The sequence below is a fragment of the Numenius arquata genome, chromosome 33 (genome assembly GCF_964106895.1).
Source record: "Numenius arquata chromosome 33, bNumArq3.hap1.1, whole genome shotgun sequence".
NCBI lineage: Eukaryota > Metazoa > Chordata > Aves > Charadriiformes > Scolopacidae > Numenius > Numenius arquata.
The window spans coordinates 1-133,450 of NC_133608.1; the positions used below are offsets into that span (position 1 = coordinate 1).

General features: G+C 59.8%; 12 protein-coding genes across 16 annotated transcripts in view; 7 read left to right on the forward strand and 5 right to left on the reverse strand.

The window, feature by feature from the left end:
• Positions 1–2,755: 2,755 nt before the first annotated feature.
• DNMT1 (DNA methyltransferase 1) lies at positions 2,756–17,002 on the forward strand (the record flags this gene model as incomplete). Its single annotated transcript, XM_074165163.1, has 33 exons — positions 2,756–2,798; positions 3,317–3,424; positions 3,536–3,812; positions 4,086–4,158; positions 4,363–4,453; positions 4,601–4,641; positions 4,790–4,841; positions 5,232–5,315; positions 5,413–5,522; positions 5,660–5,778; positions 5,972–6,064; positions 7,160–7,311; positions 7,453–7,640; positions 8,120–8,309; positions 8,501–8,598; positions 8,723–8,870; positions 8,995–9,110; positions 9,292–9,493; positions 9,571–9,704; positions 9,833–10,006; positions 10,593–10,814; positions 12,333–12,525; positions 12,932–13,022; positions 13,556–13,690; positions 13,877–14,159; positions 14,259–14,400; positions 14,603–14,769; positions 14,846–15,023; positions 15,285–15,480; positions 15,553–15,716; positions 16,049–16,165; positions 16,273–16,363; positions 16,503–17,002. Coding segments are annotated over 33 exons (4,537 nt in total), but the record flags the coding sequence as incomplete, so codon positions are not given.
• Positions 17,003–17,161: 159 nt separating this feature from the next.
• EIF3G (eukaryotic translation initiation factor 3 subunit G) lies at positions 17,162–21,357 on the forward strand. The gene is made up of 11 exons (XM_074165133.1): positions 17,162–17,233; positions 17,638–17,687; positions 18,145–18,237; positions 18,327–18,415; positions 18,654–18,713; positions 18,940–19,044; positions 19,153–19,342; positions 20,328–20,435; positions 20,585–20,721; positions 20,831–20,937; positions 21,045–21,357. The coding sequence occupies exons 1-11, from the start codon at positions 17,214–17,216 to the stop codon at positions 21,058–21,060; spliced, it is 975 nt and encodes a 324-aa protein (XP_074021234.1). The 5' UTR covers positions 17,162–17,213; the 3' UTR covers positions 21,061–21,357.
• A 133-nt stretch (positions 21,358–21,490) lies between these two features.
• On the reverse strand, positions 21,491–22,447 carry P2RY11 (purinergic receptor P2Y11). Its single transcript, XM_074165127.1, has one exon. The coding sequence runs from the start codon at positions 22,445–22,447 to the stop codon at positions 21,491–21,493; it is 957 nt and encodes a 318-aa protein (XP_074021228.1).
• A 1,253-nt stretch (positions 22,448–23,700) lies between these two features.
• PPAN (peter pan homolog) lies at positions 23,701–29,077 on the reverse strand. The gene is made up of 12 exons (XM_074165140.1): positions 29,012–29,077; positions 27,913–28,083; positions 27,654–27,755; positions 27,276–27,326; positions 26,969–27,139; positions 26,279–26,355; positions 26,069–26,176; positions 25,862–25,985; positions 25,683–25,761; positions 25,461–25,590; positions 24,356–24,513; positions 23,701–24,149 (listed from the first exon to the last, which is right to left on the reverse strand). Exons 1-12 carry the CDS (start codon positions 29,027–29,029, stop codon positions 23,806–23,808), a joined length of 1,533 nt encoding a protein of 510 aa, XP_074021241.1. The 5' UTR covers positions 29,030–29,077; the 3' UTR covers positions 23,701–23,805.
• A 1,036-nt stretch (positions 29,078–30,113) lies between these two features.
• Positions 30,114–32,041, reverse strand: RDH8 (retinol dehydrogenase 8). Its single transcript, XM_074165156.1, has 6 exons — positions 31,936–32,041; positions 31,149–31,310; positions 30,891–31,070; positions 30,696–30,789; positions 30,426–30,609; positions 30,114–30,338 (listed from the first exon to the last, which is right to left on the reverse strand). The coding sequence occupies exons 1-6, from the start codon at positions 32,039–32,041 to the stop codon at positions 30,114–30,116; spliced, it is 951 nt and encodes a 316-aa protein (XP_074021257.1).
• Positions 32,042–33,444: 1,403 nt separating this feature from the next.
• COL5A3 (collagen type V alpha 3 chain) lies at positions 33,445–53,660 on the forward strand. The gene is made up of 67 exons (XM_074165124.1): positions 33,445–33,523; positions 35,431–35,598; positions 35,740–35,953; positions 36,037–36,199; positions 36,721–36,843; positions 37,012–37,158; positions 38,253–38,357; positions 38,434–38,586; positions 38,738–38,785; positions 38,880–38,921; positions 38,997–39,059; positions 39,259–39,333; positions 39,484–39,567; positions 39,659–39,715; positions 39,842–39,895; positions 39,978–40,031; positions 40,168–40,221; positions 40,321–40,374; positions 40,447–40,500; positions 40,585–40,629; positions 40,831–40,884; positions 41,049–41,093; positions 41,328–41,381; positions 41,472–41,516; positions 41,638–41,691; positions 41,801–41,845; positions 41,949–42,002; positions 42,116–42,160; positions 42,311–42,364; positions 43,337–43,444; positions 43,520–43,573; positions 43,660–43,713; positions 44,001–44,045; positions 44,700–44,753; positions 44,905–44,949; positions 45,103–45,156; positions 45,327–45,380; positions 45,470–45,523; positions 45,603–45,710; positions 45,871–45,960; positions 46,043–46,096; positions 46,288–46,395; positions 46,505–46,612; positions 46,953–47,006; positions 47,209–47,262; positions 47,415–47,522; positions 47,730–47,783; positions 47,970–48,023; positions 48,117–48,170; positions 48,252–48,305; positions 48,468–48,575; positions 48,744–48,797; positions 49,060–49,113; positions 49,303–49,356; positions 49,461–49,514; positions 49,648–49,755; positions 49,925–49,978; positions 50,067–50,120; positions 50,227–50,334; positions 50,461–50,514; positions 50,725–50,760; positions 50,880–50,933; positions 51,066–51,309; positions 51,415–51,527; positions 52,136–52,204; positions 52,384–52,620; positions 52,789–53,660. Exons 1-67 carry the CDS (start codon positions 33,445–33,447, stop codon positions 52,933–52,935), a joined length of 5,310 nt encoding a protein of 1,769 aa, XP_074021225.1. The 3' UTR covers positions 52,936–53,660.
• A 5,207-nt stretch (positions 53,661–58,867) lies between these two features.
• On the forward strand, positions 58,868–69,596 carry OLFM2 (olfactomedin 2). 5 transcript variants are annotated; one of them, XM_074165149.1, is made up of 8 exons: positions 58,868–59,005; positions 62,427–62,439; positions 62,762–62,790; positions 64,058–64,195; positions 65,487–65,642; positions 68,074–68,293; positions 68,684–68,790; positions 68,919–69,596. In XM_074165149.1, exons 1-8 carry the CDS (start codon positions 58,868–58,870, stop codon positions 69,594–69,596), a joined length of 1,479 nt encoding a protein of 492 aa, XP_074021250.1. The 5 variants fall into 5 exon arrangements, with proteins under 5 accessions (XP_074021250.1, XP_074021251.1, XP_074021249.1 ...); XM_074165150.1 differs by lacking the exons at positions 62,427–62,439; positions 62,762–62,790 and adding an exon at positions 62,208–62,236 and having other exon boundaries at positions 58,868–58,988; positions 64,046–64,195; XM_074165148.1 differs by lacking the exons at positions 62,427–62,439; positions 62,762–62,790 and having other exon boundaries at positions 58,868–59,053.
• Positions 69,597–80,551: 10,955 nt separating this feature from the next.
• LOC141476466 (microtubule-associated protein 1 light chain 3 gamma-like) lies at positions 80,552–82,549 on the forward strand. The gene is made up of 4 exons (XM_074165154.1): positions 80,552–80,603; positions 80,688–80,743; positions 80,902–81,008; positions 82,360–82,549. Exons 1-4 carry the CDS (start codon positions 80,552–80,554, stop codon positions 82,547–82,549), a joined length of 405 nt encoding a protein of 134 aa, XP_074021255.1.
• A 21,840-nt stretch (positions 82,550–104,389) lies between these two features.
• On the reverse strand, positions 104,390–120,364 carry PIN1 (peptidylprolyl cis/trans isomerase, NIMA-interacting 1). Its single transcript, XM_074165122.1, has 4 exons — positions 120,258–120,364; positions 117,619–117,819; positions 111,365–111,475; positions 104,390–105,749 (listed from the first exon to the last, which is right to left on the reverse strand). Exons 1-4 carry the CDS (start codon positions 120,313–120,315, stop codon positions 105,640–105,642), a joined length of 480 nt encoding a protein of 159 aa, XP_074021223.1. The 5' UTR covers positions 120,316–120,364; the 3' UTR covers positions 104,390–105,639.
• A 191-nt stretch (positions 120,365–120,555) lies between these two features.
• Positions 120,556–121,579, reverse strand: UBL5 (ubiquitin like 5). Its single transcript, XM_074165160.1, has 5 exons — positions 121,540–121,579; positions 121,350–121,411; positions 121,153–121,236; positions 120,967–121,004; positions 120,556–120,878 (listed from the first exon to the last, which is right to left on the reverse strand). Exons 2-5 carry the CDS (start codon positions 121,403–121,405, stop codon positions 120,835–120,837), a joined length of 222 nt encoding a protein of 73 aa, XP_074021261.1. The 5' UTR covers positions 121,406–121,411; positions 121,540–121,579; the 3' UTR covers positions 120,556–120,834.
• Positions 121,580–127,609: 6,030 nt separating this feature from the next.
• LOC141476476 (hepatic lectin-like) lies at positions 127,610–131,650 on the forward strand. The gene is made up of 6 exons (XM_074165165.1): positions 127,610–127,710; positions 128,684–128,791; positions 129,410–129,490; positions 129,865–130,016; positions 130,893–131,005; positions 131,287–131,650. The coding sequence occupies exons 1-6, from the start codon at positions 127,668–127,670 to the stop codon at positions 131,420–131,422; spliced, it is 633 nt and encodes a 210-aa protein (XP_074021266.1). The 5' UTR covers positions 127,610–127,667; the 3' UTR covers positions 131,423–131,650.
• A 1,570-nt stretch (positions 131,651–133,220) lies between these two features.
• Positions 133,221–133,450, forward strand: part of LOC141476448 (LIM homeobox transcription factor 1-alpha-like) — a 29,556-nt gene continuing 29,326 nt past the window's right edge. Inside the window, exon 1 of the mRNA XM_074165123.1 lies at positions 133,221–133,404. Coding sequence (XP_074021224.1) covers positions 133,221–133,404 — 184 coding nt within the window. The remainder of the gene's footprint in view (positions 133,405–133,450) is intronic.

Below are 133,450 nucleotides of genomic sequence, written 5' to 3' on the forward strand. Positions count from 1 at the left end.
CCCCCGGCATTGCACTGACCCCCCCCAGCACTGCCATGACAACCCCCCCCGGCACAGCACTGCACTGCACTGCACTGCACTGCACTGACCCCAACCCGCCCCCCCCCCCAGCACTGCCCCTGCACCCCCCCGGCACTGCACTGCGTTGCCATGGGCACCCTGGCACTGCACTGACCCCCCCCGCAGCACTGCACTGCACTGCACTGCACTGACGACCCCCCCCCCCCCCCCCCCCCCCCCCCAGACTGTCCTGACAACCCCCCAGCACTGCACTCTATTGCCCTGGACCCCCCCAGTATTGCCCTGCCCTGACCCCCCCTGCAGAGTGGGGGGGCCCAGTGCTGCGCTGACACCCTGCTCCCCCCCCCACCCCCGAGTTTTGCACTGCATTGTGTTCCCCCCCCCCCCTCCAGTTTTGCACCCCCACAGTGGAGAGTATGGGGAGCCCAGCGCTGCACTGTACCCCCCCCTTTGCGATGCCCCCCCCCCCCCCCCCAGCATCGATGCCCAGCCCTAACGCTCCTTGGCACTGCACCGAGCCCCCCCCACCCCCCCCGTGCAGTGCACCGAGCCCCCCCCGGCCCCCACTCTTCCCCACGCCTTGTACTAACCCCCCCCCCCCCATTGCCATGACCCCCCTGTGCAGTGTCCTGGTCCCCCATCCATTGCGTGGACCCCCCCTCAGTCCAGTGCGCTGGCCCCCCCCCAGGACTGCCCTGACCCCCCCCCAAGCTCACACGTGCCCCCCCCAGCACTGCCCTGACTCCCCCCAGTGCAGTGCACTGGCACCCCCAGCACTGCCCTGACCCCCCCCATACTCACACCCCACCCCCCCAGCACTGCCCTGACCCCCCCCATACTCACACCCCCCCAGCACTGCCCTGACCCCCCCCCATACTCACACCCCACCCCCCCAGCACTGCTCTGACCCCCCCATACTCACACATGCCCCCCCCAGCACTGCCCTCCATGGCCCCCCGTGCCCCCCAGCACCCCGCCGAGCCCTGCCACGGCTCAGCAGTGCCCCACACCGAGGGTCTCCACAGCCCCCCCTGCCCCGTGGGGCAGCCCTGACCCCTGCCTGAGGGTGGGGGGGTCCCTGGGGGGGGAGGGGGGGGGGCCATCAGGGTCCTCCTGCCCCACGGCCAGACCCCACGTGGCAGTGGGGACACCCGGCTTTGCCCCCGCGTGGCTTTGTCCCCAACGCTGCCGCGTTGGGGTTGCGGGGGGGGGGAACGGGGGGACGGGACACACTGGGTGGCTCCCCACCTTTTTTTGGGGTGGGGGGCACAAAATCCCTTCAAGGTGTGTGCGTGGGGGGGGGTGAACAGTGGGGATCTTCCCTTCCCACTGGGATGGGGGGGGGGGGTTCCGAGCTCCGGAGGGATCCGGTAACCGGATCCGGTGGGATCCCCGTGTGTGTCTGTGTGTGTCCCCCCCCCATTCCCAGGGGGTTCTCGCTGCCGGGGGCGGTGGGGTGGTGGTGGGGGGGGGGACACACACACATGGAAGGGTTCGGTTGCCTTATTCCCCGCCGGCTATTGTCCCCTTCCGCTCGCCTCCCGGCATCCCCTGGCTGGCGGGAAGGCGGAGGGGGGGGGCCCACGCTCGCCGCCGGCCGCCCCAGCCCGTTCTCCGGTTTGGCTACCCCTCTTCCGGTGCGGCGGCCGCGCGGCACAGCCTTGGCGCTCCCCGACCTTTTCCCGGCCGCCCGGGAGCTCCGGCTCCATGGCCCTCCTCAATCCCAGGTGCCCCAGGATGGGATTTATCACCTTCCTGGTTAATTTTTTTGGGAGGTGGGGGCGGTGGGTGGGTAGAGGGGAGGCTTTGGGGGAGGGGAAGGGGGGCTGGCGGTAATGGGGGGGGGGGGGACGACGGGACCCCCTTCTCTCTCCCCGCCGTGGAAGCGCGGGGGCAGGAAACCGGAAAAAAAAAACCCACCCCCAAAAAAAAAAAAAAAAAATAAAAAAAAAAAATAAGCGGGCGGCTGGAGGTGAGATGGGAACGAAGGGAACCGGTGGCGGAGACGCCGGTGGCACCGGAGAGGTCCCATCCGGAAGCGTTCCCGGGGTGGTGGCGGTGGTGGTGGTGTGTGGGGGGGCAGCTGTGTGGCCCCCCCCACCTCCTCCCTCCCGCCCCGATCCGGCGGATGGACGTTTTGGCGGGAGAGTTACGGTGAACCGGGGAGTGTGTGTGTGTGTGTGTGGGGGGGGGGAAGCGTCGGGGGTCGTGCTGAGCCCACTCCCCCCACCCCCGGTAGCGGCGGCGGGGCTGGGGTTTTTCTCCCCGCCGTGGGGCTGGGGGCTGCCCCCCCACCCGTGCGGGGGCCGCGCCGGCCGTTTCCCCCCCCCCCCCCCCCCCGTCACCGCTTTGTGCCGTGGGGACACGACACGTGGCTTCTCCCCCCGTGGTTTCTTTGCACGGGTGGGCAACGAGCCCCCGCCGCTCCCTCGGGGGGAGGTGGGGGGGGGGATCCCTTGGCCACCGACAGACATCCCGTTACCGGCCCCCCCCCCCCCTTACACCCCCCCCCTTATTTCCCTCCTGGGAGCCGAGCGTCCCGCTGGCTCCGAGGGAGTTTGATCCCGCTTTGCTGTCACAGCCGGCACCGGGTGCCATTTCTGGAGCCATCGAGGCGATTTTAGGGTCTGTCCCGGTTGCCCCTGCCCGTCTGTGTGTGTTGTGTCGTCCCCCCCCCGTCCCCCCCCCCGTCCCCGCGTCACCTCGTGACCCCCCCAACGCTCTTCTCTTGCAGGCTGCAGGACTTGGAGAGGGATGAAGACACCCTGAGCGAGAAGGTGAGTGGCCCCTGGACCACCAGGAGCCTTGTTTCCACTCGCCCTTGGCTCCCATTTGGTTGCCACCCACCCCGTGCCGTCACTCGCCGGTCCCGCACCGGGCTGGGGACGCTCCGGTTTGCGGTGGTGGGAGTCGGGGGGGGACACGCCGGAGCCGGTTCCAGGGTGCTCAGAGCCCGGAAGCCTCTTGGTTCTTTGCTGGGGGGGGGGGGTCCGGAGCCCCCCTGTATGGGATGGAGGGGACAGGGACGGTGGAGGGGAGCTAGCCAAGTGAGACCCCTTGGTGGCCCAGCTCGGTGGAGCCGGTCATAGTCCCGGTGCCGGCGCTGTCCGTTGTCACATGGAAAAGCCACCGTCACCTCCCCTCGGGAGTGTGTCCACCCCCACCCCCCCCCCCCCCCCCCCGCCACCCCGAGCTGGGAGAGCGGTGACCGGATTCGGAGCCACCGGTGGTTCGTCTCAGCCCGAGCCCCACGGAGAACGTCCCCGCCCCACGGCGTCCCCTCTGTCCCCTACAGGAGTGCGTCAAGGAGAAGCTGAGCCTCATCCATGGCTTCCTCCAAGCCGACGTCCAGAACCAGTTGAGCGAACTGGAAGCCAAACTCCGCTGCGAGGAGCTGTCGGAGGTGAGAGCCCGGGTTTTCGACTCCTCGGTGCCGGCTCCTCGATGCCGGTTCCTCGGTGCCGCCGTTCACCGGAGCCGGGCGGTTTTTTGGTTAAGCCCAAAACTCTCCCAGGAGAGGTACCTGGCCAAGGTGAAGGCCCTGCTGCACCAAGAGCTTTCGGCGGAGAATGGGGACTCGGCGCCTCCGGTGCAGGCACCCAACGGGTGCTCCAAAAACGGCGCCTACGGCAGCGACGAGGACTCGGAACGAGCGGGAGCCGATGGGGAAGAAGACAGCGCCATGGAGATGGAGGAAGCAGTCGCCTCTTCCTCCTCCTCCTCCTCCTCGTTGATCCCCGTGCCCCGGGCTCGCAAGGCCAGGAGGAGCCGATCCAACGGGGAAAGCAAAAGTAATGGCGGCACCGGGAGCGACTGGGTTTTCCATCCTCTTGAATTAAATAATTTATTACCATTAAATAAAAGCGGGAACGTGACGATTCCCAGAGGGATCCCACCCCGGGAAGGGTTTTGGGGTCTCCTTGCCTCGCTCTGGGGTGATGGGGGGGCGGGGAGAAAGGTGCTGTCGCCCACCGTGGTCCTGGCCCCGTGGGGTGTTGCGGGAGGGGAAGGATAATGAGTCCCCATCGTTAACGCATCCTCATCCTTCCTCATCTTCCTGACAGAGTCTCCCGCCAGCTCCCGGGCCACTCGGAGCTCTGGCCGGCAACCGTCCATCCTCAGCATCTTCTCCAAAGGGTCAGTACCGTGGCAGGGCTGGCAACCCCGAGCCTTCACCCTCTTCTTCCTCTCTCCGTCGATGGGTTTGACCCAAAACTTGCAATTCCCGATCGATGAGGGACCCGCCGGGTGCTTCCCGGGGGCGTCCCTCGTTTTCCTCCAGCCCAAGACCCTCCTGGTGTTGGGTTCTCGGCTTGATCCGTCCCGTTTCACAACCGGCAGGTCCAACAAACGGAAATCGGAAGAGGTGAACGGGGAGGTGAAGCAGGAGGCCATGAGCGTGGAGAAGGAGGAAGAGGAGCTGGAGGAGAAGGTGCGTGTCGGCCCCGTCGGTGGCCGAGGTCTTGGCCCGGTGGCTTCTCCGAGTCGAGTCTGTCGTCCCGGAGGGCGTCGTGCTCTCTCCAGCCTCCCCTTTTACACCCCCCCCCACACCCCCCCCCCCTTTCCTTTCTCCCTCAAGGAACAAGATGAGAAAAGGATTAAAATTGAAACCAAAGAAGGGTAAGGAGGAAGGAGAAGGTGCTCCGTCGGTGCCCGTTTCCCTCCGCTGGGGCCTCGTTAGCGCGGGGAGGACGAGGACGTTATCGCTGCTCCGTGGCTTCACCCCCCACCCCCCCCCACCCCCCCCCTTGTATTTTCTCCCACCCAGGTCGGAGATAAAAGACGAAATCACTCAGGTTAAAACTCCAACGCCTGCTAAAGTAAGTCCCTTTTTCCTCCATCTCAGCATTTTGGGGGCTTTTTAAAATTCTTTTAACTCTGGTTCCAAAGAGCGGTTGTATTTCCCTAAGGGGGGGGAAAAAAAAAAAAAGCTATTTCCAGCCCACCCAGCGCCCAAAAATGACACCCAACCCCCCCCCAGCAAAGTGGGGAGCAGCAGAGCCTGTACGAGCCTGGGCTGCTTTCGAAGGGGGGGGCAGCGGGTGCCGTTTTGCGGCCCGGCTGCTTTATAAACGAGGGTTGCGCTAACGAACGGGACCGTTGGAGTCTCATCGTGGGCTTGAAGCTCATGGAGGGAGCGGGGGGGGGGGAGAAAAAAAGCCGACACTGTGTCCGTGTCCCCCCCCCCCCCCCCCGCCTCTGTCTTGCAGACCACCCCTCCCAAGTGCGTCGATTGCAGACAGTACCTCGACGATCCCGACCTCAAATTCTTCCAAGGGGATCCCGACGATGCCGTAAGGGATTTAATTCTCCTTCTGGGGGGGCCGGGGAGAACTGTGGGGCTAACGAGGGGATGCTCGTTAACGGTCCTTCTCTCTCTCCGTCGCTCAGCTGGAAGAGCCCGAGATGCTGACGGACGAGCGTTTGTCCATCTTCGACGCTAACGAAGACGGCTTTGAGAGCTACGAGGACCTGCCGCAGCACAAAGTCACCTCTTTTAGGTGAGAAGGGAGAAAATCGGGCTGTTTGAATCCCCCCCTCCCTCCCAACCTTCCCCACTCCCCCCCCACCCCGGGATTCGCGAACCCCCCCGCCCCAGGACGAGGCGTTAAACTGCACCCTCTGTCCCTTTTGCCAGCGTCTATGACAAACGAGGTCACTTGTGCCCCTTTGACACCGGCCTGATCGAGAGGAACATCGAGCTGTATTTCAGCGGCGCCGTGAAGCCCATCTACGACGATAACCCTTGTCTGGACGGTGAGTCCGGGGACACGGAGGAACCTCAAGAGCCGCGGGGACGGTGCTTTGTCACCTTCGCTTTCAGCCCAACGGCGCAAAATGAAGTCAGGTCCCCAGCGGTGCTTTGTCACCCCCGTCTGCTTGGCGGGGGGTGGGTTTTTTTTTTTTTGGGGGGCACGGAAGACCAAAATGTGGGTTTTCTCGCTTTCAGGCGGGGTGAGAGCCAAGAAGTTGGGCCCCATAAACGCCTGGTGGATCACGGGCTTCGATGGAGGGGAGAAGGCTTTGATCGGCTTCACCACAGGTGGGTGAGCGAGGACGGAGACGGGTCGGGCTGGGGGAGCACGGAATTTAAGTCTCTGTTGCGCGTCCGGCTGCTGAAGGAGCTTTATTTGGATTCCTGGATTTTTGCCGCCGCCGCCGGGAAGTCGCAGCGTGGCGAGGTGGAGGCCCGTGCCGGAGCTTCTCTGGGTTTATTTAGCTCAGCACCACCCAGGCTTATATTAAACACATATAAAACCTCCCGCCGAGCTCCCGGCCGCCAGCGGAGCCCCAAGGTGGCTCGAAGGGGGTGTCTCCTGCCAGCTTTTCCCAGGCAGGATCCATCCTCCCCGTCCCTTTTCCGCGGGAACCCGCCGGCGCGATGCGGGGACGGCTCAGGGTCGCTCTCGGAGGGAGTTTTCTCGTTGCCCTTGACCTCTTGCCCCCTCTCTGTTGCTTTCTCGCTCTATTCCCTGGGTTTTTTGGGCAGGTTTGTGTCGAGAAAGGTCTTGGAGGGACGCCCAGTCCCGGCCAGCCCCTTGGCTCTGCGTCCCAGCTGGTTTTTTCACTCTCTAGCCAAATTGGGGGAAGAAGGTTGATTTTTTTTTTTTTTTTCGGGGCGGAGGGGAGGGGTGGGGGTTAAAAGCTTTTTCCCTTCGCCGTTTCTGCAAGGAACCCTTCCGGTAACCCGATGGTATCAGAGGAGGACTTTTAACTTCTCCTCTTTGTCACCAAATGGAGTTTGTAGTGACAGGAAAAAAAAAAAAAAACCAACCAAACCCACCCTGGATTGTCTTTGCTTTCTAATTAGGTAACAGCAAAACTAAAAGGCTAGTGCGTGGCAAGTGTGTCCCCCCTCTCCCCCCTCATCACGTCGTCACTGCCCCCTGGTTTTTGGTGGCGATAGCTGAGCGCCCGTGGGTCCTGGCTCGTGGTAGAGCTTCCCCTCACGCTTAGATCCTGGTGCTGTAGCAGCACGGACGGGGCTGGTCTTCCCCTCCCCAGGACCCACTCGCCGCGATCTCGGCTCATCCTTAAATACCATGAAATTCCCCCTGTTTAACCGCCCGTCGCAATCTCAGCCGGTCCTTAAAACATCACTGAATTCCCCCCCCCCGTATTTAACCGCCCGCCGCAGCCTTCGCCGATTACATCCTGATGGAACCCAGCGAGGAGTACGCTCCCATCTTCGCCCTCATGCAAGAGAAGATCTACATGAGCAAAATCGTCGTGGAGTTCCTGCAGAACAACCGCGACGTCAGCTACGAGGATCTGCTCAATAAAATCGAGGTGACAAACCCGATGGCGACGGCATCCGGGGTAGGGGGTTGGGGGGAATCGGGTGTCGCTCTTGTCACCCTTTTTCCCTAACCCCCTCGCCCTCCCCACTTCCCCTTCCCCCCCCCCCTCCATCCCCCCACCTCCTCGCAGACCACCGTTCCTCCCGCGGGGCTGAACTTCAACCGCTTCACAGAAGACTCGCTCCTGCGCCATGCCCAGTTCGTGGTGGAGCAAGTGGAAAGCTACGACGAAGCGGGGGACAGCGACGAACCCCCCGTCCTCATCACCCCCTGCATGAGGGACTTGATCAAATTGGCTGGGGTCACCCTGGGGAAGAGGTGAGTCCCCGTGTCCCCACGTAGAGGCTCTCTTTTGGGGGGACGCTTGGCATCGCGGCGTCCCACGGGAGCCCGGTGGGTCCGATTTCCATCGGATTTGCACAGAAAAAAACCCTTTTGCTCGTTCCCAGCTGGGATGAGCTGAGGGTTTAGGCTCAGTGGCCTGGGTGGCACTGGGAAATGGGAGCAGAATCCTCCCCAAACTGGGCAAACACTCTGCCCTGAGCAAGGAAAGGAGCTGCATTGGGTCCCCAGAGTGTGGGTTTGCTCCTTGTCCTGCTGTAGCACCCCTTGGGGACCCTGTGCCAGCCATGGGGTGCCTGTTGGGGTCACCCGCTGTGGTCCTCGGCTCTTGGGTGCCTTGGGGAGAGCTCTTTTCCCTGGAGAACCTCCCCGGGGGCCAGGTTGGTTGTCGTGGCTGTAACTGCCAGTGATACGAAGCACAGGGTCCCCTCTCACCGCTGTCACCTTGGTTTCAGGCGAGCTGTCAGGCGACAAGCCATCCGGCACCCTACCAAAATCGACAAGGACAAGGGTCCCACCAAAGCCACCACCACCAAACTGGTGTACCTCATCTTCGACACCTTCTTCTCGGAGCAGATCGAGAAGGACGAGAGGGAAGAGGACAAGGAGAACGCCATGAAGCGCCGGCGCTGCGGCGTTTGCGAGGTAACAGGGGGGTCTGGAGTGGAGCTGAAGTGACCTGATCCCCCCCCCACCCCCGTCCCCTCCATCCTCAACGGCCCCTTCTGGGGTCGCTCCCTTGGGGCATGGGGAGTGGTTTCTCGAGGCCACTGAGGTCCCTGTCCCTCCTGCCTGGGACATCTCCGTGCTCAGCCTGTCCCCTCGCCCTGCTCCAGGTCTGCCAGCAGCCCGAGTGTGGGAAGTGCAAGGCTTGCCAGAATATGGTGAAATTTGGGGGCAGCGGACGGAGCAAACAGGCTTGTTTGCAGAGGAGGTGCGTGTCCCCCCCCCACCCCAGCAGCAACGTCTCCTGCCAAAGTCCTCTCCACCTCCAGAGAAGAGGGGACACGGTCCCCGTGCTGTCCCCTGGTACGGTGACAGGTCCTCTGTGTCCCCAGGTGTCCCAACCTGGCTGTCCGGGAGGCTGATGAGGATGAGGAGGTGGATGACAACATCCCCGAGATGCCGTCGCCCAAGAAGATGCTGCAGGGCAGGAAGAAGAAGCAGAACAAGAGTCGTATCTCCTGGGTGGGGGAACCCATCAAGGTGAGGTTGGGCAAGACCCCGCTCCCCACCCACTGCCGAGGCTGGGGTGGGCATTTGGGCTACGAAGGGGGCTGCGTCGCTTGCCAACGTGGGGATTTAAGTGGTCTCCACTGTCCCTCTGCAGAGCGATGGGAAGAAGGACTACTACCAGAGGGTCTGCATCGACTCGGAGACCCTGGAGGTGGGAGACTGCGTCTCCGTCAGCCCCGACGATCCCACCAAGCCCCTCTACCTCGCCAGGTCGGTGCCGAAGGGGAGGAGTCTCTGCTCCCACTGGGGTGGATGTGTGTGGGGACAGCTGATATTCCCAATTAGAGAACCCTAATTGCTTGGCCGTGCCGCCGTTTGATGACTCTGGAGCTCCAGCAAGGCTCAGAGCCCTTTCCTGGCGCCCCATAACCCTGGCTCCTTCCCCCCTCAGGGTGACAGCCATGTGGGAGGACAGCAGTGGGCAGATGTTCCACGCTCACTGGTTCTGCCCCGGCTCGGATACCGTCCTGGGGGCCACCTCTGACCCCCTGGAGCTCTTTTTGGTGGACGAGTGCGAGGACATGCAGCTCTCCTACATCCACGGCAAAGTCAAAGTCATCTACAAGGCGCCCTCGGAGAACTGGTCCATGGAGGTGGGTGACAGCCCTGCAGACCCCGGGGTGGGCGCGGGCAGCAGCCCCGATCATTGCGGCCACCTCTCTCCTAGCAGGGCGGGCTGGACATGGAGATCAAGATGGTTGAAGACGACGGGAGAACTTATTTTTATCAGATGTGGTACGACCAGGAGTACGCGCGGTTCGAATCCCCGCCGAAAACTCAGCCCACGGAAGACAATAAATACAAGTGAGGACGGGGAGGGTGACACCTCCTGGGATCTGCTCTGCCCCAAAACGGGCAGCAGGAGCTTCTCGGCTCCTGCCAGCGTTGGCAAGGTCCCCGTCACCACGCTCTGCTGTCCCCCTTTCCTGCAGGTTCTGCATGAGCTGCACGCGCCTGGATGAGGTGAGGCACAAGGAGATCCCCAAAGTGGCTGAGCCCCTGGAGGAAGGGGACGGGAAGATGTTCTACGCCATGGCCACCAAGAACGGGGTGCAGTACAGGGTGGGAGACGGCGTCTACCTCCTGCCAGATGCCTTTTCCTTCAGGTTGGTGCTCGCGAAGGGCTAAAAGAGCTTCTCGGGATGCTCTTTGCTCAAGCCTTTGGTAGCAGAGGACGTAATTTCCGGGTAGTGAATCCCACCTGTAAAGGAAGCACCTCTCCCCCTAATTTCCCAAAGCTCAGCTTAGAAATAAAGGTGCCCTCAACTTCAATTTCACCTCCTGTCATTAAACGGAGTGACTTTGCTCTGATCAGACAATCCCCATCGCTGGGTTTTGGCAGATGAATCGGAATCCTTTCGTGCATTGCTTTCTTTTTTTCTTCAAAAGAACGAGCCTGTAGATGAAAGGTGAAACAAGAGCCCGCCCGTAATTACGGGAGGAGAAATAGGAAACTTCTTGGGGCAGCAACGTGGGGGCATCTTATTTTGCAGCCGTGCACAGTTATGTGAGGATCTGGCTGTAAAATGCTTGTGCTGAGGAGGAGGAGGAGGCTCGGTGCCCACCCTGCACGGAGGAGGAAGCAGGCAGGGTCGGCAGCGAGGAGGGAGGAGGATGTTCTCCTCTTCTGGGTGGGTTTTTCTGGGGGGGGGGAAGGGATACCTCAACCTCTTTCTCTCCCCTTTTCCCCAGTATGAAACCCGCCAGCCCAGCCAAGCGCCCCAAAAAGGAGGCGGTGGATGAGGAGCTGCACCCGGAGCACTATCGCAAGTACTCGGAGTACATCAAGGGTAGCAACCTGGATGCCCCCGACCCTTACCGCGTGGGTCGCATCAAGGAGATCTTCTGCAACATCCGCAGCAACGGTAAACCCAACGAGGCCGACATCAAACTGCGCATCTACAAGTTCTACAGGTGAGCGGCGCTGCTGGGGTCTGCGTTATGGGGGGTGCAGAGACCCCCTGCGTGGGCTGTGGGGCTCCCCCGGGGTGTTGGGTGCTGGGAAAAGCTCTGCACCATCAGCTCAAGGTTGCGCCAGAGCCAGGGGACTTGAGCACAGTGGTGGTGTTGGTCAATGCGGCGCGGGCACTGCTTGATGGATCTCACTTATGGGGGTACAGAGACCCCCAAGTGGGCTGTGGGGCTCCCTTGAGTCTTGGGTGCTGGGAAAAGCTCTGCACCATCAGCTCAATGTCACGCCAGAGCTGGGGGACTGGAGAACGGTGATGTGGTCGGTCAGTGCAGTGTGGGCACTGCTCGAAGGGGCTCACTTATGGGGGTGCAAAGCCCCCTGGTGGGCTGTGGGGATCCCCTGAAGTCTTTGGGTGCTGGGAAAAGCTCTGCACCATCAGCTCAAGGTTGCGCCAGAGCCAGGGGACTTGAGCATGGTGGTGGTGTTGGTCGATGCGGCGCGGGCACTGCTTGATGGGTCTTACCTATGGGGGTACAGAGACCCCCAAGTGGGCTGCGGGGCTCCCCCAAGTCTTGGGTGCTGGGGAAAGCTCTGCATCATCAGCTCAAGGTTGCACCAGAGCCGGGTGACTTGAGCACGGTGGTGGTGTTGGTCAATGTGGCGCAGGCACTGCTCGAAGGGGCTCACTTATGGGGGTGCAAAGCCCCCTGGTGGGCTGTGGGGTTCCCCTGAAGTCTTTGGGTGCTGGGAAAAGCTCTGCACCATCAGCTCAAGGTTGCGCCAGAGACAGGTGACTTGAGCATGGTGGTGGTGTTGGTCGATGCGGCACGGGCACTGCTTGTAGGGGCTCACTTATGGGGGTACAGAGACCCCCAAGTGGGCTGCGGGGCTCCCCCGAGGTCTCGGGTGCTGGGGAAAGCTCTGCATCATCGGCTCAAGGTCGCACTGGAGCTGGGTGACTCGAGCACTGCGACGTGGTCAGTCAGTGCGGTGTTGGCACTGCTCGAAGGGGCTCATCACCGCGGTATTCGGGGCTCGGCCCTGGTGCTGAGCCGCAGCCCCAGCGCCCTGCCGGGGCCTGGGTGTTTACCCAAACATTTGCAGGCTCTTAGTCATCTCCCCCACACCACGCAGGGATGCGTGCGAAGAGCCTTGGCAGCGGGAAAGGAACGTGCTGACGCTCAGACCCGTGTGTTTCGAGCCCAACAGCTCCTTGATTTCGATCTCTTTGCCTTTAAATTCACTTACAAACTCCGGAGCCGATTCCCTCTCCCTCCTCTAAGAAAAAACCCCAAAAAACTCCCTTTGGTAGGAAATAAATCATCCCTCTGGTGCTGTGCCCGGGCCGTGCCAGCGAATATTTGCCGCCGAAGGAAACAAACCCTCCTCTCTCTGGGGACATGAAGTGGGGCGAGAGGCAGAGGCCAGACCGGGGCGAGGATCTCACTGAAAACATTTCCCCCGTCCAGATATTTGAGGGTTTTTTTGTTTGTTTTTTTTTTTTTTTCCCCCCCCTGCAGACCCGAAAACACGCACAAATCCATGAAAGCCAGCTACCACGCGGACATCAACCTCTTATACTGGAGCGACGAGGAGACGACGGTCGACTTCCGCGCTGTGCAGGGCCGGTGCACGGTGGTGTACGGGGAGGATCTGACCGAGAGCATCCAGGACTACTCCGCCGGTGGGCTCGACCGCTTCTACTTCTTGGAGGTGAGGGACCCCGGGGTTCTGAGGGTGTCCCCGGGGCTGTCCTGCCTCTCCGCCTGTGTTTTGCACAGAGGAGCCGCTGTGCAGAGCGAGAAGTTGTAGCTTGTTCTCCTGGTAGACTTTCCTGGTGGAATCTCCTGGTGGATTAAGTCTCGGATGCAAAGGAAGCTTTCATCCGAGCATCATCAGGAGCTGGCTGGAGCAGTTGCTCCCTATGGAGCCGAGGGGACAAATTTGAACCCTTGGGTGGCCTCCCCAGCTCCATGAGGCAATAGAGAGGGAGGGATGGACCTTCTGTGTCCCACCCTTTGGTTTCGCAGCCCCGATGGAGTGTTGGCAATGCCATGGCCGTTCCTGAGCTAGAAAAGCTCTTTGTATTCAAGTGTCCTGAAGCCTTTCTCTACCCCAGGCTTACAACGCCAAAACCAAGAGCTTTGAAGATCCTCCCAACCACGCTCGGAGCTCGGGCAATAAAGGGAAGGGGAAGGGGAAAGGGAAAGGTGAGTTCTGCTCGGGGGGGGAGAGTTCTCGGGTGGGGGAACCGGTTCGCGTCTGCCGTTACGCGCTGCCGAGCAGAGATAAGACGACCACATGTTTCTGCACTGTCCTTGCTCCAACGCTCTGGCAGGATGCAGCGCCGTGGTCTGGTTTTTAAGGCAAAATAAAGCTCACAGCGAGAGCACCTGGGGTCCCTGAGAGATCTCAAAGCCTTTCACTTGCCAACCCTGGCTGCTCGGCAGCCGTAGGGCTTTGTTCCCTGCTCCCAACGTTATCCCTGTGCCCGTCTGACCCTCAGAAACTCTCTCCCTGTGCCCATGGAAAGGGATTGCACGGGAGGAAAGATGAGAATCTTCCCTTCCAAATGCAAGGGCGTATTCTGGCAGCGGCAAGGAAACAATTAAGGGGCAGAAAGGTGCTTGAAGCTGATGTTTTAACTGCTGCGGAGGAGGAGGGGGAGAAGAATTTGCCTTGTAAGCACTAAAGGAGGAGGAAGTGACTTTGCCTTTTGATGCGAGCGGGGTTCTGTTCGCAGGCAAAGGCAAAGGGAAGTCGTCGGTAAGCTGCGAGCAAAGCGAGCAGGAGCCGGCTGAGCTGAAGCTCCCCAAGCTGCGGACCCTGGATGTCTTCTCTGGCTGCGGAGGGTTGTCCGAGGGCTTCCACCAGGCAGGTGAGCGGCAGGGTTGCGGGGACAACGGTGGGGTGACAAGCGGAGCCCCTGGGGAGACGGGCATCAGCGCTGGCCGCTCGGTTCCTCGGAGCCGGCGGTGGGGTTGGGCACGTGGCGGATGAGGGGGTGCGAGCCAGCGCTCTGCTCCTCCGCACAGGCTCAAGATCCTCCGCTTTGTCTCCCCAGGCGTGTCAGAGACGCTCTGGGCCATCGAGATGTGGGAACCGGCCGCCCAGGCTTTCCGGCTGAACAATCCCGGCACTACCGTCTTCACGGAGGATTGTAACGTCCTGCTGAAGCTGGTCATGTCCGGTGAGAAAACCAACTCGCTGGGGCAGAAGCTGCCGCAGAAGGGGGATGTGGAGATGCTGTGCGGTGGTCCCCCGTGCCAGGGCTTCAGCGGCATGAACCGCTTCAACTCCCGCACCTACTCCAAGTTCAAGAACTCCCTGGTGGTCTCCTTCCTCAGGTGAGCAGGGGAGGTTGGCGAGGAGCCGCGTTGGGGTGCGGACCCCCCACCTCAAACGTTGCTCTCTCCTTGCTGGCGTCTCCCTCTCCCTCCTCGCAGCTACTGCGACTACTACAGACCGCGGTTCTTCCTTCTGGAGAACGTCAGGAACTTCGTGTCCTTCAAACGTTCCATGGTGCTGAAGCTCACCCTGCGCTGCCTTGTCCGCATGGGTTACCAGTGCACCTTCGGGGTCCTACAGGTAGGGTGCTGGGTGACCCCGAGAGAGTGAATTGGGGGTGAAACCCCTTCTTCTCTCACCCAACTGTGGTGTCAACCATCCCTGAAGGAGTAGTTGGCTGCATTGCTCCTTGGTGGCTTAGGGGATGTTCCCAGCTCTTCGGGGGGCACAGAGTGGATGGGGATGTTCCGTCTCCTTCAGGAGTTGTCCCTTCCATTCCCAGGCTGGCCAGTACGGCGTGGCCCAGACACGGCGGAGAGCCATCGTCCTGGCCGCAGCTCCCGGCGAGAAGCTGCCCATGTTCCCCGAGCCTTTGCACGTCTTCGCGCCCCGTGCCTGTCAGCTGAGCGTGGTGGTGGACGACAAGAAGTTCGTTAGCAATATCACCCGGTGAGCCTTGGGAGCCGTGCCGGGGCCTGGTGAAGGGCAAAGTTTCGGCTGCTGATGGCTCCCTCCTTCCTCCCAGGACGTATTCCGGCCCCTTCCGCACCATCACCGTGCGGGACACCATGTCTGACCTGCCGGAGGTCAGAAACGGTGCCTCCGCCCTGGAGATCTCCTACAACGGGGAGCCCCAGTCCTGGTTCCAGCGGCAGATCCGGGGCTCCCAGTATCAGCCCATCCTCAGGGACCATATCTGCAAGGTGCGGATGCCGGGGTCTCAATGGGGGGACTGGGTTGCGCTCAGACCCCTCAGACCCAAACCGAGATTGGGATCAAGGGTGGGTTGGTGGTGAGGTGAGGTGAGAGGGACCATCCCCAAGCCCTCCCTGGTTAGCTTTCGCAAAGATGAGGCCGGTGGAGCTGCTGGGACTTATCCCTCTCCCCCAGAGAGGAATGGAGCTCTTGGGCTGGCCCATGTCCCTCTGGGTCCCCTGCGGTGACAGGGGGCTTGTCGTTGACAGGACATGAGTGCCCTGGTCGCAGCCCGGATGAGACACATTCCCTTGGCCCCGGGTTCCGATTGGCGCGACCTGCCCAACATCGAGGTGCGGCTGTCGGACGGCACCACCACGCGCAAGCTGCGGTACACGCACCACGAGAAGAAAAACGGCCGCAGCAGCTCCGGGGCGCTACGGGGGGTCTGCTCCTGCGCCGAAGGTAGGTGCTGGCTCCCCAAAAACACCCATGGCCGCCTCTCCGCCCCTTCCTCATCCTCTCCATCTTTCCCAGGAAAGCCCTGTGATCCGGCGGACCGGCAATTCAACACCCTCATCCCCTGGTGCCTGCCCCATACCGGCAACCGGCACAACCACTGGGCCGGGCTCTACGGGCGCCTGGAGTGGGATGGCTTCTTCAGCACCACCGTCACCAACCCTGAGCCCATGGGCAAGCAGGTGGGTGCCGCCAGATCCATCTCCTCCGCTGGGCAGGGGCAGGCATCACCCAATGGCCGCCGTGGTCATAGAATCCTAGAATGTCATTGTTTGAAGACGTTGAGCAGTGCTGGTTCCAGTACGGACCCCTGAGGGGGCACCACTGGTCACCCGTCTCCACCTGGACATCGAGCCGTTGAGCAGCATCCTCTGGATGCCACCATCCAGCCGGTTCTCCATCCACCGAACAGCCCACCATCAAATCCCTATCTCCGGTTTGGAGAGGAGGGTGTTTGTGGGGGACCTTGTCCAAAGCCTTGACGCTTCGTTTTGGTTTTCCTTCGCTGCCGTAGGGTCGGGTGCTGCACCCGGAGCAGCACCGGGTGGTGAGCGTGAGGGAGTGTGCCCGCTCCCAGGGCTTCCCCGATACCTATCGCCTCTTCGGGAACATCCTCGACAAGCACAGACAGGTCAGTGCCGCTGGCAAACCCCTCATGGGTGGCAAACCCCCACGCCGGTGGCATTGCTGGCATCATGGCGGAGCCGGTGCCCAACCTTAACCCTCTCTCTGTCGCAGGTCGGTAACGCAGTGCCTCCTCCTCTAGCCAAAGCCATCGGGCTGGAGATCAAATCGTGCATGTTGGCGAAGCTGAGGGAAGACACGGCGGGTAGGTGCTGTGCTGGGAGCCGCCGCCATCTTTTCCCTGTGTCATGGGGTTGGATACAACGTCCCCGGACTCAGCCCTCCTGGAGATGGGGTCCCTGGGTTGGGGTACGGCCGTGTCACCCCCTCTTCTCTCTCCCCAGACCTCAGCGCCCCAGAGAAGATGGGGACCATGGAGAAGATGGAGACCATGGAAACCGCTGACTGACGCGCGGCCTCTCCTCCGGCACCAGGACTCCCAAACATGCACTGATTTATTTTAATCCCCCTTTTTTTTTTTTTTGTTTGTTTGTTTTATTTGATTTTTTTTTGTTTGTTTGTTTGTGGTTTATTTTTTTTTTTTTTAATTCCTGGCGCAGGACAGGGGGGGGACCCGCTGTGGCTCATCCCCCGCCCCGGCCCTGCTTGTGTCTCCCTCCTGGCTGCCCTCCGCCGCTCTCTGTGATGGTCGAACTCCACTACCGCCCTGGCAGAGCCCTAGGGGGACACCACACCACACCCCCCCCCCGGGGCCCTGCTCTCCCTGTTTTTATGCCGCATTGTATGGAAAATAATCGGCCGCTTTGTACAAGTGGGAATTGATACTTTATGTAGTTTTTATATGTTGTAATATTTCTTCAAATAAATCTCTCCTATGAATTATAAACCCCCTTTTTTCCTTGCTCCCGGCCTAGCGCAGGCCTCGGCCCCGCGCGGCCTGCTGAGGTGTTGCTTAGCAACCGCCTCCCGCCATGCAACGCGACCCGTCCTGGCCCCCCCGTCCCTTCCGTCTCTCCTGGGCCGGAAGTGGCGCAGCGCCGCCGGAAGTGTGGCGCCTCCTTCCGGTTGCCGTGCGTGAGGGCGGTGGGAGCGCGATGCCGACGGGCGACTACGAGTGAGGGGACGGGGACGAACAAGGGCGGGGGATCCCGGGGACCAGGCGTCGGGCCTGGGCTTGACCCAGGAAGCGGAGCTGCGGGGGAGGAGGGCCTCGGGTGTGGGGCCTGGCGGGCCCTGGGGGCGCTTCGGGCGGGGTTAGGGCTGTGATGGGCGAGGGGAAGGGGGCTGCGGCGGTGCTGGGGCCCGAGGGCGGCGAAAGCGGCGAGGGGGAGCGTCGGTGTGGCCGGAACCCGGGGCTGAGGGGTCAGCGGGGCGGCCGGGGCCTGGAGCCCGGGGCTGAGGGAACAGTGGGGTGGACAGGGCCCGGAGCTTGGGGCTGAGGGGACAGTAAGGTCCTCAAGCGATAGGGCAGGGGGCTTGGCAGGGGGTAGCAGGTTAAAGGCTTTGCTCTCTCCACAGCTCAAAGCCCAGCTGGGCTGACCAGGTGGAAGAGGAGGGTGGAGAGGACGGTGAGTGACTCCTGCCGCAGGCTGGTTCCCTCCCCCTTTTTCCCTTGTTGCTCCTCCTGCTGGTAACCGGAGAATTTTTCTGGGGAAAAAGAGCAGCTGCTATTCCTAAAATCGTCCCAGAGATGCACCCACTCTTTGTCCAGGGCTCAAAACATCTCCTAATCTCCTAATGACGTTCTTCTCTGAGGCTGATTCTCACGAGCGGAGCGTGCCTGACCTGGAAGAGGGAGCAGGATCCCCCTCACCATTTTTATTCCGCCCATTTCAGGGGCTGAGGAAACCCAGGGGGTTGGAGCAGCTCAGATTTCTTGGCTGTTTGCCCTTTTCCTGTGCTCGGGGGAGAGAGTGGGGCACCTCCTCCCTGCGAGGAGAGGCTGTGTGGGGGCGCGGGGCTCCTTCCCCCTGTGCCAGACTCACCCCAAGCGAGGGGGTGTCTCTCCCCCTTCTCTTCCCACAGACAAATGCATCACCAGCGAGCTGCTGAAGGACATCCCCCTGCCAGGGGTGCTGGGGGGCAGCCTGAGCGCTGAGGCCGAGCTGCTGAAGGGAGGTGAGAGCTGGGCCAGAGGCTGGGGGGGCTATTTTTTCCTTCTGCCTCCCCCACATTGGACACTGTCCTACTGTCCCCTCTCCGCGCAGGCCCGCTCCCCTCCCCGAAAGAACTTATCAATGGGAACATCAAAACCATCACGGAGTATCGCGAGGAGGAGGATGGGCGTAAAGTGAAGGTGAGCAGCGTGTCCCGGCCTGCTATTTTGGCTTTTTCCCGAGCTCCCCCTTTTCCCTCCCAGGGCCCTCGGCTCTGCCCTGGTGAAGGGTCAGGCAGCCACGGGCAGCAGGGGAGGCCCATCAGAGCCCCGTTTTGACTCTGCTGCTTCAGGCAACCCCAAACTCGGTGTGTGTGAGGCGGAGGCGCATCTACCGTCCACCCTCCTGCATTGATCATTTCTTTTGCACCTTTTACAGATCATCCGCACCTTCCGCATTGAAACCAGGAAGGCTTCCAAGGCGGTGGCCCGTCGGAAGGTGAGTGTCTTCTGCAGGAATGGAGAGGGAAGGAGGAAGGGGAAGGAAATCTATGTTCCAGCAGGAACTGCTTCATCTCCCAGCCCTTTGCTTCTGTCCATTCCTTCTCAATTTCCTAATGATGGGGAGCATTTCGCTTCCCGCTGGCTGCTCCTGCTCCGAGTCCAGCGATTGCTCGGGTGAGTGTAAGCGAATCCTCCTTTCCTCTCTGCCATTTTCTCCCCAGAACTGGAAGAAATTTGGCAACTCGGAGTTCGATGCCCCCGGACCGAACGTGGCCACCACCACCGTGAGCGACGACGTCTTCATGACCTTCATCACCAGCAAGGAGGTGGGTCGGGCGTGATGGGAGCTCGTGGGCCGGTGGGGAGCCCCCGGTGAGGCCGTGCCCGGGCGCGTGGTGGATCCCACGGGACTCAGGAGTCTCCCTGTCCCCCAGGACCTGAACTGCCAAGAGGAAGAGGATCCCATGAACAAGCTGAAGGGGCAGAAGATCGTCTCGTGCCGTATCTGCAAGGGCGACCACTGGACCACCCGCTGTCCCTACAAGGACACCCTGGGGCCGATGCAGAAGGAGTTGGCTGAGCAGTTGGGGCTGTCCACAGGCGAGAAGGAGAAGCTGCCTGGAGGTACGGCCCCTCTTTATCCTGAGATAGGTCGAGGGAAGTTATTTGGGAAGGACATGGAGGTCTCAGAGCGGGGCTAGAGCAGGCCCTGGAGATGCTGGGAGGGCTGGAGCCCCTCTACTGTGAGGACAGGCTGAGAGAGTTTGGGGGGGTTCAGCCTGGAGAAGAGAAGGCTCTGGGGAGACTTTGGAGCCCCTTCCAGTCCCTAAAAGGGCTCCAGGAAAGATGGGGATCAGGGGATCCAGGGATGAGGGAGGGGAGCCGTGGGATGAGGGGGAAGGGTTTTAAGCTGAAAAAGCAGAGATTTAGGGAGAAATTGTTCACTGTGAGGGTGGTGAGAGCCTGGCCCAGGTTGCCCAGAGAAGCTGTGGCTGCCCCATCCCTGGAGGGGTTCAAGGCCAAGGTTGGACGGGGCTTGGAGTGACCTGGTCTGGTGGGAGGTGTCCCTGCCCAGGGCAGGAGGTGGCACTGGGGGGGCTTTAAGGGTCACTTCCCACCCAAACCATTGTGTAATTCCCCTTCAACTCCACCCTGGTGAGGCTACAGCTGGAGAACTGGGTCCGGTTCCGGGCTCCCCAGTTCCAGAAGGACAGGGAACTGATGGAGAGAGTCCAGCAGAGGCTACGAGGATGATGAGGGGCTGGAGCACCTTTCTGCTGAGGAAGGGCTGGGAGACTTTTTAGCCTGGAGAAGAGAAGGCTGAGAGGGGATCTCATTAATGCTGAGCCAATATCTAAAGGGCGGGTGGCAAGAGGATGGGGCCAGACTCTTTCCAGTGGTGCCCGGTGACAGGACAAGGGGCAACGGGTACAAACTGGAACACAGGAAATAAGGAACAAGGGGGGTTGGATGAGATAAGAGATGATCTCCGAAGGTCCTTTCCAATCTCAACCAGTCTGTGGTCCTGTGTGAGATGGGTGGGCAGGGGGGAGTCGCTGTCTGGCTGCGGGCAGCCTCATCCCCTCCCTGTCCCCTTCCCTGCCCTCAGAGCCGGAGCCGGTGCAGGCTCAGCAGAGCAAGACAGGCAAGTACGTGCCCCCCAGCCTGCGAGACGGAGCCAGCCGCCGTGGGGAGTCCATGCAGCCCAACCGCAGGGGTAAGGCAGGCCTGTCCTCAGGGTGGGGACCTCGGGGTGTCCCCTGTGTGTGACACTGGGCTTCTGCAGTGTCATGTACGGTACGTGCCAGCTCTGGCCACACTCCTGCCAGCGGCCCTGACCTTCCTTGTCCTTCCCCCCTCCTCTAGCCGACGACAACGCCACCATCCGTGTCACCAACCTGTCCGAGGACACGCGTGAGACTGATCTCCAGGAGCTTTTCCGGCCCTTCGGCTCCATCTCTAGGATCTATTTAGCCAAGGACAAGACCACCGGGCAGTCCAAGGTGGGCACGGAGGGATTTTCCCCTTTGGAGGGGCTGAGGAGGAGTCCCCCCCTAAAGTCCTAGAGTCCCTCCCGCTTCCTCTTACCCTCTCGCTTTCCTCCCACCTCAGGGTTTTGCCTTCATCAGCTTCCACCGCCGGGAGGACGCAGCCCGGGCTATTGCCGGGGTCTCCGGATTCGGCTACGACCACCTGATCCTCAATGTGGAATGGGCCAAGTAAGTGCCAGGGGGCTGGCTTGGAGGATCGGGGGGTGACACATGTCCCTGCCGGCTGCCACACGTGCTCTCCCCTCTCCTGACCTCGCTCTCTTCCTTCTCCACAGACCCTCCACCAACTGAATCCGGTGCTGCGTCAGCTCCCAGCGAGAGCGCTCGGCGCTTCTAAATAAAGACGAAGGTTCTGGTATGCACCAAGGTGTCCATCTGAGCGGCGGGTAGGGTTCACCGGGCAGGGAGCAGCCCCGTCCCTGTCCCCACGCTGTCCCTGTCACCAACTCACCCCCACCCCAGGCACGCGGTGGGGCTGGCAGCACCCAAACCAGCGACGTGGGGAAGGGCACGGCACCGCTGTTCTTCGGTTTTTAAGCTTTTCAGTGAGGAAAGAGGGGGATCTCCGCCAAAAGAAGGTGCGACACGAGGCCGTGTTTGTGGTTTCAGCTTTAATCTCACTTCTCCCATGTTTCTGCCACCCTTTCCGGGAGGGAAATGCGTCCCCAAGGGTTACGCCGAGCTTGTTACCAGCTGTGCCTTGGGCCACCCTGGGGGGCTCCTAGGTTGCCGACCGCAGCTCCACGTGCTCAGCCCCCTCCTCGGTGGTGGTGCCGGTGCCGGAGGCGGCACCGCAGCAGCTCTGCATGCTGTCGGCCAGGGCGGCGTAGAGCAGCGGGTGGAGGCAGATGTTGAGGTTAACGAGGATCTTACAGACCTGCGCGGTGGCGTGGATGGTTCTAGAAACGGCACAGTCCTCCTCGTCTGGTGGCAGCAAACGCCGCCCCAGGTTGAGGTTACGGAAAACGTGATAGGGCAAGTAGGAAAAGGCATAAAGAGCCACTCCCGCCCCCACCAGTATTCCCACTTTGCGTTTTTCCAGCTGGCTGAGGTGAGGATTACGGAAAACGGTGCGGATAATTGCGGCGTAGCAGAAGGTGGTGAGGAGGAAGGGCAGCCCGCAGCCCAGCCCGGCCAGCACCAGGCTGTAGGGATAAAAATCCCGCAGCCGCTGCGGGACCGCGCTCCCCAAACACTCGGTGATCCCCTCCGCTTCTTGCAGCTCCGCGAAATAAAGGGTGGGCGCCGAAAAAGCCCCGGCCAGTACCCAAATCACCGCGCTCAGCACCTTGGCGTGCCGTGGCTCTAACCTCCCGTGGATCCGCAGCGGGTAAACGATGCCGAGGTAGCGGTTGAGGCTGATGCAGGTGACGAAGAAGATGCCGCCGTAGAGGTTGCAGTTGAAAAGGAAGCGTTCCAGCTTGCAGAGCACAGGGCCGTAGCGCCAGTCCTTGGGGGGGTAGTAATAAGCCGCCAGGAAGGGTAGGGAGAGGGAGTGGAGCATCCCGCTGACGGCCAGGTGGAAAGAGTAGACGATGCCGCTGTGCCAGGAGCGCTCGCGGGCCACGAAACGGTAGACGGCGATGCCGTTCCCCACCAGCGCCAGCAGGAATTGCGCCACCAGCACCGGCCACAGCGACTCCTGGAAGCCGCTGAAGTTACCGCAGGGGGTGGCCATCTCCGGGGGTCTTCCTCCTGGTGTGTGTCCCCCCCCCCCCGCCCCGGCCCCGCTCTTTTGGGGTCCAAAAAGGGTGCAGTTTAGGTCGCGGGCAGCCAAGAGGCAGAGGCTAATGGCCGTGCCAGGAAGTGGTGGGGGTTGGTAAGCCCCGGCCGCCTCACGCTGGCACCGAGGAGGCGTTGTGGTCCCCAGGGTGGGGACAAAATACATCTGTGTCCCCCAGCCCTTCCCTGGCTCCCAGGGGGCAGGGGGGGTGTGCTGCCTGCAGCCCCTCCGCTCGCCTCGCTCACCCCGTCCTCCTCAGGGTCCGCGCTCACCTCGGTCCTCTCCCGTCTCTCCCTCTTTGGTGGCGATCACGGGGCCACCGCAGGGTCACATCCTGTCCCGTTTTTGGGGACAGTGTGGGCAAAAGGCTGGCAGTGGCATGTTGCAGGTGGGGAAGGGCAGTTCCTCTTCTGAAGGGCAGAGCCCAGAGCCTGGCAGCTGCCTCCTGCCCTGGGCACCAAAGGGGAAGGAGCTGGGGCAGGGGCCGCCCACAAGGGGCAGAGGGACCTTGTTACAGCCTGGGGGACCCCACTTTATCATGGAACAGGACCGTAAAGCCCCCCTCTGCCCTGGGCAGGGACACCTCCCACCAGACCAGGTCGCTCCAAGCCCCATCCAACCTTGGCCTTGAACCCCTCCAGGGATGGGGCAGCCACAGCTTCTCTGGGCAACCTGGGCCAGGCTCTCACCACCCTCAGAGGGAACAATTTCTCCCTAAATCTCCCCTTTTTACCTTAAAACCCTTCCCCCTCGTCCCATGGCTCCCCTCCCTCATCCCTGCTCCCTCCCCAGCTTTCCTGGAGCCCCTTTTAGGGACTGGAAGGGGCTCCAAGGTCTCCCCGGAGCCTTCTCTTCTCCAGGCTGAACCCCCCCAACTCTCTCAGCCTGTCCTCCCAGCAGAGGGGCTCCAGCCCTCCCAGCATCTCTGGGGCCTCCTCTGGCCCCGCTCCAACATTCTCCGTGTCCTTCTGATGGCCCCGGAGCTGGAGGCAGCTCTGGGTGGTGGGGGGGAACTCCCCAGAGTGGAGCACAGGGGCAGAATCCCCCCCTTCTCGCCCTGCTGGCCACGCTGCTGGGGATGCAGCCCAAGTTGCCAGGGGCTTTCTGGGCTTCTGTTGAGCTTCTCACCCCTCCACACCCCCAAGCCCTTCTCCTCAGGGCTGCTCCCCAGCCCAATTCTCCCCCCCAAACCCAGGACAGCCACGGGCGGTCGTTCCAAGCAGTGTATTGCACAGGAGCAGGAACGGGGGCGGGGGGAGGAGGGCATTTCCTCTTCCCCCCACAGTCTCGGCGCGTGGCTGGCAGCTGGTGCCTCAGCGTTTCCCCTTCTTGGCACGTCCGGGCCGACGGAAAATCATTTTCCCCTTTGTCAGCAGCTTCCCTCCTCGCCCCTTTGGTCTCGAGGAGCTGGGACCGCCCCCATCCCGGGCCGGGCGCTCGGTTTTTCGGTGCAGCTTTCGGCCGGTGGCCCCGGGCTTGCCCCCGCCGCGGTGCCGTGGGTCCCTCGGTGCCGGTTCTCCCTTCCGCCGCTTCCCCGGCGCCGTGGGGCGAGGGTTGGGGGCGGCGGGACGCTCCGTTTGGCTTTGCCGTCGTCGCTTCCGTAGCGGGGCAGCTCCTGAGGAGCTTCGCTTCCTCTTGGTGCGTTGGGGGAACAGATCTTGGCGGGGGGGGCGGAGAGAGAGAGAAAAAAAAAGGGGGTTCAGAGAAAAAGAGGTGATGGGGGTTCGGCGTTGGGGCTGACGGACGTGTCAGTGCGTTTACTTTGAACCAAAATCACAGAGAACTCAAGGTTTTTTTGCGTCATCAGCCACTGTCAGCGGGAGGAGGGGACGGTGGGGGGGGTTTGGTCCCCTCCAGACTCACCTTTGTCCGGCTCCTCGCCCACTTCCTGCCGATAATACTCGGCATCGCTCTCCTCCGACTCTTCGGCTGCGTCCTGCTGCTCCGGCGCACCGGGATCCTCGGCATCACTGTCACCATCCTGCTGCCGTTTCCTCCGGATCCCTGCCAGGCTCTTCTCCCTGCGGTGTCACCATCGTGTCACAGAATGATGTGGGGTTGGAAGGGACCTTCTGGAGATCGTCTCCTCCAACCCCCGGCCAGAGCAGGGTCACCCAGAGCAGGTCCCACAGGGTCCCATCCAGGGGGGGTTGGAATGTCTCCAGAGAAGGAGACTCCACCACCTCTCTGGGCAGCCTCTGCCAGGGCTCTGACACCCTCAAAGTCAAGAAGTTCCTCCTCATGTTGAGATGGAACTTCCCCTGTTCCAGTTTGTGCCCGTTCCCTCTTGTCCTGTCCCTGGGCACCACTGGAAAAAGACTGGCCCCATCCTCCTGACACCCACCCTTCAAGTATTTGGAGGCGTTGATCAGATCCCCCCTCAGTCTGCTCTTCTCCAGACTCAAAAGCCCCAGGTCCCTCAGCCTTTCCTCAGCAGAGAGATGCTCCAGGCCCCTCATCATCTTGGTAGCCCTTTGCTGGACCCTCTCCAGCAGTTCCCTGTCCTTCTGGAACTGGGGAGCCCAGAACTGGTCCCAGTGCTCCAGATGGGGCCTCCCCAGGGCAGGGCAGAGGGGGAGGATGACCTCCCTCCCTCCCTCCGCCTGCTGGTCACACTCTTCCTGATGCCCCCCAGGATGCCATTGGCCTCCTTGGCCACCAGGGCCCATTGCTGGCTCGTGGGCATCCTGTTGTCCCCCAGGACTCCCAGGTCTTTCTCCTCAGAGCTGCTCTCCAGCAGGTCACCCCCAACTTGTCCTGGTGCAGGGGGTTGTTCCTCCCCAGGGGCAAGACCCTACACTTTGCCCTTGTTGAACATCATGAGGTTCCTCTGCCCAACTCTCCAGCCTGTCCAGCTCTCGCTGGATGGTGGCCCAGCCTTCTGCTGTGGCAGCCACCCCTCACAGTGTCACCCTCTGCCAGATCAGTGCCGGAGCCGGAGCCTGAGCCCACCGGATCCCACCCTCACCTGTGAGCCTCCCGCTGCCGCCGCTTGCGCTCCACGTCCGCCTCCTGCTTCTGCCGCCGCTCCGCCTTCAGCTGCAGCCTCGCCTCCTTCCGCGCCAGGATCTCCTTCACCTCTGCCTCCATCTTATGGACTTAAAACAAGAGGGGGGGAAGGGGGTGAGAGGCCCCCGTCGGAGCCCCCGTGCCGGTGGATTTACCAGAGACGGTGTTTTCCGGCACTTACTGAAGCTGTGGTAGAGCACGTTGCCCTGCGCCAGGCCTTCCTCCACCTTGATGAGCTGCAGAGTCATGCGGGGGCCGATCTGCGGGAACCGGGGGGGGGGGGGGGATGCGTAGAGCCCCGGTCAGGCTCGATGGTATCCCCGGGACGATGGCAGCCGCGGCGTCACCGCCGTCACTGACCTCGGTGAGACGCACGGCGCTCTGCTGCGCTTTCATGTTGCCTCGGCCGGCGTACGCCTGCGGCAGCTCCAGGACGTTGTGGGTCCCGTCCTGCTCGGCCTCACTCTCCGACAGGTTTATGTCCCTGCCAAGGGACAGGAAAGCGTTTGGGGACAGGCTGGAAGGCGCCTCTGGGACCCTTGTCCCCCTGGGTGTCCCCTCACACACTTCACCAGCAGCTCGCTGATGTCTTCCAGGCGGCTCATGTTGGGGAACTTCTCCTGCAGCAGTTTCTTCACGGCTTTGTTCACACCAACGGGCACGACCTTCACGCTGCTGCGAGGAGGAGGAGGAGGAGGAGGAGGAGGAGGAGGAAGAGCTCAGTGCTGGGACACAGGGCGCAAGGCGTCCCCCCAAAATCAGGAGCACGACACTCACTAGTGCCTGAAATCGAGGAGCTGCGTCTCTGTGTTGTAGCTGATGAGCACGCACCTCTTGATGCTGTTGAGGTTGACCTGGGAAGAAGGAAGAGAGGAAGAGAGGAGAAGAGGAGGAGGAGAAGAGGAGGAGGAGGAGAAGAGGAGGGCTCACCAAAAGTTAAAGCCTGTTTTTAAGGGCATTATTCAAACATCTCTCAAACCCTGCCAGGCCTAGGGCATCTCCCACCTCTCCAGGAAGCCCGTCCCAGGGTTTTACCACCCTCTGGGTAAAGAAATGCTTCCTAAAATCCAGTCTGAACCTCCCCCGGTGCAGCTTTGAACCATTCCCACGTGTCCAGCACCCCCACATCCCTTCCCGCAGGGCGGCTTCTCCAGTCACTTCTCTCCCAGTTTATTCTTGTAAATACCCGGCGTTAGTCCCTCCTGTGCAGAACCCGGCATCCGGATTTATTTAATTTCATTTCATCCCATTAATCGTAGCCCAGTGCTCCAGTTTATCCCTCTGCAAAGCCTCTTGAGAGAGTCAACAGCACCTCCCAGTTGGGAATTCCAACGCCTGCACCCGGATCGTTGATAAATATATCGAGTGGAATTGAACCCCGAGGAGCACAGGAAGAGGTGGGATGGGTGCTGGGCGCCCCCCCGGCAGCGTTGGGAACACCCCCCCACCCCACCCAGTCTCGCTTACCCGGTGGACGTTGATGGAAGGGAACATGTTCTGGAACATACTGGCCATCAGCTTGACCTGGATCTGTTGGAGCCCGAAATTGCTGAGGACCAGGAGGGGGTGGTGGGTGAACTGCTGCTCGTGCATTCGGTGCCGCTTGAGGGACGACACCACGTCCTTGATCAGCGAGTACTGGAAAGGGGGGGACACACACACACACACAGACACACACACACATAACAGGAGGATGAGGAGGGGGCGAGACGCTGCCCTTCACGCCGGTAGGGAAGAGGCGGCGGGGAGGGGGGGCGCTCCTTCCATCACCCACCTGCATCACCTTGAACGTCAGCGTGGGGCCACCGGGCAGCCGGAAAAGCTTCTGGGGGGGACATGGATAACAAAACCAGTGCTCAGCGCCAGGGGAAGCCACCGACACTGGGATTGACCCCCCCTCGCCGGGCGCAGACGCATCAGTGCGTTTACTTTGCATAGAATCACAGCGTGAACTCAGGGGGATTTTGTCATCACCTGCGTCTGCAAACAAGGTGGAAACACCCCCCCTCCCTCCCCAAAAAAAGGCGCCGGCGCCCCAAGGGGGAGCACGGCCGCTGCGGGGGGGGCCCCCCCAAACCCCAGGAGTCGGAGGAGGGGGGGGGAAGGAAACCCAGAGGCTGTGGGGGGGTGGTGGGGTGGTGGTGCCACTCACAAAATTGATGCTGGAGGACGATTTGCTGAAGACCAAGAAATGTGTCACCCCCAGGGGCCCGGCCACGGCCACAAAATCCTTCAGGGAGTTGCTTTTCCGCACCTGCGGCACAAAACGGCCAACCCTTGAGACAACCCCCCCTCCTCCCCCCAGTGCCAAAATCACCTCCCCGGTTACGAAATCCCCGATTTAGGCTGAGGACAGGGCGGGATTTGTGTGTGCGTGTGTGTGTGTCCCCCCCCCCTCGCCCCTCGCTCACCTTGAGGGCTCTGGCGGTGTAGGGCTCCATCACCTTCCTCACGTCGGTGATGAGCTGCCGCACGTTCTTGCCGACGCGGCCGCGGTGGAAGACGAAGGAGTGGGGGACGGTGCCGAATTCCTGCTGGGCATGTTGCAGCGCCGCCGCCCGCTCCTTCTTCTGGTTCTTGGTCTTTTTTTTGGGGGGGGGGGGGAGGGGGCGGAATTAGAGGGGGGGAGGAGGGGCGACGAATGGTCAGGGACCACCGGGTGGTCCTCGGTGGGGAGAGGGGGAATAACCCCCTCCTGATTCTTTCCTGCCCCCTGGGAGGGCCTGATCCCCGGGATAAAAGGGCCCCTCATCTCCTCCAGCCCCCCCCCCACCGGGAGGACCCAAGCCCCCGATCCCCGATACAACCAGGCCCCCCGTCCCCTCTTCCCCCCACCACTGGGAGGGCCCAAGCCCCCGGTGCCCAGGATAGCCGGGCCTCCCGTCCCCTCCAGCCCCCCCGGGGGGGCCCGATCCCTAGTACAGCCGGTCTCTCCCAGCCCCTTTAGCCCCCCGGGAGGACCCAAGCCCCCGATCCCCGATACAACCAGGCCCCCCGTCCCCTCTTCCCCCCACCACTGGGAGGGCCCAAGCTCCCAATGCCCAGTATAACCGGGCCTCCTGTCCCCTCCAGCCCCCCCGGGGGGGCCCGATCCCTAGTACATCCGGCCCCAACATCCCTTCTCTCTCCCCCCCGGGGGGGCCCGATCCCCGGTACCGCTGGCTCCCTCCAGCCCCCGCGGGGGGGGCCGATCCCTAGTACAGCCGGTCTCTCCCAGCCGCTTTAGCCCCCCGGAAGGGCCCAAGCCCCTGATCCCCGGTACAGCCGGCCCCCCCATCCCCTCCTGCCCCCCAGGAGGACCCGATCCCCGGTACTGCTGGGTCCCTCCAGCCCCCCGGGAGGGCCCAAGCCCCCGATCCTCGGTACAGCCGGTGTCGTCCCCCCCCATCCCCTCCTGCCCCCCGCGGCGAGGGCCCGATCCCCGGGGGATCCAGGAAGCCGCCACGCTCCGAGGACGCCCCGACTCCAACTCTCCCCGCCCCCTGTCCCCGGCTCCCCCCGGGCCCGTACTTTGCTCGGCCGCCCCATCCTGCCGTCTCCGCCGCCACCATGTGGCCACGGCCACTTCCGGTGCGCATCCTCCCGCCCGCTCCGGCTACTTCCGATACGTCACTTCCGGCTGGTCCCTGCCCGCCGCTCCCCGTAGCGTCGCCCCGCGTTCCGCCAGCCGTTGCCATGGTTACGCGGCCTCTTCCCTCTCCCCCGGTGTCCCGCCGTTCCGCTCCCCCTCCCCGCTACCCGTCCCGGGCCTGCAGCACCGGGGCGACCCATCCCCACCCCGGCCCGGCTCCCGCCATGGGGGAGGAGGCCTGAAGGGCCGGGGCCGACTCTACCCACCCCACCCCGGCCCGGCCCAGCGAACCCCCGGCCCCGCCGTCCCGTCTCGCCGCCGGTGCGAAGGTCAGTGCGAGGGGGCGGCTGTGGGATGTGAAGTCACAGACTTTAATGGACCCCCCCCCCAGAATCCCCCGCCCCCGGGCTCATCAACACCCCCAGAGGCCTCCTCCGGGCTCCACAGGTCCTCCAGGGGCCCCCCAGGTCCTCCAGAGACCCTCTCTGGGCTCCCCAGGTCCCCAAGAGACCCCTCATGTCCCCCAGAGCCCCTCTCTGGGCTTTTCAGGTCCCCCGGAGCCCCTCTCTCCGGACTTCCCAGGTACCACAGAGGCTCTTCAGGTCTCCCAGAGCCCCCCCAGGTCCCCCAGAGCCCCCCTGGGCTCCCCAGGTCTCCCAGAGCCACACTCCAGACTCCCCAGAGCCCCCCCAGACCCTCTTCCCAGGCTCCCCAACACCCCCAGGTACCCCAGAATCCCCCAGGTTTCCCCAACCCCAGCTCCTCACCCCACAACTTCCCCTAACACCCCCCTAAGACCCCCCCCAACCACTCCCCAAGGCTCCCCTTCCCTCCTCCCCATCCAGCAAAGGGCTCAGCCCCACCGGGGACATCATCCTGCTGGGAGAGCACCCCCCTCTCCGGCTCTGAGACCCCAGGGGACTCATCCAGCCGGTGCCGTCCGTGTGTCCTGCTGTGGGCAATGGCGGGGGGCGCAGAGCCGCAGCTGTAAACCCTTCCCCACCATGGAGGGACCGAGCCCCCCACCCTGGGGTGCCCCGCTCAGACCGGGGTGACCCTCCGTCGGAAGCAGCCGCAGGTGAGGCACCGCAGGGCGGCCATGCTGAGGTGGAAGAGGGTGCCATAGTTGAAGAGCAGGCGGTAGTAGGTCCTCACGGACAGGTCCCCCGAGGGATCCGCGTACTTGAGGGCCACCAAGGGGGTGTAGAGGCGGTTGGTTTGCGTGCGGAAAGCCGGGCGCCTGGCTCCGATCACGTTCACGATGGCCTGCAAGTGGAGAACGGAGGGGCTCAGGGCCGGCGTGGGGCCAGGAACGGCCCCCCAGAAGCCAATTCACTTCTCCCAGCCCCACACCTCGGCCACAGCGGCGGGGCTCTGCCCCAGCGTGGTGAAGATCTCATGGGAAGCCGGCAGGTAGACGTCCTTGAAATACCGTACGGTAGCCGGGTCGGTGCCGGGGAATTCGGAGCGTGAAACCTCCTCCATCAGCTTCAGCTCGAAATCCGTGTTCACGGGGCCCGGTTCCACCATGGAGACGCTGCGGGGCCGGGGTGGGTGTTTGGGGTGGGTGTCCAGCGCCACCCTTGGGCCCTTGGGGGTCCCCCAACGCCCCCTCACACTCACAAGACGTTGAACTGCAGCAGCTGCACGGCCAAGCTCTCACAGAATCCCTCCACGGCGAACTTGGAGGCGGCGTAGACGTCGTTGAAGACGATCCCTGCGGACGGAGAGGGGCTGAGCTCGGTGAGACGCCCCCTGGAGCGAGACCCCCCCGCACATTGGGGCCCCCCCACACATCGGGGAGCCCCCCAGCCTCACCCTGAAGCCCCATGACGCTGCTGATGACCACGATGTGCCCGCTCTGCCGCCGCTTCATGTCGGGGAGGACGGCCTTGATCATCCTCACCGCCCCGAAGAAGTTGGTCTCGAAGATGCGCTTCATCTCCTCCACGCTGATGCTCTCCACGGGACCCACGTGCCCCACGCCGGCGTTATTCACTGTGGCAAGACGAGGGGGGGAGGCTCAGAGACCCCCTCCGGACCTCCGTGTGGTGCCCCACCCACCATCCCGCTCACCCAGCACGTCCACGCGGCCCCCGGGGATGCTCTCCATGCATTCCGCCACCGAGCTGTCGCTGCAGACATCCAGGCGTTGGATGCTCAGCGTCTTCCCCAGCGCCGCTCCCGCCGCCTGCTCCAACTTCTCTTTCTTCCTCAGGTCCCGCATGGTGGCGATGACTGCGGGGAGCCCCAGCCCCGGTCAGGGGGACCCCAGATGCCAGCCAAGGTCGAAGGGTCAAGCCGGGAGCACGTTCCTTAAGCTGCTTTGGTAACACGGCCTTTAATCCCCCTCCCGGGACTAATCCCCAGCCCTGGCGTGGGGTCGGTGGTGGGGCAGTGGGAGTTGTGGGGACACACACACACACGCGTGTGTGTGTGACAGTGAGCGGCACAGGGACGAGGGTGGCGTGTGGGGACCACACGCGTGTGTGTGTGCCCAGCCGGGTGGGAGCGTGCAGCCGGTTACATGCGTGTGCGCCCGCAGCTGTGCGCTGCTCATGCCATCCCTGTGCCCCGTGGGGCTGCCCCACGTCCCCAGCTCCGCTCCACCTGGCAGGGTGGTGGGTGGAGGGCACAGGGATGCCTGGGCGCGCTGAGGAGGGGGTCTGCGAGCTTGGGGGGGGCTGTAAGGAGAAAGAGGTTCCAGGGGTGGATGGATGGGGGGAGCACGGAGCGGTGGGACCCCCAAATCCCGCACCCTCCCCATCCCGCTGCCCCATCCCGGAGGGCTCCCGTCCCCTCCTCGCCGGGACGGACGTGGAGCCGTGGGTCAGCGTGGAAGGGTCCCCTCCCCGCTCCTCACCCTGGTAGCGCTGCTGGGGGTCCTGCGCCAACCTGACGGCGACGGCGAGGCCGATGCCGGAGGAGCAGCCGGTGACGAGGACGGTGCGGGGCGCGGGGGTGGCCATGGCTGCTCTGGCCTCAGGTCCAAAGGCTCTTATGAGATCAGGACCCGGCGTCACGTGGGAGCAGGATCAACCTCCCTGGGGGCAGCCCTGGAGAGGGCACGGGGGTCCCCCGGACCGTGACCACCTCCCTTGCCCACCACGGCAGCCCTCAGGGACCCCCCCGGGCAGGGCACGTGGGATGGGGACAGGCTGGTGGCCCCGTAGCCACTATGGGCTCGTCGGGGACCTGTCACGGGGGTGCCTGGGGGAGCTGGGTGGCTGAGGGTTGGGGAGGGGGCTGCGTTGCCCCCACAGCCCGGGGTGGGGGTGTCAGGGACTGGGTTTGGGGGCCGGGGGTGTCCGCGGGGGCTCGTTACTGCAGAGATGAGGGTAAATATTTGCTGGGAACTGGAAAACCTGGGGGGGGTGTGGGGGGGTGGAACGGAGCCGTGACTCAGGCGATGAGGCAATGGGGCGACTCCGGCCAGCCGGGCCCCGGGGGCCAGCCCGGCCAAGCGGCAGCTGCACTGTGGGGTGTGGGGGGGTCCCTGGGTGGGGGAGACCCCCCCCCAACCCTCCCCAGCCTTGCTGTGGGGATGGGCGCTCCGAAATCCCCAAACTTCCTGTGGGGATGGGATGGGGTGAGGAGCTCTGCACCCCAAAAGGTGCTGGCCTTGCTGTGGGGCTGGGAGTGGGGTTTGGGGGTTCTGCACCCTAAAACCTGCCATCTTTTCTGTGGGGCTGGGAATGGGGTAGGGGGGTCTGCACCCCTAAACCCTGCTGTGGGGCTGGGAGCAGGGTGGGGGGCTCTGCACCCCAAACCCCACCATCCTTGCTGTGGGGCTGGGAGGCTCTGCACCCCAAAACCCGCCATCCTTGCTGTGGGGCTGGGAGCAGGTTGAGGGACTCCGCACCCCAAAACTTGCTGTGGGTCTGGGGGTGAGTTGGGGGTCTCTGCACCCCTAAACGTTACTGGGACTGTGAGCAGGGTGGGGGGCTCTGCACCCCAAAACCCACCGTCGTTGCTGTGGGGCTGGGAGCAGGTTGGGTGGCTGTGCACCCCAAAATCCACCGTCTTTGCTGTGGGGCCGGGAGTGGGGCAAGGGCTGTGCACCCCTAAACCTCGCTGTGGGGCTGGGAGGAGGTTGGGGGGCTCTGCACCCCTAAACCTCTCTGCGGGCCTGGAGACTCCCGTCGGTCCCCGGCACCGTTTGGGGGCGGTGGTAACCCCCCCACCCCCGGTGTCGGTCCCGGGACCCGCCCGTGGGCCGGGCCGGGCGGGAGGCGGGGGCTACCGGGGGCCGGTCCTCCCGTCCCCTCCCCTCCCGTCCCCTCCCGCAGCCCCGACGAGCCTGGAGCGGGCAGGGCGGGCTACGAGCTCCGGGCTCCGGGCTACCGGACACCGGGCACCCGCCGGACCGGGCATGGAGGGTCGCCCGGTCCCCGCCGCGCTCCTCGCCGCCCTCCTCGCCGTGCTGCAGGGGCTGCCCCCGGCCAGGGCAGGTAACGGGCACCGGGGGGGGGGGGTAGAGAGGGGAAGACACCCCACGGCCACGCGTGTCCCCGCTTGCCCTCCACCCCCGGGTCGACGGGGAGGTGGGGGGGGGAGCATCGACGGATGCTGAGCCCCGTGGACTCGCCGTGGGGACCGGGAGGGACGCGGGAGTCGCCGCGGGATCCCCGGTGCTGTCACGCGTGGGGTCCCCCGGGGGGGCCCCGCCGCCTTCAGCACCACGGACAGGACCCGGGGGGGGGGGGGGGGACACACCGCTGTCCCGGGGGGGGGGAGTCGGGGCACCCCTTGGGGGGGAACCCGCCGGGATGGGGCTCTGGGGGTCCCCGTGGCTCCGGCCATGGGGTGGTGCAGCCGGTGACAGGGACCCCCCCCGCTCCGGGGTGTGGGTGTTTCCCGTGGGTCCCTTGGGGGTGCTCCCCCCGTATCCCTTCGTGGGGGGGGGCTCCCTCTGGAGAGGGGGTGCTCCCTGTGGGACAAGGTGCTCCCCAAGGGCAGGGTGAACCCCCCGGGGCAGGGGTGCTCCCCCCTCCTCCTCCCTTGGTAGGAGTGCTCCCCCCCGGGGAAGGGGTTCTCCCCCTGGGACAGGGGTGCTCCCCCCGGCTCCCCTGGCAGGGGTGCTCCCCCCGGGACAGGGGTGCTCCCCCCGGGTCCCCTTGGCAGGGGGGCTCCCCCTGGGACAGGGTGCACCCCCTGGGCAGGGGTGCTCCCCCCTCCTCCTCCCTTGGCAGGGGGGCTCCCCCCGGGGTGGGATTGCAGGCACGATGGGGAGCTGGATGCCTGGGTCCCCTGGCTGGCCAGGGGGGGGCAGGCAGCGGAGGTGTGTGGGGGTCTGGGGGAGCACCTGAAGCGTGAATAAGGGGGATTAGCACTGGTGAGGGCTCCCGGAGGCTGGGGGGGGGGGCGCCCCTCACCCCGCTCCCCCCAGTTTCACCGCACCCTACCCCTTTGCTTTACCAAGAGCGGTGCTGAGCCTCCGGCACCCCTGTGTCATCCCCCCCCAGCTCCCCGAGCCCCCCATGCCCGAGTCTGGCATCTGGAGGGGCCTTGGCCAGTACAGCCAACCCCGAGGCCACCCACCAGCCCTGTACTGGGGGGGTTCCCAGCCCGGGGGGGGTTCCCCCCGAAGCCCGGCCGGGTGATGGCTCTCCCCCGGGAGCACCGGCAGGAAACCGGCCCCATGTGCCGGGGTCAGAAGGGCCTGAGAGACGGCTCGTTCCCAGCCCGGCCCTGTCCTGCCGTGCCCCCGCTCATACTTGGGGTGACCCAGCCGGGCTGGGGGGGGCGCCGGGGGTACCTTGGGGAGCCCCAAGAGGAGTTACCACCCCCACCCCCACCCCTCTTCCTTGAATCCCTCCTCTTGGCTTGTCCAGACAGACCTCTCCGGCAGGGAGGGTGGGTGCTGCTCGGGGTGGGGGGCCCTGCTGCTCTCTGATGTGGCTGCAGCCATCGCCCCCAGCCCACGGCCCCCCCCCCCCCGCACACCTGGTTGTGCTGGATTAACCCTCCACACGCCAGGGCACAGCCAATAATTGGGATCCGGCTCCCTACGGAAAGAGGGCAGCACCCCTAATCCTCTCCCCACACCCTGAGTTGGGTGCAGCCAGGCTGAGCTTAGGGGTGCCGGGGGGGGTCTCCCATGGGTGCCGGAGCCCTCCCACCCCCCACCGTGGGGTGCAGAGCGGGGCCGGGGGCGGAGGAATGCGGTGAAGGAATCTGGCGGCCGCGGGACCGGACCTTGGGCCCACACAGCTGCCTGGCACCGGGCCGGCCCGGCTTGGCAAGAGGCAGGCAGGGGGATGGGGATATGGCTGGAAACATGGAAAGCAGCCGGGGGGGGGTGTGTGTCTCTCTGGTGGGTCCCCACCCCCTGAAGTGTCCCCTCTGGGTCCCGCAGCGGTTCCCGTGGACGTGCTGCAGACGCTGGGCATGCAGGATGGCCGGGACGGCGTCTCCATCACTGCCGGGATCTGCCCCCAGCGCCCGGGCACCCAAGACCCCGATTTCGCTTTCCGCGTGGACAATCGCACCCAGCTCAGCGCACCCACCCACCAGCTCTTCCCTGGTACGGCCCCGGGGCCACCAAACTCGTCGCGGGGTGCAAACCCGAGGACTAGCATCCCTTTGGGGTGCAGAGCCACCTCTCGGGGTGCATCGGGGGGGGGGGCTTAACCTGATGGCTGCCCCCTTTTCCTCCCTGCTGCAGATGGCTCCTTCCCCGAGGATTTCTCCATCCTGGCCACGGTGCGTGCCCGGCGCGGGGGACAAGCCTTCCTCCTCTCCATCTACGACGAGCGAGGCGTCCAGCAGCTGGGGGTGGAGATTGGACTCTCGCCCGTCTTCCTCTACGAGGATGAGGAGGGGCGGCCGCCCCCCGAGCGGTACCCCGTCTTCCGCAGGGTCAACCTGGCCGATGGCAAGTGAGTGCCCGGGGGGCGCACACACAGAGGGGGGGGGTGTCTCTCCGGTCCCTCTGGCTGCAACCGAGTCCCATCTTCCGCAGGTGGCACCGTGTGGCATTGGCCGTGGAGGGCACCAATGTCTCCTTGCTGGTGGATTGTCACCTCCTTGCCACGCTGCCGCTGGAGCGGGGACCCCAGCCCCTTGTTAGCACCCAGGGGGTGACGATTTTCGGGGCCCGCCTCCTAGACGAGGAGGTGTTTGAGGTGGGTCCCTCCCCAAATCCTTGTGCCAAAGCCCCCCACATTGTCCCACAGCACCTGGTCGTGAAGGGTCTGGGGAAGGGGGGTCCCAGTTGCCTTGGTCAGTGGAGGCACTGGGGGGCTGCTCCCCATCCCCGTGGGGTGTCCCCGTCCCCGTGGGGTGACCTGGTTCCCCTCCCTGCATTCCTGCCCGCTCTAAATGTCAGAGGCCATGGGCAAAGAGGCGGCATTGAGGCAGCAAGGCGTGCCCCCCCTCCTCGCCCATTTTGTCCCCAGCAGGCAGACAAGGGTCTCTTTGTCCCCTTGCCCCCCCTGCACCCTCCACCCAGCTGGGGGGGTGTCCGTGCTGGCTGCCCCGAGCCACCCATGGACCCGCCAGTGGCCTCAGGGTCAGGGCTGGCCACGAGCACCGGCTCTTGCACGCACGCCCTGGGTGTGTGTGGGCACTCGATTGGCCTGGGGTGTGGATATGGGGGGGGCAGAAAACCCTCTCCCTTGTGCTCCCCCCTTCTCCTTTGCCACAGGGCGATGTCCAGCAGCTGCTGATTGTGGCTGACCCCGAGGCCGCCCGCTCCTACTGCCAGCTCTACATGCCAGACTGCGACCAACCCCTGCTCTACCCCCTCCTGTCCCCCTTCCCGGAGGAGGTAAGCACCCAAACTGGGGAGAGAAAAGGCTGGGGGGCACCCTTGGGAGCCCCCACCCTGCTGGGCAGCCCGCAGGGGTGCCACCAGGCTTGGTGTCACTGTGGAGGGGGAGCTGCCAGAGCCCCTGACATCCACATTTCTCTCCCCGATGGTGTCTGCACCCTTCAGAACAGCCCAGAACCCACAGCCGCCCCACGTAGGAAGGGGAAGAAGGGAAAAGGGAAAGGCAAACGCAAGGGCAAGGGCAAGAAGAGGAGGAACAAGGAGCTGGTGGAGCAGCAGGAGCCCTCTGTGCCCTCCGTCGTGGCCAGCCAGGTAGAGAGCATGACTAACCCACCTCTGCAGCTGCTTAACCCGCCCCAGTTAACCCAGTTCCACTAACCTGCTGCTTGCCCTTGGCTGTGGGGTGCCCGCTCTGCGGTGCCGAGCCATGGCTCGGCTCCTCACGCTGACACGGGACAGCCTGGCACCCAAGTCTGGCTTAAAAACAGAGCGGTTCCGGGTGTGCATGGCCTGAGGTGGCCCCCCAGATGCGTAGTGGGGCTTGTGCATGGAGCTCGTGCCGTGCCACGCATGGCTCCTGCATCCAAAGTGACTCCCAGTCTCATCTTTGCACGGTCTGGGGCAAAGTGGGCCAGCTCCGGGCACTCTGGCCACCGTGGAGCCAAACCTTTGGGTCTGTTGGATGTGACTGCAGGGCTGTGGCCAGAATGGCTCCTCCCCAGGATTTGGGGTAGCCCAGGCGACCGGCGCATCCCCACGAGGATGCCAGTCCCGCTGGCACCTGGGGCTGAGCCGTCCCCACAGCTCCTGGCCTTGCAGAGCGTGTCCCAGGAGCTGGTGGGGATCCCCTGGGTGGGGACACCGGGGCAGGGCAGGAGGTGGCCCCCCCCCAGCCTCCGCCTTCGGCCCCTTTGGCTCTGGAAATGGGTCACGGCTGCAGCTGGGAACGGCAGCGCTGGCCAAGGGCGGCCCGGGGACAGTGGCCCCTCCTGCCGATGAGTCAGCCTTGGCCCAGCCAGGCCGGAGAGACCCGGCAAGGGGTGGCCCTGCTCCAGTTGCTGCTTGGAGCCAGGGGCCGTACGGCTCCGGCGTGGGGGGGGAAACGGCCGCCCCCACAACTGGGAGCAGCAGCTGCCAAGCCCCGGCTCGCCTTCCCCTCTGCCCCAGCGTCGCTGCCAGCGGCGGTCCCTGTGGAGCAGGAGTCCCACTGCCTCGTCCCAGAATGGGAACTGGTGTCCCAAAGCCAGACTGGGGCTTTAATGGGGAGGGGATGTCCCAAGACGGTGGCCCCCCCCAAAAGCAGGGCATCCCCTGGCCCTGCCCGACCCCACGGGGGACACGGGCCAGCACCTCCCTCTGCCGCAGCGTTCCCTTCCTCACCCTGCGCCCTTTCCGCATCGCCCAAGGCCAGCTCGCCCACGCCGGCTGCCGAGGAGACCTCCCCGACACCCGTCCCCTCCAGCCTTGCCACCACCGTCAGCGTCACCCTGAATGGCACCGGCCCCTTCCAGGTAGCAGCAGGGCTGGGGGGGGGCAGGCAAAGGTGGGGTCCCCCACTTCACCCCCTAACATTTCCCCCTCCCTTAGGACACCGGCGAGGAGCTTGTGCTTGAGCTTGAGGAGGATGGAGCTGACAGCACAGAGGTGCCGGGCTACGAGGACTACTACGACGAGGACCCTGCGAGCCAGGAGCGGTTCGGCCCCGCTGAGCGGGAGGAGATAGTGATCCAGGCTCCCCAGGTAACGCTGGGGACGAGGACTGGGACCCCCCCCCAGCTATGGCTGGCCGAGCTGGGGCCACTGTATGGGGTCCATGGGCCACGTAGGTCATTTGGAGCCCTTCACCCCAGCCCAGCTCTCGGCTATTTCTTCTCATCCTGGTGTTTTTCAGGAGCCCAGCTTGAAGGGGGAGAAGGGCGAGCCAGCCGTCGTGGAGCCGGTGAGTGGGGCACGGCCCCCCTGGGGACATGTAGCACCCCCAGGGCCACCCATCTGAGACAGTTCACAGGACGGGGCTCGCTCTTTTTCTTTAGGGCCGGCGATTCGAGGGGCCGCCGGGACCCCCAGGCCCTGCGGTGAGGAGCGAGGGGCTGCTGTGGGGAAGGGGTTGGAGATGACAAAGCGTTAACGTGCCTCTCTCTTCTCTGCAGGGGGAAACAGGTCCCCTGGGACCACCGGGGCTCCCAGGGCTGCCCGGGGACCCTGGAGATCAGGTACAGAGCAGACTGGGGGAGGGCTGTGACGGGGCCAGAGCTGCCCCACGGCAGGGTTTGGGGCCGCAGGCATCCCGGCAGGTCCTGCCGGTGCATGTCGGCGTGTGTGCGGGGCGATGGAGCTGCAAGTCCTGACTTGACAGCCTGGCTCTGCTGGTGACGGCTTATCCCCCCCCCCCAACCTTTTCCCCTCCGCCAGGGTCCCGCGGGACGGCCGGGGCTGCCGGGAGCTGACGGGATCCGCGGCCCGGCGGGGACCATGATCATGTTGCCAGTAAGTGCTGGGGCAGGATGGGACCCTCAGAGACCCTCGAGGACCCTCCTACCTGCTCCCCACGGAGCTCTCTAGGTGACACCGAGCTGGCTGTCCCCAGGGCTGGGGGCTAGTGGCTCCCCCCATCCCTCACCCTCCTCCTTCCCCCAGTTCCAGTTCGGTGGAGACTCCCTCAAGGGCCCCACTGTCTCTTTCCAAGAAGCCCAAGCCCAAGCCATCCTGCAGCAGGCAAAGGTAAGGACCCCCGCCAGAAGCCCCCCCTGCGCACCTCCCTGCACCCCCTCACCCCACGCCTCCTCACCCCACTCCCCCCTTCTCTCCCCAGCTCGCCATGAAGGGTCCCCCAGGTCCCATGGGGCTCACCGGCCGCCCAGGACCACTGGTGAGTATGACTGCCGTGGGGGCTGCCGTGGGGTGCCCACCCCACTAAAATACACCTTGTTGGGCACAGCTCCACATCGAGCAAACCCTCTTGGGGGGGGGTCTCCATGCTCTTTTGTTTTTGTAGGGTCTTCCTGGACACCCAGGCCTGAAAGGAGACGCGGGGGACATGGGGCCACGCGTGAGTCTGGCCGGGCTGGCTTGTGCGGGTTTATGGCCCTGACAGGCTGCAGGCCATGACGCCTCCCCCTCTTCTCCATCAGGGTCCCCGGGGAATGCAGGGACCTCCAGGGCCACCAGGGAAGTTGGGCAGGCGGGTAAGCGCCGGGGGGGCCGGGTTTTGCCTCCCCCAAACGTCCTTGTCCTCTGTCACATGCCAGGGTGACATTCCATCCCCATCCCGAGGGGCTCCGAGCCTCGGGCCCCTTCCCACCCCCTCGACTTGTCTTGCAGGGTCGTGCTGGAGCGGACGGTGCCAGGGGTCTCCCGGGGGAAACCGGACCCAAGGTGTCGTGCATGGGGCGGGGGTATCGGTGCTGCTGGGGGAGCTGGCAGTGGGGTGAGGGGCCAGGACCCCCAGGTCCTGACACTTGTCCTACCCCACAGGGTGAGAGGGGCTTCGACGGGCTGCCAGGGCTACCGGGCGAGAAGGGCCACAGGGTAAGTGTGACCGTGCCGTGTCCCCTCCTGCCACAGCTGTCCCCATGCCTCCTCACCCTCTCTCCTCTGCAGGGTGACGTGGGGAAGCCAGGACCAGCGGGCCCCCCCGGGGAGAAAGGGGCCAAGGTGAGGAGCGTGGGGAGGGATGGGGAAGGATCGGGCCCCGCTGGTGTTGGAGGGACGTGCTCAGCTCCGCTCTGTCCTCTCCAGGGCTCCGACGGTCTCCCGGGACCTCGGGGACAACCCGGGGAACCCGTAAGTACCTGCTGCCGGCACCGGGAGCCTGGCCCGGCTTCTCCCTCAGCCCCGGGAGTTGTTGGGGGACAAGTTTGGCCACCGGCTTTCTCCCTGTGGCTTTTTGGAGGAGAGATTTGGGCACTGGACTCCCCGACCCCGGGGAATATGGGGTGCTGGGGTCAGTGCTGCCATCTGAGCCCCCTCTGTCCTTGGCCTTAGGGTACGCGAGGCCTCATCGGCTCACGGGGCTCTCCCGGCCCCCCCGGACCACCGGTATGAGACACCGCTCCTGTCTGTCTGTCTGTCTGTCCGACTGTCCCCAGCTTGGGACAAGAGGCTTTTTCTCTGTTACCCCTCGGCCTGGGCACAGCTTCATCCTTGGTGCGGTGTCACCTTGGGGTGCGACATTGCCCTGACCCTCCCTCCTTTCCCCGCAGGGTGTCAGCGGCATCGACGGAGCGCCGGGGCCCAAAGGCAATGTGGTGGGTGTCAGTGGGGGCCCCCCCCCGGGGAGCACCCAGCCTGAATTAGCCATCTAGAGACTGGGATGGTCCAGGGAGGGGGAGGCAGGGCTGGGGAGAGAGCTTCTCCGTGCTCTCAGGGGGTGCGTGGGGCAGGAGGGTGCACGGGGTGGGCAGCGAGGGTGGGGGTGGCACATCCTGGGGTCTGAAAAGGTCTTTTCCTGCACTAATGGACTTTCTTTGCCCTCCCCCCAGGGAATCCCTGGGGAGCCAGGGCCCCCGGGACAGCAAGGGAACCCCGGTCCGCAGGTACATGGAGGTGATGGGGGTGTCTCCACGGGGCTGGGGGCTTGGGAGCTCCCTCAGTCCCTCCTCAGCCCCCCATGTCTTCTCTCGCAGGGTCTGCCCGGCCCCCAGGGCCCCGTTGGGCTGCCAGGGGAGAAGGTGAGTCAGGATCTACCATGGATGGGGGGGTCCGGAGCTGCCCCAGCTCTGAGTGGGTGCTGGGGAGCCACAGGGGTGACCCCAGTCCCTCTGTGTCCCCACACGTCCTTCTCTCGCCCAGGGCCCCCCGGGAAAACCGGGAATACAAGGTGTTGCTGGGGCCGACGGGCCCCCGGTGAGTACCAGGGGGGAGCTGTGGGGTCACTCCTGTCCCCGGCAGAGTGGGGACTCCAGGACAGTGTCACCATCCCAGCTCAGGGTTCACCTCTTGTGTGTCCCCACAGGGTCACCCCGGCCGAGAAGGGCCAGCTGGAGAAAAGGGCCTCCAGGTAAGAGGCTGACACCCCCCTGCCCCTTCCCTGGGTGGGGGAAAAGGGTGCTCTTTCCAAGGGGGGGGTGTCCCGTTTTTGCTGACTCTCTCTCTGTCCCCAGGGCCCTGTGGGTGCCCCCGGTCCCGTCGGTTATCCAGGACCCCGTGGGGTGAAGGTAAGCACAGCCTTCCCCCTCCATGGGGCTCTGCCAAGGCACGATGTGGGGGGGGGTTAGGGAGGTGTCCCCCAGGCTGGGGTCTCCCCTCCAACCCTTCTGTGTCTCTGCAGGGAGCTTTTGGCGTGCGGGGCCTGAAGGGCAGCAAAGGGGAGAAGGTAAGAGATGTGGGGAGAAGGGACAGCAGGGGACGGGGGTCCTTATCCTGGGAGTCAGGACACTCAGCCCCACACCGTGACCCCATCTGGGGCTTGCACCAGAGCAAACGCAGTCTCAGCCCCCCCCCCCAAAACGTGCCTTTTCTTCAGGGAGAAGATGGATTCCCTGGCTTTAAGGGGGACATGGGCCCCAAGGGTGACAGGGTAAGTTGGGTCCCCAGCTTTCAGGGGGACATGGGCCCCAAGGGCGACAGGGTAAGTGGGATACCAGGGTGGGGGGCTCTTCCTCAGGGCTGTGTGGGGTGGCTGCAGACGCCACAAAGCCCCGTGGGGTTTTTCACTGAATTTCACTGAATTTTTAGAGTTGGAAGGGACCATAGAGATCATCTAGTCCAACTCCCCTGCTGAAGCAGGATTGCCCAGAGCATGTCAGAGCATGTTACTCAGGACGGCATCCAGGCGGGTCTTGAAAATCTCCAGAGAAGGGGACTCCACACCCTCCCTGGGCAGCCTCTTCCAGGGCTCTGCCACCCTCACCGTGAGGAAGTTTTTCCTCATATTCGAGTGGAACCTCCTGTGTTTCAACTTGTGCCCGTTGCCCCTCGTCCTCTCACTGGCAACCACTGAAAAGAGTCCGGCTCCATCCTCCTTCAACCCACCCTTCAGATTCTCATAAGCATTGATAAGGTCTCCCCTCAGCCTTCTCTTCTCCAGGCTAAAGAGCCCCAGCTCTCTCAGCCTTTCCTCATCAGGGAGATGCTCCAATCCTTGAATCATCTTAGTTGCCCTTCACTGGACTCTTTCCAGTAGTTCCCTGTCTCTCTTGAACTGGGGAGCCCAGAACTGGACGCAGTATATTCCAGTTGTGGCCTCACCAGTGCAGAGCAGAGGGGGAGAATGACCTCCCTTCACCTACTGGCCACACTTTTCCCTACGCAGCCCGGGATTCCGTTGGCCTTCCTGGCCACAAGAGCACACTGATTGCTCATTGTCATTTTGCTGGCTACCAGGACCCTTTTTGACGTCTGGCTGCAGGATTTGGGGTGATGTTGGGGGGGGATGGAACTGGGGGAGGGGGGACACAGCTCTGTCTGTGGGGACAGCTGGGAACCCAAGGGAGAGGTCTCGCCCCCCCCCTGGCAGCATGCTCCCCGCACCTCTGCGTTACCGTTCCAGGGTGACCAGGGCCTGCTGGGCCCCCGCGGCGAGGATGGCCCCGAGGGGCTGAAGGGGCAGACGGGTCCCATGGGGGAACCGGGTGCTCCCGGCCTCGCAGGCGAGAAGGTGAGGGGAGCCCTGTGTCCCCATGTCCCCGTGTCCCTCGTAGCCCGTGGCTCAGCTCTGCTCTCTCCCTTGCAGGGCAAGCTGGGAGTGCCAGGTCTCCCAGGCTATCCTGGGCGCCAGGGCCCCAAGGTGAGCACGGGGGAGCCTTTGGGGTGTCCCCGGGGACCCCAAGTGCCTCATAACCCTGGATCATCACTTGTCCTCTCTCTCCTTAGGGCTCCACTGGCTTCCAGGGTCCCATGGGGCTGGCGGGAGAGAAAGGCAAGAGGGTGAGTCAGCCCTGGCCTGCTGTGTCACCCTGTGCCATCCCTCTGGGCCATTCCCTGTCCCCCACATCCCACTCTGTCACCCCCTCTGCGACCCATAGAGGGGCTGGGCTGAGCTCAGGGCTGGGGAAGGGGCCCAGCCCCATGGCCCTCTCTGTTCCCATGCTACGTGCCTGCAAACGCCCTTGGGCACGCTCTGCCCCCTCGGGGGGGGGCAGTGGGGGGACCGTGGGTAAGTGGGGGGCCTGCCCTATGCACTCCTCTCCCCACAACCCCCCTTTTCCCCCCAGGGCAAGGCTGGCCAGGCTGGGCAGACGGGACAGCGAGGGCCCCCGGTGAGTAACCCCGAGCTGGGGGTGACAGGAATCACCCGGTGACAGCCGGTGACCACTGCAGGGCCGGCTGTATTCCAGTGTGTCCGTCCTGGCATCCAGCTACATCCCACCACAACCATTCCCGGGTGGATTGTATCCCACGGCAACCATCCTAGGGCTGGCTGTAACCCATGGCAACAGAGCTTGGGGTTTGTTGTATCGCATGGCAACACGCTCCACAGCCTGCCGGTATCCCATGGCAATTAGACTGGAACCAGTAATTTCTCACAGCAACCAGATCCCAAACTTCCTCCTGTGTCCCATGGGAACAGCCATGTCCCTCCCAGCTCCCTGCCCCATTCCCATCCTGGTCCCCAAGCTCCCCACCCCGCTCCCAGCCCCATTTCTTGCCCTGTCCCCCCTCTTCCAGCCCCATCTCCCCTTTCCTTGCCCCACTCCCTGCCCTGTCCCCCCCCCTTCCAGCCCCATCTTCCCTTTTCTTGCCCCACTCCCTGCCCTGTCCCCCCCCCTTCCAGCCCCATCTTCCCTTTCCTTGCCCCGCTCCCTGCCCTGTCCCCCCTCTTCCAGCCCCATCTCCTTTTTCCTCACCCCGATCCCTGCCCCACTCCCTGCCCCACACCTCCTCACCCCACTCTTTGCCTCCCGCCTGTGCAGGGACTCCCAGGGGAGCGAGGTCTGCCCGGTCCCACGGGGAAACCCGGCCCGAAGGTAGGTGGGAGCCTGGCCACGGGGTCCCCAATGTCCCCCACGTCCCTATCTCCCTGCTGTGCTCAGGGCCCCTTGGCCATGGGTCTGATGTGGGGCAGTGGGGAGGGTGGGGGTCTTTCCTGTCGTACTCAGCCTGTTTCTGTCTCCCCAGGGAGATCCTGGCCATGATGGGGCCCCCGGCGCCGTGGGAGAGAAGGTAAATGGGGGGTGTCCTCCTTTAAAGGTGCCCCAGGAAGGGACCAAGCATGGGGAAAATGGGGTGCTGGGCGTGGGGAGCGGGTCTGGGTGCTATGGGGCTGTGGGGAAAGCCCCTCTGCTGCTGACCGTGGGTTTTCTCTCCCTCCCACAGGGTCCCCAAGGTCCGCAGGGACCCAACGGTTTCCCAGGCACGAAGGGTCCCCCCGTAAGTGGTGATTTCCGTGTGTCGTCCTCCCCCACGATGTGGGGGGCAGAGCTGGGCTGGCACATCCTCCTCCTTCTTCTGTGCTCTGTGGGGTGCAGGCGGCGGAGGGGGGAGCCCGGCTACGCAGCCCATATCCTCCCCCCAATCCCCTTACCTCTGCTCCTGCCCAGGGTCCCGCCGGGAAGGACGGTTTGCCAGGACACCCGGGACAGCGTGGAGAGCCAGTGGGTCCCCTCCCTCCCTCCCTCCCCCCTTTCCTCAGGGGGTGGGAAGCCTGGCAACACCCAGCTGTTAACCCCTCTCTCCTCTGCAGGGGTTTCATGGCAAAACTGGCCCCCCCGGCCCCACAGGGGTGGTGGGACCCCAGGTAAGTACCGAGGACGGAGGTGTTTGTGTTGAAGGGAGCCTGGTGGACCCCCAGAGCTCACCCTGCTCTCTCCCCACAGGGTAAATCAGGCGAGACGGGACCCGTAGGAGAGAGGGGGCACCCAGGACCCCCTGGCCCCCCAGGGGAACAGGGCCTGCCTGGAGCTGCTGGCCGAGAAGGAGCCAAGGTAGGAGCCGCGCCGGGGGTCCGGCTGCTCACCTGGACACCCACAAGCCAGAGCCAAATGGGGCTGGGTCCCCCTCTGAGCTCTGCAGGACACAGAGGGGACTCTTCCCGGCTTGGTGGGGATGGAGCAAAGCTCTCTGGTACTCCTCTCCTCCTCGCAGGGTGACCCTGGCCCCGCTGGCATCCCCGGTAAGAGCGGCCCCCCGGGCATCCACGGCTTTCCCGGCACACGGGGGGCACCCGGAGAGACGGTCAGTGCTCGGACACATCCTGGTATGGTCCTGGGAGGGGGAAGTAAGGTCCTTTCCAACCATCTTCCCTCCGCTCCTCCAGGGTCCACCTGGCTTGAAGGGTGGGGAAGGTCCCCCTGGGCCCCCCGGACCCACAGTGAGTACAAAGCATCATGACATTTGAGGGCTTCTCTAGAGTTTTGGGGTGTCCCTTGGCATATATGTACTCTTTGAGGAGCAATTTTTGCTTGAAATCCTTGATGTTGATGAAGAGAAATGTTTCTTCGGAGAGGAGGAAGACTGCCGGGGCCGCCTTCCCTCCACCCCACCTCTCTCTCTTCTCCCCAGGGTTCCCCCGGAGAGCGAGGCCCCACGGGGGCTGCTGGAGGCATTGGACTGCCAGGCCGGGGGGGTGCACAGGGCCCCCCCGGTCCCGTGGGTGAGAAGGGCTCCCCGGTAGGTGCGAGAGGATGTGTGGGGTGAGGCAGGAGATGTGGGGTAGCGCTGGGACAAGCTGTAGGTCCCGGCCAGCCCTGCTCTCAGCCCTTCCCCTCCTTCCCCCCAGGGTGAGCGAGGTCCCATGGGTCCGGCCGGGCATGACGGGATCCAGGGCCCCGTGGGGCTGCCAGGCCCAGGCGGCCCCCCCGGCCCCGCCGGAGAAGATGGGGACAAGGTAGGTCAGGGGGACACAGGTTGGTACCTCCAGCGATGGCTCCTGGCGCAGGGGACGGACGTTGGGGACAAGTCCCCTCGCAGAGGGCACATCCCAGGGCTGAGGGACCTCTGGAATGGGGCAGATTTTCCCTATTGCTTCCTGGGAGTGGGGATTCCCCGGGCTGTTGGTCCTGCCAGGTTTCCTTGGCATCGCTTCCCAGGTGGTGGCAGGTTTCCCCGGTGCTGGGAATTCCTTGGCTGTGGCTCCCCGGCCGTGGCAGCTTTCCCTGGCCGCCAGCGCTCCCTCCTCGCCGGTCTCCCACCGGCTGCGGGCTCTCACCAGCTTCCCTTTGCCACAGGGTGAGATGGGGCTCCCCGGACAGAAGGGCAGCAAAGGGGACAAGGGAGAAGCGGTGAGTGCCAAGGGGGCTACTCTGCCTCGGGGGGGCTTCTTCGAGTGGCAGAGTGGCTCTGAGAGCAGAGGGAGATGGGAGAAATGAGTGCTGAGGGGGCTGCTCTGCGCCCCCCCCTCCGAGGGGCAGAGTGGCTCCAGGAGCGAGGTGGGAGATGTTTGGGAGCTGCCCTAAACCCTTTGTGGGTGCTCCTGACCCACAGGGTCCCCCGGGACCGACGGGAATCCAGGGACCCATCGGGCATCCCGGCCCCGCGGTGAGTAGGTGCCGAGCATCCTTCCCCATCCCATTTATTTCCTCGACCGAACCCCCCCCTTTCCCTCTTGGCTCTTTTCCCTGCCATCCCGCCCCACACATTGGGGTCTCTGTGGGGCAGGCAGGGGCTGACCCCAACCTTTGCCTTCGCAGGGAGCAGATGGGGAGCCGGGGCGCCGCGGGCAGCAGGGGATGTTTGGGCAGAAAGGAGACGAGGGATCGCGGGGGCACCTTGGCCTCAGTGGCCCCCCTGGCCTGCAGGTAAAGAGTGGAGAGGGGGGGGCTTGGGTCTGATGGGACGGGGGGGACAAGGGACAGGGGGGGACAAGGGACATGTGGCTTTGGGCGCTGCACAGCCTGCCTGGGCCAAAGCACCTTCTTCTTTGCCCGAGGGGGCTTCTAGACCCCCTCTGCTTTGCCCAAGGTGGGGCTTCCAGCCCCCCCCATGCCATCCTGTGCCTCCCTCAGGGCATGCCGGGCCCCCCAGGTGAGAAAGGCGAGAACGGGGACGTCGGCCCCATGGTAAGGAAACCCCACACCCGTTCCCTTCTGCGCACCCACCGCTCCCCCTCCTTCTGCCCCATCTCTCCCTTCCCACCTCTCCCCTTGAGAGCCGCACGGCCCAGCCCCCCTTTGCAGCCTGACCCCCACCTTTGCAGCCTGACCCCCCCCCCTTTGCCATCTGACCCCCATCTTTGCTCCCCACAGGGTCCCCCCGGCGCCCCAGGACCCCGTGGGCCGCAGGGACCCAGCGGTGCCGAGGTGAGTACAGCCCTGGGGGGCTCGGCAGGGGGCTGCTGGGTGCAGGGGCTGCCCCCAATGTGGGTACCCCCCCCCCCATATTCTTGCCTTTAGGGCCCCCAGGGGATGCCGGGTGGCGTAGGACAGCCGGGTGGTGTGGGAGAAAAGGTAAGCCCCGTGTTTTGGGGGGGGCAAAGTCGGGGACCCAGCACCCGGCAGCGTCTGCCCTGTTGCTTTTCTCTCTCCCAGGGGGAACCGGGAGAAGCGGGAGATCCCGGAGCCCCGGGGGAGCCAGGACCACCTGTGAGTGTCACAGAGGGGCACGGGGGTGTCTTCTAGGGGCAATAAAATGAGAGTGGGGGCCAAATCCTGCTCTCGGTGGCCATGGGAAGCACAGGCAGAGCTCCCAGTGAATGTTTTACTGCCCCTTCCCCGCTCTTACGTGACCCCCCTGTCCCTCCGCAGGGTGTGAAAGGAGATGTGGGGGAGAAGGGGGACGCGGGGCAGTCGGGAGCAGCGGGACCCCCTGGCAAGAAGGGCCCCCCAGGAGAGGATGGAGCCAAAGGCAACCTGGTAAGGGGAGAAACGAGGCACAGAGAGGTGGTGGGGGGGTGCTGCCCCAAGGCCCCGTGTCCCCCCCAGGGACAGGAACTAATCCCTGTCCCTGCCTCCCCTTTCCCAGCACGCAGAGGGTCTGGGGCTTCCTCCCAGTCCCCCACTCGTGTCCCCTTCTCTCTGCAGGGTCCCATCGGCTTCCCTGGTGACCCCGGACCCCCTGGAGACCCCGGTGTGCCAGTGAGTAGCCCCCTGCTCACCCTTTGGAGGGGCTGCAGAGCAGAAGCAGCCCCACTTCTGGGGGTCCCCGGGGCTGGAGTCACCCCCATGTGTCCCACAGTGCTCCAGTGTCACCCGCTGCTGTCACCCTGGGGTGGTGACAGGGTTGGGAGGTGCCAGGACACCCCAGTTCTCTCCCTGCTTTGTCATGTGTCCCGACAGTCCCAGGGGGGCTGGAGGGGGGGCTCAGATAGGTGGGTGCTCACCCTCCCCTGTGTCACAGGGTCTGGATGGAGCTGCTGGAGAGAAGGGTGACAGTGGGGACCCCGGTCTGCCGGTGAGTGGAGCAGCTGGGGGGATCCCCGCTACAAAACGGGGGGGTCATATTCCCAGTGGGACCCCCCCGGGCTGGGGGGCTGGAGGGGCTGATCCCTGCTGCTTTCCTGGGGCTGTTCCCCATCCCGTCCCCCCAGTCCCCGCTGTGGGACCCTCCCCTCACCCCAAATTCCCACTGGGTTCGTTTCAGGGTCCACCGGGAGCATCAGGGGAGCCGGGTCCCCCGGGCCCCCCCGGCCGGAGGGTGAGTAGGGAAAGGGCGAGGATGAGATGGGGTGAAGTGGGTCTGAGAGTGGGGCTGGCCCGGGCCACCGTGCAGCTCCTGGTTGTCTCTGTCCCCTCATCCAGGGACCCGTGGGACCGATGGGGCGCGAGGGCCGTCAGGGCGAGAAGGGTGCCAAGGTGAGCGGTGGCCCCAGTGCACCCCAAACCCACTCTCCTCCAGGAGCCTCCACCACCCTGGGGCAGGACCGAACCCCCTCCCCCCAGGTGCCAGGGGTGCCAACCTCAGCTCTGTGTGTCCTCTTGTCCCCAGGGACAGCCCGGCACTGAGGGGCCACCCGGGAAGACGGGCCCCGTGGGGGCACAGGGGCCACCGGGCCGGCCAGGCTCCGAAGGGCTGCGTGGGATCCCCGGCCCTGCCGTGAGTTGGGGGGCTGTGGGGAGGACGTGTGGGGCTGCCCCTGTCCCCAAAACACTGGCCAGCTGCACCTGGGGGATGTCCCCTCAGGCACGATGGCTGCAGCCTGGGGGGTCGCAGCTCGGAGAAGGGTTTTGGGAGGAGCTTCTCTCCCACACTGAGTCTTTTCCAGGGTGAACAGGGTTTGCTGGGGGCTCCGGGACAAGCGGGGCCACCCGGCCCCCTGGTAAGTCGGGGTGAGCGAGCCCTGGGCAACGGGGGGGTCCCAGCTGGGCACGTTCCGGGGTGCGTGACACCCTCCTGGCCTTTTCCAGGGTCCCATGGGTTTGCCCGGCCTCAAGGGAGACCCTGGCCACAAGGGAGATAAGGTGAGACGAGGTGATGGTCAGTGCTGGGGTCCCTCACCCCGGTTTCGTCCCCAAGCCCCCCCTCGTCATGGGGAGGGGGCTGCCTGACGCCCCACTTCGTCCCCAGGGCCACGCTGGACTCATCGGGCTCATTGGACCCCCAGGAGAGATGGGCGAGAAAGGAGACCAGGGGCTCCCGGGCATCCAGGGCCCCCCAGGACCCAAAGGAGACCCTGTGAGTATTGGGGGGCTCTCCCCTGAGCTGAGGGCCTGGGTGAATGCCGGGGGGGGGGACAAGGTACAGGAGGGACACAAGGTGCAGCCCCCTCAAGCTCAGGGCTGATGGTCTCTCTACCCACAGGGTCTGGCTGGCCCCACCGGCCCCACCGGGCCCCCTGGCCCCCCCGGGCTCTCAGTGAGTATCTGTGTGGGTTCATGGGGGTCTCCTGCCTCCGCTTAACCCTCCCGCAGACACCTGGGGGCTTCGTCCCCAGGAGGGTGAGAGGGGCAGGGGGGGCCCTGAGCCGCAGGGGGGAGCCCGAGCCCCGGAGAGGGTTCTGAGGGCAACTGCCATGGGATCCTTGCGTGCCCAGCCAGTGCCCCCCTCCTCTTCTCTTCCTCACAGGGACCCCTGGGCCAGAAGGGCTCCAAAGGCTCACCGGTGAGTGCTGGGGAGGGGGGGGGACATGCTGGGGCAGGGGGGGGAAGCTCCTTATGTGTCTCCCCGGGGAGAACCCAGGGCCCGTCTGTGCCACGGTGCCGAGTCCTCTTCTTTTACAGGGTGCTCTGGGTCCCCGAGGTGACACAGGCCCCCCCGGCCCCCCAGGACCACCGGTGAGTAAGGGATGCTCTGGACAGACACCAGTTCATGTCTGTCCCCTCCCGGGTGTCCCCAAACCCCCCCCTCACCCTGCCGCCTGCCCCCCACATCTGCTGCTGTCCCCCCTTCATCCCTCTCTATCCCAGGGCCCCCCAGCTGAGCTGCTCGAGCCGCTGCCCTCCAGCCGGAGCAGGAGGCACCGACGGGCAACCGAAGGGGCAGTGGGGGTGCAGGGCCCCCCCCCGGATTACGAGGGGCTGGAGGAGGTGTACGCCTCGCTCAGCTCCCTGCGCACCGAAGTGGAGCAGCTCAGACGGCCCCTGGGGACCCCCGAGAGCCCCGCGCGGGTCTGCAGGGAGCTGCAGCTCTGCCACCCCCACCTCCAGGACGGTGAGGTTTTGGGGGGGGGGGTGAGAGGGGACAGAGGAGGGGGGACTTTACATCACGTCCTGGACCCTCTATCCGTCTGTCTGTCCTTCCTGCCCTCCTTCCCAGGCGAATACTGGATTGATCCCAACCAGGGCTGCTCCCGAGACGCCTTTCGGGTTTTCTGCAACTTCACAGCCGGCGGCGAGACCTGTCTGTTCCCCGATAAAAAGTTTGAGGCTGTGAGTTCCAGGGGGGACAGGGAGGATCTGGGTGTCCCCAGATGTCCCCCACTGGCCCTCCCAGTACTGGGGAAACTGGGGAGGGCACCATGGGGGGGGTGAGGGGGTGGGTGTAGTTTGGGGCTCGTTTTTCCCCATGCTCTTGTAGGGCCAGGGGTTGGAAGGGCTTCACCTCCGTCATCGTTTCTGTCACCCCCCCATCACCGTCTCTGTCACCTCTGTCACTGTCTCTGTCACCCCACCACCACCGTCTCTGTCAACCACCCTGCCACCGTCTCTGTCACCCCTCCTCCCACCATCTCTGTCACCCCCCGCCACCGTCTCTGTCACCCCCCTGCAACCCGCTCTGTCACCCCCTGCCACCCTCTCTGTCACCCCTCCTGCCACCGTCTCTGTCACCCCTCCTCCCACTGTCTCTGTCACCCCCCGCCACCGTCTCTGTCACCCCCCTGCAACCCGCTCTGTCACCCCCTGCCACCCTCTCTGTCACCCCCTGCCACCGTCTCTATCTTTCCCTGCCACCCTCTCTGTCACCCCCCTGCAACTCCCTCTTTCACCCCCCGTCACCGTCTCTGTCACCCCCCGCCACCCTCTCTGTCACCCCCCAGGTCCGACTGGCCGCCTGGAACAGGGAGAAGCCGGGGACGTGGTACAGCACCTTCCGAAGGGGCAAGAAGGTGGGAACTCCGGATGCTCCGGGTGCCCTTGGGGTGGGGGTGAAAGCGGAAATCCCCCCCATGTGGCATCAGTGGCATCACCCCCATCCCCGTGCAGGCGGGTGGGTGTCTGTGTCTCACCCCCTGTCCTGGTGTCTCTGTGTGTGTGTGTGTGTGTGTGTGTGTGTGTATCCCCTCAGTTTTCCTACGTGGACGCGGACGGGAACGCCGTGCCCGTCACCCAACTCACCTTCCTGCGGCTCCTGAGCGCCAGCGCTCGCCAAAACTTCACCCTCCATTGCCAACACGCCGCCGCCTGGTACGACGCCCGCGCCGGCACCTTCGCCCGCGCCCTGCGCCTCCGCGGGGCCAACGAGGAGGAGCTCGGCCACAACCACCCCGCCGCCCCCGTCCGCGCCCTCCACGACGGCTGCCAGGTGAGTCCCCAAACCGCGAGGAACCCCCCCAAACTGCAAGGAACCCCCCCCCAAACCTCGAGGAACGCTCCCCCCCCCGTCCCCGTCCCCCGTCCCGTCCCCATCCCGCATCCCCCACGGCTTGGCCCGGTGTCACCGTCCTCCACCGTCCTCCTGCCACCCCTGCAGGGACGCCACGGCCAGGAGCGGACGGTGCTGGAGGTGGCCTCGTCCCGCGTGGAGCGGCTGCCCCTGACGGACGTGGCAGTGGTGGATTTTGGGGACACCAACCAGAAATTCGGCTTCCAGCTGGGACCCGTCTGCTTCATGGGCTGAGCGCGGGACCCCGACAGCTCTATGGGGGGGAGGGGGGGGGGGGGAAATTGTCCCAGAGGGAGGGGGGGGGCTCCCTCCGCCACCCCCCACGCCAGGGACAGTGACCCAGGGCTCGCTCTGGCATTCTCAGGACTCGGAGCCACCGCGGTGCCACCACCTCCTGCTCCCCACGGTCCCCCCCCCCCTTATTTATACTGTGGCTCCCTGGGGTGGCGGGGGGGGGGGGGGGGAGAGAGCTGGGACGGGATGTCCCAGACTATAGGGAGGGGGTTCAAGCCGTGCCCCCCTCCTCCGTGGTGCTACAGCGCTCCCCGAGAGCCCCCTTAGTGAAGCACTGGACGTGCCCTCGGCACGGTGACGCCGTGACCCCCATCCCGCTGCCTGCGGGGACCGAATGACCCCTCCCCGGCCCCCACCGAGCCGGTGTCCCCGTGCCAGGCCAGGCCACCACCCACGGGGACTCGGTGTGGGGGGGGTGCGTGTGTGTGTTAAACCTCCTCCGTCGCCCTCCCCCCTAACGCTCTGCCCCACACCTTGGGGGGAGCGGGGTGTAGGGGGCAGCCTCCCTGCCCCATGGGGGGGGGGTGGTGGTGTCCCCCACTGAGGGCAGAGCGTGTCCCACGCGGCAGAGGGGACGTGGGGACACTGGGACGGGGTGGGGGCCACAGGCGAGGCTCAGCCCCGCTGCCGTTACTGTACGATAAACCGACTGTATCGAAACCCTCTCCCACCCCCAATTTTTGCCGATTTCCATGGAAACGGGACACCTTTGCGGGACGGGTGGGGGCCGCACACCCCAAACTGGGGTTTGTGGCCCCCCCCCCCCCCCCCCGGGGCTGCCAGCCTCGTGTCCCCGCTTGCACGAGGGTGTGCCGGGCCGGTGTGTGCAAGGGTGGTGCCCGCTGCCACCCCCTCCTGCTCCCCCCGGGACCCAGAGAGCTGCCCCCGTGGGACACGCACCCATCGCCGGGTCCCCGTGGGACAGGTTGGGGGGGACCGGGACAGCTCTGGCCCCCGGGGTGGGGGGGAGTTGAGAGCAGGGTTGGGACCCGGGCATGGAGCACGGGTGGCAGCCGGACCAGAGCCCAGCAGGACCTGGGCACCCCAGCTGCCCCCCCATCCCCAGGGGCCCCAGAGAGGGGACCTGGGGCTGCCCCCCAATTCCCCCTCCCCTAAACCCTCCATCCCCAGGGACCCCCAGAGAGGGGGCCAGGGACCACAGAAAGAGGACCAGGGGCAGGAGAGGGGACCCGGGGCTGCCCCCCAACCCCCCCCCTAAACCTCCATCCCCAGGGACCCCAGAGAGGGGACCCGGGACTGCCCCCCAATTCCCCCCCCAAACCTCCATCCCCAGGGACTCCAGAGAGGGGACATGGGGCAGGAGAGGGGACCCGGGGCTGCCCCCCAATTCCCCCCCCTCAAACCCTCCATCCCCAGGGACTCCAGAGAGGGGACACGGGGCAGAAGAGGGGACCCAGGGCTGCCCCCCAATTCCCCCCCCTAAACCTCCATCCCCAGGGACTCCAGAGAGGGGACCCGGGGCTGCCCCCCAATTCCCCCCCCCTCAAACCCTCCATCCCCAGGGACCCCAGAGAGGGGACACGGAGCAGGAAAGGGGACCCGGGGCTGTCCCCCAGCCTCCCCCCCGCCACCCCCCTATACCTCCACCCCCAGGGACCCCGGCGAAGGGACTCGGGGCCACCCCGGTGAGGGGACCGGACCCCCTGCCGCGGGGCTGCGGGTACCCGGGGCGGGGGCGGAAGGTTGGGGGGGGGGGGGGGGAGATGATGCTCGGTCGCCTCCCTCCCGGTCTCGCCTCGGTCCATCCCGGTTCGGTTCCGCCCAACCCGGCCCCGCTCCGGTTCCGCCCAACCCGGCCCGGTCCGACCGGGCTCCTCCAGCCTCCCCCACCGGGCGCGCCGCCCCCTGCACCGGGCCGGTGCCGCGGCTGCAACCGGCGGAGGGTCCCGCTCTCGGTAACGCGCCGGGGGCCCGGCCGGGGCCGGGGGGGGGTGGGGGGGGGGGGGCGGGCGGCGCGGACAAAGGCGGCGGCGGCGGCGGCGGGGCCCGGCCGGGGGATGCGGCTGCGGCGGCGCTGAGCGATTGCGGCTCCGGTAGCAACGGAGGGGAAAGGAGCCGGCCCGGTGGGGCTCCGGTACCGGCCCCGTGCCTGCAGGATGCGCTTCTTCCCCGGCCTCCTCCTCCTCCTCTCCGCCGGTTCCCCCGCGATGCAGGTAAGGGCGGGCGGGGGCGCCGCGGAGCGGGGGGGGGGGGGGGAAGAATTGGGGGGGGTGGTGTCCGTTCCGGTGGGGGGGGGGGGGGGGGTACCGGGCGGTGCCTTCGGCTTCCCCCGGGGATGCCCGTTTGGCAGCGGGGCCGGGGGGGATGCCAGGGCCCTGGGTGTGTCCCCAGGATGGAAACGATCCCCCCCCCCGCCCCCCCCGGGAGGACACCGGGCACCCCCCGGGGGATGCGTTTTGGGATGGGGGGGGGGGGGTTGGGGGGGTGTCCGAGTGTTTGTGGGTGGCCCTTGGGTGCTGGGTCCTTCCCAAGCCCAGGGTGGGTGCTGGGCTTCACCCCCGCTGTCCCACCCCCCCAACCCCGGCCTCGAGGCTCTGGGGTTGCCCGTGGCCACCTGGGTGCAGGACGGTGGCACGTCCCCTCCCTGGACATCCCCTGGGGGGGGGGGGGTTCCCGGGCTGAGGTGGGGGCTGCTGGGGACCTCACCCTGTGCCAGCGCCGTGGTGGGGACACGTGGGTGACAGATGGCTCCGGCGGGACCGGTTCGGGAGCCGCCTTCACACGTGGCCACCGAGGACGAGGGAAGGCGACGGCCTGGATCCCTCCCGTGTCACCGGGGCTGTGCCGTGTGCCCCGACACCGGCGTGGAGGTGGGGTGGGTGCTGGCTGTCCCCACCTTGGGTGACACCGTGGGGCTGTGGGGGTGGGTCTGGGCCACCCTGCGGGGAGCAGGCACCCTTGGGTGCAGGGTTTTGGGGGGGGGGGGGAGCGCTACTGGCTCTGCCGCCGGGATGAGCTGCCTGTGGAGGGGGGACAGAGGGGTGACACGGGTGACACGGGTCCCCTGAAAGCCACCACCCCGGCAGCACCGGGAGGGACCAGCCTCCCCGGGGCCAGCTGTGCTCCAGCTGTGCCCGGCACCGCCGTGGCGGTGGCAGCTGCGTGGGCGCCCGCCAAGGGGGGTGTCACGGGGACACGTGCCATGTCCCAGTGGGGCCAGGGCCAGCAGGGGTCCGTTACCCGCCTCCCTCCACCCGGTGCCACCGTCCCAACGCCATCCTTGTGCCGGGACGGAGGTGACGAGGTCCCACGGGGTGAGACCACGAGGACAGAGCTCCGTGTCCCTGTGTCCCCCTCGTACCCTAGGGGGGGGGGGCTCCCCCAAACCACCTCAGCCCACCCCTGGCTGCCAGCTCCGGGGCCACAGGAGGTCAACCCGCAGTGGCCACCATGACCCGCCATGGGGACAGGGTCGGTTTGGGGGCTCCTGCGGTGGCACTGTCCCTTCCCTGCAGCCCCCCAGGGGGGTTTCGTCACCACCCATGGGTCAGCGGCCGGAGCCGCGTGCGGGGCCTGGTGTTCTCTGCAATTAAGCGGTTCGTTATTATCCCTGCTGAATATTCAGCGGGGGTTGTGCAGCCTGTTGAATATGCATGAGCCGGGGTTGCCGCGATGGGGGCCGCACCAGCCTGGCCGGGGGGGGGGGTGGATTTTGTGGGGTGCCGGGGTGATGCCAGGGCTGAACTGGCACCGATTCCAATCAGGAATTACATCCCCGGCTTGCCCGGAGTGTGGCCCTGCCACCGCCCCGCTCCTGTCCCCAAGCTGCGGGTGATGGGGGGTGGCGTGGGACCCCAAACCAAGCTCCTCTTGTGGGTGCTGCCCACCTGGGGGGCTCGTCTGGGGGGGCGACGGGAAGGGAGGGATGGGATGTGGGGACCTGGCTGGGAGGGGCTGGGGAGCTCCGGGGGGGGGCCCGGTGTTCCCCACCACATCCGGATCTCCCTCTTTCCCCTCTAAACGGTTGTTCTGCCCCCCCCCCCCCCCGGTGGGTTTTGGGGGTTGGAGGGTGACCCCACATCTGGACCTCGTTTTGTGCTCAGCCCTAATGAGCCCGAGTTAATGAGCTGGTTGCGGGCGGGTTCCTGGGCTGGGCTGGAAGGGAAACGCTGCAATGGAACAACCAAGGGGTGGGGAGGAGGTTTGGGGGTCACTGAGGGGGGGGGGGTGTGGGGGGGGTGGTGTCTCCCCCATCCTCCCACCCTGCCCTGGCTGTGCAAAGCCCCATGGGTGAAGCTGCACCCCAGGGTGCCGGTGACACGCTCACCCCATGGGTGTTCCCATGGCACGCGGGACTCGTGGACGGTGGGAGATGGGGGGGGGGGTTTGGAAGCCCTGCCCCGTGGCTGTGGGGTGTAAGGACACCCCCCCCCCCAAAAAACAGGTCCTTAATGTGGTGGTTGGGGGTCAGAGCACGGGGACACGCACCTCTTGGGTGGCGGCTGCACCCGGTGTGGGTCCCCTGTGGGGCCACATCCCCACCTTGGGGTTCCCTGGGCACTTTTTGGGGGGGGTGAGGGGGGGGTGTCTCAGAGGTGAGCACCCACCTTTCAGTCCCTGCCGGGGCCTTTCCCACCCACCAGGGCCTTGTCCCCGGGGGACGTGGGGACAGTTGTCCCCACGGGTGCTGCCCTGTCCCCTCCACGCTGGTGGCCGAGGCGGCGTCTGCGGCGCAGAGCCCAGGAGCACCCCGAAACCCGCGGGGTGGGGGGACCATGGGGGGGTGTGTGTGTGTGTGTGGGGGGGGGGTTATGGTGGGGGCTTTCCCCGCGGTTGCCGGCGTGGGAGCCCGCGCTGTGCGTGACTGTCCCCACGCGGTGGCACTGTGTGACCGTGGCAAAAACCAGGGCGAGGATGCTCAGAGTCTGGGGGGGGGGGGGGGTCCCACTGCACCCAGCGGATCCTGTTGGGGGGATTCGGGGGGGGTCGGGGTGGGCACCCACCGGCAGAACAGCTGAGAGAGTTTGGGGGGTCCGGGGGTATCCCAAGGAGCTCGCTGGGGCGCACTGGGGGAGGCGGGGGGCCGTGGGGGGGTCGCATCCTCCCGGTCCCCACAGCTGTGGGTCACTATGAGGATGGAGATGAGGATTTGGGGGGGCTGGGAGGGGGTTGTGGGGCCTCAGTGGGGGCTGGGGGGGGGAAACTGGCCCCGGGGTGGTGGGTTCCCGGGGCGGCGGGGGGGGGCTGCAGCCTCTAAACCAGGCTGGGGGTGCGGAGGTCCCCGATACTGGTACCAGGCTAAGGGAGAGAAGGGGTCTCCTGGGGTTCCCCCAAATGAGGGGTCTCCAGGGGTCCTGCTCCCCATAACCACTGGTCTCCAGGAGTCCTGCTCCCCCAGACCAGGGACCTCCAGGGATCCTGCTCCCCCAAACCGGGGGTCCTTGGGGTCCTGCTCCCCCAAACCGGGGATCTCCGAGGGTCTTGCTCCCCCAAACCACTCCGGGCTGGGGTTGGATGGTGCCGTGCCCGGTGGGACCATCCCCAACCGGGACCCTTCTCGACGGGGACCGCCCCCAACCGGGGGGGGGGGATCCGTACCGAGCCTTGTCGGGTTGGGACCGCCCTAAACCGGGGCCGTACCGGGCTGGCCCGGGGCCAACGCCGCCGACGTCACTCCGGAGCGGCGCCGGCCCCGTTATAAGGGCGAGCGCGGCGCTGGGGGGGCTCCGCGGGCGGCGGGGGCCGGTGCGCGGTTCGCCCCGGCGGGCACCGGCACCGGCACCGGGACCGGGACCGGGACCGGGACCGGGTGGCGGAGAGGAAGAGGAGGAGGAGGAGGAGGAAGGAGAGGAGGAGAAGCGGGGGTGGGAGGGGGGGGTGGGGGTGATGGGCATGCGGCGGCGACGGCGACATGACGGTGCCGCTGCTGAAGATCGGGGCCGTGCTGAGCACCATGGCCATGGTCACCAACTGGATGTCCCAGACCTTGCCCTCGCTGGTGGGGCTCAACGGTACCGCCGTCTCACGGGCCGGTACCTCCGAGAAGATCGTGAGTCGGCCCGGTACTGGGGAGGGGAGTACCGGGGAGGGGGTGCGGGTACGGCGGGAGGGGGGGTTGGGGGAGGCGGGAGGCGGGGAAGAGGCGGGGGGGGGGGGGGGGATGCCCGGGCTGCGGTGCGGAGCTGCGCCACCGGTACCGGCACCCGCCGGGCTCGGGCGGCCCCGGGCTGCGGCGAACCGGAACACCCCCCCCCCCCCCCACCTCTTCCCGCCGGGCATGGGGACCCCCCTCCGCTTCCCCCGGGCATCCCCGCGTTCGTGGGCACCCCATCATCCTCCCTTCCTCCCGGGCAGGGCGCACCGGGACCCCCATCCGGTTCAAGGTGCATCCGATCCCCCCTCCCGTTCATGGGCACCCCCCCCCCCCCAATCCTCCCGGGCAGGGCGCACCGGAGACCCCCCCCGACACGGAACCCCCCTCCTCTGCTTCTCCCCTGGGCACAGGACACCCCCCCCCCCCCCCCCGCACCGGGGATTCCCCAGGAATGGGGACCCCTTCCCCGGCCAGGGCACACGGGACCCCCCTGGGGCACGGGGATCCCCCCGCCAGGCAGAGCGCACCGGGGACCCCCCCCCGACAGGGTCTGGTCTCACCTGGGAGCCTGAGGCTGGGGTCACCCTACGGAGGAGACTCCCCCGCGGGCTTGGGGGGCTCCCGACCCCCTTCTTTCCCCCGGCAGACCCGAGCTGAGCAGTTTCGGGGGGCCGGGGCAGGGCTGGGGGGGGGCTGGACCCTGGCTACGGGGGCTCCTCTCTAGGGAAGGTGGCTGAGCCCCCCTGATTTTCAGGACCCCTGGGAACTGGTGGCTGTCCCCAGGCTGGGCTCTGTGCCCCCCCCAGGGTAGGGACACCCGAAATTTCCCCTGGGGTGCTCTGGCTGGCGTCAGCCCTTCGATGCAAACCCCTGTGAGAGCGGGGCTGGGTGTGCGGCGTGAAAACAAGTTGGGAGCTGGGGGGGGATGCTTGGGGAGGGAGACACATGCTTGGGGGGGGCAGGTTTTGGGGGGGGCCGCAATAGCAGCGACAGGGCTGGGCTGGGCTCCGGGTGATGCCGCAGGGGCGAGTGAGCCCCCCGGGGAGGGCTGGGTTGGCACCATAGGGCCTGGCTGGCACCCAGCCATAGCCGGTGACGCTGGAAGGGGGGGGGACATGATGATGGGGGGCACGTCCTTCACCATGAGAAAACCCCCTCTGTTAGCTCGACCCTTCCTGTGTGGGACCGGGCACCCCATCTGGGGGGCTGCGGTGGGGAATCCTGCCAGCGTGGGTGCTTCGTGCTATTGCCAGCGCCGATCTCGGTCATTGGGGGGGAGGGGGGGAGAAATAATCTGGTTTTGGGGGTGTTGGGCTCGGACAGCCCATCTGGAGCCTGCCGTCAGCTGGGCTGGCAGACGTGTCGCCCGCCGGCAGGAGCCAAACGGCTTGGTGTGCCCCCCGCTGCCGGCAGCGCCCACCCCAGACACCCCGGGGTCACTGGGGGCTCGCCAGGCTGCTCCCCCCACCTTGGCTCTGCCGGTCTCATCCCTGAAGATCTTTCCCTGTATCCCTGCGATCCCTAGGGATCCTTTTTGGGGTGCCATTCCCGGCTGGGACTCTGCGGAGGATGAGCGCGGTGGCCTTCGTCGCCGCAGCCCTGCGCGTTGGTGGCGGGGTCTCAGCGGGCACCACCAAACAGGCAATCATGTTGCAGGGCAATTAGCGGCGCTCGACCATAATTGGCTAATCATTAGTCACTCTTTGGTGTCGGTTGTAAAATCGTTAATCAGGGGGAAGGAGCGCCGCTAATGCGGCTGGGACGCACCGTGGGGTGTGAGGGGGGCCCCCGGCGCGGCCGTGGCGGGGAGTTGGGGTGCTGGCTGGGGGGGTCTCCCAACGGGGTTTAGCAACGCAGCGCTTCCCCCCCCCCCGTGGATGCTGAAATGAGCCATTTTTACCCAAAAACCAGAGCTCGCCGGCTTTGGGCACGGTGATGCCCAGTGCGGCCTTTCGCTGTTTTTTGGGGAGTCTCAAAGGCCCTTTCTAGAAAACAGCGGTTCTTTTTCTGCTCCGAGGTCCAGAGCTGGATTCTCCCAGCCCCGGCCTTGGTGGTCCCATCATCTCGACCCTCCCCCGGGACGCTGGCTCTTGGGGGACCCCGGCGCTGGATCAGGCAACGGTTCTCCACTTGCCGTGGAGGAGCAGCCCCACGCTCCGGCCAACGACGGGGAGAGACCGGAGCATCCTCTGCAGCGGCTCCATCCCTTGCCCTGGAGTGGTCCCTCCCCAAAAACAGGGGCCAGAGACACGGAATGGGACTTGCCTTTACCGCAGGTGCCGATTCGGGGTGCCCTGGCTTCGAAGGGCGCTTGCTCGGACCCCCCCGTGCCCACCGGCCGTGGCTGTTTTACTGGGGCAAAGGGCTGAGCAGGGATTCCCGGATACTCGGGGACCCCCGTGAGAGGAGTTGGGGTGCTGTGACCCCGTCCCCCCATCCCCCGTTCCCCCCCAACCGCCGGGCACCGTCTCCCCAGCAGCTCCCTGCGCCGCGGCCGAGGGTGTCAGCAGTTTCTCCTCTCCCGAGCTGCGAGCAGGCAGCTTTCCCGGGGAGCTCTAATTAATAACCCAGTGACAGATTGCACAGGCTGCATTTAACCTAATAATCCCGGCGGCAGCGGCAGCCGGCGTCGCCAGGCCCCCGAGCCGCAGTGGGCAGGCGCGGGCGGGCAAGGGCTGCCCTCCACCTCCATCCCTGGGGGGTTATCCGCAGGGATGCTGCAAACCGGGCAAGAGCATCTTCCCAGGATCTGGCCCGCGGATGCTCTCCCGCATCCCGGGGAAAGGCCGGGGACGGACCCCCCCCCCCAGGGTACCGGTGCCGGCTCCGAGCCCCGATCCGACAGGCGGAGGGAGCATTGCCAGCCTCCGAATCGGTGGCCCCGAGCGCTGCCTGCGCCCTGCCTGCGCGCTGCCTGCCTGCCACAGCCTGCTGCCTGCCATTAATTATGCATTAAGCCCTCTGTAAAGTATTTATGGCTGCCTGCTGCTCAGCCGCGGCCAGAAGGGTCCCGGGTAAAGGGAAACGCTTGCGCGGTGACTGCGGATGCTCGGCCCGGCTTTGCTTTGGGCTTTTTTATTTCAATAGCTTCTTTTTTTTTTTTGGGGGGGGGGGGGGAAGAAACGAAGCTTTCGGTGCTCCCAGGATCCTGGGGGAGGTGGGAGATCGGGTGGGAGATCGGGTGGTGTCTGTGGGTGCCAGCCCTGTGCCGTGCCCAGAGCAGCTGGGGAGACCCTTCCTGCCACGGGGGGGGGGGACACACCCCAATTTTGGGTGGGTGGGTGGGTGGGATGGCACAGTGCCCAGCATTAAGTCTTTCCCAGCGTGTGTACCTGATAATTGCTCGTCATATTAATTCACCTGCCGTAGCAGCCAGCGCGACGCCCTCCGTCGGCGTGATGCCATCCACTGGTGCCTTCCTAAGGGCTCGTTATCCCACGGTGGTGGCTCGTCACCAGCCGGGGTTGCCGTGGGCTCCCAGCCCTGACGCCGGCCGGGCTCCATCTCCACCACGTTGGAGCTGGGCTGAATAAATCCTCTTTTTCTCTCCCCCTGCGATAACTCAGGAATTTACTTGGTTAAGGGCGAGTTTTACACCGCCGTGGGTTAATTTATTCCGAGGCTGGAGAGCGGGTGTTTAGCCACCGCCGTGGCCAATAAATCCCTTCCGATGTGAAACATGAAGTTAAAACCGCCGCGTGTAAAGTAAAGTATCGTCCCTGGCTTGTTACAGGGAACGGGTCATTTATCTTCCCCTGGCTTGATGCAGAAGGCGCTTGGAGAGCGATGAGTTTGCTCTTGATTTTCATAATTAATAATTATGAATTACCCATGAAATGCTAAATGGCCCAGCGCAAAAACACCGGCTTATGGCATGAATAAATCAGGCAAAGGGGAGGGAGAGGAGGGAAGGGGAAGGGAAGGGGGGAGGAGGGGTGGAGGATGTTTCTCGGCTTGGTTTTCGGGGTGAGTGTGGTGAGACCCGGCTGAAAACGGGGGGGCAGCGGGAGCCTGCGGTGGTCACCCCCATCCTCGGCTGCGCTGGGAGGTGGAAAGCAAAACCTCAAGCCTGGATTCTCTTGGAAAAGCTGCAGCTGGATGTGAAAATGGGCTTCCAGAGGGTTTTGGGAATGGTGGGATGCTCTGGCGGGCATGCCTGGGTGCCCCCCCCCATACACCCCCATTCCCCTTGGGCAGGGGAATGTGCTGGTGTTTCCCCACCGCTGTCGAAGGGACCCGAAATTCAAAGGGAAGGAATTAGTAATTTATACTCGTGGCTCCGCTCCCCTCCAGGGGCGAGACGGCCGCGGCGAAGGAAATTCCTGCCTCGTCAACGCTATTAGTGGGAAATAACACGGGGCTGGGTCCGCGGGAGGAAGAGGAGGGATGCAGAGCTGGCCGGTGGGAGATGATGAAGAGCTTTTCCTCATCGTTTCCTCCCAATCCCACTGTCATTTTGTGGCCGACCCTGGGGTGTGGGACCTGCCGGGAGGCTGAAATCTCTGAATTTGGAGCAGATCGCTGCGGTGAAACGAGTCTTGGAGAGGCAGGGAGGGAAGGGAGGCGGGGGGGGGGAGGGAGAGAGAGGAAATTAAATGACCTGGATTAAAAACCTAAAAGGAGGGAAAAATGCAAAGCGTCTCGGAGAAGGGGTTTGGGAGGAGCTGCGGGGGAGGTGGCGGGGGAGCAGGGCAGGACCGTGGGGCTGCGGGATGCGCTCGGTGCCGGTGATGGTTCCAGAAGGCTTTGGAGGGGCTCATCCTGGCGCCAGGACGTGGTGCTTTGTCCCCATCCAGGTGACGGCGAGAGGGAAGGGTGCTCCGGTGGCATCTTGCCGAGGTGACGCCGCGCTGCCAGCCCTGCCCCAGCCCCCGTGGTTTTGGGGAAGCCCGGGGCAGGAGTGGGGAGCCTGGTTTTGGGGGGGGGGGTGTGTGGGTGAGCGGCTCCGGCGACCTTCCCCGGGGCCCTGACATCTCCCCTCCTCTCTCCCCGCAGACCCTTTTCCAGAGCCCCGACGAGGGCTGGCAGGTTTATACCTCGGCGCAAGCCCCCGACGGCAAATGCCTCTGCACGGCCGTCATCCCCGTCCAGGGCACGTGCTCCCGCGACCTGCGCAGCCACCAGCTCCGCCAGCTCATGGAGAAGGTGAGCGTTGACCGGCGCTAATTGGCTTTACCGCCCGAGCCCGCTAACGAAGAGCTTAATTTGTGGGTGGGAGGATGCACGACGCCTGGCGGTGCGGGTCTCTGCGGGTGGGGGAGCCCCTTCCAGCCGGGGGTGCACCCCACGGAGGGGTGTGACGGGCTTGTCCCTTCCCCTGGGACACGTGGTGGCCACATCCTGGTGGAGGACACACGTAGCGCCTTCCCTCCCCATGCAAAGGGCGGCCGTTTGCCGGGGACGAGCATCCTCACCCTGAAGAGGAGCCGCCGCATCCTCCTACGTGGCCACTGGGTTGGCTTGGAAGGGTGTCACCGCGCCACCACGGTGCCACCGGCACGTGGCGATGCCCTCGCCCGCCCACGCGGATAAAATCAGCCCGGAGATAAATCCCAGTCCTGCCTTGGCGGCCCCGGGAGCCAAACCGTGTTTAATGGGTGGTTTCCACGTGCGGAGCCGGGGGACGCACGTGTGGTTTCCCACGGGGAGGGGGGGGGGGTCCCACGCTCCCAGCCCCTTCCCCGTGGGCTCTGCGGTGACGTTGGCAGAAGCCATTAGACACCCCCACCCCCCCCCAACAAGGAGCCACGTGCCTGAGCAGAGCTCATTTAATTCCCCCCTGGTTTTAACACGTCCGCACGGGCGGGCACACCGCAAACCCCATTAAACTTTTATTATAACGTGCTGCAAAAAAAAAACAAAACCAAAAAACCCCGTGCCTCTTAAGCAGCTCCTTCTGAGGCGGCGGCGGCACCGTAAATACCAGCGGGGCCGGCGCTAATAAATAAATAACCGTTTGAGGAACACAGCCACGTTCGCGTCATTTGAAAGCGTGGAAATGAAATAACTTTGCCGGCTGCGGCAGATGAAATTAAAGAATGAAAAGCTCATAGAACCCGGCTGGGAAATGTGCGCTCGGATGGTTTAAAAAAACAAATAGCAGCTGAAGCAGGATGAGTAAAACGCGTTATTTTATACATTAAAGCTGCAGGGGGAAGAGTTTTCTCGCATAAACGGCGGTGCGGTGGAGCGGGGAGCAGCTCGTCCTGCGGCTCCCTGGGGACAGGGACAGCGGGATGGGGTCTCCCGGGGCCGTGTCCCCACCAGCAGCTGGTGGCCTTGAGCTGGTCCTGGGGGCTGCTCTCCCTTCCCCATCTCTGCCTCCGCACCCTGAATTTCCCCTGGCTCAGGCCTCTTCGTTAGCAGCCGGGGGGGCTGTGTTAATTAGACTGAGGGCTTTATCACACGCACACACCCCCCCCATCTCACCGTGCAGGTGCAGAACATCTCCCAGTCGATGGAGGTGCTGGACCTCCGGACCTACCGGGACCTCCAGTACGTGCGCAACACCGAGTCCCTGATGAAGGGCTTGGACTCCAGGCTGAAGGTGGCTGCTGAGAGCCAGAAGAGCCTCAACGCCAAGAGCTTCCAGGTGAGCCCGCGTCCCCCCGATGCCTCTTGCACCCCAGGGGAGCCCTCCCCGAGCACACGGTGCTGTGTGATGCTACAGAATAGGTGGGCACCCTGGGGAGGGTCCTGCTTTCTGTGGTCCAGGTGGCTGAGCATCCCTGGGGTGGTCCCAGAGCCAAGCATCCCTGTGGCGGTCCTAGGGCTGAGCATCTCTGTGGGGATTCGGGTGGCCAAGCATCCCTGGGGTGGTCCCAGGGCTGGGCTGAGCAACCCTGTGGTGGTCCAGGGGCTGAGCATCCCTGGGGGGATCCAGGTGGCCGAGCATCTCTTTGGTGGTCCCAGGTCTGAGCATCCCTGGGGGGATCAAGGTGGCCAAGCATCCCTTTGGTGGTCCCCAGGTCCGAGCATCCCTGTGGTGGTCCCAGAGCTGGGCATCCCTGCGAGGATCCAGGTGGCCGAGCATCCCTGGGGTGGTGGGGTGGTCCCTGAGCATCCCTGGGGTGGTCCAGGAGCTGAGCATCCCTGTGTCACCTGAGAGAGCAGGATGGGTGCTGTGCAGGGGAGGGAGAGGGTGCCCAGCCGCGGTGGGCGTGCGGACAAAACACAGGGCAAACCGATGCAGGGCTACCTCCTGCCGCCTCCCCGGGTGGCGCGGGGGGGGAGCCGTGCCGGTGACAGGACAGCAGAGATGGCCAATTCCCAGCCCATCTGGCTGCAAATCGACACCTTTAATTAAACACAAAACATGGCTCTTCCCCAGCAAAGCCACCATTTCCACCTGACGGGTGGCAGCCACCCGCGCCCTGTGCCGGTCGATGCAGCCCGTGCTGCAGCGGCTCTGCACCCCCCGAGAAATCCCATTACCCCCCCCCCCCCCCCGCGCCGGGGCACTGGTTTATTTTGGGAGCCTCCAGGCTTCATCCTGACAGCTAAAGAGCATTTCTGTCTCGGGAGCGGCTGGTTCTTGGCACTGAAACGGGCCGGAGGATGCTCGGGTGGACGCTGGGCGCCGACAGTTGCAGAGACGAGGCATTGATTAAACATCCGAGCTGCAGCAAATGGCTCGCCTGCTTTAATCACAGCAGGAGGTGCTGAGCCCCGGGATTGGGGTGCAAGCCCGTGCAAGACACGGGAATGCCGGCCGGTAATGCCACCCCGAAATTAAAGGCGAGGTGCTGGCGAGCTGGGCTTGTTCCTGGGAAAACCTGCTGAGCCGTGGGGCTGGGGGCCGGGGGCCGTGGAGCGGGACGGAGGTGCTGCCTGTGGATTTACAGCGTCCTTGAGCGAAGGAGAACCGGCGCAGCAGCTTGCAGCCGGGGCCAGCTCGCTGCCGGGCTTCCCCCCACCCCTTCCCTGCCACGCTGGCGCCGTGGCTGGCACAAACCTGGCAGGATCATGCATGGTTCCCGGTGCCTGGACATCCCTGGGGGGCTCCCAGGGCCAGGCATCCCTGGGGGGGTCCTGGTACCCAAACATCCCTGGGGGGCTCCCGGGGCTGGGCATCCCTGTGGAGGTCCCAGGGCTGGGTATCCCTGTGGGGGTCCCGGGGCTGGGCATCCCTGGGGGGCTCCTGGGGCTGGGTATCCCTGCGGGGGTCCCAGGGCTGGGCATCCCTGGGGGGCTCCTGGGGCTGGGTATCCCTGCGGGGGTCCCAGAGTCAAGCATCCCTGTGGGGCTCCCGGGGCTGGGCATCCCTGTGGAGGTCCCAGGGCTGGGTATCCCTGTGGGGCTCCCGGGGCTGAGCATCCCTGTGGTGATTCCAGAGCTGAGCATCCCCACGGCATGCAGGGTTCTGGGTGCACACGCACCCATTGCCTGGAGCCGTCCCCCATCCCTGGCACACTTTCCCCACCCAATTCCCATGTTGGCTGTTGGGGACCTGCTCAGCCTTTGCCTAGCTGCCTCCAGGCCAAGGTCAAAACATCTCTTAACCTTCTCCTTGTGCTAAAAGAAGTGGAGATTTTTAAATCCCGGACCTGCCTGTTGCTCTCATTCCCCCGGCACCATCGCTGCCCCCTTCCCACATCCCTCCTGCGTAGAGCAGCGCTCCGTGCCCAGCCACCCGCTGCTCCGGGCTGACCGGGGAGGGGGGATGTCACCCCCTGCTCCCACAGTGGGGCTGGATCCTGCCTGGATCCCGCTCTGCAGAGCATCGGCTGCGGGTGATTCATTACCTACCCCTCCCCAAGCGCTGGGAAGATGCAAAGCCTTGTAATTGTTATTAATTAATTACCAGCCCAGGGAATAGGGCTCATCTCTGGTGTGTTAATGAGGCTGTGCTCTTGGATCAGGGCTGGAGGGCTCCTTGCTACCCCCGGAGGGATGGACAGACGGACAGCAGACATGGGGACAAGCACCACCAGACTTAAATTAAACCAGGGCTTTAATTTAAGAGGGGGGGGGGGGGTGGGTTGTTTTTTTTTTTTTTTCCCCCCCTTGCACCCCTTAAACAGGAGCTCAAGGACAAGATGACGGAGCTGCTGCCGCTGCTGCCCGTCCTGGATCAGTACAAGTCGGACACGAGGCTGATCGTGCACCTGAAGGAGGAGGTGAGGAACCTCTCTGGGAGCTTGCTGGCCATCCAGGAGGAGATGGGTGCCTACGACTACGAGGAGCTGCAGCAGCGGGTGCTGATGCTGGAGGCGCGGCTGCACGCCTGCATGCAAAAACTGGGTACGGTCCCTGTTCCCCCCCCCCCCCCCGCCTCCCCATCTGCAGCCCCCTGCGCTCTGCCCCACGGCTGGGCCTCCTGTTTCACTGCACCGCCAATCTCTTCCAAATAATACTAATTATACTGGCAGCCCAGTAGCCTTCAGTATGGGGTGTTTACTCGTGTGGCCCCAGGATCCACGCGGGAGCTGCCTTTCCTTCCTCAGGAATTGCTGCTGGTGCCTTTTCCTTAAGCATCCCCCATCCTGCTGCCCCGTCCCCTGAGACTCCTGGGGGTCCCAGGGGTGAAGGGGAGCCCTGGTTCCTCCTCGTGACACCCACGGGACCGGAGGGGGGTCCTGGATGCCAATATCTAACTCTGGAATCTTTTTTCCCCCCCTGCCCCCATCCCAGGCTGCGGGAAGCTGACGGGGGTCAGCAACCCCATCACCATCCGAGCATCCGGCTCCCGCTTCGGGTCATGGATGACCGACACGATGACGCCCAGCGCCGACACCCGGGTGAGCGGTGGGGGCACCCATGGGTGGTGTCCCTCTGTCCTGGGAGCCCATCTTGATGGGGGCGGGGGGCCCATTTTGGCTGGGCATCCCTAACCTCCCCCCCCCCCCCCCCCCCCCCTCCTCTGCAGGTATGGTACATGGATGGTTACTACAAGGGCCGGCGCGTCTTGGAGTTTCGGACCTTGAACGACTTCGTGACGGGGCAGAACTTCGTGCAGCATCTCCTGCCGCATCCCTGGGCCGGCACCGGCCACGTCGTCTTCAACGGGTCCCTCTACTACAACAAATACCAGAGTAACATCGCGGTGAAGTACCACTTTCGCTCCCGCAGCGTCCTGGTGCAGCGCAGCCTGGCCGGCGCCGGCTACAACAACACCTTCCCTTATTCTTGGGGTGGTTTCTCCGACATCGACTTCATGGTGGATGAGAACGGGCTGTGGGCCGTCTACACCACCAACCAAAACGCCGGCAACATCGTGGTGAGCCGGGTGGACCCCCAGACGCTGGAGGTCCTGAGGAGCTGGGACACGGGGTACCCCAAACGCAGCGCCGGGGAGTCCTTCATGATCTGCGGCACCCTCTACGTCACCAACTCCCACCTCGCCGGCGCCAAGATCTATTTTGCCTACTACACAAACACTTCCAGCTACGAATACACGGATATTCCCTTCCACAACCAGTATTCCCATATATCCATGCTGGACTACAACCCGCGGGAGAGGGTGCTCTACACCTGGAACAACGGCCACCAGGTCATCTACAACGTCACGCTCTTCCACGTCATAAAGACCTCGGGCGAGCTGTGACACCCCCCCCCCCCCCCCCCAACGCTGGACTCCTCTGCTCTCCTCCTCCCCCCTCACCCCCCAGCTCTTTATTTTTCTACACTTCAGCCTCAGCCATTCTCTCTAGGGGATGGAGCCTTCCTCCTCCTCCTCCTCCTCCTCCTTCTCTTTGATTTTTATTATTTTTTTATATTTCTTTGGTTTCTTCTCGCGGTTCGTGGCGCATGGATTTCTTCTGCCTCTTCTGCCTTCACTTGAGCTGACCTCGGTTGGGTTTTTTTTTATTGGTTTGGGCTGTTTGGTTTTTTTTTTTTTTCAATTTACATCTTTCTTTTGATGGCAAATAAAAAGAGTCTCTTTGACGTTTGATGGGGCTTGTGCTGATTTTTTTTTTCCCCCCTCCCGCAATTTTTAAAAAAATGACGATTATTATTATTTGACACTGGATGGCTTGGTTTCCCCCCCCCCTTTTCCTGCACCCCCTCTGCCGGGAGCTGGCTGTAATCCACAGCCCTCTCCTCCAGATGTGCGCCGGCAGCCAGCGACGTTGTTTATGGGCATGTTTAATGCATGCGGGTGCGGCGCTGGGGAAATTGCAGCGGAGCTGGGCCAGGCGAGGAGGAAGGGAAGGGAAATGATGGTGGTGCAGCCGTGACGAGCTGCAGGGGGGGGAGCAGACCCTGCGAAAGGGGAGTAGATCCTGCACCCCTTGGGGCTGGGGCAGCAGAATCCTGGTCCCAGGGGAGAGGAAGAACCTGCCGCCCAGGGGTGAGGAGGGATGGAGGGGATGGGAAAGGGATGTGGAGGGGATGGAAAAGATGGAGGAGATATGGAGGGGATGTGGCAAGGAAGGAAGAGATGGAGGAGATGTGGAAGGAATGGATGAGATGTGGAAGAGATGAAGGAGATGTGGAAGGGATGGAGGAGGTTTGGAAGGGATGGAGAAGATGTGGAAGGGATGGAGAAGATGTGGAAGGGATGGAGGAGGTTTGGAAGGGATGGAGGAGGTTTGGAAGGGATGGAGAAGATGTGGAGGGGGTGAAGGAAGGGATGGAGGAGAAATGGAGGGGATGGAGGAGGTGTTGAGGGGATGGAAGAAGGGGTGGAGGGGGGATGGAGGGGGTAGAGGAGATATGGAAGGGATGGAGAGGATGTTCTGGGGATGGAAAGGATGGAGGAGGTTTGGAGGGGATGGAGGAGCTGTGGAGAAGATGAGGAGATGGAGGAGGTATGGAGGGAACGGAAGAGGGGATGGAAGGGATGGAGGAGAAATGGAGGGGATGGAAGAGGTGTTGAGGGGATGGAGGAGGTGTTGAGGGGATGGAGAGGGTGGAGGAGGGGATGGAAAAGGGGGATGGAAGGGATGAAGGGGATATGGAGGGGGTGAAGGAGGGGATGGAGGAGATGTGGAGGGGATGGGGTGGGAGGGGACACAGGGCTGCAGGAGGCAGAGGGACCGGTGCTGCCTGGGGCTCGGCAGGCAGCCTGGCCACTCGGGGAAACCTCCCGTGGCATCATCGGGCCTAATAAATCTTAAAATGGTCCCGTAAAATCAAGTAGCAGAACTGTGCTTCCCAGGGCTATGGGCCAGCCCCTACCCTGCGCGATCCTTTGCAAACCTCGGGGCGGGGGGGACAGACAGACAGACAACGACCCTGCAAACAGTGACACCCCTGCACCCCCAAACCTGGGCAGGGCTGCGTGGGGATGCTGGCAGGATGGGGACAGGGACAGGGTGCATTAAAACCTTTAGAGGTCACATCAACCCTGCTCATCCCCCATCACAGCCCCAGGACCTTCTCAGGCTTTGGGGAGGGGAAAGAGGGGGGGGTCACCGGTCCAGCCCTGGAACCCCATCCCTGCCCTGGGGATGGCATCACGGTGCCAGCGCCTGGGCTGAGAGCGTAAAATCGAAGCTGGCAGCACCTTGTCACGTTTATTCTCCTCTCGAAAGAGGAACAAGAGGATAATCCCCGCTAATCCCATCAGCTGCGTGTGTGCAAGAGGAGTGGGTTTACAGGCTGCGGTGACGCTGGATCTCAGCCTCCCCCCGCACCGTGGTGGCATGTTTTGGGGTGCTGGGAAGCTCAGCTTGCCCTTGGCCATGCCGATGGGCTCGTTGGGGGGGCATCAATAGGTCCCGGAGGAGGAGAAGTCCCCTGTGTACCCCTTCTGAGAGCATCATCCAGGCACCCGCGGAAGCACCTTGAGCCCAAGCACCGTCTGGGTGATGGGGGAGCATCGGGGTTCGGGTGCTGGGCTCCCACCCCATCCGCTGAAGCACACCCCTGATTTTCCAGCTTCATTCCCCCATCCCAGCTGGGCTGGGACCACCGGGAAGGCGGATAACCCCACTGCGGTTGTGAGCCCCGACCCAAGCGGCTCTGCCCCAGCCCCTGCAAGTTGGGATGTGAATGAAGGGCGGCTCGGCCAAGCCCCCGCCGGCCGCTTTTCACACCGTGGCTCGAGGCTCGCTCATGCAGGGAGTTTAATTTGCTGTCAGAAGCATGTGCGGGCCGGCGGCCAAGAGCGGGCACGGCTCTGGCACCCGGCTTGGCACGGCGAGGACGGTTATTGAGCAAAGCCAGGCGAGGAGGAGGAGGAAGAGGAGGAGGAGGAAGAGGAGGAGGAGGAGGATGGAGGGCTTTGCACCGTGCAAAGGGTGTGCAGCGTGCAGCCGCATGCTTGCTGGCTCCGGGCAGTGGCTGGCAAACCCCCTGCAGGCATTATTTAGCAATTAGTGCCTGAGCAAGGCTCCCCATCTCGGCAGAGGCTGTATCCAAGCGACCTGTGGACCGAGATATTAATCCGTGTTCAGCTCGCAGCACGGCTGCTGCTGGCCCACGAGGAGCACTCGTTTCTCACCCCGTGACTTCCAGCAAAGCAAGGGGTGGGTTTTCTCCTCCCCTGACTGTGGGTGACCACGGCAGGAGGCACGAAGGGGGCTCTGGCTGCTGTGGTGCAGGGAACAGCGAGGGGTCAGGAGCGGGAGTGTATGGCTGCCTCCTTAACCCCATCCCATCCCCATCCTCAGCCCATCCCATCCCCATTCCCATCCCATCCACATCGCCATCCCCATCCCATCCACATCCCCATACCATCGCCATACCCATCTCCATCTCCATCCCATCCCCATCTCCATCCCATCCCTATCCCCATCCCATCCCATCCCTATCCCCATCCCATCCCATCCCATCTCCATCCCCATCTTCATCCCATCCTATCCCCATCCCCATCCCATCCACATCCCCATCCCATCCACATCCCCATCCCATCGCCATACCCATCTCCATCCCACCCCATCGCCATCTCCATCCCCATCCTATCCCCTTCTTCATCCCATCCCATCCCATCCCATCCCATCCCATCCCATCCCATCCCCATCCCATCCACATGCCCATTCCTATCCCCATCCCTATCCCATCCCATCCTCATCCCCATACCATCGCCATACCCATCTCCATCCCATCCCCATCCCACCCCATCCCATTCCCATCTCATCCCCATCCCATCCCATCCCATCCCATCCTCATCCTCATCCCATCCCCATCCCCTTTCCATCCCCATGCCACCCCAGTGTCCCACCAGTGCAGCGAGCCCTGGGCACAGAGCCGGGCCAGGGGCACAGGAATGGGCATCACAGAGGGGTCTCTGGACCTCAGTGTCCTCGGCAGCTCCATGCAGGAGGACACGATGCCACCACAGCTTGTCATTCCCAGTGCCAGAGACCCCACATCCCTGACACGGAGCCGCAGGAGGGGGGCCGTCTGCAGCCAGACCCCCCCCCCGCCCCGCGAACCCTGCCCCACAGCATCTCTCCAGGACTTTTCCCATTTCTCCCCCTCCTCTGGTGCTGGGATCATCCCGCACTTTCCAACCCAGGCTGGATTCAGGTCCCCAGATGCCACCGCGGCAACTCGGCAATGGGAATGGATGGGGCTGGGATAACGCTTTGGGAACAGTCTCGCTGTGTGTTGGGGTGGGGGGGAGAGCAGCGGGACAAGGACGATGCCACCGACTGTCGCGCAGGGACCTTGGTCACCTTTTCCTAAGGACAAGGGTGTCATTTCCCCCCCCCCCCCCAATACTGTGTGGGGACAGGGATGGGACCGGAGCCCCGTCCCCGCCGAGGCGATGCAGCGAGTGCTGCAGTGCAGTTGCTGGTTTGAGGCACGTTCGGTCGGTGCCTACAGCTGGAGAAGGGGAAAAAAAAAACCCAAAACCCCCCAAACCCCACCGAGCAACGCGTTTATTTTTTTCCTTTGTGCCGCTATTTATTAGGCTACAAAAGAAAGGAAGGGGGGGGTGGCTGGTGGGAAAAAAATAACCCAAGGCACTTAATAACCTTACACATGGAGGAACTCTTCTGGAAAACAGCCTGTCTCCCTGCCCGAAATCCCTCATCCTGCGGGCTGGGTTTTTCCAGCTTATTGTAATTCTCGCGGAGGCTCAGCCTTAACGGGAGGCGAATCGGTTATTCCGCGCCGATCCCGGCTGGGGATGGAGGTGTTTTTGTTTTTTTTTTTTGGGGGGGAGGGGGGGGTGGAAGGGGAAGGAGGTGGGGGGGAGGATGAAAAAAAAAAAAAAAAACCAACGCAGCGCCCGAACCGGGGGTGGAGGAGGAGGTGGCTGCGGCGTCTTTTGGTTGGCGTGGCAAAAAAAAAAACCCAAACCCCAAATTAAATAAAGAAAGGGGTTCCAAAATATTTCATTTTGGAATATTTTGGCCCAGATCTCAACAACTCCCCCCCCCCCCAAAAAAAAAAAAAAAAAAAAAAAAAGGGGGTGCGATGGTTGCTGGTGGCGTGGGCTTGGTTGGGAGACCCCCCCCCGAGCCTGGGTGAGTTATCTGATGCTTCGCCAAGCACCAGCCCCCCCGATAATAAACTCGCTTCGTCATTAAGCATCAGCAAATCCACCCCCACGTCCAATCTCCCCCCCCTCCTTCCCCCCCCCGAGCCGGGGGATACGGCACTAATCATGTTTACTGCGGTGCCGGAACGGTGTGTTTGGCGGCGCTGAGCCCCCGTCACGGCCCACTGGGGACTTTCCTCCCCCCCCCCCCCCCCGAAAAAAAAAAACCAGCGGGAGCTCAATAATTGAGGCTTATTTATGGAAGGGAAGCGTAGGGCTGGCGGGGCGAAAATAGGCCGGGGAAAAGGAAAAAGAGCTGGGTTTCAACCCTTCGTGAGACACACACACCCCCCCCCCCCCAAAGGGTGTTGGGGGGGGGGGATGCTCTGCCCACCCCCTGCCCCACATTGGGATTTGGGGACAGCCCCCCCCCCCCCGTCCCAGTGACCCCTCGCTGGGGAGAATTGAGGGGTCGGGGGCTGCGGTGGGGAGGGGGGACCCCTGTATTTACCTACTCGTAGCATCCCTAGGACCACCCGGGGGGGGGGGGAACGGGGGGGGAGCAGGGAAAGGGGCACGACCCCCTTAGAGACACTTGCTCTATAATATACAGAGGCACCTATATCGTCTATAGAAACCTTCGCTATAATGTATACATTTTAGCTATGAATATAGAAATCCTATCTATAATACACACATATTAGCTGAAATGTATAGAAACCTTATCTAGAATATATAAATATAGCCAAAATATAGAGAAATCTTATCTATAATATATAAATATAGCTATACTATATAGAAGTCTTATCTATAATATACACATTAGCTATAATATATAGAAATCATTATATATAAATATAGCTATACTATATAGGTCTTATCTATAATATACACATTAGCTATAATATATAGAAATCTTATCTATTATATATACATATTAGCTATAAGTATAGAACTCTTATCTGTAATATATAAATATAGCTATAACATATAGAAGTCATCTATAATATACACATATTAGCTATAATGTATAGAAATCTTATCTATTATATATGCATATTAGCTATAAATATAGAACTCAGCTATAATATATGCATATAGCTATAATATATAGGTCTTATCTATAATATACACATATTAGCTATAATATATAGAAATCTTATCTATAATACATATATATTAGCTATAATCTTATCCATAATACATATATATTAGCTATAATATGCATATATTAGCTAGAATATGCATATATTAGCTAGAATATAGATAGATATAGCATATATTAGCTGTAATATATATATATTAGGTATAATATAGATATATTAGCTATAATATATATATATTAGCTATAATATACATATATTAGGTATAATATAGATAGATATCTGTACTATATAGAGATATGTTATACATCTCGCCCTACACACACAGGGAAGGGGTAAAAGCCCAGGGCAGGTTTGAGGGGTGCTGGGGGTACAGCTGCCCCCCCTCTCCCCCCCCCCCCCCCCGCTGTGCAGCAGAGATAACGGGGGGGCCCCACATCCTAGGAGGGAAAGAGACAGCCCCCCCCCCAAAAACCTCCTGCCCCCCCCCAGCCCCCCCCCCCCCCCCCCCCCAGCTGGGGCTCCTTCCCCCCAGCCCTGGGGCAGCCTGACCGTGGGCTGGGGCTGAGATTCCCACTTTAATATTTAAGGTTAAGATTAAAGATAAATCTACGGGGATTTTTATTTTTTTTTTTTAAATTATTTATTTATTTTTATTACGTTGGGTTTTTTTGTTTGTTTTTTTTTTTTTTCTTTAATTATTTTTATTTTATCCCCCCTGTATCACGAAATGAGCTACGAATAAAACCTTAACTTGCGCAGAAGAGGATTTATTTATGAGTTTCAGCTGAAATTTGCTCGGCGAGGGCCCCCGGAGCGGGCAGGCTGGAATACAGATGAGATCCCGCTTCCCGCAGGCCCAGCCGCCGGCTGGGGAAGCTGGAGCTATAAATTTTACCTCCCAGATCCCAGCTCTGCGCCTGCATATTTTTAATTTTATTTATTTATTTATTTATTTTTAATATATATTTTTATTTGATCTTATTTGGACTATTCCAGCCGTATTTACTCTCCAAGGAAATTCACAGCGGGGGCTCCTTACGGATGCTCCCGCCTCCGATTTGGCAAATAAAAAGCCCGTTTTAGCAGAAGGGACGATGCTCCGGACAAACACGGACATAAAAACCCTCCCCCCGCCGTTTCGTCCCCCCTCCAAATCAGGCAAACCAATTTCCCTTCATCTTTAATTAATTAGCTCACGCTAATGAAAGCATCACATTTCCATGACGACCCGGGATTCCAGAGCCCAGCCCAGAACTGCAGCAATAGTTGGAAATTAAACCGATAAATAATAGATGCTCCCCGTTAATGAACTAATTTAAAATGGAGATTTTAATATTATTTTTTTTTCTTTAAATTCACCTCTTTTTCTTTTTTTTTTTTCTTCTGCTCACGGCAAAGCCATTAGCACTTTCCCCGGAAGCAGAATTGGGTCAGTCAACAGCAATCGATTCCTTTTATCAGCAAATTGTGGTGTCCCCCAGGGGTCAATACTCGGTCCGGTCCCGTTCAACGTACTCATCGGTGACCTGGATGAGGGGACGGAGTGTTTCCTCGGCAAGTTCCCTGATGATACCAAGTTGGGTGGGGTGGCTGACACCCCGGGGGGGCCGTGCTGCCATCCAGAGAGACCTGGACGGGCTGGAGAGCTGGGCAAGGAAGAACCTCATGAGGTTCAACAGGGAAAAGGGTAAGGTGCTACACCTTGGGAAGAAGAATGTCAGGCACCAATACGGGTTGGGGGTGGACCTACCGGAGCCAAGGAGCTCCGAGGAGAAGGATCTGGGAGTCCTGGTGGACGGCAGAATGACAATGAGCAATCAGTGTGCTCTTGTGGCCAGGAAGGCCAACGGAATCCCGGGCTGCGTAGGGAAGAGTGTGGCCAGTAGGTGGAGGGAGGTCATTCTCCCCCTCTGCTCTGCACTGGTGAGGCCACAACTGGAATATACTGCGTCCAGTTCTGGGCTCCCCAGTTCAAGAGGGATAGGGAACTACTGGAAAGAGTCCAGCGAAGGGCAACGAGGATGATTCAAGGATTGGAGCATCTCCCTGAGGAGGAAAGGCTGGGAGAGCTGGGGCTCTTTAGCCTGGAGAAGAGAAGGCTGAGGGGAGACCTTATCAATGCTTATGAGTATCTAAAGGGTGGGTTGAAGGAGGAGGGAGCCGGACTCTTTTCAGTGGTTCCCAGTGACAGGATGAGGGGCAACGGGCACAAGTTGGAACATAAGAGGTTCCACTCGAATATGAGAAAGAATTTCTTCCCGGTGAGGGCGGCAGAGCCCTGGAAGAGGCTGCCCAGGGAGGGTGTGGAGTCCCCTTCTCTGGAGATCTTCAAGACCCGCCTGGATGCAGCCCTGAGTAGCACTCTCTGGGCAATCCTGCTTTGGCAGGGGAGTTGGACTAGATGATCTCTATGGTCCCTTCCAACTCTAAAAAAAATTCAGTGAAATTCAGTGAAAATTGAGAGGCGCTCCAAAATTTATCAGTTTATTGGGAAGAAATCACCTCGGAGGAAAATGCCCCCCCCCCCCCGTGAAACTCCACTTCAAACCCCCTGCAAACTTTCCCCAATTAAATTTATTAGGGTTATAAATTTATCATGGCTTTAACTCGCTACACAGATGGAATATATATGGCTAATGTAATTTTCCAAACCAGTGATGAGCGTGTCTGAGGGATTTATCTTATTTTTTATTTGTATTTTTTATGGCGAAGTAATACAGACTAAGAGATGGCACGACGGCAAAATATATTAAATATGTAGATGAAACGTCAAAAAAAATAATAGGGTGATGATCGGCCTGTGCTCTGTCTCCCCCCCTGGGATGTAAGGTGGGGACTGGGATTTTCCTTGGATAAGACTGGGATGTGCCCGGGATGCTCCGGGAGGTGTTTCTCCCCCCGAAGGCGGCATCTCCTCCTGATCCATCGCCTTCCTCCAGCAGCTCCACACCCAGGGGACTGGGATGCTCGGTGTAAGGTAGGGAAGGTGGGGACCAGGATTTTCCTTGGATAAGACTGGGATGTGCCCGGGATGCCCTGGGAGGTGTTTCTCCCCCCGAAGGCGGCGTCTCCTCCTGATCCATCGCCTTCCTCCAGCAGCTCCACACCCCGGGGACTGGGATGCTTGGTGTAAGGTGGGAAACTGGGATTTTCCTTGGATAAGACTGGGATGTGCCCAGGATGCTCCGGGAGGTGTTTCTCCCCCCAAAGGCGGCGTCTCCTCCTGATCCATCGCCTTCCTCCAGCAGCCACATCCCAAAAGGCCCCGTTATGCCAAAGAGCTTATTTAAACGAGGTTAATTTAAGGCTCTAAATGAGCTGGGCTGCTTTTGCCTCCTCCTTTTTCCGAGGTGGCGGAGGGGTGGGAGCCAGCGGAGCATGCATGAGCGGCTCCGGAAGAAAAATGAGGGGGGGGAGGGAAATAATAAAATATATATATAAAAAAAAAGACAAATGGGGTCTAATTGGCGTAATGGGGTCTAATTTGTTTTCAAAAGCCGCCTCTCTCCTGACCCAGGGAATTGGCACCGGGTGAAAAATCCCCGCAGCGTGTGAACGAGCCGCCTTCTCGGCAGGTTTATGGCTCCCCCCGACACAAGCCCCTCGTTAAATCAAAACCCAGAGATAGCTCAAGAATTAAACTGTCAGGATAAGGCAATGCCCATCTCTGCTGGGCTCCCGCAGCCGGGTCCCGCTCCGGGGTGGGATTGACGTGTCCCAGACACCCACCGCCCACCCTTCCGGGGCAGACGGGGACAGGGATGGGATGGGACGGGATGGGATGGGATGGGGTGGAGGTGGTGGTGGGAAAACACCCCCCCCCAGATCCCCTTCTCCATCAGCAGCCACTCGATGAGCGGAGAGTTATTGCCGGTGTGATAACTGCCTGGGACCATCAATTATTGTCTAATCCACGGCGCGGTTTCATGGCTGGAATCGTTCTACCTGGGGACAGGGGCCTTCGGATGAGCCAGGGGATGGAAGAGGCTTAAAAATGACGATAAAAAGCCGGCTGATGGAGAAAATCAAAGTGCTTTTGCAGGCTGTCGGGGTGCGGGGAGGGGGGCACTGGGCTGGCACCCGATTCATCGTGTTCGTGCCGAGTCCCGTCCCAGGGAAGATGAATCCGCTTTGTTAAGCACCACACCGGTCCGGTGGGAAAATGAGGGACTTCAAGGCCAGGTTGGACGGGGCTTTGCGCAACCTGGTCTGGTGGGAGGTGGTATCCAGGGCAGGGGGTGGAACTGGATGGTCTTCAAGGTCTCTTCCAACCCAAATTCTATGACGCTAAATCACTGATCCCTTTGGATGGGACCAGGTGTCAGCATCACCTCCCTCTGGTGCCACTCACCCAATGGCACCCACAAGCGTGAGGGTGGGCATGGCCAGCTGCTCCCCAAACATCTGGGAGAAGCAAACCCCCAGTTCCTCTCCATCCATCTGTCATCCATCTGTCATCCATCCATCATCCATCCATCATCCATCCATCTACCCATCCACCAACCACCCATCCACCCAACCACCCATCCATCCACCATCCATCCATCCACCACCCAACCACCCACACATCCACCCATCCACCAACCATCCATCCACCCATCCACCCATCCATCCACCACCCAACCACCCACACATCCATCCATCCATCCATCCACCCATCCACCAACCATCCATCCACCCAACCACCCATCCATCCACCACCCAACCACCCACACATCCATCCATCCATCCATCCATCCATCCATCCATCCATCCATCCATCAACCATCCATCCACCCATCCATCCACCATCCATCCATCCACCACCCACACATCCATCCATCCATCCGCCACCCAACCACCCATCCACCACCCATCCCAGCAGAGCCCAGCACCCTGCTGAGCAGCCCAGCTCCTCCTCCCTCAACCCAGGTGGGGCATCCTGAGCCTTTATTAGGGGCTCTACTGGCAGCAGCTGCCCAGGGCAGGGCTCAGATCCTGCTTGCACCTCTAGCTGCTCACTTGGCCTCCCAGAAGATGCAGCCAGGCGACAGCAGCTCTCGCCCGTTCAAGCAGAGGAAAAGCCTCGGTACGTTACTAGGGACGAGGGGAACAGCAGAACAGAAACGTGGTGATGGGGAGCACTTATTGGTCCTTCTTTTCTCTTCCACAGCCACCAGGATGCACGAAGTGACGGAGATCCGGATAAAATATCCCAACAAGATCCCGGTAAGGGCTGGGGCCACCTGAAAGTCAAGCTGTGGAAGTCTTGGTGGCTTGACTCTGAAGACCAGAGCTCTGCTTCCCTGGGCACCCCCTCAAAAGTGGGCCCAAAACCCCCCTCCAAGTCCCTGTCTCCCCCTCCAGCATCTTCTCTCCCCCTGCAGGTGGTTGTGGAGCGCTACCAGAAGGAGAAGAACTTGCCCCCCTTGAACAGGACCAAGTTTCTGGTGTCCCAGGACCTGCCCCTGTCCCAGTTTGCTGTCACCCTGCGGTAAGTTAATGACAAAAAGGGGGGGGTGGTGGTGCCAAGGCTTTCTTGGGGCGAGGGAGGGGGTTCACAGCACTGGACTAGATGGAGCAGGGACAGTCTAGATGGAGCTGGGCTGGTGAAAGAGCTTAGCTTGGAAGCCACTTTGGCTGCTCCACTGGGCAAGTGGTTTTTTTGGGCAGGTGTTTAGGCTTAGCCTAATGTAATTAGCCTTTGTAATTAGCAAAGCACACTTGTTTGCCAGTGCATGGGGGTGCCTCATAGCCAGCATTCCTCCACCCTTGCTGGGTGGGAAGGTGGAGATGTGACCCTTGGGTGACAATTAGCTCTCTTCCCTGGGGACCTGCAGCAGAGGTGAATGGTTAATTGGGGGGAGGTGATTAGCAGCCCTGCCAACGAGCAGCACTGCTCCAGCTGAGTCGAAACAACCCTTTGTGCTCTGGGTTCTGCTTGAAATCCTCCCCCAGGACCAGCATCTCCTGGCAGCAGAGTTCAGGATGGATGGAGGTGAGAGCTTGTGGCTGGGGGTTGGCCCTTAGAGGTGTTTTGGGGGAGCAGCCCTGGCACCCACCTTCATGCCGCTGGGCACTAGAGGGAGATGATGAGCCAGAAGTATACCCAGGTGGCCAAGGTGGCCACCAGCATGGCCTGTGTCAGGAGTAGTGTGGCCAGCAGGACTTGGGGCAGTGATGGTCCCTCTGGACTCAGCACTAGTGAGGCCCCACCTCGAGTGCTGTGGCAAGTTTTGGGTCCCTCACTACAAAAAAGACATTGAGGGGGCTAGAGCGAGTCCAGAGAAGGGCAACGGAGCTGGTGAGGGGGCTGAAGAACAAGGAGAAGGGTCTGGAGAACTTGTGAGGAGCGGCTGAGGGAGCTGGAGTTTTTCAGCCTGGAGAAAAGCCCCAACTGACCAGAGGGACATCCCATACCGTATGACATCACGCTCAGCAATAAAACTGGGTAAAAGGAGGGAATTAATTCCTATTTTCCTCTGCTTCTGCACACAGGTTTGGCTTTACTTATTAAACTGTCTTTATCTCAAAAGTCTGGTCTTCAAGGCCAGGTTGGACGGGGCTTTGAGCAACCTGGTCTAGTGAGAGGTGTCCTTGCCCAGGGCAAGGGGTTGGAACTGGATGGCCTTTGAAGGTTCCTTCCATCCCAAGCCATTCTATGAAGAATGGGACCACATTCCATTCTTCATAGAGGAGGGACCACAAGGGAGTGTGGGGACCCCAAGGGAGGGAGGGACCACAAGCAGAGTGTCCCCATGGATGGGCCCTCCTTAGGGTGTCACCACGTTGCCTGGTGCTGGGCAATGCTCACCCACACGCTGTCTTCACCTCCTTCTTGGTAGGACACGGCTCTGCCTGGCCTCCTCCCAGACCTTCTACCTGCTGGTGAACAACAAGGGGCTGCCGAACATGGCCGTGACCATGCAGGAGCTGTACCAGGACAACAAGGACGAGGATGGCTTTCTCTACCTGACCTATGCCTCCCAGGAGATGTTCGGCAGCTCCTCCTCCAGCGAGCCAGCGGCTGCTTGACCACAAAACCACTTGCCACCACCGTGTCCTTGTGGCCGCCCATCTCAGGACTCCAGTGTTGGTGAGATTGGGGATGTATCTCCTTGAACTTAGCTTAAAAATCTGTGGGGAGCCCCAGATTGTGGCTGGACCAGACCTCACCTTCTCTCTGGCTGCAGTTTGAGAGGCTCAGCTCTGAAATGGTCTTAAAACCTCCGCTCAACGCCTCCTTAATCCTGTGGCTTCAGTCACAAATTGTTGTCCCAACGCAGAGAAGATGGGGCTGGTTGACTCTGATCCACGGGAAGGTGGTTGTTCTTCTAAAGGGGCTTTACAGCCTCTTGTCCCTGCCCAGAAAAGTGGGGGTCCTGCTGGGAGGGGGGGGGGGGGTCATGCAGGTTTTTGTGAAGCTGCGTGTCCGTTCCAGCCGCTGTTGGAGCGTCCGTGCTCTTGAGATGTGGAATAAAGCAAAATTTGGCTGGTGCCTCTGGTCGTCTAAAGGCAGTTTGTCCCTTGGCTGGGGAACCAGCCTGAACCTCGGGGCTTTGTCTCTGACTTTGGGGGTGCCAGCAATTAATTGGGGGGGGGGCAGAGCACAGAGAGGGGAAGGCACTTTGCCCCCACTATCATAAAATCATGAAAGCAGAGAGAGACCCTCCTGCAGAAGAGCATCTCCTCCTTTCACTCCCCACCCCCCTGCGGAATTGGGGGGTGGGGAGGGAGGTTGACACACACCCCACCCCCCCCCCCCCCCCAACTCCCACCTCCAAGCGGCACCCCGAGGATGGGGGCCGGAGGGGAAAAGCTGCAGGAGGAGCTGAGCTCGAATCGTGGCGTTGGGCTGTGAGTCAGACACAAACGCTTCCTGCCACTGATCCTGCAAAACACCTCTTAAATATTTAAGGCTTCCCTTGCCGTAAAAATGCCTCGTCACACCCGGGCGGTATTTCATGCACGTTTTCGTGTTAAAATGTTAATAAATAAGCTCTAAAATTAGCTGCCACAACAGCAGGAGCCGGTTGCCTAATGCGCTGGGGGGAAGTTGAGACAGGTCCCTCTCCTCGCAGGGATGGAGATGGGGAGGGGGTGTCTGCTGTGCTCCCCCCCCCCCGAGCTGGATGCAGCCCCCAAATTGTGCAACAGCAGGTTTCTTTCCTGAGATTTTGGGCTGGCTCAAGGCTGAGCTGGGGCACCAGAGGTGTTTTCATGGGGAGATAGAATCACAGAAGGCTTTAGGAGGGAAGGGACCTTAAACCCCCCCCCCACCCAGTGCCACCCCCGGGCACCTCCCACCAGACCAGGTCACTCCAAGCCCCGTCCAACCTTGGCCTTGAACCCCTCCAGGGATGGGGCAGCCACAGCTTCTCTGGGCAACCTGGGCCAGGCTCTCACCACCCTCAGAGGGAACAATTTCTTCTCTAAATCTCCCCTTTTTCAGCTTAAAACCCTTCCCCCTCGTCCCATGGCTCCCCTCCCTCATCCCTGCTCCCTCCCCAGCTTTCCTGGAGCCCCTTGAGGGACTGGAAGGGGCTCCAAGGTCTCCCCGGAGCCTTCTCTTCTCCAGGCTGAACCCCCCCAACTCTCTCAGCCTGTCCTCACAGCAGAGGGGCTCCAGCCCTCCCCGCATCTCCGGGGCCTCCTCCGGCCCCGCTCCGACACCTCCGTGTCCTTCTGATGTCCCTGGAGCTGGAGGCAGTGCTGGGGGGGGGGGGGGGGGGATGTCTCCCCAGAGGGGCAGAATCCCCCCCCCTCCTCTGCTGGCCACGCTGCTGGGGATGCAGCCCAGGTTGCCAGGGGTTTTCTGGGCTCCTGTTGAGCTTCTCACCCACCGACGCCCCCAAGTCCTTCTCCTCAGGGCTGCTCCCCAGCCCTTCACCCTCCCCCCAGCCTGGATTTGGGCTTGGAGTGACCGCTCCATCCCAGTCGGTCACTGGAGATAAGGCTTGAACCCTAGTGATGGGGGAGCCTGGTTTGGCACCTTGGGGTGCAGCTGATGCTCTGCTCCTGGTGACGGAGGTGGCTCTGGGGCTGCTGGCAGGGAAAAGCAGGAGCAGCTGGAAACGCTTGTCATTCCCTGCTCCGAAACCAGCAGGGAGCCGCAACCCTTAAAGCAAAGAGCAGGGGTAGGGCAGGGTGTAGAGGATCCGCAGACCTGATTTTCCCCAAGGAAAGGAGCTCAAAAGCATATTTATGGCATTGCTGAGCTCTGGAACCCTCTTACCTTGGTGCTGCGGGGGATATTTTTGCCCGTGGAGGGGGAAAAATGCTGCCGCCTGCCCCATCCCCTTCACCCGGGCTCCATCACCTTGAGCCTTTTTCCAGTCTCTTATCCCGACGGCAGCGTTCACCTCCCCAACCGCCGGAGCTTCCCAGGCAGATGTTCGGAGGCAGCGCTCGCTCCCTCCGCAGACACCTTCCTGTTCAGGGTTGTTTTGGTGGTTTTTATTATTTTTTTTTTTTTTTAACAAACATATATTTAAGTTGTCAGCCTGCAGCTGATCCGTTTATACCTAAAACTCCTCTCTCTCTCTCCCTGTTGAATAGGGAAGGGGCTGGCACGCCACGTAGTGTTTGCACACACACACACACACACACAGCCTCCACGCTCGTCTTACCTCTAAGACATCCTGTAATTAAAATCCTGAGCTCTTTGGGGCGAGAACTCTCTGTTTTATGTGTGTATATTATTTATTAGGGTCGCTGCAGTCCATAGGGCTGGCTCGGAGCAGCCTGGATGTTCACTCCCCTTCCCCGCTGAATTCCCTTTATGCCCGTGTGTGTGCATATATTATTTTTCCCCACAAGCATCCCTCGGATATACCTGGAATCTGCCTGGAAGCCCCCAGGCTGGAAGTAAAACAGAGAAGCAACATGAATTGCAAGGAGGGGGCTGAAGGGGAGGGGAGAGACCTCTCTCAATCCATCCTCTCCTGTCCTGAGCTTGTGACGGAGCAGGATGGATGGGGCTGGCATTTGTCAGATGAAAGCGTATTTTTCACCGGCACCGGGGGAATTGCTTCCCAGAAAAAGCTTCTGCCTTCAAAAGGAGGGGTTGAAAGCAAGGAGAGGCCGGTGAGGCTTGTAGCCAAGCTCCCCCTAAAAGCTTTCCCCGCTCGGAGCATCACCTCCATGCCAGGCGAACTGGGGAAGGGGGGGGGGTGTGTGTGTGCCTTGTTCCTGCCAGGAAAAATGGGTTCAGTTACAGGTCGAATCCGTGGCGAAGGCTCCCAGAGCTGTAAGATGTGGCACATTATGGGTTCAGAGCAGGTTCAGCTCCTTAATTAGCTGGCAGTGAGGAATAGCCCGTGAAACAGAGCGGTCTGGAGCAGAGGGGTGTTGAAGAAGGGGGGGGGGGTTTGTAGCCCAGGAGAGCCCCGATCTCTGGTGGGAAAGAGCTTTTCTCACACACCTGATCCATTTTCCTGCCCTTTTTTTTTCCGTCTCCCTCAGGAAACCCACTTTTCTCCATCCCCTGATCCCCCTGGATCCCGCTTTTGCAAAGGGAGGATGACAGCCCTGCCTTCTCCCCTGGATGGTGAACTCCTTGCAGCTCGGTCCGGGTACCAGCACGGTGCTGGGTGACACAGGTGACAAGGTGACAAGGCACAGGTGACAAGGGCTCTGCCGCTGCCCGAGCGACAAGAGGCTCCTGCCCAGGCTCCAAAGTACCGGAGGATGCACAGGATGTGCCACCCCCTGGGCTGGGAAGAGCCGGAGCGTCTCTCCCCTTCCAGCTGCAGGGATGTCTTCACGGCTTTAATTTCTTCTGCTAAATCAATTATTTAAAAAAAAAAAAAAAAACAACTAAAACAAACCAACCAGCATTTTGCGGGATGCCCATGGACTTTTTGCTGGTTCATTTATTTTGCTAAATGCCATTTGTAATCGCCAGCCGCCCGTCCTAGTACAAATATAATTACATATTTATTGCCAATATAATTCTGAGTTAATTATACGGCAACTAATTTTCTCAGCGAGGGGTTGTAATATTTGGGTGTAAAGGAGACAGCTGTAATTCTGAGCACTTCTCTCCCCCTCTTCTTTAGCACACTATGGAATGTTGCTCCGTTATTCCGGAGGCATGGAAGGGGACCAGCCCGAAGAATTCTTGGTTCCAGAAGCTGCGGAGCACTGAGCGTTCCCGACGTGAAATGCTGGATGGGATTTCACCTCCTCGCTCCTCGTTAAGATTCCCTTCGCAGCCGTTTTGTGTGTTCATTAGCGGGTAAATATCTATTGTTGGACTCTTTATCAGTTGGAAGAATTGCCGGGCCTTTGTTTTCTAAATTGTTCTTTCATCTCTGAAGATGCTGTTTGTGTGGGAAACACTGCTCGACACACTGCCTCCTGATTAGACTCAGTTCCTTTTGTCTGGCCCTTGAATGGATGTTTTCCAGGAGAGCCACGATAATGAAGCCATCTCCAGATTGAGGTGATTAAGCCCTCGCTTCCTCTGCCTGCTTTTTTTGTCCCCGTCCAAAATTTTGTGGCTTGTCACATGAAGCCTTCCCCCCTTTTATTTTATTCCGGATTTGGTCCTCCTGCAGGTGGAGGCTTCGCTACTCTCACCTGGATCCTGTGTGATGAAGAAGGTACCAACCTTCCTGGAGTCAGCTGCTCAGTGAGATGCTCTTAAGCTACTCATCTCCCTCAAAACAGCCAGAAAGTCCCCGGCAACCCAGGCTGCATCCCCAGCAGCGTGGCCAGCAGGGCGAGGGGGGGGATTCTGCCCCTCTGCCCCGCTCTGGGGAGATGTCCCCTGTCTCCGGGGCCATCAGAAGGACACGGAGGTGTCGGAGCAGGACCGGAGGAGGCCCCGGAGATGCCGGGAGGGCTGGAGCCCCTCTGCTGGGAGGACAGGCTGAGAGAGTTGGGGGGGTTCAGCCTGGAGAAGAGAAGGCTCCGGGGAGACCTTGGAGCCCCTTCCAGTCCCTCAAGGGGCTCCAGGAAAGCTGGGGAGGGAGCAGGGATGAGGGAGGGGAGCCATGGGATGAGGGGGAAGGGTTTTAAGCTGAAAAAGGGGAGATTGAGATGAGATGTGGGGAAGAACTTCTTTGCTGTGAGGGTGGTGAGAGCCTGGCCCAGGTTGCCCAGAGAAGCTGTGGCTGCCCCATCCCTGGAGGGGTTCAAGGCCAAGGTTGGATGGGGCTTGGAGCAACCTGGTCTGGTGGGAGGTCTCCCTGCCCAGGGCAGGGGGTGGCACTGGATGGTCTTAAAGATCCCTTCTGACCCAAACCATTACATGATTGTGTGATGAAACCCTTCCCCTACCCTTGCAATGGTTTTTCTGCACCTTATTGCTATAGTTGGAGTTTGGGAGGTCCCCGTTGGTGCATCAAAATAGCCCAAAAGGGCAAATAAGAAGCTGACTTGCTCAAGGTGCTTCCTGAGCTTGCGAGTCCCGGAGCTCTGGGAAGCCAGTGGAGCCGGAGTCCCGGTCGGTGCCGCAGCAGGAGCCGACCCGCAACCTCCCCAGGAAGGAGCCAGCCCACGCTCTGCCCTCACCGAGCTCACTCGGGTGCTACGACCATCATCCCCATGGCCACCGGCACGGAGGAAGGCGTGCAGGTCAAGCCCACGTGCCACCTTGCAGCATGACACAGCTAATAAAGGCATATTTTTAATCTCTTTAGGGGCAGGTCCTCAGCTGCTGCCCTTCCAAGGGTCCGACTATTTACGCAGAGGGCAGCCAGCCCAGCCGAGCACCTTTGCCTCGCTCTGTGAGCCCAGCCTTGGTGTTATCTCCTCTTCGGAGCCATTTATTCACCTTTATTTATCCTGGGATCCCCCAAGGCTGTTTAATTTCAGAGCTAAATCCAGGTTGAGCCAGTAGCAGTGATATTTCCTGCCTGCATTCCTCCTCTCCTCATTACTTTATATTAAAAGTGATTTCACTTGCAGTCACATCTCACACTATTTATAACCAGCAAGAGGGAATATTTTATAAGGGGAGCGGATACTCGGAGGCTCCGATTCCAGCCGGACCGCTCTGCCCGAGCCCAGACCAGGACCTGGTGGGTCTGGGGGCCCAGAGCATCCCCTCAGGAGAGTCCATCTGGGTGAGCATCATCACTGGAAAGGGATTTACCTTCACGCCATGAGGGTTCTTGGAGGAAACACGCACCCTTTGTGGGCACCCGTGAATCCCCAGGACCCCCACCCACCCCACACCCGCACCCCGGCAGCATTAAAAAGGCAGGATTTTGGTTTTTGGCTGGTGCTGGTTCCCCAGTCGGATGAGTAAAGAACAGCTTGGGAATGACTCACCTTCCCTATCAGGCAATTAGCACCAGATCTGCAGCTAATGAGCTGTCCTGTCTCTCACCGGCCAGAGGTAAGAGACATATTTAAAAGAAATTATGGAAATAAACCACCCACCCCAGCCACATCGCAGGGTATTTTTTTAAAACACAGCTTAATTATCGGGACGAACGGTGCCGGGATGAAGGGAGCTGGGTGCCAGCAGGACCCACGCAGGCTCCCACCATCCGGGGGTGGGGAGCGGGGCTAACAGCGGCCAGAGGGACCCAGCTGGAGACACGGGCTCCACCAAAACCATCTCAGCATCTTCACCGAGCTCCAGCGACGGGCAGAGAGATGGTGCCCAAGAGCTGCCGGTGGAACCCGCTCCTGGGAGTCCGTGTGATGAACTTCTCTAATCGCCGCTCGTTATGAATAGAGACCTTCTAGGAATCCAGCGTCGACTCCAGCTGGTTCATTAATGATTAATGGCAGGTTGCCTTTCAAAATGAAGGCTTTAGATGTGATTTGGGGGGGTGGGTGGGAGAGGACGCACCCTCTCAACTCCCTGGGTTATTTTGCTGCTGAAAGTGCGAAACAGAAGAGAGGTGAAAAAGAAAAAGAAGCCACGGCACAGGAGGACACAGCAGAGGGGGACCAGCTCCAAATTGCTCCGTTAACGCTGCTGCTAATTGCATTCCTGCTGTTCGGCACAACAGCAGCCAGAAAAGAAAAAAAAGAGAAAAAAAAAAAAAGAGAGATTAAAAAATTGCTATTTCAAGCTGCAATCCCAGGCAGCGAATTACAGCCCGTGAAGGAGGATTCAGAGAGCGCCAAAACCCAAGCCACCGCGATGTCACCCGACCTGGGATGGGGACACAGAGCAAACCCAGGAGAAGAGAGTGGAGAGGAGCAGCGGGAAGCGGGTTGGAAGCGAGGACCATTGGGAACGCTGACTGGGGAGATGGGGACAGCATGGGTGGGAGAAGGAATGGGAAGAGGTTGGGCTTGTGTTGAGTTGAGCTGCCCTCAGATCCGGCTCTGTCTGTCCATCTGTCTGCTCTGTGCCCACCCGTAGCACCGTGGAGGAGAACACTGAGCTCAGGATGTCCCCGTGCCCGGCCAACACGAGGAGGACAAAGCCGGGAGCAGAGGGGAAGGAGGTTTCTCTGGCTACAAACCTCTGTTGGGTTTATCCTTCACTTGGCCCAAACCTCTCAGCCCTGCAGACCCCATCGGTGACACCCCCAGTGTCCTTCACATCCCCCTGGTTCCTTCAGGGGGGACACTGGGGGCTCCCTTCACCCCAGGACAAACCCTGGCATCTTGATCAAAAGCTTGAAGGAAGGACCACGCAAGATCTCTACAGCCCGGACACAATCATTGATGGGGAGGACTGTAAATCGTCTGGTAGCTTCTACTGGGGGGCTGGAGCCCCTCTGCTGGGAGGACAGGCTGAGAGAGTTGGGGGGGTTCAGCCTGGAGAAGAGAAGGCTCCGGGGAGACCTTGGAGCCCCTTCCAGTCCCTCCAGGGGCTCCAGGAAAGCTGGGGAGGGAGCAGGGATGAGGGAGGGGAGCCATGGGATGAGGGGGAAGGGTTTTAAGCTGAAAAAGGGGAGATTGAGCTGAGATCTGGGGAAGAACTTCTTTGGTGTGAGGGTGGTGAGAGCCTGGCCCAGGTTGCCCAGAGAAGCTGTGGCTGCCCCATCCCTGGAGGGGTTCAAGGCCAAGGTTGGATGGGGCTTGGAGTGACCTGGTCTGGTGGGAGGTGTCCGGGGGTGGCACTGGATGGTCTTGAAGATCCCTTCCAACCCAAACCATTCTATGATTCTTCATCAAGCCCTGTTACACCACAATGAGACACAGCCCCTGCTCCAGGTGCAGCCCGTCCAAAAGGAGACCTTAAGCTTGTTTAAGGAAGGAGTAAAGTCCCAGCTCCTCTTGAGGACACACATCCGCCTGGTGGATCATCTAGAAGTGCCAGGTTCCCTCCACTGACGCACAGGGGGGTGGGACAGGCAGCCCCAATGCAGCACAGGGAGACAAACCCCAGTGGAAGGGTGTCTCCATCTGGTCTGTCTTCTCCTCGGCTGGTCTCCGGTGTCCCTGGATAAGGCTCATCTGGAGGCAGCCCCTGCTCCTGCCCCGTGAACAACCAACATGCAAAGCCAGGAACCTGATCGATGGCAGATGCTTTTGCTCGGCCTGAAAGCTCTCTCCTTCCCCGCAAGCTCCTGGCAAACAGGAGCAGAAGCTTCAGTGAAGATGAAAAGGAACAAGAGCAGACAGACGCGGTCCCAGGCAAGACCTCGCAGCAGCAAGGATGCTCCGGAGGCGATGAAATAGGAGAGGAAGAGGAGGGAAACTCATTCATCCCAAGGATCGTGACACTCGCCCTGCCTGACCCCCCCCCTTTCTGTGCCGCACGGTCAGTTTTCAGCCTCGTGTGTGTCACAGGAGACACAAAACCCACCTGGCCCTGAAGCTTTTCAAGTAATTCCCAGGTTTCCCCGTCCCTCCCCAGAAATCATCAAGGCTGCTTTGTTCAAATTAAAGATTTCCCCGAGGGCCACAACCTGGCTCTTGCTTTGCAAATGTACAACTGCTGGAGAAGGATGAAAAAAAATAAAAAAATAAAAAAAAAAAAATGCTTTTTTTTTGCCGGCAAGTGTTCCCGGCGGGAAGCCTTGATGTCTGGGTAATTCTGTTATCCCTGCACGAGGGGCCCCTTCCTTCTGCTCTGGCTCTTTCAGCACTTTGCATAATAAATAAGCAGAAAGAAGCAAAGGATTTTTACCCCCTTTCATTCAGTTGAAAACTACTGAGGCTGAGATGCCTCCACCCAAGAGCACAAAGCAAGGAGGGGAGGGGATTCCCTACCAAATAACCCCCTAGAGGTGCTGGGGAGGGAGGAACAGACCATGACACCCACAACAGCCCCGGGGATCACAAAATCTGTCACTTCTCCTCCGAAAGCCACACGGGTCTCCCCCCCCTCGCTCTCAAACATCAGTATCTACAAGCAAAGCACCAAAAGTAACCTGGTCTGGGTGGAGATGGCCCTGCTCGTGGCAGGGGGTTGGAACAAATGAGCCTTAAAAGTCCCTTCCAACCCAAATGGTTCTAGGATTCTCAGATAAAACACATCCCTTCCACAACAGCTCTCCCTAGCAAGAGGAGACATGAGGAAGAAGGAGCCTTGCGAGGAACGTTACTCCTGCCCAAATCCAGAAAACGGAGAAATCCATCAACCAACTCCACCGAGGCACCCACTGAATTAACAGAGAAAGAAGATCATGACTTTTTTTGACCCCATCTATGCCTTCATGGTGGCCAGTAAAACCAGATCATGAACCAGACCAACGGCCCAAGTTGAAAACATAGAATCAAGGAATGGTTTGGGTTGGAAGGGACCTTAAGAAACCACCTCGTTCCAACTCCAGATACCTCCCACCAGACCAGATTGCTCCAAGCCCCGTCCAACCTGGCCTTGAACCCCTTCAAGGTTCTCTGGGCAACCCTACAGCTCCTCTGGGCAACCTGGCCAGGGTCTCACCACCCTCACAGCCAAGAATTTCTTCCCCTGATCTCATCTCAATCTCCCCTCTTTGATGCCCCGTCCCTGGGAATCTTCAAGGTCAGGTCGGACGGGACTTTGAGCGACCTGGGCTGGGTGGAGATGGCCCTGCTGATGGAATCACGGAAGGGTTTGGGTGGGAAGGGACCTTAAAGCCCCCCCCCAGTGCCACCCCCCGACACCTCCCACCAGACCAGGTCACTCCAAGCCCCGTCCAACCTTGGCCTTGAACCCCTCCAGGGATGGGGCAGCCACAGCTTCTCAGGGCAACTTTTTCCAGCGTCTCTGGAACGCGCCTCGGGCATCGTTGAAAAGTCCTTACATTCACAGCAGGGGACAAGGGGACAAGCAAAGCCACTTGCCCAAATCCAACCCCACCCTGCTTTTGACCCACCCAGGGTCCCATCCTGCCGGAGCCAACACACTCGTTCTGCATCAGCAGCACATTCCCTGGAAGTAATAAAAGCCCCTCAGGTCATTAATATGGAAATGTATTCCCACTCCACGGCAGCGAGATGTTTGCGCAGATTGGAAGCAGCTTGCTGAGATTTGCTTCTGAATGTGTGGACATTAAAGCCTCCCATTACAATGTTGATGATTTCTTCCCTTTTGATGAATAGCCTGCCATAAATAGGCTCTGATTAATTGCGGCTGCACTTGGAGGGCTGGAAATGCATCATTTGCTGCTATGGATTGGGATAATGGTCATCATCTGCCTTTGAGTGCCATTCAGCGGGGAGAGGGGCTCGGCTCTGCCTGCCGAACCAGGTGGCTGGTTTCAAGTTTTGGAGCCAGCCAGAGCCTTGTTCGCACCCGCGGCTCCCAGTAAAGGGGCTCGGGGTGCCTCGGCACCAAGCTAATTGCCAGCCTTTTCTTATTTATCCTCTCCACCGGAGGGGCCAGAAGAGCTGGTGGGAAGCTGAGACGGGCCAAGCATCCCAACGGGACTGGGTGGGTTTAAAGGACTGAGTTGAAGGGAGGAGTGAGACGTGCACAAAATCACCCCACGCAGTTTGCCGGAGCTGTGCACGTGTCTTTGCACGCTTGAATACGCACAAGTACCTGGGCCAAATAGTGCAAAAGGCACGGCGCCGTGCTGCGTCGAAGCCCCGGTCCCCGCACCCTCCAGCTGGGGACCTTTGAGCATCGTATCCTCGTGGTGGCCCAGCACCTCAACCAAAATCTCCCCGTCCACCTTCCAAGAGGGCACAGAATATATAAATAATATATATTAACAGGTCCTGCACCTGGGTTGGGGCAATCCCAAGCACAAATACAGCCTGGGTGGAGGATGGATGGAAAGCAGCCCTGAGGAGAAGGACCTGGGGGTGTTGGGGGGGAAGAAGGTGGCCCAGAAAGCCCCCGGCAACTGGGCTGCATCCCCAGCAGCGTGGCCAGCAGGGCGAGGGGGGGGATTCTGCCCCTCTGCTCTGTTCAGGGGAGACACACACACACCCCCCAACACACACACCCCTCCCGGCACTGCCTCCAGCTCCGGGGCCATCAGAAGGACACAGAGGTGTCGGAGCGGGGCCGGAGGAGGCCCCGGAGATGCTGGGAGGGCTGGAGCCCCTCTGCTGGGAGGACAGGCTGAGAGAGTTGGGGGGGTTCAGCCTGGAGAAGAGAAGGCTCCGGGGAGACCTTGGAGCCCCTTCCAGTCCCTCAAGGGGCTCCAGGAAAGCTGGGGAGGGAGCAGGGATGAGGGAGGGGAGCCGTGGGACGAGGGGGAGCGGTTTTAAGCTGAAAAAGGGGAGATTTGGAGAAGAAATTGTTCCCTCTGAGGGTGGTGAGAGCCTGGCCCAGGTTGCCCAGAGAAGCTGTGGCTGCCCCATCCCTGGAGGGGTTCAAGGCCAAGGTTGGACGGGGCTTGGAGCGACCTGGTCTGGTGGGAGGTGTCCGGGGCTGGAACCGGATAGTCTTTAAGGTCCCTTCCCACCCAAACCACTCCGTGACTCTGTATAAATATATTAAAATATATATACATATAAATATACAAATATTACATACATAAATGCCCAAGTGTTTGGGTTCGTGGAGAAGCTGCTGAGCCCTCCGGAGCGCAGGCGGAGCAGGCAACGGCCCCACAGCTCTCCGCAGCAGCAGCAGCAGCAGCAGCAGCGTGGATGCTCGGGGAGTTGCCATGGAAACCTGGGAGCCTTGGGATGCAGCTGAGCATCAGCGAGGGCTACGGCCGCCGCCGCCACCGCCGGGGTGGGACAGTGCAGGCAGGTGCAGGCAGCTGCCTGCCAGGCAATGCCGGGTGGTTACGGGGCTCGGGGGGGCGGGGGGGCTGCTCAAGAGAGAGTCCGGCACCTTTTCTCCCGGCCAGGCTGGAGGAAAACCATTTCCCACCTCGTGCATCACGGGGTTTATTTACTCTTTGCTCGTTAAGGGTTGGGGGCGGGTGGGGGGGCTGAAACTCTCCGCGCTAATTTTACAGGGTTTGGGTATCAATAACAACTCCGCATCCCCGGGAAGCTGCGCCGGGACACCAGGAAAACCCTGATGGTACCAGACCGGATTATGAGCTCCAGGAGGGCACCCGTAGGGCACAAAACCCACAGCGGGGCACGGCGGGGGGGGGCAGGGGTGGGGGAACGAGGGCACACGCACGCGGGGAGGAATAATAGGATTTTCAAGCTCTGCTGGCTGAGTGGAGGCAAACGAGGTCTCAGTGGCTAAAGCACGTTAAGTAAATTACGGCGAGACGGCTCGGCTGCCGGGGAAGGAGGTGGGGGAGCAGCGGGGCTGAACATCCACAGAGATGTGGGGTGCTGTGGGGTGCTGTGGGGTGCTGTGGGGCTGGGCCCGGGGACCCCAAACACAGCCCAAAGATCCCGAGCAGCTGAGCATCTCCCACCTCAGAGAAAACCGGTCCCTCGCTTGTCAACCCAACACCACCGAGGCAGCTCTGAGCTGTCTAAAGCACCGCTCGCAGTTCGTTTCGGGGAGAAAAATAGGGGAAAAAAAGGGATTTCCAGCCAGAGAAGCAGCAATGGATAAAAACAGCCCCTGATGCCGCCTGCATCCGAGAGCCACCAAGCGCATCTCGGCAGAAAGCCCTGCTCCAACAGCCCCGTTCAGGACCCAGGAATCCTTTTCCTTAATCCAAGGAAGGAAAAAAAAAAAACCCAGCCCATCACCCCGGGTTTTCTGGAGCAAAAGCAGCTGCTGGAAAGTTCTCCCTCTCGTCCCGAAGGGAGGAGGAGCAGAGGGTTCAAACGGCTCCTGGCCGAGCGGCTCCTCATTTATCTCCCCGAGGGTCAGCAGGGTACAAGCCTCCGGGCGGTTTCAGGGACTTCAAAGCCAGCGGATGCCATCACATCTCCCTCCTCCGGCCCCATCCCAGTGCAATTACTGGGTCTCATCAACCAAATCCCATCAACAGCCACTGGCGGAGCCTGGGCAGGGTCTTGAGATGGAAACAGGCAACCGCTACGGCAGGGAAACCCCCCCCTTGCTCTTTGGGCAGCTGTTTCTATGTTTCATTACTCTTATTATTTACAAAAATATAAAAAAATATATTCATCCCTTACATCTGGTCTTGGTTTGTCTGACACCAGACTGGGGCACATCCCTTATTAACTGGTCCAGCACCCCATTTCATCCCAAATCGTCACGTTTCTCTTGCTTAACCTTCCAGTCCTTGCACCTCACCCCAGCATTTCTCTGCTGGACTCGGATTCATAGAATCACAGGATGGGTTGGGTTGGAAGGGATCTTCAAGACCATCCAGTGCCACCCCCAAACACCTCCCACCGGACCAGGTTGCTCCAAGCCCCGTCCAACCTTGGCCTTGAACCCCTCCAGGGATGGGGCAGCCACAGCTTCTCTGGGCAACCTGGGCCAGGCTCTCACCACCCTGAAAGGGAAGAATTCCTTCCTAAATCTCATGTACATCTCCCCTCTTTGATGCCCCGTCCTTGGGAACCTTCAAGGTCAGGTCGGACAGGGCTTTGAGTGACCTGGGCTGGGTGGAGATGGCCCTGCTGATGGAATCATGGAAGGATTTGGGTGGGAAGGGACCTTAAAGCCCCCCCAGTGCCACCCCCAGACACCTCCCACCAGACCAGGTCGCTCCAAGCCCCGTCCAACCTTGGCCTTGAACCCCTCCAGGGATGGGGCAGCCACAGCTTCTCTGGGCAACCTGGGCCAGGCTCTCACCACCCTCAGAGGGAACAATTTCTCCCTAAATCTCCCCTTTTTACCTTAAAACCCTTCCCCCTCGTCCCATATCTCCCCTCCCTCATCCCTGCCCCCTCCCCAGCTTTCCTGGAGCCCCTTGAGGGACTGGAAGGGGCTCCAAGGTCTCCCCGGAGCCTTCTCTTCTCCAGGCTGAACCCCCCCAACTCTCTCAGCCTGTCCTCACAGCAGAGGGGCTCCAGCCCTCCCAGCATCTCCGGGGCCTCCTCCGGCCCCGCTCCGACACCTCCGTGTCTTTCTTGTGCATGGGGAGACCCCCTCAGGAAAGGAATTCACACCATCGTGAGTTCCCCCCAGGCAGAGAGGCAGGAGAAGTCTCCAAAAATAAATAAGAACAAGGAAGATCCTTCCCAGTATGTTTGGGGTTTTTTTTTGTTTTGTTTTGTTTTGTTTTTTTTTTCTCATCACTGTAGATTTTGAAATACGTGTTTGAAGGTAGAAGCAGGTTTAATGGGCCAAGGGAAAAACCATAAAACCAGGCACTAATTGGCTCGGTGAAAAACGAAACGGGGCTGAGCTCCGATTCCGGATGATCCGCAGCTCCCATCGCTCTTGTCAGCTCGCTGGGGCTCTGACGAGGAAGCGTAACGTGCGGAGCAAGCGGTGATGAATCATTACAGTCGGGGCTTTAAGAGTAAGGAAAAATAAGCAAACAACCCACCAGGAGGCGGGGGGGGGGAGAGGGAGGAACCCACAACAACCTGCTGGAAGCTGGGAAAAAATTTCTAAGGAGTGTGTAAGGAAGAGGCCGGTGGGGCAGAGGGGAAGAGCAGCAGGCAGCTCCTTTTCCCGGACAACTCCAAGCTGGTCCGGCAGCCAAGGGCTGTTTCCCCGCTGCTGCTTCGGCTGCCGGGGCTGGCTCCTTTCCAGTAGGGAACTGGGAGCCGCTTCCAGCAGGGACAGGGACCAGCAGAGCCCAGCTGGTGCCTGTGCCCGAGCCCTGCGGGAGCCAAACCTTCAGGCCAGCATCCACCTTTGGGAAGAAGGAGGTTTTAATCCAGGTATCGAAGCCATTCCTTCCCCCTGGCAGGAGCAGCTGGGAGCAGGCTCTGCTCCGCAGGAACTGGGAACGGGAGCCAGGCACCACTTGGCCTTCCACAGCAAACCAGTGCCAGTGGCTTTCCTGGCCTCCCCTCCATCCCACTGCCTTCCTACTCCATCCCAGTGCCTCCCCTCTCCATCCCAGTGCCTTCCTGCTCCATCCCACTGCCTTCCCACTCCATCCCACTGCCTTCCCACTCCATCCCACTGCCTTCCCACTCCATCCCACTGCCTCCCTTCCATTCCAGTGTCTTCCCTCCATCCCAGTACTTTCCTGCTCCATCCCAGTGCTCTCCTGCTCCATCCCAGTGCTCTCCTCCATCCCAGTGTCTCCCCTCTCCATCCCAGTGCCTCCTCTCAACCCCAGTGCCTTCCTTCTCCATCCCACTGCCTCCCCTCCATTCCAGTGCCGTTCCTCCATCCCACTGCCTCCCCTCCATTCCAGTGCCTTTCCTCCATCCCAGTGCCTTCCCTACATCCCAGTGCATTTCCCCTACATCCCAGTGCATTTCCCCTCCATCCCAATGCCTTTCTGCTCCATCCCAGTGCCTTCTGCCTCCATCCCAGCAGAAGCACCGGGTCCTGCCATACCTGGGAGCCTGATTTCCAGTGCCAGGGGAAGGAAACTCCCTCGGATGGGCTTTACCTCTGCGCTGCCACGGGATTTACCTTCACCGCAGCCGGACAGACCTGTCCCAGCATCTCTCCCCTTCGGGAACAGCCTCCACCAGGGTGGAACTGGAGCTCGATGGCAGGAGAAAGGCTGGAGATGGGAGCCATCCCCATCAGGGGAGACTCAAGCCCGGCTGGGAGCAGCACAGAGCCCCTGGAGCCCTTCCCTTCCCTTTTCCTTCGCTGCCCTTCCATTTTCCACCATTAAAGCAACTGGGGGTGGAGGCAGGAGGCTGGATGGGAAGAGTAGGGGTGACGCTACCCCATCCCTATTTCCCCACTCATGTCCCACTGGAAGCGGAAAAGCAGCTGTGATGCATTTGGGACAGAAAAGCTTTAAAATAATAAGGAAAAAAAAAAAAAAAAGCCTATAAAAGCAAAGTTGGGAAGTTTTGGGACCTAGCAAGAATAAAAAGCACTTTATAATCACCCGCGGGGGCTGCTGTCAGGACGAGGACTCCCAACCCACCAGCCCGAGTTTCCAGCTGAAGAGGGGGAAAAAGCAGGAGCAGCGCCGGGGGGGGGGGGAGAAGGAGACCTCGCTCAGCTGAAGCGAAGGCCAGTGGAGCCTTTGTCACGTTTAAATGTTCTCCGAGACCTTTCATGGAAATAGCAGCCTAAATACTAGTCGGTGCCGGTGAACATGAATAAATGATGCTCCCCCCATCTATTATAGAGCAGCCGGCAACGGTTTTAAACTGAAAAGAGGGGAGATTTAGACGAGATACAAGAAATTCTTCTTGTTGAGGGTGGTGAGACACTGGCCCGGGCTGCCCGGAGAAGCTGCTTCCCTCCCCAAATCCTCGTTTTCCCTCCCCAAATTCCTGTTTCCCTCCCCAAATTCCTGTTTCCCTCCCCAAACGCTTGGTTCCCTCCCCAAATCCCCACTTCCCTCCCCAAACCCTTGCTCCCCTCCCCAAATTCCCGTTTCCCTCCCCAAATTCCTGTTTCCCTCCCCAAACGCTTGGTTCCCTCCCCAAATCCCCACTTCCCTCCCCAAACCCTTGCTCCCCTCCCCAAATCCCCACTTCCCTCCCCAAACCCTCGCTTCCCTCCCCAAACCCTCATTTCCCTCCCCAAATCCTCACTCCCCTCCCCAAATCATTTCCCTCCCCAATTCCTCGCTTCCCTCCCCAAAACCCCACTTCCCTCCCTTCCCCAAACTCTCCCTTCCCTCCCCAAATCCTCATTTCCCTCCCCAAATCCCTCCCCAAACCCTCGCTCCCCTCCCCAAATTCCCACTTCCCTCCCCAAATCCTCGCTTCCCTCCCCAAATTCCTGCTTCCCTCCCCAAATCCTAATTTCCCTCCTCAAATTCCTGCTTCCCTCCCCGAATCCTAATTTCTGTCCCCAAATTTATGTTTCCCTCTCCAAATCCTAATTTCCCTCCCCAAATTTCTGCTTCCCTCCCCAAATCCCAGCTTCCATCCCCAAATCCTAATTTCCCTCCCCAGATCCCAGCTTCCCTCCCCAAATCCCAACTTCCCTCCCCAAACCCTCGTTTTTTCCCCCTAATCCTCACTCTCCTCCCCAAATCACTGCTTCCCTCCCCAAATCCTCACTTCCCCCCCCAAATCCTAATTTCCCTCCTCAAATCCCAGCTTCCATCCCCAAATCCTAATTTCCCTCCCCAGATCCCAACTTCCCTCCCCAAATCCTAATTTCCCTCCCCAAATCCCAGCTTCCCTACCCAAATCCTCACTTCCCTCCCCAAATCCTAATTTCCCTCCCCAAATCCTCACTTCCCTCCCCAAATCCCAACTTCCCTCCCCAAACCCTCATTTTTTCCCCCTAATCCTCACTCTCCTCCCCAAATCCCAACTTCCCTCCCCAAATCCTCACTTCCCTCCCCAAATCCTAATTTCCCTCCCCAAATCCCAACTTCCCTCCCCAAATCCTAATTTCCCCCCCCAAATCCCAACTTCCCCCCCAAATCCTAATTTCCCTCCCCAAATCCCAGCTTCCCTCCTCAAATCCTAATTTCCCTCCCCAAATCCCTGCTTCCCTCCCCAAATCCTCACTTCCCTCCCCAAATCCCAACTTCCCTCCCCAAATCCTCACTTCCCTCCCCAAATCCCAACTTCCCTCCCCAAATCCTAATTTCCCTCCTCGAATCCCAGCTTCCCTCCCCAAATCCTTCCCGCTGCAGGGTGGCGAGCTCCGTCCTGCGCCGCAGAAGCCGCAGCGGCCCCAGCCCCTTCCAAGCCGGGGGCCAGGGCGAAAGGGACCCAACGGCTCTTTAATTGAAGCTGGGAGCGCGCCTCAAAATAATTAGCAGGAAAGTTCATTACAGCCGAGCTCAACGCTCCAGCCTCGGCCCTGGAAACTGCGGCGCCGCCGATGCCGCTCGCTTTGCCTGGCCCCATAATGGGGTGGGGAGGAAGGGTTTTTGGGGGGGGGGCGAGACGTGGTGGTGGTGGGGGGAAAGACTCGGCTAATTAGATCCGGTTGATGATCCAATTAAGGTTACGTTTGGGCGCAGAAGCCAGTCCCCAGGTAGATGCCACGCTGAGAGGCAGCTCTCGCAAAATGGCCCTGCAGGGAGAGCGGGGCGAGGGGGGGGACACACGGGGAGGGTGGGGGGGTCGCTGAAGATGCGTCTGGTTCCATCTCCCTCCAACAGCTCAAGAGCTACATCTAGAGGTCCGGGAACCTTCCTGGAATATTTACCATCTGAGCATCGTTTTCCTTTCACCCGGGAGAGCTAACGACTCACCTAAGAGCATCGTTATGCCTCTTATGGGGGTGTCGTGTCCCCCCCATCCCCATCCCATCCCCCCCCCCCCCCCAAGATCCTGGAGATGCAGCCAAACTTTTGCTTTCCCCCCAATAAAAATAGTCCTCCCGCGCCATCGCCTTTGTCAGGGAAAGAGGTTAAAAGCGTTTTTTTTTTGGGGGGTGGGGGGGTGGGGGAACAGGCAGCAACCTTAAAATAAAGGATTAGTTTAGGAAACTTAAAGCAGGAATGTTAATTGAAGGCAAAAAAATTAAAAAAAAAAAGGGCTGCGCAAATGGGATTTTGCTGCGGTTGGGATGTCCCTGGGGAGAAGGATGGGAAGGATCAAGAAATCCAGTAACAGGGATTAGATGGAGCCAAAAAAAAAGAAAGAAAAATAAATAGAAAATAATTGCATTCCGCAGCAGAGCCACCGAGGGTTTTTGACGGGGAGAAAATGGGGGCGTTAAATAAACCCGCTCCGGTGTGTCCACGGATCCCAGTTCCTGGGGAACCACGCCGTATCCCGTGGAAGGAGGAGGGGCTGCACCTCCGAGAAAACAGGGGCCGTGGAAGAGAAAAGTCACGGATGCTCCCATGGGGGTGCTGGCTGGTGGCTGTTTGGCACGGGGGGACGACACCGAAGCCACCCCCCAGAGCTCATCCGTGGGCAAGGGATTGGCAGGGATTCACCCGGAGCGAAGGGAAGGAGACCACCACGAGGCTCCCGAGGCACCGATAGGACCCAGGGGTCCCAACTCGGGACTTTGATCCCCGGAGACCCCGCTCTTGCCAGGAGCAGGGACGGACCTTCAGCCACCCAACTGGTGCCTCTCCATCTGCCCCCCCCACCCCCCCAGCTCTGGGGCTCCAAAAGGTCCTTCCTTGAGCAGATTGTGGATAAATTCTGTCGTATTTTGCAAAAAAACCCACCATTTCTGCAAAGCCTTTGTGCAAACTGACCCGCGGGGATGGAACCACTGGGTGACGCACCCACCGACACCACGTCAACCTCCTCTCCCTTCGCACACCCACCACCAGAACCTCCTCCCACCTTCACCCTCCCGTTCCATCTCCTCGAGGTTTTGGGTCTATTAACGGCAATATCACCCACCGCTCCACAGTGGGCCCAGGAAGCTCCTTCCCTCCCCCCCCCCCCCCCCCCAAAAAAAAACCAAAACCTTAGGATTTCTTTTGGGGCAGAAACGCCAAGTGTGAGCATCCTCCGTGTCCTTCTGGGCACAAGGAGAAACGCTGGTCCTTCTCCACCAGCTTCAGCGCAGCCCCTGAAGAGCAGGTTGTGCGCAGGAGCCTCCCTACGTCCACGCACACCAGCGTTAGACCTTTCCACAAGTGGGAAAAAGGCATTTTTAACTGGGTTCCGAGTTCCAGTTCCCTCCCCAAGCCCCTTTTTTCCAGGCCTGGAAGTGGGGGACCTGCTGCGTCACCAGCCCGAGGGCAGGAGCCCGGAGTCTGGCAGCCCCCCCCTTTAATAACGCCGTTTGACAGAGATGGATGCCATCTCCCGCGGCGCGGCCGGAGCCGGCCTCTCCGCCTGTTCATCAGGCAGAAAAGAAGGTCTTCAGCCCGGTTTCGGGATAGGAACACGGGCAACAGGGGGGGGCTACCCCTTCCCTGCCTTCCTCCTGCCTTCCTCCTCCTGGATACGGCATGACCGCAGGCTGAGGGAGCTGGAGAAAAGCATCTCTCCTCCTGCGGCAACCCCGGACCTGCCTCCAACCCGGCTCCTGGGATGCGACAGGCTCTTCCTGGCGAGAAACCAGAAGAAATCCCTTAAATGATCCTTCTGGAGAAGTGGCGGCTTCAAAGGCGCTACAGTCAGAAGCGGTTACCATCAGTGTCACCGCTCCGGTGACGGCGTCCAACGGTTGACACGCGCTTGGGGCAGGGAGCCAGGGTCCCCCACAGGAGCCGGGCTGCTCCGGGACTCATGGTACCGGGAAGGGACCCCAATCCAGGCCGTGATGGCACCTCCAAATCGGGGTACTCTGTCACAGACTCTCGCTGAGCACGGCAACGAGCCCCTGGTCCCCTGGGAAAGGGCAGGAGACCAAAGCAGCTCCTGGTTTAGAGAATCATGGAATGGTCGAGGTGGGAAGAGACCTTCAAGATCATCAAGTTCAACCATCATCCCACCACTGACCCGTGTCCCTCAGCCCCACGTCTGCCTGGCTTTTAAATCCCTCCAGGGACGGCAACTCCACCACTGCCCTGGGCAGCCTCTTCCAAGGCTTTACAGCCCTTTCCATGAAGGAATTTTTCCCAATATCCATCCTAAACCTCCCCTGGCGCAACTTGAGACCGTTTCCTCTTGTCCCATCGCTTGGGAGAAGAGACCGACCCCAATCCTTGCCCCAACCTCCTTTCAGGGAGTTGTAGAGAGCGAGAAGGTCTCCCCTCACCCTCCTTTTTTCTCCAGGTCGAACCCTCCCAGTAAAACCAGTGCAAACCCACTCTCCTGCCGCTGCTTCTACTCCGTTACCCCATTCCCAGCCTCTCCACTGCCTTTATTTACCTTTTCTTCTGCCTTCCCGACACCGCACGGTTATTCCAGGTAATTTTGCTTTTTGAAGTTCTCACCCGCTCATCACCCTGAGCTGGATATTTTCATTTTTGTTTATTTCTGGGGGTTTCTTTTGTGGTTTTTTTTTAAAAAAAAAAATAAAAAAAAAAATCGATGCGTAGCCATGGAAACCAACTTTTATCCCACGCGCGAGAGCTTTCCATCTCCACAACCAGCAAAAAGCAGAAGGGGAAGAGATACTCAGCTCTTTGGGTTCGGGCGATGGCAGTAATTGGAGAGAGTACGAAGGAGACGGCGCCTTTCCCCGGCCTCTAAAATGGGAGGTTTTAGGGGAAAAAAATAAATTAAAAAAAAAAAAAAAAAGCCAAAACACACCACGGCGAGGAACCGCTCTCCGTCACGGCCCATTTTATCCCGCAAACGGAACACCTTGATTTGCAGAACGGAGGAGAGGTGGGAAATAGCGCTTAAAATTAACTAGTGATTAAATTAACGGCGATTAAATTCCGGAATAAAAAGGACTGGTTTTACCTTATCTGGGGGTAACACCTTGCGCCAGGATTTTAAACCGCTCTTCGGGAACAAGCCGCCGACTCCACGCGAAGCGGGAAAACCCAGCGACAAAAGAGAACAAAGAGTATTAGCTTGTAGCTTAAGATAAATTTGGAGAAGTTTTTTCTTAATACCACCCGAGCCCCCCCCTCTCCCCTCCCTTTCCGTTGTAGAGCTTCGGAAATAAAAAAGCCAGCCAGCGAGAGCTGACTCAGCACATATCGCAGAGGTTTTTTTTTGGTTGTTCTAATGGAAGCAACAAGATCTCTACAAGGGGAGGAGGAGGAGGAGAAATAATCAATACCAGAGCTCTCGAAGTGTTTAATTGGAGAGGGCTTTATTTGCTGCTGAAGAGAACTGGAACTATACACTGGTTTGCACTGGACCAAAGCTGGGATTTATTTTTATATATATATATTTTTTTTTTTTCCCTGTTTTTTTATTTCGCTAAACATAAGCAATGCAGTGTAACCGGAAAACAATGACTTACAGTGTTTCAACCCCCCCAAAAAAACCCAGCCTTTTTAGCTAAAAACTGAAAATCCACACTAGAGTTCGCCCCGCAGAATGGCACCGGCGCGTCTGAACGATGGAGTGACTTGGGGCCGGGAAGCACACGGCGTCCTACGTACCGCTCCGCAGCTGGAGCTGGCTACCCACCTCCCCGCGGTGGCAACTACTGGCCTCTCTCGGTTTGCCTTGGGAACTTCCCCCCTCCCCCCCCAAAAAAAAAGAAAAAAAAAAAGGCATCTTCAAGTTTTAGAGTCAAAGCAATGGCAGGAGAGGGGAGGGAGCCCCCGGTGCCACTGCCGGAGGGGACGGAGGGACAATCCTCGCCCAATCGAGCTGCAGTAAGGGAAGCTATGGACGGAGAGGGAGGGATGGGTGCCCCATGCTAAGCCGGCTCCTTTGATATCTCTGATATTAATTAACGAATGGCTTTGATAAATCAGTTCCACAACCCAACAGAGGGGACCGCGGAACGAATATACCCTTCCTTCGGGTTAAAAACGCGTCGGAAAGATCATGCAGAAGGGGGTCGGGGTGTGCAGGGGGGGGGGGTGTCGGTTCCCTCGTAGCACCGCAGTTCACACGTCGGCATCGTCGCAATAAATACTCCACCTCTAGAGCCAGGGAAGGGATGGAGGGGGGGGGGGGCGGGAAGGGGGGAGACACGCGGGAAACGCTGAGGTGGGACCTTTAGCGTGGCCAATTCCTCGGCCCAGGAGACACGTCAAATCTAACTCATGCCAGAAACGTTGGTTTGAACATTCTCTCTGCTTAGGAAAGATGCTACCGCCTTATTTCGGTGGCTGCCTCACCCTCGGCTAAACCATGCAGGTGAAAAACATCGCGTGAGGTGCCACGGAAGGTATTGAGATTATGAAATGAGCTTTTTTTTTTTTCTTTTTTTTTTTTTTCTTCTCTCTCTGAAACTGGATATGAAGTTCATTTGGGAGAGTGCGGGGTTGGAGTAGGTTTTGGTTGGTTGGTTGGTTGGTTGTTTGTTTATTTTTCCTTTCTTCCCCTCGCCCTTTCCTTTACTACGTGTCACCAAAGGCACTTCACTCCGTGCGTAGGATGATGTGGATCCCTGATTCTGTGAAAACTGGTCCGCTCATCTCCCCAGCCCTCAGCGCAAACGAGGCGTCTTCAAAAGGTTTCTGCATCTGACCTGCGGAGAGCAGACACCAGAGAAGTTCAATTAAGCTCGGCGCCGAAGGGAGGATCTCTCCGAGAGAGCCTCAAACGAAGGACAGCTTCCAGGCAAAACAACAAAGTCACCAATTAATAACTCGCGGGGGGTGTTTGTTTTCATCTGCTCCCAGAAGAGGATTCAAAACAACTCAATTCACACCTGCACAAACACAGATGATTTCTTTTTTAAACAGGGGGGTGGGGGCGTTCAGATCCTCCAAACAGCGAGGAAAGGTACTTGGGAGACCCAGAGAGTTGGGCAGAGAGGGACCTGATGAAGTTCCACCAAGGGCAAGCGTAGGGTGCTGCCCCTGGGGAGGAACAACCCCCTGCACCAGGACAGGTTGGGGGTGACCTGCTGGAGAGCAGCTCTGAGGAGAAAGACCTGGGAGTCCTGGGGGACAACAGGATGCCCACGAGCCAGCAATGGGCCCCGCTGGCCAAGAAGGCCAATGGCATCCTGGGGGGCATCAGGAAGAGTGTGACCAGCAGGTGGAGGGAGGGAGGTCACCCTCCCCCTCTGCCCTGCCCTGGGGAGGCCCCATCTGGAGCACTGGGACCAGTTCTGGGCTCCCCAGTTCCAGAAGGACAGGGAACTGCTGCAGAGGGTCCAGCAAAGGGCTACCAAGATGATGAGGGGCCTGGAGCATCTCTCTGCTGAGGAAAGGCTGAGGGACTTGGGGCTTTTGAGTCTGGAGAAGAGAAGACTGAGGGGGGATCTCATCAATGGTGGGTGTCAGGAGGATGGGGCCAGTCTTTTTCCAGTGGTGCCCAGTGACAGGACAAGAGGGAACAGGCACAAACTGGGCCATGAGAAGTTCCACCTAAACATGAGGAGGAACTTCTTGACTTTGAGGGTGTCAGAGCCCTGGAAGAGGCTGCCCAGAGAGGTGGTGGAGTCTCCATCTCTGGAGACATTCCAACCCCCGCTGGATGGGACCCTGTGGGACCTGCTCTCGGTGCCCCTGCTCCGGCCAGGGGTTGGAGGAGATGATCTCCAGAAGGTCCCTTCCAACCCCATAGCATTCCGTGATTCTGTGATCCAAAAGGCGGAGGAAATCTGTTCTGCAGACTCACTGGCACAAGGGGATGTTCCTCTTCCACCCTCCTTTGCCCTCCAGGTACCCGGGGGGGGGTGTGGATGCGGTGTGCGTTACAGCCCGCGCTAAATAATTTACCAGGTACACGTGGGGAACGTCATGACCTAGATAAGAACTGCTCTTAAGGCTCCTCTCTCCGAGTCACTGAGTTTTTTCAGGAGGTTTAGAAATCCGGGATCAGGGAAAGGCAGAGGTGCCCCCAAGGATCCCGCGCGGGGATTCACGAGAAGAACTATGGCATCTCTGGGGGGGGGGGGATAAAGGAATAAAGCAGCAAAATAACAGCCAGAATAATTCAAACCAAGAGCAGAGACACCAGCCTGCTACGGGGAGGGGTGGGGGGGTGGGGGGGATTTTTTTCCCAGTTTCCTGTGATAAAAGTTAGAGCAGGGAAAACTGCCCGCCCCAGCCGAAATAATGAGGTTTTACTGTTACCAACAGGTCACTGGGGGGAAAAAAAAGCTCCAGCAGGAGGACAAGGTGCCAAGGGGACAGTGACGGTCCCCCAGGCACAGAAGCAACCCTTTCTCTCTGCTCAAAGCTCGCCTGGAGGTGCCCCAGGCGATGTCCAGAGCAGCGTCTCACCAAAAAAAAAAAAAAAACAACAAAAAAACCCCAAAAAAACCAACAGAAATCTCCTGGAAGTTTATGCTGCTGGTTTCCAAGCCGGGCTGCGGCTCTGGATTCCGCAGCACCTTCGGGGGTGGGGGAGCTGCAGAAAGCTCCTGAGCAGCCCCAGAGCCAGATCATCAGCAGATATCACAGCCATCTATTAATCCTTTTGTAAATTAAACCTTCCCGACCCCTTCCAAGACCACATCTAACCCAGCAGCATCTCCAGAATTGATGTTTTCCTTCAGGACCTCCACCCCTCCCTTCCCCTTTCTCCACCAGGGCAGTTAAAGATGCCAAAAAAGACACTCGATTCCCTCCCTTTCGGGATTAGTAATAGCTTCAGTTGGCTATTTTCTCCTTCCAAAAAAAAGTTAATTTTATTTAGTATGTATTACTGAAGCGACCCGATGCAGCCGGCTTTCCAGAGTTCCGCTTATCTCCTCTCAGCATTTAGATTAATCGCTAAAAATCGAGATTAAAAGCTAGAAGCAGCCGCTCTGGTTCACGAGCTCCAGGTACAAAACCAGTGTCATTCAAAACCTGAATTTTTTGGGGTTATTTTCCACTAGGACCTGAAATCTTCCCTTCAGATGAGGTTATCGGCCTCCCTGCTCCAGCAGAGTGTCCTCCTCGCGCAGAGACATGACTTATTGGAAGAGTTTTCGGGAAGACAAATGGAAATGTTTTAATAACTTCACCTCCCCAGTAACCGCCGCCCCGAGTTCTAACAAATTACATTTTTCAGCCCAGTAAAAAACCAGCAGAGGAGGCAGAGAGGGGGATGGAGGGAGAGCAGGGCTTCGGCCACCGCACAGTTCCAATGCCATCTAGTGGAAACCGCCTCTTGCGACATTTCTTTACGTTTTGGTGCAGCCAGGAAAAAAAAAAAAAAGAATATAAGAAATCAAGCTCTTTCCGTACCAAAGAGCGCAATGAACCCACATTTCAATTCCCACCGAAGCCTAAGCAGCAGACACAGCACCTTAGGTTTAACATGTCATTATATACAATAAAATATCACTGTTTAGCCCCGAAAGGATCTAGTTGAGGAAGCAACTGTTGCTGAACTGCACCCTGAAAAGGAGCAGTGATTAAAAACAGTATTTTGGTAAGGGGAAAAAATACCTGAACTACATTTAAAATAGAGTTTCACCTGCCGAAGCTGGGTGGGTCTCACCGGCAGGGGCTGAACGAACGACTCAGGAGCCCCTTCCGCCACCCCAATAGTGTTTTAAATATTCCCAGATGTCCTGGTTTGGGCAACACAGGACTAATTTCTCTCCTAAACCTTGGGAAAACTCCACTTTTGAAGACTCTGGTGGCTGAATTGGTGAAAATATTTACTCTATCACCAGCTCCGGGGTGTGGGATTCAAGGTCTCGGTGTTTTCAAGCTCCCCAGGGACGGGGATGAGGAGGAGCGAGACCCGGGCACTCGTCCCGAGCTGCCACCAGGGTTATTTCATACCATGAACATCACATTCTGTATAAATTTGGAAATTTGCTGAGCAGTTTTTCCTGCCATCCTGAGAACTCCTCGCCCTGGTGCCGGAGCCCTGAGCCCTTCCCCTCCTCCCAAAGCCGCAGCGCTCGCAGGGTCCCACCTTCGCTGGGAGCGCCCAGCTTCCTCCTGAGAAATTGGGCTGAGGATAATCCTCTATTTTATACTGGTATTGGGATCAATATTGGTCCTCTAGTGTTATTAATGTTAATTATTTACTCTTATCCTATTAAATCTATTTATATTTCAATCCTGGGGTTTCCTTGCTTTTCTCCAGCTCCCCTTCCTGGGTGGGAAAGGGTCAGTGGGTGATGGAATAATGGTCTAAATGACAATAAATCATTGTGGGACGACAATAAATCATTGTGGGGGGTCTCAAACCATAACCCGGGGACATCCCAAGTGGGGTGACAGCCTGGCCCGGCAAGGCAGCTGTGCAAAAACCTCCTGCAAAACTCTCTCTCCTCATCAAGAACCTTTTCCCGACCCTCTTCAAATACAACACGCGTGGATGCCCTCGCTATAAAAAGGGTTTGGTGCATTCTTTTGAATTTTCTAGCTGTACTCAGGACATCATCGCTTTCTATTTCCCTCCTAGTGGAAATCACTGCATAAAGCATCGGTAAGACAAAGCAAAGGAGGTTTTTAATGTTACTCTTACCCATCCCAAAGCTTTTCCTCCCACACCAGCAAATCTCATTAAGGAGGAAGCATCCGCCAGCTTTTGGGTGTCGCTCCCTGACTGCACCCATCGATAATCCCCTAACAAAAATCTCTCAATTATTTGGCCGGGCTGTGAATTATTCTCATTTCTCACAATTTGCTAATCGCTTTCTCATTGAAGATTAAAACGCCAAAGCGTTTATCTGGCGGGTTGTTAGCGAGACTCATCCACTTCTCCCTTATTCATGCCTCATTACGCTCTGCTACCGCATTTCCACTCAGTGGGGCTGGAAAAAAATCCTTTTCCAGAGGGAAAAAAATAAAGCCAATTTCACAAAGGACGTTTGCACAACATCGCCTTTTCCGCCTAAAATAATATTATGGTTGCATTTCCTAATTGGTTTAACTTCCAGGCATCAAAGTACATTTCCTGCACAGCAAGAGGCCCGGCAGATAAATCCATTTTTGTCTTCATGGAATCACAGAATGCGATGGGGTTGGAAGGGACCTTCTGGAGATCATCTCCTCCAAACCCTGGCCGGAGCAGGGGCACCCAGAGCAGGTCCCACAGGGTCCCATCCAGCGGGGGTTGGAATGTCTCCAGAGAAGGAGACTCCACCACCTCTCTGGGCAGCCTCTTCCAGGGCTCTGACACCCTCAAAGTCAAGAAGTTCCTCCTCATGTTGAGATGGAACTTCATATGTTCAAGTCTGTGCCCGTTCCCTCTTGTCCTGTCACTGGGCACCACTGGAAAAAGACTGGCCCCATCCTCCTGACACCCACCCTTCAAGTATTTAGAGGCGTTGATCACATCCCCCCTCAGTCTTCTCTTCTCCAGACTCAAAAGCCCCAAGTCCCTCAGCCTTTCCTCAGCAGAGAGATGCTCCAGGCCCCTCATCATCTTGGTAGCCCTTTGCTGGACCCTCTGCAGCAGTTCCCTGTCCTTCTGGAACTGGGGAGCCCAGAACTGGTCCCAGTGCTCCAGATGGGGCCTCACCAGGGCAGGGCAGAGGGGGAGGATGACCTTCCTCCACCCACCTGCTGGTCACACTCTTCCTGATGCCCCCCAGGATGCCATTGGCCTTCTTGGCCACAAGGGCCCATTGCTGGCTCGTGGGCATCCTGTTGTCCCCCAGGACTCCCAGGTCTTTCTCCTCAGAGCTGCTCTCCAGCAGGTCACCCCCAACCTGTCCTGGTGCAGGGGGTTGTTCCTCCCCAGGGGCAGGACCCTACACTTGCCCTGGTTGAATTTCATCAGGTTCCTCTCTGCCCAGCTCTCCAGCCTGTCCAGGTCTTGCTGGATGGTAGTCCAGCCTCTGGTGTGTCAGCCACCCCTCCCAGTTTGGTGTCACCAGCAAAGGTGCTGAGGGTCCACTCCATCCCTTCACCCAGGTCATTGATGAATATATTGAAGAGGACCGGACCCAGTACTGACCCCTGGGGAACGCCACTGGTCACGGACCTCCAACTGGACTCTGTGCCCCTAATCACGACCCTCTGAGCTCTGTCTTTCAGCCAGTTTTCAATCCACCCCACTGTCCATTCATCCAACCCACACTTCCTCAGCTCACCTTTGAGGATGCTGTGGGAGACGGTGTCAAAAGCCTTGCTGAAGTCAAGGTAGACAACGTCCACCGCCCTCCCCTCCCCCAGCAGGGGTGCGGTATTAAACCCCGAAAATCAGCATCGCCCCCGGAATGGTGAGAGCTCTCACCTCTCCCGAACGCGCCCAAATCGCCTCCCGCTTTGGCCGAGCTGCAGTCGCTGAACTGGGAAGCCAGGGATTCAAAATCCTCTTCTCCCGATTTTATCTTCTGGATGTAGCCTGGAAATACAGGAAATAACCGAGTCAGAGGAGGGAAAAAAAAGAAGCCGAAAAAGCCACCAACCCCCCACCTTAAGCTTTACATTCCCGCAGCAAGAAGGGTACAAATCACAAATAAAAAGGCTTTTAATCCTCTTGAATGAACTCAGAGCCAGAATTAAACTTTTATAACACCCCAAAAGCACTTGTTTCAGATGTGTTTTTTTTTTTCCCAAGCACATTTCCATCCTCGCACCGTGGCCCATTTCTATTTAAGCTTCTATTAAAAAAAAAAAAAAAAAAAAGTGATTCCACCCACTGAAACACGGGAATTTATTAGTGGGCTTCAAAATAGATGAGCTTTTGATTTCGGAAGGGCTCACCTCGGCAGAAGAACGAGCACGAAGAATCCCCGAGGAGTGAATTATTTGTCAAGACAGCTTTTTAAAAGGTCAGTTAAGAACTATTCCTCGTCTCAACCCAGCGCTCTGCCTCGCTCTTCTGAGAGCTCTGAACCTTTCCGGACCAATGGAATCCCAGTCCTCCCAGCTCGTACCAAAAAAACCCAGGAGATAAATCACATTTTCCGGTCAACAGCTTGATAATGTGATCACGGAGCCACTAATTGCAGAGACTTCATTAAAAGGAGCGTAACTGCCACTCCAAATCCCAAGCCGTTGCTCCCACTTGCAGCCACTCCCCATCAAAATCCAATTTAATACCAGTTTCAAGGGACTTTTCTGCATGAGGATGGTGGTTTAACGGGTTTGAAGCCTGTAAACTGGTGAATATCTCCTGTGGGTCTGGTTGCACCTTCCCAACGCAGCCTGTTCCTGCCAGAGGGGTTTGCCTTCCCCACTTTGGCCCCAAAAAAGAGGAATTCAAACTAAATTACATCACAAAAAAAAGTCCTTCATCCACGTATTTGAAGCAAAGGAGCATCTGCCAGAGGAACCCAACCTGAAGAGCAGCCCCAAATCGATGCTCTGGCTCCCAGCCCAAAGCAAGCCTGAAATCCAGCTAAACTTACTTCTCACTAGAGCTTTGGTTCATTTTGAAAATCATTTTTAAATCTTTCCAGAAACCTCCCGTCAGCTTGTGATAGAACCGTCAAGACCTGACCTTCTTCCACTTTAGATCTCAGCCGTCGTCCCCCTCCAAAAAAAATAATCCTGATTTTCTTTAACAGAGAAACTGCGAGGAAAGAAACGTTGTTCCCCTCCCCTCGAAGGTATTAAATCTCCTGGTTTCAACAACCAAACTCCCGCGTAAGCCCCGGAGGTCGTGCGGGTAAAGAGGCTGTGCTTTGCTAGAAAAAAAAAAAAAAAAACAACCTCTAAAAATAATATATAAAATTGGGCTGAGCATCGTTTATTCCAGCCCCAAGCAACGGACAAGCCCCACCTGAAAAAGGACCGGGCACTAATTCAAGAGTCAGGCTTTATTATTTAGAGGGATGCTCCCAGAAAAGGAAGAGGGAGGTTTCTGACACAAAAGGATGAAGAAATAAGTATTTTCCAGCTCGCTTTAATACTCTTATATTTGTATCCACCTGAGGAAATACCTGTGAGGGCTGGGGGCAGGTGAGAAAATATTCCTTAATGAGAGAACGGAGGAGCTGAGGTTATCTGCAGCGATGAAAAAGTAAATTATCCATTTTTGGACGAAGCCTTTTATTGCAGTTTAACGCTAACAAGATGAAAAACGAAGGGATTTTAAGTCTTCAGATTAGTCTCCTCCTCTCCAGCCCCCACTTTTCCTCCCTAATTCAACCACCTCTTTCAATGAGCTGCCACTAAGGTAAATCTTTTAAATTCACAAAGTGTTCGGGACTTTTCCAGCTGGATGGGCCAGGAGGACGGGCTACCTAAAAAAACGGGAATAGGAGACTGATTAACTCTTGTTTTAGAATCTTTTTTTTAAATAGGTGCCCTGAATATAATTCAAAAGCCCGAGAAAGTGATCTCAATTCCTGCTTTAACGCCCGCACTTGTCACCAAAGGGAGATTATTCCCATTTATCCTCCCCGCGGGTGAGAAAAGTCACCACCAAAATCTGAAACTCTCCAAAACTTAAGGCAACGGCTATTTATCCCGCATTAAAAAAAAAAAAAGAATTATTTATCGGGGGAAAAAAAAAACAACAAAAAAGAATTATTTATCTGGGTGGGAGACAGTTCACAGCGTTCGTGGTCCAGGAAAAGAACCGGTGCTGGTTCATCCTATTAAACCAAGCTGCTTGGGGATAAGCAGCCACTCGCTGAGAAAACAGAGTTTATCCTAAAAATACAGATTTGTACCGTCATAAATACATATAAAATTGTATAGAGGTGCCAATCCCCAGCAAGGAGCCATCACAGGAGCGTCGGGAATCCCAGCTTTAAGATATCTACTGATGTTAAAGTAATAAAGCATCCCAATCGAGGATCGGAGAATTGACATTTATACCCTAAACCGCCTGCCCTGCTCATCACCAGCAGGTTCCGAGGGGTAGAAAGTTTCCGAAAGGACAGAGCAAACCACTCAACCACACATTAAAATCAAATTTAGTTGTTAAAACCTCCTAATTTTCTGCTGGTGACCGGCCCGAGAGCAAAATCTGCCTGTCGACTCGATGAGGGTTTTCCTGGATAAAGCCTCAGGCTTTTTTTTTTAGAGCTGAGGTGGTTGTTTCAAAGCACCTTGAGGCACCTGCACCTCGTGCCTAAGCTCCGGCTCCCCAAAGTGGGATTAATGAGCCCTTTCCCCAGACGATCTCAGCCATTTCCAACCAATTATGCAGATTAGGTTCCATCTGGGTTTTAATGAACTACCCCAGAAAAAAATCCCCGGGTTTAAGTGCAATCCAGTAATGGGAGATCAATGCAAAAAGAGGGAGATGAAGAACGGCGATGGATTGTGCTGGATTGGGGAAAAGAGGCTTTCGGGGACTGAAGTTTGGGATGAATCTTAACTGATTCTGCAAAAAGAAGCAAGGGGGACACTAACGAAGCATGAGAATAACGAGCCGGAGGGTGGGGAAGCGCCATCAGCGGGAGGATCTGAATATTAAACGTGACCTGAAGGACCGAGGGGGATCCAACGGCACCAAGAGAACTCGCACGTGGATTTACAAACACAACCAAAAAAATAAATATCTGCTGTACGCAGAGAGCTCCAAAGGAAGGAGGAGGATAGAAACGTGGAATTCCGACCCCGAAAACAGGCAGAATGATTTTAAAAACAAGAACCACGGCACCGAAGTCGCAGCAGAGAAGAGCAGCGGTAAATGCCACCGGAGAAGGCAGGGCTCTGGGATATTGCACACCACCATGAACCCACGCTGGGGGAAAAATTAATCGAAACTGAAGTGCAAAGGAGGGCGAAGAGCAGAAAGAGCAGAAGGGATGACCTACATTACCAGAAACTAAAAGCCTCGGTCGGCTCCGCATGGAAAAACAGGCTGGGAAAGAGCAGGGCTCTCAAAATCCACCGAGAGGTCAACGGCAGGAAGAAATTAAATTTAATTAAGTAATTAAACAACATTAATGCAAGAAACAAGGGATGGAAACTGATCGTAAGTGGTATTTAGCTGGAAATGGGGTTTCTACACATAGAGAGATGGTTGGAAATAACCTTCGCTGCCTCTTAACCGGCGCCTGAGAAAGCCTGCGGAGGGGACTAAGAGGTTTCGCTACCTTTAATTCAGGATCAGGCTCAAATCCAAAATTCCCTTCTAGTCCCACATTCCCTGCGATGTTATCACCCAGCAGAAAAACACCCGGTGAGGCAAATCCTCCGACTCCGGCCGGAGCACCTCGGGAGAGCTCATCTCCATTGAATCCTCCCCTGCAACTTTCTTAACGGATTAAAAACCACTCGCGGGCGACGTGTCCCTCCCGCGCTCCCAATTCTCCCCCCTTATTAGCGGGGAAAAGCCATCAAACGGAATATTTGACATCAGTCGAGTTCACCTACCGGAAAACATTTATCTTTAGTATCAGCCCCTCTCCTCTGGGGACAAAACGTTCCCTAAATCACATTTCTTTCTCGGCTTTTTATTGCATAAAGCATTAAGAGGCGAGCGGTGTTCGGAGGGAGATCTCTCAGCCATAAATGATCTCCAACCAAAACAGAAGGGATGGCGCCGGGGCTGACAAATTCCTCCTCCCCAGAGACCTACTTGGACAATTCCACGCTATAATTCCGCTCGCCAGGTACCCTACACCCGCACAGGGAAGTTCGTCGGGGCCCGACTGTCAGGAGCCGGAGCAGAGCTCAGCCCAGCATCCTCCCAACAAGTCTCAGCTGTTCTAGAAACAGAATTTACAGGCATTTTCAAGAAACCACCATAAAATAATTAAGCATAAGCTGACGTCCCCTATGACCTTCCCAGGAACAGTAAGGTGGTTGGGGTGGGTTGTTTGTTTTGTTTTTTTTTTTTTTTTTACAATATTCCCATCACGGGAATTAATTCCCTAACGGCCTCTACCACGAAGACAAGGCGGGGATGGACATGAAGTGAGTTTTAATCGTGACTCTTTCCCCTTCAGACACCCCAGAGAGATTACGAAACGGGAGATACTCGATAGCGAGAAGGCTCTGACGCTCTCAAGGTTAATCTCCTTTCCAGCCGAGGAGAGTTCAAGCTGTTTCTTTCCCTCCCTTTACCAGGCGCCAAAGAACTGCAGCTTCTCAAAGAAAAACACCCAAACAAAGGAAAAAGGACAATTGTTGAGTCTAAATAACATTATTCAGGCTTCTAAAGACAGCCAGTTCACAGAATATTTATGTTTCAAAAAGCCCACCTGGACACAAGCTCCTGAAATACCCCTTTAGAGATAACGAGCCAAATTTCCCCTTCTAAAACTGGAAACGATTCCCTCTCCCAAAGATCCCAGTTCACCAACAGCTCCTTAAAACCCGCCAGCGTCGGGCATCATTTCACCTCCCATGAACACCGCCCCAAGAGATGGGTCTAAAACAGTTTTATTCTTTAAAAAAAAATAATAAGAGAGACAGACAGAGAATTTGCAGCTGGGCTGAAATGTTTCAATCTGCCATAAAGAGAAATAGCCTCAGCTCCCTGGGCACAGATCTCCACACTATCCCGCGCTGTCGCATCCCCCCCGGTGACACTTTCTCAGCTCCCCCAACCCCAAGGAGACAATTCCCGAAGAAAATTCCAGTCCCTGCCAGTTCCTTTAACCCCCCCCTGCCAAACGGCGGTGAGCAGATACCACCTGCTGGTCACCACCTCCGTGCTTCAAGTCACTCAGCAAAGATCATTTCCCTTCCCAGGGCTTTAAATAAGAAAATCCTTAAATTTCTTGTTGGGTGGGATGGAGGCAGGAGCCAAAACCCCCTCCTTATCTTCCCTCCCTCCTTGCTGAAGCCATAAAAGATAAGACAGGCCCGATACAACCTCACTGCCAGAAAAGACAGAGCTGCCCGTTAAAGAGCCCAGTCTCACTTTCACCAATTAATCAACGGGATTGATTTAAACCCCTTCCTCTCCCCCCCCAAATTCCTTCTCCTAAGAGGTAAAAACCAGCAGGAAAAGCCAAACTTGCTTCAATTCTATTGCTAGAGCTGCAAGGAAAATAAAAACATCCAGGCTGCAAAGATTAACACCACCTCTCAGGGAAAACACGCGGCGCCCTCGCTCCGAGATCAGATCACAAACCAGAATATTTGGGGAAAAACCCCAGCGGATCAGGTCATCCGTCCAGCCTCCTGCGAGGTTGATTCCCTCCTACAAACAACTTCATTTCAAGCAGAGGTTAATTAGAACTGACTCGAAGTTGTGACATTAAATAAAAAGAAATGTTTAAAGATCATTTGTTTTAGGGTCAAATCATTTTATTTTTAATAGAAGAATACACATTTACAAAGAAAATACAAACAAACCTCTGAAATAACATTAAAAAAAAAAAACAAACACAAAGGGGAAGACAGATGGGCTGGGACCTATCTTTATGTCATTTAATTATACAGCAAAATTGTTTCTCTGAGTGGCCGGGGCCATGTGAAAGTCCACATTCAAACCACTTGACTTAAAAACCCCCCTTTGCTTTAGCAAGTTGGGGACACACTGAACCCCCCCGGGTCCAATTCTAGCCTTAAAATGACTTTTTTCCCCTTCAACAGCATCATATTCCCTCTCCTTCTCCTGCATTTACTTGCCATTTATAAGCTCCAGTGCCTCATCTTTGGTCCGCGTGATCTTTTCCTGCCTCCACGACGAGGGTCTTCTGGACTGGTTGTGTTTCACCAGGAGATGCGAACATCGCACTTTGCTCGGCTCCCCTTGGCCGTTCTTCCCGCTGCCGCTGGGCCGTTCCCACTGGCTGGCGTTCGTGATGTGGTTGAAGTAATACACACGGCCTGCGGACAGAGAGAGGGGGCTGGCGTTAAAAAACCTCTCGGCGTACCCCAAAATAGGTTTCTGACCCCAAGAACACGCTTCATGACCCCAAGAATCAGTTTCTGACCCCAAGAATGAGATTCTTGACCCCAAGAATCAGTTTCTGACCCCAAGAATCAGCTCCTGACCTCAAGAGATTCTTGGCCCCCAGAACCAGTTTCCGACTCCAAGAATCAGCTTCCGACCCCGAGAATGAAATTCTTGATCCCCAGAATAAGTTTCCAACCCCAAGAACGAGGTTCTTGGGGCTGAGAATCAACTTCCGACCCCAAGAATGAGATTCTTGACCCCGAGAACGAAATTCTTGATCCCCAGAATCAGCTTCCGACCCCGAGAACGAGATTCTTGACCCCGAGAATCAGCTTCCGACCCCAACAACTGGTTTCTGACCCCAAGAAAGAGATTCTTGACCCCACCAACTGGTTTCTGACCCCAAGAGGTTCTTGACCCCAAGAATAAGTTTCCGACCCCAAGAACGAGATTCTTGACCCCAAGAATAAGTTTCTGACCCCAAGAACGAGATTCTTGACCCCAAGAATCAGCTTCCGACCCCAAGAAAGAGATTCTTGACCCCGAGAATCAGCTTCCGACCCCAAGAACGAGATTCTTGACCCCAAGAACCAGCTTCCGACCCCAAGAACGAGATTCTTGACCCCGAGAACCAGCTTCCGACCCCAAGAACGAGATTCTTGACGCCGAGAACCAGCTTCTGACCCCAAGAACGAGATTCTTGACCCCGAGAACCAGCTTCCGACCCCAAGAACGAGATTCTTGACCGCATAGAAAGACGACTGGATTTCTGCTAGTGCTTGGCGATCAGCTCAAACACACGAGGTGGGAAACAAGACTTTACAACTCCACAGAATTTCCCCGCAAGCGTTTCTGTCAGGAAGCGCCTTCAGTCAAAACAACAGCCCCCCGCACAGGAGCAGGCTCCGGCTGCCTTTCCAATGCGCCACCCTCGCACAGATCGGCGACAAAACACCCACTTGAGACCATCAGAAACCAGAAACACCCCCAGGCAACACCCGGACGCTGCCGAGAAGGCGGATGGTGCCGGGTTTCTGGCCTGGGGATAAGATTGCGTTTCACTCCAGCCCTAGTTCCAAGGATGAAACTGTAAAGCCTCTCCGTCAAACACATCCCGCAGCAAACATGGCGAGTTACTGTGAGCAAAGATCACATCCCTGCATTGTACAGACCTTTCCTTCCGAAAATCACCTTTTTTTTCTACTAGAAAATAAGGCTTTCCTGCACAAGAAGCTCCTATGAAGTCACCTCTCAACATCTTCAGCGTTAAAGCTGGGTAATTCTGCTGCTCAGAGGCGTTCCAGTACTCAGAGCTACACGTGTGATAATTCACAGCATCAATTGAGATTATTTTGCTTTCTTCTGGCGATTCATTCACCCCAAAGCTCTCCACTGAAGCTACGAGCAGACCAGGCTCCAGAAAAAAGCCCAGCAAACCAAGGTGAGGGACTGCGACAGCAGAGCTGTGCAGTGGGAAGCTACGCCTTGGCAGCAAAGGGCTCGAGTTCATCCCAACCAACAGCCTGGACCCGCTCACTCCAACCACCACGGAGCTCCCTCCCTCCAGGATGCTTCAAACACGATATTTCTTCCAAAGAAGGGCTCACTCAGGCCCCTCTTCTCTCTCTACCTCATCATCCCCACCTCAAACAAACCAGCAAAGCAGCCAAGCTGATGAGCACAGCCTCCTAGGAGCTGCTTTTGAGCCATTAAACCTGGAAAGCTCTCCCTGCAAAGAACAAAACCCTGCTGAAAGCACCGTCCTGACCCCTCCCGGAGCCACTGCAGCCCCGTCGAGGGTAAAAACATGGAATAACCCCCCCCAAGAGAAGCGTCTGTCTTGTCCAGAGCGTGCTTTCGGTGAGAAAGGTTGGGGCAGATGATCCTTGAGGTCCTTTCCAACCCGGGATTCTGTGATTCCATGAGGATTCTATGAGAGCATCCTACCGCCTTTTAACCCAGCCTTTATAAAGGGGCTTCTCTCGGCTCTGCCACATCCCCCGTTGGGAGCAGAACCCCCCCCACACACCCCAGGCCCGGCTCCCCAGTAGCCGCTTCGCCCCCACCCCGCCAAGGCCACCTCCCCCCTCCCCCGGGGCACGACGCCCGTCAACCACGGCAGCCCCAGAGACAGGCACCCCACAGACACCCCCCAAGCTCTCATGGCCGCCCCAAGCCCCCCTCTCCACATCCCACCGCCCTCAGGCCCCGAGCACCGCTCACGGCCCCTCAGACCCCGCCAAGGCCCAGGCCGAGCCCACCGGGCCGCGGCCCCGCCAGACCCTAAGCCGGCTCCTCGGTACCCTGAGAGGCCCAAGGCACTTCCCCAGGAGCGGGAACCCCCCCCTAGCCCCGCCGCTGCCCGTACCGGAGCTGCGGCTCATGCGCTTCTCCCAGCCCGCGGGCAGCTTCTCCTCCTCCGCCATCTTCCCTCGGCTGCGCCTCCCGCACCGCCTGCGCCCGGCCCGGCCCCATTGGCGCGGGGAAGGGGGCGGGACGAACCCGCCCCTTTCCTGCCTCCCATTGGCCCCAGGCAAGGCAGCGCCCACCCTCCCCCCGCTGCCATTGGTGAAAGCGCCCGCCCTTCGGGCGCTCATTGGCTGCGGGCGGGAGGCCGCATTGAGGCCGGAAGCGGGCACGAGCACGTGACCCAGGAGTGGACGGCGGCCGCGGGCGGACAAAAGCCGTAACGCAAAGAGCCCACTTTGGCGGCTCCCGGTGCCCCGTCTCCGCCGCTCCCGCTCCCCCTGGCGCCACCACAGCAACCAACGACTCGAGAGACACGTTTATTATAAACCACTTAAACACTCCAGGGGCAGCTACAGCAGGTTTAGAGCCTCAACATGGCGCCAGCTGGGGAAAACCGGGAGTGGAACAGGGATGAGGAACGGGGACTGTGGTGGGGGGAAGGAGAGCACCGGAGGGGAAGCGGGAAGGAACGGCCGCTACTGGTAGTAGAGCTCTAGGTTCATCCCGTCGTGGATCTCATCTGGAGGATGGAGTTAAGGAAAAAGCAGGGAGGAAAAAAAGGGGAGGAAAAGGTTAAAAATAGAAAACACCCGCCCGGAGAAGGATACAATCCCCCAGCGTGACGTGATCCTTGAAGATGGTGTACCTGCGGGGACAGAAAACACAGTTATCGGGTGGCCGGTACCGTCTCCAGCGGCCGGTATAGCAGGGGAGGGGGGGGAAGGAACCGGGGCCGTCCGGGTCCCCCATCCCGGGCCAAAGGCTGCTTCATCCCCCCCCGGGTCCCCACTCACCACTTCTTGAGGACGATTTTATCCCAACGGGTCCCGGTCTGTGCCGCGATCAGCTTCTTCAGGTCGCGGATGGAATCCTCGGTGCTGGCGGGGGCCGTTAAGGATAAACCGGAGAGGAACCGCATCCCACACACACACCCACACACCCCGGCCACCCCCCCCTTCCCCTCCTCCCAGTCCCGTTTCCCGGAGGATACTTGCATTTGACCCGCACTTTTTTGCCCAGCCGGTCGTTGCAGACGACTTCGATCATGGCGGCCTGAGGGGGGCGATACCGGGGGTTAACGGGGAGGTACCGGGAAAGGGAAAGAGGCACCGGAAAGGGTTATCGGTAATAAAGGGGTTTAAAAAGGGATGTTTAATCCCGCCTCCCCCGCTGGTACCCACCGAGCTCTGCGTCACTCCGCTACAACCGCTCCCCTACGGCGATCCGGAAGTTACCGGGGAGCTCAGCCGGAAGCGGAAGTGACGCGCCAACAGCCCCGCCTCCTTGTTGTCAAGCGGCCAAGATGGCGGCGGCGGAGGTGCCGGTGGTGCCCCATTCCGTGTATACTGCGGGTACTGGAGCCGCTACCGGTGTGGGACCGGCTGCGGGCGGCCAAGATGGGGAGGGCCACCCCCCCCACGGGCAGGGGGCTGAAATAGAAGGGGGGTGGGGGGGGAAATCACTGCACTGTGGGCAAGGGGCTGAGATGGGGGGCGGGTGTGTGTGTCCCCACTGCGGGAACAGGCTGAGATCGGGGGGGGGATCACCCCTCCACGGGCAGGAGACAGATGGAGGGGGCAGAAATCACCCCACTGCAGGCAGGGGCCTGAGATGGATGGGGGGGGCGGAAATGATCGCCCCACTGCAGATAGAGGATCAGGGGTGCCCCCCCCCCCCCCCCCCCCGGCCACAGCCTGGGAACGGGCCCCATTTCTTTCTCACCCCCAGCTCGCCACCCGGATCCTGGGGCAGTGGCATTTCCACGACAGCCCGCAGACACTGCGGCTGCTGGGCGAGCTCCGCATGGCCGTATGCAGTAGCTCCTCTCCCCCGAGGGGCTGGTGGCCACCCCTGGGGAGCACTGTCCCCAGCTCCACCGACTGTCCCCAACAAAGACTGAGCTCTGCCACGTCCATGGTGAGAACATCTCCCCTTTCCTCACCACGCCGGAGCCGAGTCGCTGCAGAATCCCTGACGCCTGGTTCTGCAGATCCACCACGAAGAATCCACTGCGCATTCTGCCCCAGCTGCAGCACCTCATTGTCCACAGCCTCATCTGGTTTTCCAGCCACCATCTGAACATCTCCTGGTGGACAACAGGATGCCCACGAGCCAGCAATGGGCCCCACTGGCCAAGAAGGCCAATGGCATCCTGGGGGGCATCAGGAAGAGTGTGACCAGCAGGTGGAGGGAGGTCATCCCCCCCCTCTGCCCTGCCCTGGGGAGGCCCCATCTGGAGCACTGGGACCAGTTCTGGGCTCCCCAGTTCCAGAAGGACAGGGAACTGCTGCAGAGGGTCCAGCAAAGGGCTACCAAGATGATGAGGGGCCTGGAGCATCTCTCTGCTGAGGAAAGGCTGAGGGACTTGGGTCTGTTTAGTCTGGAGAAGAGAAGGCTGAGGGGGGATCTCATCGATGGTGGGTGTCAGGAGGATGGGGCCGGTCTTTTTCCAGTGGTGCCCAGTGACAGGACAAGAGGGAACGGGCACAGACTTGAACATATGAAGTTCCATCTCAACATGAGGAGGAACTTCTTGACTTTGAGGGTGTCAGAGCCCTGGCAGAGGCTGCCCAGAGAGGTGGTGGAGTCTCCTTCTCTGGAAGCATTCCAACCCCCCCTGGATGGGACCCTGTGGGACCTGCTCTGGGTGCCCCTGCTGTGACAGGGGGTTGGAAGAGATGATCTCCAGAAGGTCCCTTCCAACCCCATAGATTCTGTGATCTCCCAGAGCCACCTGAGAAGATGCTGAGCCTTTTTGGCACCCACCGTGTAACAGAGAGAGGGTTTCGGAGGGCGGCTCCTCACCCGGAGGAGCTGGAGCACCTCACGCTGCTGTGACCTTGACGCCGGTACCGACTCCATGGGCTGTCACACAAAACGTCCCCGGTTCCCGAAGATCAGTGACGTTTGATCACCCGAGGAAAATATGGCCTCAGCAGGACCAGTTTCGCCACCGGCGTCTCCTTCCCCGGACTCACTTCGCTAAACATCAGGCGATGCCTTAACGAGCGTGGAATTTGAGGAGCGAAGTGAGGCGCCCTCCTCCTGCTGCTGAAAACGTGATCTGGGAGCCCAAACCTCCCGCCTCCGGTTAATATCTAACTCCGGTTGCTTCACCGCCCGGTGCGTCCGCTCCGGACTCTGCCGGGGAAGGAATAAACTCAGCGACACGCGCTGGAGCTGCCGGGTTTTGTGGAAGAGCTCGGGTGATGCGCCCAGACAGCGAGCGTTCGTAAATCCGGGGCGTCTTCGCTTCTTGTTTCCCTTCGGATGCGGTTCTTAAGTTACTTTTCAGAAAGGTTTTGGCCCCGTTTGCGCGGGGAAGGGGCTGGTGGGGGCTCTCGGGCATCGCCGGGGGCTGCTGTTACCTCTGGGTTTTGCTGGGAGCCCCCACGGTTCCTCATCACCTTCCATTATCCGCCTCCTCCTCTTCCTCCACGTCCGCTGGGTGTTGTGACGCTGCTATTTTATGCCCTTGAATCAGCCAAGGAGGTTTTTTAAAATCAAATATTGTGTTTATTAAATAAAAATGCTTTTTATTTCTGTTTTCTTCACCTGGTGAGGTTTCAACCCAACCAATGTCTTTGTTAAAATAAAGGACTTGGGCAGGTTTTGACACTGAGCAGCCTCCTCGGGTGTTCCCGGCTGCTCTCCCGGGATGAAGGTCCAAGGGGCAATCCCAGTGGTACTGGAGTCCCCTCGGGAACACCCATCCATTTGTCTCCCCCTTCGTCACCCCCTTCTGTCCCAGCAAAGCTTTTCCCCGGTGGCAGGAAAACACAGGGAATTACAGAGCTCAGACAACCCCCCCCAAATCCTGGAGCCTCTCGATGTCCCAATCCCCTCCCTGAGAGATTCTCCCATGTTTTTTGTGTGTGTGTTGTCCCCCCCCAGATCCAGGGCTGGGCATTTTTTCCCCTCCCTTAAGCCAAGAGAGTTCCCTTTGGAAGCTCAGTGAGAGGATTAATGTCTCAACTGAGCCTTTTTTGCGCTTTTCTTGGAGATTTGGCTGTTTCCCCCCCCCCCCTGCCCCTCTATTCAGCTTGTGCAATAACCCCTTGGGGTTGGGACAGCCCTGGGTGGCACTGACCCCCCCCCCCCCCCTTGGGTGTGACGAAATCTTCAGGTCTTTGTGCCCCGGCCTCCTTTCTCTTCCTCTGCACAATCTCAGTGGGGCTTTGGGGGCAAATAAACACGGGTAAAAACACCCCGGCTCCGCTTTGGAAATCCTCCCAAGGCTGCTCCCTTAACAACCACCGCCGCCTGTTTATCATGAGCCCGGAGATTTACGCGGGGAGTAATTAGCGTTATTAAAGCTCGGAGCGCTCTCTGTCCCAGCGCTCTCTGGGCTCGGGGTAGCCGAGGTAAAACAGCAAAAGGGAAAAATTAAAAATAGGGAAAAAAAACCCACCATCCATCAGTCAGTCAAGAAGCGAAAACCGTTCTCTCGTTCTCCCGATGTTTGCAGAGGGATGTTTGGGAGCCCGAGGGCCCAACGCTCCCAGTGGCAGTTAATATCCCGCGGTCCCCGATTCCCAGTTTTTCCATCGTCTCCAAAAAGCAGCAATTCCCAATTCCCACGGGGCGAAGGGGGGGCTTTGCAGAGCTGGGAGCGGGAGCGGCTGGAAATACCGGGTGACGACGGGCAAATTATAGGGATAAAGGATGAAAAGGGTCTGTTTCCCCCCCCAGTAATGTGACATTCTCCCCCCCCCACACTCCCCCCCCAACTGAAGCTTTTGGGGGGGGGGTGTGTGTGACTGTTCCAGACCCTTATAGAATCATAGAACCATAGAATTGTCTGGGTTGGAAGGGACCTTGGAGATCATCGAGTCCAACCATCAACCCAACTCTGATAAAACCCATCACTAAACCCTGTCTCTAAGCACCACGTCAACCCGTCTCTCAAATCCCTCCAGGGATGGTGCCTCAACCACTTCCCTGGCCAGCCCATTCCAAGGCTTAAGAACCTTTTCCATGGAAAAATTGTTCCTAATGTCCAATCTGAACCTCCCCTGGTGCAACTTCAGGATGTCCCATCTTGTCCCATCGCCTGTTCCTTGGGAGAAGAGACCGACCCCCCCCGGCTACACCCTCCTTTCAGGGAGTTGGAGAGAGCGAGAAGGTCTCCCCTCAGCCTCCTTTTCTCCAGGCTGAACACCCCCAGCTCCCTCAGCCTCTCCTCACAAGTTCTCCAGACCCTTCTCCTTGAGCTCCAGCCCCCTCACCAGCTCCGTTGCCCTTCTCTGGACCCGCTCCAGCCCCTCAATGTCTTTTTTTTTTTGTGGTGAGGGGCCCAAAACTGGACACAGCCCTCGAGGTGGGGTCTCACCAGTGCCCAGCACAGGGGGACCATCACCTCTTGAGTCTTGCTTGCCATGTTGTTCCTGATACAGGGCCAGGATACTGGTGGCCTTCTTGGCCACCTGGGCACACTGCTGGCTCACGTTCAGCCCACAGTCGACCAACACCCCCAGGTCCTTTTCCACCAGGCAGCTCCAGCCACTCTGCCCCAAGGCTGGAGCGTCCATGGGGTTGGTGTGACCCAAGGGCAGGACCCGGCACTTGGCCGTGTTGAACCTCATCCCCTTGGCCTCGGCCCATCCATCCAGCCCGGCCAGAGCCCTCTGCAAAGCCTTTCTACCCTCCAGCAGATCGACGCTCCCATACGACTTGGCGCCATCTGCAAACTTACTGAGGGTGCAAGAGCATCCACACCTGATTTTACAAAGCTGCCAGTGGGATTACGGCTCTCAAGCCAGGGCTGGAAGGAATTCTCTCATTTTTGAGCAGGGAGAAGCATTTACAGCTCTTTTTGTTTGTTTCTTTACCTGAAAGATGAAGAATGGAGCTGTGGCTCTTTCTTTAAAGAGTTCCAAGAACTCCGGCACCACCATCTCAGCCCTGCAAAAGAATTGAATCCTTATTAACCTCAAAGTTCCAGATTCTCAGCAAAAGCCCAACCCAAAAGCCTCCTGCAGCCTCTGGGGTCAGACCAGGCTGCGCTCCAGAACGCCCACAATCTATTTTCAATCACTTTGTTTTAGTTAATTTGTTATACTCAATTAATGCCCATCTGTAGCCCAACCTGGAGAAAACCCCTCAGCCCGATACCCTTCTCTGTCCTTAAAGGAATTTGAAGTAAGTGCTGGGAGTAACTGAAATTTAATAAACAGGGCTAGAACTCTGGTTCAACACTTTTGATCCAGACACAACTTGGGCAAAGAGAGATCGGCGCCCGGAAAACTCACTTGTTTGTACCATATTTCTTCTCAGCCGCTCGGATATCCCTGTCCTCCTGATAGCCTCGGGCATTCTGGTAGTAACAAAGGGGATGTTCCACGGGGAAAGCTCCAGGGAGAAACTGTTTCTCAGCACTTGTTGAACCTCATTATTGCTGTTGAACCATCATTATTGCTTCTCATTTCCAAATTCAGGGGGTTTCTACTCTGTTTATTTCCATTTCGTGGAATTATAGGATTATTTAGGTCGGAAGGGACCTTAAAGATCATCTAGTTCCAACCCCCAATTTCATCTTTTACCAACCTTTACCCTCAACAGCTCTTCCCCCGGCCCAACCTTCCAGCCGTCTCTATGTGCATCGTGTCATCAAACCCCAACTTTTTTTAAAAAATACAGAATAAAAGTGAAACCCTCAGCAAATCCAGCACACCAACCAGCCCCGAGAATCCCATCAGGGCTGAGAGAAGTGAAATCCCCCGACCAAAATGAAAGGAAAACTCAGGGAGACCCAAAACTTTCTGGGTTTTCAATCCCTTAGTCAACAAACTGCTCCTGCGCCTCCATCCCACGTGGATTTACACGTTGATTTACACGATATCAGACCCAAATCCCTTTTATTTTCTCAAATGCATGTGTTGGGGCAGTGCTCTTGCCTCCAACTCCCATTTCCAAATCAAAGCCCATTCCCGACTTTTCCAGGCCGTTTCCAAAGCGTTTTCCACTTGCTCGGAGGAAACACCTTCAAAAAACTGGAGAATTTGCCCCCCCCCTTTTTTTTTCCTCCAAAAAAAGGGTGGGGAAGAGTCACAAACACAAAGGGTGCCCAGTTGGGCTGGAGGAAAAACCTCACGATGGTGGAATTATTGGAAGTGGACACAATCCAAGCTGCTATTTTGAGAGGACAAACCAATAGGACACAACCTGAAAACATGTTGGTTAAATTATAACCTTTGGACCCAACGTCCCCAGAGGTTTTGTGAGGTCCCCTCTTCCAGAGATTCCGGGGGGGGAAAAAGGTTCTACTTTCTCCAACGCCGCGTCCCCCTCCCAGCCTCAGCTTCCCAGGATGGATGAGGAACATCTTCACGACGATCTGCGCGTTTTTAAAGGTAAACCCCCAACCCTGTGACCCATCCCCTCGAGGAGCTGGGCAGGAGCAAAGAGGGGAAGGAGTCCATACCTTGTCTCATTGTCCTTCTTCACCAACACTCTTGGTTCCTGAGGGAGAGGAAGGTCCGTGTTCTCCTTCCTCCTCTCTTTAGGCAGCTTAGCTAATTAGAGGTCACGGGGTTGATCGGTTGGGATGGGGAACCCCATCCTGATGAGTTTGGCCCCCAAGGTTGAGGCTGAGATGGAAGAGGAGGGAAGGGGACGTAGGTGTGGGTTGTCACTGAGATGGTGGTGTGAAGCTGGTGGTGCCCAACCAGTGACACCTGAGAACCTTCAGCCTCGGAAGCGTCCGCGACCAGAGCAAAATGAGGCTTTTCCCAGAACCTTCCCAAATGGGGCTCCCCAAACCCAGTGGCCCAGACCCTTGGAAACCTCCCCTGGTTGAACTGTGGAACCCGAAGGCATTTCCAAGGTTCAGCCCCTCCGAGAAGGGCACCTGATGCCAGCCGGGGGCCACCAAAGAGCCCTCTGGGCCACGGACCATCACTTGGGCAACAATTCCCCTTTTGAGAAGGGTTCCTGGGCGGCCAGGAGGGTTTAGAAACGTGTCACAGCCCAAAATACGTGGCGTTGGCTTCTAATTTCTTTTCATTTTGCTTATGTGGTACCGGTGATCCCCTGCCCCGACCTTTAGCGAGGCCACCCCGGGTGCTGGGTGACAACCGTGGGGTCTGGGGGAGCTTTCAGCCCCCCGGGGTGGGGTGTGGGGGGGGGGTCCCAAGAAGAATTATCATCAACATTTTGGCTTCTGTAGCAAATCGTTAACTCTTGCGGGTTATTTATTAACCCTTCTATAAATGGAACCAGAGGAGCTTTGAAAAAAAAACACCCCCCGGTGATTCGAGGAGGGGGGGAGATATTTCCACATCTCTTTTGTTTTCTTTTCTTTTTTTTTTTTTTTTTTTTTTAAAGACAGAAACGTCTTCCAGCAGAAGCTGAGATCCTTTTGCACCGTATATTTGCTCCTGGCCCTCTCCTTTTTCCTGATCATCACCCTCTCCGCCGTGTCGCTCTCCAGAGGTACTGGGACTCAGCTAATTAATTAGGCAGGTAGGACCGAGAGAGCCAGGAGCTCTGAGCCCACGCTCCTGCTCTAACAAGACTCTAAAGGTCCTAATTCCTCAGGACGGGGTGGCCGGAGGAGCTCCCAGACTGTCCCATGTAGTGACCGCTGATGTCCACATTACCGTCTAGATAGAAAATATATTTTAAAATATAGAAATAGATGTAAAAATAGCTATAAATATGTAAAAATGTCTATAAATATATTTAAAAATCTATAAATACATTTAAAATATGCAAAATTATCTATAAATATATTTAAAATACACAAAAATATCTATAAATATATTTAAAATATATAAATATAATCTATAAATATCTACAAATATACATTTTAACAAATATATAAATACATAAAATGCCAGCTAATCTAAGCTAAAAGCCGGTATTTTAAGTTTCCTGGGATTTTCGTGCCCCGGAGGCTGCTGGAAAAGCACATCCCCAGGAGAATAAGGGACAACCCACACCTTTAGCCTCGGGGGGGGGGGATGTTTTTGCCGGGGAAACCTCAGCGCCCGGGGGGGTGGGGGGCAACGCAACCGATAACCCGTTTTTCTCTCTCTCTTTCTCGAATAGTTTCAGCCCTTTCCTCTAAACTCAACGAGGTGCATACGGAAGAGAAGCAGAACCAGAACATTTCCGGCAGGGATTTTCTCCGTGAGTCCTGGCCCCTGCCCAAACCCGAAAGGGGTTGTTTTATTCTCTCTCCCCCTCTAAAGTTTCCCTAAATTGTCCCCAAAATTCTCCTGCTTCGCTACACGGTGCAGGGCATCCCTCTCCTTCCCACTTTGCTGCTCTTCCAGCAGCAAACAATTCTATATTTTAGGAAAAAAAGCAAATTTTCCTTTTAATAGAGGTTTTTTTGGGGGTGCTGCCTTCGTGGCAACCCAATATCCAAGGAGCTTCAGGGCTGAGCCTTTGTGTCTGCGCCGGTTTGGCACTGGGAAAACCCTGGGATGATCCCGGCGAGGAGCAGCTCGGCCACCCGCCATCCCCCTGACTTTTCCCCCTCCTCCTTCTTCTTTTGCCAGTGTTTCCCTGCGGGCCCGACACCAGGGAATGGGAATACTTTGATGGAAAATGTTATTACTTCTCCCTCACCCGGATGAGCTGGCACAAGGCGAAGGTCCGGTGTGAGGAGATGCACTCCCAGTTGGCTGTCATCAACAGCTACGCCAAGCAGGTAAAGATCCCAGCTCCGGGCAGGAAAACCCAGATTTGCCCAAATCCTGCCCAAAGACCCTGAAGAGCAATCCCCGGGGACTGTCCTGCACCACCCCCCCCACCCCCCCCAGGAGCTGGGAGCGGGGGCTGTTATCCTGTGCATCAGCCAGCAGAGAGCAGGCAGGACCTGCGCTGCCCGTCCCCTGCCTGCATCCCGGGCTCTGCCTGGCTGCGGGAGCTTGGACACAGATCCGCTCCTGGAATCAGAGAACCAGAGACTGCTTTGGGTGGGAAGGGACCTTAAAGACCATCGAGTTCCGTCCCCGGACACCTCCCACCAGACCCAAGGTCGCTCCAAGCCCCGTCCAACCTTGGCCTTGAACCCCTCCAGGGATGGAGCAGCCACAGCTTCTCTGGGCAACCTGGGCCAGGCTCTCACCACCCTCAGAGCGAACAATTTCTTCCTAAATCTCACCTAAATCTCCCCTCTTTCAGTTCAAAACCCTTCCCCCTCATCCCATGGCTCCCCTCCCTCATCCCTGCTCCCTCCCCAGCTTTCCTGGAGCCCCTTGAGGGACTGGAAGGGGCTCCAAGGTCTCCCTGGAGCCTTCTCTTCTCCAGGCTGAACCCCCCCAACTCTCTCAGCCTGTCCTCCCAGCAGAGGGGCTCCAGCCCTCCCAGCATCTCCGGGGCCTCCTCCGGCCCCGCTCCGACACCTCCGTGTCCTTCTGATGGCCCCAGAGCCGGAGGCAGCACCATTTATCCTTCTCCTCCACCTTGTAAATAAATAGCCCAGAGCAGAGTTGTTCCTCTCCGGCTCCTCCACGGTGCAGACACGGAGCTCGAGGGGCCGGTTCCTGGTGCTTTTCCCTCCTGATCCCTCTCCCCGCTGCAGAATTTTGTCATGTTCAGGACAAGGAATGAGCGTTTCTGGATCGGGCTGACCGACGAGAACTCGGAAGGGGAATGGGAATGGATCGACGGGACCGACTATAAAACCACCTTCACGTGAGTGGTGGTCCCCCTGCCCTGAGTTTTCGTGCCCGTTGCCCCAAAACAGCCGGCACCTTCCCTGCCTGCACCCCCTGTTTCACCCAGCAGACTGGGTTTCTTCACCCACATCCACACGTGTGGATCCACACGAGGTCTAACAGCATCAGAGACAAGAATTAGCATCTAAAATCATCTCCAATCAGCCAGGTTTAGCAAGTCCCGGACCTGGGAAAAAGCTGCTCTGCTCAGCCGCCTGCCCCTGCTGCCCTCTAACACTTTGGTCCTTCTCCACCCAGGTTTTGGAAGGAGGGAGAACCCAACAACAGCGGCAACAACGAAGATTGCGCCCACGTCTGGGTCTCCGGGCAGTGGAACGACGTCTACTGCACCTACGAGTGCTACTACGTCTGCGAAAAGCCTCTGCCCCACTGAGCCGAGCCGCGCGCGGAGGCACCGGCCGAAGCCCCGGCGCCGCAAACGGTCCTTTTTTTCTTCTTAATTTATACTGTCCGAGCGCCCGCTCCCCGCTCTTCCTCCCCACCGCGCTGTCCCGAGGAAGAGCAGGGTCAGGTTTTGATGGTCCTAAGCAATATACGCAGGAATCCGGGTTCTCCGTGGGGAGCTCAGCCTAATAAAGGACGATTATTGCTCTGGTTAACGAAGCTCCTGCGTGTGTGTGTGTGAAGGGGTGGGGGGGCGAGCTGGGGCTGCAGACGGACATCGGGCAGGTCAGCAGGAAGGCTGGGGACAAGGGGGACACGAGGGACAGATAGGATAAAGGTTTTGAGCTAAAAGAGGGGAGATTCAGCCTAGATATAAGAAATTCCTTCTGCTGAGGGTGGTGAGACCAGAATGGTTTGAGTGGGAAGGGACCCTTAAAGCACACACCCCCCCCCCAGTGCCACCCCCTGCCCTGGGCAGGGACACCTCCCACCAGACCAGGTCGCTCCAAGCCCCCTCCAACCTTGGCCTTGAACCCCTCCAGGGATGGGGCAGCCACAGCTTCTCTGGGCAACCTGGGCCAGGCTCTCACCACCCTCAGAGGGAAGAATTCCTTCCTAAATCTCATCTCAGTCTCCCCTCTTTGATGCCCCGTCCCTGGGAACATTCAAGGTCAGGTTGGACAGGACTTTGAGTGACCTGGGCTGGGTGGAGAAGGCCCTGCTGATGGAATCATGGAAGGATTTGGGTGGGAAGGGACCTTAAAGACCATCGAGTTCCATCCCCGGACACCTCCCACCAGACCAGGTCACTCCAAGTCCCATCCAACCTTGGCCTTGAACCCCTCCAGGGATGGGGCAGCCACAGCTTCTCTGGGCAACCTGGGCCAGGCTCTCACCACCCTCACAGCAAAGAGTTTCTTCCCCAAATTCTCATCTCAATCTCCCCTCTTTGATGCCCCGTCCCTGGGAACATTCAAGGTCAGGTTGGATCTTTGAGCGACCTGGGCTGGGTGGAGACGGCCCTGTTCATGGAATCACGGAAGGGTTTGGGTTGGAAGGGACCTTAAAGCCCCCCCAGTGCCACCTCCTGCTCTGGGCAGGGACGCCTCCCACCAGACCAGTGCACACGCGTGTGCGTGCACTGCAAGGTGTGTGTGTGTGCACACGCGTGTGTGTGCACTGTACGGTGCGTGTGCGCTCTCAGTCACCCGGTACCGGGGGTGCCCGGCCGTGCCCAACCCCATCCCGAGGGACACCCCCCGGGCCGCAGCCCCGAGGTCCTGCCCGGTGCCCGGTGCCCGGTTCCTGGGGCCGCTCCAGGAGCTCCGGCCCCGCCGCTCGGTCCCGGTTGGCAGCGGGCAGCCCCCGGCCCGCTCCCCCCCCCCCCGCTTCCCCCTCGGTTCCCCGGACGATGCCCGCGGTGGATTTGTCCCAGGAGCCGCGGGAGGGACGCGGACACCGACCCGGCGGAGCCCCGGCCCCCCGCCGCCCCCCGCCCCGCTCCCGTGCCGCCCCACCGGGACCGTCCCCGGGGTCGAGCGGAGCGACGTTCGCCCCGACGGCGGGAGGACGCTCCTCCGCCTGCCCTGTCGGCGACACGGCTGTCGTGACAGAGCCCGGCAGCCCCGCGGTGAGCGGCGGATTAACGAGACCGGTGGCACGGAACCTCCCCCCCCCCCAGTCCCCCCTCCCCTCCCGCCCTCCGCCGTCGGTATCGCCCCTTGGGCGCACCGGGCGCCCTGGGAGGGGTCCGGACCGGGGTTTTTGGGGGGGGGTCCCCCGCCTTGATGGGGCCCCCGGCGCGTTCCCGGCTCAGGCGCGCTCCCGGGGGAGGCGGGGGGCGGCGGCGCTCACGGGCGCGGGCGCGGAGACGGGCGGGGGCTGCGCGCTCTGCCCCGCGCACGGTCGCGCCCCGCTCCGCTCCTCTCCCTTCCCCGCCCTGCCGGTACCGGTGCCGGTATCGTTATCCCGGTAAGTACCCCAAGAGTGGACGGGGCGGGAGGGGATGCGGGGCCGG

Excerpts from the sequence above, each read along its gene's own strand:
- LOC141476466 (XM_074165154.1), top strand. The coding sequence starts at position 80,552 with ATGCAGCCAGGCGACAGCAGCTCTCGCCCGTTCAAGCAGAGGAAAAGC. Across the intron at positions 80,604-80,687 it reads CAAGCAGAGGAAAAGCCTCG|CCACCAGGATGCACGAAGTG; the intron begins GTACGTTACTAG and ends TCTCTTCCACAG. Across the intron at positions 81,009-82,359 it reads CAGTTTGCTGTCACCCTGCG|GACACGGCTCTGCCTGGCCT; the intron begins GTAAGTTAATGA and ends CCTTCTTGGTAG.
- COL5A3 (XM_074165124.1), top strand. The coding sequence starts at position 33,445 with ATGGAGGGTCGCCCGGTCCCCGCCGCGCTCCTCGCCGCCCTCCTCGCC. Across the intron at positions 40,222-40,320 it reads CGGGGGAAACCGGACCCAAG|GGTGAGAGGGGCTTCGACGG; the intron begins GTGTCGTGCATG and ends CCTACCCCACAG. Across the intron at positions 48,024-48,116 it reads AGGGACCCAGCGGTGCCGAG|GGCCCCCAGGGGATGCCGGG; the intron begins GTGAGTACAGCC and ends TCTTGCCTTTAG.
- PIN1 (XM_074165122.1), bottom strand. The coding sequence starts at position 120,315 with ATGGCGGAGGAGGAGAAGCTGCCCGCGGGCTGGGAGAAGCGCATGAGC. Across the intron at positions 111,476-117,618 it reads GGCACTGGAGCTTATAAATG|GCTACATCCAGAAGATAAAA; the intron begins GCAAGTAAATGC and ends CTGTATTTCCAG. Across the intron at positions 105,750-111,364 it reads TTTGGGCGCGTTCGGGAGAG|GTCAGATGCAGAAACCTTTT; the intron begins GTGAGAGCTCTC and ends TGCTCTCCGCAG.
- LOC141476476 (XM_074165165.1), top strand. The coding sequence starts at position 127,668 with ATGGATGAGGAACATCTTCACGACGATCTGCGCGTTTTTAAAG. Across the intron at positions 127,711-128,683 it reads CGATCTGCGCGTTTTTAAAG|ACAGAAACGTCTTCCAGCAG; the intron begins GTAAACCCCCAA and ends TTTTTTTTAAAG. Across the intron at positions 129,491-129,864 it reads TTCCGGCAGGGATTTTCTCC|TGTTTCCCTGCGGGCCCGAC; the intron begins GTGAGTCCTGGC and ends TTCTTTTGCCAG.
- P2RY11 (XM_074165127.1), bottom strand. The coding sequence starts at position 22,447 with ATGGCCACCCCCTGCGGTAACTTCAGCGGCTTCCAGGAGTCGCTGTGG.
- UBL5 (XM_074165160.1), bottom strand. The coding sequence starts at position 121,405 with ATGATCGAAGTCGTCTGCAACGACCGGCTGGGCAAAAAAGTGCGGGTC. Across the intron at positions 121,005-121,152 it reads AAAATCGTCCTCAAGAAGTG|GTACACCATCTTCAAGGATC; the intron begins GTGAGTGGGGAC and ends CTGTCCCCGCAG. Across the intron at positions 120,879-120,966 it reads TCACGTCACGCTGGGGGATT|ATGAGATCCACGACGGGATG; the intron begins GTATCCTTCTCC and ends TCCATCCTCCAG.
- EIF3G (XM_074165133.1), top strand. The coding sequence starts at position 17,214 with ATGCCGACGGGCGACTACGA. Across the intron at positions 17,688-18,144 it reads AGAGGAGGGTGGAGAGGACG|ACAAATGCATCACCAGCGAG; the intron begins GTGAGTGACTCC and ends CTCTTCCCACAG. Across the intron at positions 20,722-20,830 it reads AGACCACCGGGCAGTCCAAG|GGTTTTGCCTTCATCAGCTT; the intron begins GTGGGCACGGAG and ends CTCCCACCTCAG.
- OLFM2 (XM_074165148.1), top strand. The coding sequence starts at position 58,868 with ATGACGGTGCCGCTGCTGAAGATCGGGGCCGTGCTGAGCACCATGGCC. Across the intron at positions 64,196-65,486 it reads TCCGCCAGCTCATGGAGAAG|GTGCAGAACATCTCCCAGTC; the intron begins GTGAGCGTTGAC and ends CTCACCGTGCAG. Across the intron at positions 65,643-68,073 it reads TCAACGCCAAGAGCTTCCAG|GAGCTCAAGGACAAGATGAC; the intron begins GTGAGCCCGCGT and ends CCCCTTAAACAG.
- PPAN (XM_074165140.1), bottom strand. Across the intron at positions 27,756-27,912 it reads ACACCGCCAGAGCCCTCAAG|GTGCGGAAAAGCAACTCCCT; the intron begins GTGAGCGAGGGG and ends TTTGTGCCGCAG. Across the intron at positions 26,177-26,278 it reads CTCCTCGATTTCAGGCACTA|CAGCGTGAAGGTCGTGCCCG; the intron begins GTGAGTGTCGTG and ends TCCTCCTCGCAG.
- RDH8 (XM_074165156.1), bottom strand. The coding sequence starts at position 32,041 with ATGGCCACCCCCGCGCCCCGCACCGTCCTCGTCACCGGCTGCTCCTCC. Across the intron at positions 31,311-31,935 it reads CCCCCAGCAGCGCTACCAGG|TCATCGCCACCATGCGGGAC; the intron begins GTGAGGAGCGGG and ends GGCTCCCCGCAG. Across the intron at positions 31,071-31,148 it reads GGGCCGCGTGGACGTGCTGG|TGAATAACGCCGGCGTGGGG; the intron begins GTGAGCGGGATG and ends GTCTTGCCACAG.